We start from the raw sequence: 121896 nt of genomic DNA, 5'->3' as shown, positions 1-121896 counted from the left end.
AGAAACTTTGGAAAGTGAATGCCTTTACTTGTATATTTATATTATATTATAAATATCATTACATTGTAAAAATCAATTTAAAGTTATATTTTATATTACATTATATTTCAATAACATGCCCAGGGGGTACAGTAAGAGCTGCTTGTCCCGGAACAAAGGTAAACATTACTTTTATTCCTTTTTCACGTTTTTCCTCGGTAGAGTTTGCGAGCCAGAGAAAACTCCGAGGGAGGGGAGGAGGAGTAACGGGGGGAGGGCAGAGGAGGGACAGGCAGCTCGTCAGATGGGGAGGAGTCTCGCACTGACAAGAGGGAGATTGGCTTTTTCTGAGTTTGTCGGCTCCCCCTAAAATAGCAGTCAGCGTGTGAATGTGAACTGAAATTACGTTTATCCACTGGAGTCACCGATATAGAGTGTCTATATACAGCGACTGACTCGGGAGTAAAGGTGAGTAACGGAAATAGAAACAATGTTGCGGAGTGTGGCGGCGGTACTGTAAGCTACAGTCAGGGAGAGGGGAGAAGCGCAAGAGGGAGACGTAGAGTGGATTTGGGACACATTTTTTCACCTATCTATACCTGCCTTTTCACAACACTGTAAAACTCGTGTTATTTCACGCGAGTAACAGTGAGCTGTCAAAGCCATAAAATGTCCAAGTGAGAGGTTAAAGGGTGCTGTTGATATCTGTCACTTGTGAGAGTTTGGCTATGTTCATTACACACCGGCAATAAGTTCTCCTGTAGCTTCTTGTAAGACTTCCGAACTGTTATTATAAGGGAAAAATCCATCAGAGTAAGTCATCTTGTCCGCAAGGCTTTGTAAAAGCGTTGCTCAACAGTAATCACTGTGTATGTAATAACACCGTTGAGCCACTGTAGACCTGCTCACACGGTGACTTGATCGTGATAATAGAAGTTGTCAGACGAGGAGTTGGCTGCAAATTAGTGTGTTAATGTTATGCAGCTGGAAAAACATTCATTAAAACCACCTTTAAAAATAAAAAAAAAGTGCAATAAAGTCGGTTTCAGTGCATATTTGAGTTGATTTGACAGTATTATAAGAAAGTGGTTACTTTCCAGTGTGTTTTAGTAAGGTGACAGACCTGGTCCATCAGATTTGAACCTAATCATGTTAGTTCAAGTGAAGTGTGGCTGAAGTGATCTTTATATGATTAACTTCTCACTTGTAAATAAGGTCACACATTTTATCATCACAAGTGGGAAGTTGTAGGCTGTTTTTTTTTTTTTTAGTGAAGAGCTTCTAGCATGAATTTCTGTCTCCCCGATGACCTTAACCTCTGGCCAGAGAGGAGAGTAGCCAGCAGTAACCTGACCTTCTCAGAGGTTTCTAGTGTCAAGCGGCACACTACATGTCTTCTTGTTTAATGAACAGTTTTTATTTGAGATTGATCAAGAATTTTTCTTGATTGGCAGGTCAAATGTAAAAAAAAGAAAAAAAAATTGGTACTCATTTAATAAACGTATCAAAATTACCTTCCTCATATTTTGTTTTAATAAGTATGTAAGCTAAGAACATATCTATTGATGCACTCATTTGAGTTTATTAAAAATCTGACATCTGATGAAGGTTAAGGAAATACGCTTGAGTGCAAAAAACTGCTGCGATATTTTTCAGTTTTATACGTTATTGTCCTCGGGGAGATAAAAAAGGACTGATTAGTGCCTCTCTAGTTTTTATTCACTTGAATAACAAATGACAGTGTAAAATGCTTGTTTCTCAATTTACTTGTTACTGTTGGGATAAAAGTGCTTTTTGTATATGGTTGATTGTCGTAGATGTCTAAATTGTTAACTTTTAGTAATTTTATGAAATACAATTGAACAAGTATTTTCAGTGCATGAGCTTATTGAGAAAAATATATAGTGTCACATTACAGAAACATTTATTTGCTGTAATTTCCTTTTGTTAATAAAATAATTCAATATATTGATTACCATACCATGAGGTTAAAAACATTTAATTCTCACTATTTTGATATTTACACACAGGCTAAGCAAACTTTTAGATTAAACACAATTACAACAGGGACTCTGACGAGCTGATAAAAGCCAGGCTGCAGTCAGCTGCTTGTCATAAATGACATTAAACATTACCTTAATAAGAATGAAGTTGGAACTCTTTTAACTTTCTGTTTTTTGCAAGTGGAAGTTTTTCCAAACATATTAGTTTGTTTTCTTGTGAACAAGAGAGTATAGTGAGTTACTTGTGGCTAGCTAACAGGCAGTGCTTTGCTACTGTCTGCTCCATACAGATGGGGAATACACCTTTCACTTCTCACTTTGTAGGTGAGGGAAAATTGTATCCAACATGCAGCTGTCTGACAAAGCAGGAATAGGTAGGGGAGGGGCAATCCCATTGTGTGACTTTTTTTTTTTTATATTGTATTTTTCTTAAGTCACTCTGGCACTTTCTGTGGTATGTCAATTAAAGGACATTAAACCACAGGAATAATATGACATATCATTTTAGTGGATTTATAAATGCAGCTTTTTAAAACATTGGTTTTAATCGAGAATCTATAAAAAGCAAACACATAATCAGCTTCGGCAAAGCTAGTAAAGATTGTCATTTTTTACTAAGCCGTGTATTTTACACATACAGAGTGAAATCAATGACAAGTTCTTAAGCCACCTGAGTTGCTGCAGCAGTATTAACGCAAACAAGTTTTTACTGTGCTTTTTTTATGTTACCACTATCCTGATGGCATGCACATTATCATACCAGCTGGTTGCCAGTGATTTCTTAAGCAAAGCATTAAAGCACCATCCAATCTGCAGTCATTAGCTTGTGCGCTGCCCCAGGCCTCATCAGTAATGGGTCTTGTTGCTGATGATCTGCGTCACGTGAGCTCTTATGTCTAATGTGTGGATGAGGGGTACTTTTACTGGGCTGAGATGAATACTGTGTTAACAGTTTGTGTCAAGTATTAGTCAAAGGGATGACTGTAAAGGCACACAAGATGTTACTGTCACATGCCTGCTTTGAACTGTTGCACTAACTCCTCTGTCTTGCAGATAGAATTATTAGATTGCATCCGGCAACGTTTTATTAAACAGAAGATGATTTTTGTAGTAGATCACTAATGTTTATGAAACATCTTAGCCTTGTTATACATTTCATTTATGGAGTCCCTCCATGTCTCTTCAAATGTGTCTAATTGCTTGTCAGCATCTTTGCAAAAGTTCTCAGTCAAAAGGGAGGAATGAGAGGTGGTGATGGTGTGAGGAATGGGCAGCTGCAGCATCTTTTACCGCTCTCCTCGTCCCTCTTGAATCTCAGTGTCTCAGCCTCTCCTTCCAGGAGAAATGTGGAGTGTGTGGGCGAGTCGGATCTGCAATTAACGCCGGTTGTCAGAAAGAAAACGCTGGCGTTTACACCATGCCTCTGAATCACTGAGTGAAAGTCTTTCTCCTCCACTCTTCTCCTCCCAGGACATTTTTTTTCTTTTCCCAAGGAGGACAAAACACCAGAGAGCTGCATGCCAAGGATGCACTGAGTGCACAATAAGAGATAGATGCAGAACATTCTGGTCCAATAAAGAGGATAGTTTTTTTTTTTCTCTGACTGATTGGTAAGCCAAGATGTTCTTTTATACTGCAGCTTTAAAGAGAAATTAAAAACCCTCGCAAATATCTCACAGTGTTGTACAATGGAAGCTTTTTTGCATGTTATTTGAATTTCCTGCAAAAAAAAAAAAAAAAAAAAGAAACAATAGAAAAAAAAACCATGCTGTAGCATTTGGATAAATCTCATACTGCACATTTGAGCTTTTGCAGAAGTGAGCTTTATTTAAAAGTAAATACAACATTCAATTGTTTTGGTCAGATAATTGTGCTGTGAGACGCCAAATAATCACAGAGTTTGTGTTCTCCCTGATGCCAAATGTTCTCATCTTTCCTTTTTTTCTTTGTACGAGTCGTAAAATTAAAAGTTTTGGGCACTATTTGAACTCAAAATAAAACAAGCTGTCAGAGGAAGGATAACACTCGTTGTCTCTGTTTAACTTTCCTCTTGTTTAACCGGAGCGTCTTAGTAACATGAATCATTGTGTATTGGAGCTCCGTCATCAATATGGAGATTCCAGCGTTCCCCTGTGAGACCTGGAGGTTACATGCAGAATCTTGAGCCTGGCAGATAATGTTTTGGACCGCAGTTAACTGTAGACTGTTCCTTGTAAACAAAAGAGGGAATATTTTATTTTGATATGTCAACTGCCTTAGATGTTTTGCTAACAAATAGCTGATTTGTTGAAATATTTGTATGATTTTAGATTATTTTATAGCATTTATATGGCAGATTTTTAAACACTTATACAGCTGAATTCATATCTTATGGGTTGTGAATGCCACGCTTGTGGAGATATTATGGTTTGTTTTTGGTTTAATTTTGCTTGCTGGGTAATCCAGACAAAATAAATTACCAATATTCTAGATTGCCCAAATAAGGTGTCACATTGAAAATGTTTTTTTTTCTAAATATGAGAAAATGAAGGGGATTTTGTGAAACATCAAGTGTTGTCACAGCTTTGAAGTATTTATGTCTCTTCTGATACAATCCTATTTTGAATAGTGCATGTGTATTGGGATCTAGGATGTGGAATTTGCAGTGTTCTATTGCATCAGGACCGGTCAAATTATTTATGCTGAATGCCCCTATTTTTAAATATTAGTTTCATACACAAGGATCACCTAACCAGCTGATAGTTACATTTCAATGCCCCCAAGTGGTCAGGTAATTATTAGCCGACTTAATCAGAAAGTAGGGCAAGTCGTCATGTCGTGTCTAAGAAATCTGTTGCAGCCTGGCTTACTTAGGGATCACATAGCTAATGCTACAGTGTTAAACATGCAAGAAGGCAATGTTGGAATGTTATTTACATAAAGTAATGTGTCTTCCTGCACTACTAAGGTGCAAAGCCAATACACAATTGTGTTGTAGAGACAAAAAAATCCCCACTTTTTCTCATGTTTATAAATAGAATAAAAAGTTCAAAAACAGTGTCCTACAGAATCTGTAATGACTAAAATAATTCAGTTCAAGTTTGACTTGTCTAAAATTTGTAGTTTTCATGTATGTCTGAATTTAGGGTGAAACTACTGCCAAAAGAACTGAACATGCTCCTCTTGTGTTTTGCCTGAAAGTGATCAGCATATCCTTTTTTGGTTTAGTTTTTTTACCAGTATTTTTTATTTAAGCCAGAAATGTTCCAATGCAAATCAGATGTTTGTTTTAAATAGTGAAATAGCCCTTTATTTTGGGTCACATAGGAAGATACAGATTGGATAGTAACGTGAGTGTAGTTTGACAGCTGTGGTACATAATTTTCTCCTACCATCTCTAACAAATCTTTTCTGTCTTGGTATCTCAGTTATTTTAACCCAAAAAAATGTTTGCCATTCAAGGGAATATATTCTTTTTAGGAAACCAATGAGAAAAACTAAATAAATTCTCATGCAGAATGATTACTGATAGACCTAAAGAAAGAAATTAATTATAGTTATGTGGAAAGGTGGGACAAGTTGATAAACTCCAAAGGAGATTTGTTCTTTTCAACAGAATGGAGGTCATGTGGTTCCAGTAGAGTTTTGCTTTCTATGTGACTTCACATTTTGACTAAATTTACTATATATTTAGTCAACCAGTAGAAGGTTAATCCATACATTCTGGGTGCAAAGCATGAGGTACTCACCTTCCAATCTAACACTCACTTCTTTTTATCTATTGCTAAGATTGTTACTGTTTTAACAAAGACTTTTTTGACAACAGAAGTGTAAATCAGACTATATCCCTTTAGCTCCTTAAATGTATAACTACAGCTCAGTGGCAGCTCATAAACACTGGTAATTTTTTAATCCCTCTAACTGTCTGATGTAGGTTCAGAGGGTGAAAGCATTACTCGTTGAGGTGCTGTTTGTATAGCAGAACAGCCAGCAGTGACCTTTCAACTGTCCTGCCCTTGACTCAGACCTCAGGTGGTAAGCCACCGTGTTTGGCTCACTCAGCACATGTGCTGCTCAGCAGGGCAGAGCAGCTTAAGCTCCATATTTTCTTCTCTCGTTTGCTCTTTGAAACATGCCTACGCAGGACGCTTCTTCACCTCTTCCACCTGACGTTAAGAAGTGACCTGTTGGCTGTATTTGTGAACTTTTGGATATTTGACTTTAGCTTGATAATTAAATTTGGGCTTTTGGCTTTCTTAAAGGAGCAGAAAACCTCCACATGCATGCTGTGTGGTTTTGCGCGGCCAGACTGCTGGGAGCATGCGGTGGAGCAAAGGTGACGACTTTAACAAGTCGAGTCATTTTGCACGTTTAAGATCCCTCCTCCTCTTTCTGTTTGTTTCTTCAAGAAAACCCCACAGAATTACAAAAGTGCGTTATATCTAACTTGGTCGCCCAGATTGAAAATACAGTGGGTTGTAAAAGTATTAATATAACTCAATCTTTTTTGCACTTAAGTAAATCCACAAATTTCAGTGTGTTTTAATAACGTAACAGTTCAATACTTAAAACATTAAAAACGTTTTCAAAAATGCAACTCTGAAATACTCTTTCTTATCAGGAAGAAATAATTTTTTGATATTAAATGTTAAAAAGGCTTGCCATAATGTGTGACTTACCTCACTGGCATCTTTAAAAAAAAAAAATTACTCTGTAAGAACAGCATGATGAGAAGTTACAATTGTTTTGTTGCTAACTTTGTGTGTGTGCATCGGGGGAGCACTCTATACAACTGTAGGGGCAACACAGACTAAACGTCCTTGTCAACCGATCCCCTCACCTAAGCTGAGGATCTCTGCATCCCCTTCAAAGTTAGTTCCCCTAAGCTGCTGCTCTGATTAGTACTTTATGTTCATCCCTGTCAGTTTTGATGAACACTAATGTGTTAATTTTTTTAAACAAACATCTGAGATCTTTACAATAACAATGTATTCATACTGAGACTCAATAACACAAATTGACTGTACTTACTGATTTTATAACCTTCCAAGACAATTGGTTTGCACTTATAGTTTTATGTATGGGTGCCATGGTAAAGGGGGCGGATAAAAATACCTGTCACATTCAGATTTAAATTTGTGAACATTTTTGGAAACCACATCGTTCTAGCTCACAATTTTACTCTACTTTGTGTTGGTCTGTCACTTAAAATCCAACAAAAAAACATGGAAGTTTGAGAAACTGTTTGTGAACGTGTATTCATACAGAGATTAATTGAGAGCAATTGACAAAATGTGAGAAAGCTCTAGGGGTGTAAATAGTTCTTGTTTTTATTTACCTTAGTTGTCATTATAACCTTCTTCAACCTAAAGTAAATTAAGTGATGCGTACAGTGCTGTGACCAGATAATCAAGCTGAATTCTGCATAAAGCAAAACCTGAAGTTAAGAAAGACATCAATTTGCTGAGTTGCATTTTAACTGCATCTTAATGAGACTTTGGTTAAAAAAAAAACATAAATCAAAGGAATATATTATAATATAATTTTCAAGATCAAAAGATCTCCCATGACTGCTAATATACCCTGCTGTATTGATGCTCTTCTGGAGAACCTTTAAAGCATCTCTCACCAGAGGTTTAACTTCTTGGCCTGTTTCCGGAGTCGATTATGAAGAGAACAACAGATAAACAATTGAAGCGTACACAGAGTAAACTTTTTCAAGACTCTGTTTGATGAAGCAGTTTATGTGCAGTTATAGAGTGTTAAAATAGACTCTGTAAATCATTGTGTTTATTGCCTTTTAATCCAACCTCCCATTACGCTACCCACAATAGCACAAAGTATAATGCATGTAGAAATGTTTATCAGTAGTTGGTATAGTAATTAGAGCTGTGAGACTTAGGTGTCACAGCTCATATATCAAGGCCATTGAGTAAACCTCCAGGAGCTGCTGGAAATACCAGCTGGATCTCCAGCTGCTGGACGATTCTGGTGCTGCAGGAAGGAGACCTGGTCTGTTAACATCCTTTGATTTCTGTCTGTCTGTCAGAGAAGCCTTGTGATTCGGGACAGCTGAGGGGGATGTGATTCCCCCCATTAATCTGGAGTAGATCCGTCATGTTAACAGAGTAGGGAAGTGACCCCTGGTCCCCTCACGCGGACCTTTCCTCTTTCCTCTCGTCTACCATATGGATCTGACTTGCAGTTAAAATTTTCTCCCTCTCTCATCTGAGAACAGCATTGTGAAAGCCAAAAGCATGGAGTTTCCGGGTGGTGTTGTAATACATCTATGCATAGTTGCAGTTTAAGAGACTACAATCTGGCACTCTAATCTTGCTTAATTTCAGGGAAGTATAAATTTGATCATGTATTGACTTCTACAGCTTGCAATCTAAATATTATCATTCCTCTTTTCAACGCCTGTATTTGTACATTTTTGTTATGATCGTGTCAGTAGTAGACTTTCTCTGTGAATCCAAGGCATTGAGAAATGATTGACTTTGCATCTCCTGCTTCCAGATCCCATCTCTCTCCATCTCTCTCAGTGTGACTGTGACTGCGAGAGAGGTGTCGAGCCTGCCCGCTGTTTGCGCGGCAGCCCGTCTGTCCTCTCCTTTTTTCTCCCTGTCCACTTTCCATCTGTGTGCTGCGGGCTGCAGATTTAGGTGAAAACGGTGTAGTGTTTCCACCAGTGAGCTGTTGCTGTCCTGTTTTTATGTCAGACTGTGTTCTTCACATTGTTTTCCCTTCCCCACACCTCCACCACTCCCCGGCCTGTGTTTTAGCTGCCTGGAGTGTTCACATTGTACACGGTGATTATGGAAGGGGGGACATTCATCATCAACCACCAGACTTGGGATCTCAGAACCAGCAGCTATAATCTAAAAAGGCTAGGAGTCAGGATCCAAGGGCTGTCCAAAGAATCAAAAAAGATTCTCAGAGAGATGAGCAGGGCCTGTGGCTTTTTCTATGTCTGTGTGTCTTTCTCTCAGGTTTTCCTCACAGTGCTCATGTGACAGCTAATACATATCATCTGATTTGTGAAATACTGTGGGCTGGACCTGCAGAAATACTCTGATTATGGTAAACAGTGTTTGTCACACTCAACAGCCATGAATGTTCCTATGGTTTAGTCTCACTTACTGGTGAAATTGATTTACTATAAAAAAAGCAGTTGGCATATAAATGTTAAATTCAGTAGAAATTGATAATTTAATTATAGCTCATACAACAGATAAAATATGTAGGCATTCCAGCTAGTAGAAAGCTGCAAAATGCTTCCTCATTGGTGCTCATTGGTTTGTGTTGAAAATGCATCAACGGCATTAGTGGTATATATCCATCACGTTGGCTGGTTTGAGGCAAATTCAAGTATATAATACAAGGAACTGAAGTCTGGAATGAGCTGTATAAAATAACACAATGCTGATGTGCCCCCACCTGTTGCTGCACACCGGTAGCTAACTCAGCTCACAAAAGGTTATTACATGTTTCACTTGATCAGGAATGACAAATTTGATTGTTTGAAAAAGAACAAAAAACAGGTAGGCATTTTGTAAAAAAAAAAAAAAAGAACCAATCACATTATGGTGTGTCAGCCTTTGATCAATTTGATCAACAGATAAATTCATTTGCATATGTCTAAAAATTCCACTTCACACTAGCCTTGCATTTTCCACATGACACACATGTGCACACCAGTTATGGAACTAGTGCTGCTCAAATGTTGCAGCTATGATCCAGTAAGAATTGCCGTTACTCAGCCTTTACCTGCCTAATACAAGCATTGTTTAAAACTGAAAGTGGAACGCAACCCAACAAATTGATTTGCAGACTGGCAGGAAGTTTTCCTACTCTGTGCAACAAGTATGTTAATGCTTTACTATTTTGATTAAAACAAATCTTGTAAAAAATTTCTGCTTTAATTTTTTCTGTGATGTTTTTATTGGAGGTTATTATATACAGTACTTTAAGTGATAAGTAAATCATCATTTGCCGTGCTCATTTTCTTGTATTTTTCTCCTAAATTTCAGTATGTTCCGTTTAATTAAAAAAGTTGCTTTCCTGTTTGACCTTGTTGAACTAGGGTTACTCAAAATCCAAAAGTTTAAAGACTTAGATGGAAGACCTCCAGCATCTTTCAGCCGTACATTGTGTTGTGTAAATGAGAGAGTGCATGCTTTAATCTAACCACTTTTGATGAAATGTAAAATGTGAATAACAGGCCTTGTGTGGCATAAAAATTCTAGAAAATAAAGATCAGTTCTGCTAAAGCTAGTTCCTTTTGCTGTTGTTATGACTCATGGCCATGCTCACTCCTCAGATTGCATAAACCTTTTATGTAATGGAACACTGTGGGAAAGAGGCATCGAGTGGAAGATAAAAATGGGAAGAGAAAATCAAATATTTATTCTGAACTTTTGGATTTTTTTTTTCCATTAAGAGCAGGCGACTTCTGGCTGAAACTCTCAGATAGTATAGAACACCCCCCCACCCCACCCCACACACACACACATATATATATATACAGTATATAGAGTATATATACAGTATATATATATATATATCTACAGCAAAAGTGAAGCAGATAAAATGAGTATCTTGGCTTTTAATTCAGATTCTTATTGCTGTGATTGGGTAAATGCGCCACTGCTGAGACACATTATGCATAACGTCTCTAATATCCTCACGGTGTGGATTCCCCCTGGAGGAAGATCTCGGTTCATCGCTGCTGTTTACCATTTCTGAGCTACGGTCTGTGCAACATCAAAAGCCCTCCATGACACTTAACACAGACTGTAGGGTTCCTGTGGGGTGTTTGTGTGTGTGGGGAGATTGTGGCTCCCTATGGGGTTGGCATTACTATCGCTCCCTGGTGAGAAGTCCAACTCATGATCGACAACCATGCAAATGGACAAATGCCGTCATCCCATATCAGACAGCAGCACTACACTGTAATTTTATGCAAATTTATAAACCTCTAGGACCATGCATGCATTAGTTTTTATTTGTGCATGCATCTTTATGTTGGTGTGCAGCTGCCAAAAGGGAAAATTCTGACTGCAAATGTGAAAAAGGAACATAGAAGTACTCGAGTAGACATGTAACATGTAGCACAATTTACCAGAGCAAAGTGTGATAAGAAGTATTCATTCTTTGTTAAGTTGAAACAGAAAGGTCATGTGGACTGCTATTGAGAACCTTTTCACTGAGGTGTTAGTTGTTAAAACAAGAAAAGCAAACCATGAAGCAAGTTGTTGAATATTAGTTTGTCCATTACTTCTTAATATAAACTGGCTGATTGCAAAATGTTCAAAACAGTCAGAAAGGTTAGACAGGTAGAGAAAGTCAGTTATTTTTTAACCCTTTGATGCAAAACATGGGTCAAAAGTGACCCGGCTGAGTTTTTATCTTCTATATCTTTGCAATAAATTAATTTCATCATTCAGTATTCAAGGTATTCCTCAATTAACTTGTTTTTGATCATCATACATCCTTAATTAATTTTTTCCTTTCTTACTTTTTGAACAAAAACCCTTTTTGTATCACTACCCTTCTAACGCACAAAATGGGTCAAAAACGACCCGCATTCATTTTCCAGGTTACTTCATGTATGGTTGAGTGTTTCTATGATATACTTTTGAAATAAATTAATTTTATCATTTACTTTTCCAGATATGCAGTAAATATCTTGTTTTTGTTTACCACAAATCATCATTTTTATTTTTTCTTTCTTAAGTTATGAACAAGCACAGCTTTTGTAATTCTACATCAAGTTTACACACATGGGTCAGAAACGACCTGCATGCATTTACTACAGCATTTGGTGGGAACTGTCCTTGTGTCTTGACCATCGTTGGGACTCTTCGCCAGAACAAGCCTGACATACCATCTATCATGAAGCCATCCAAATCACGGGAGCTTCATAGCTCGGAATTTGGATTCTATGGCAACATGACCATGGTGAGCTATGTGCAGAAGAAAGGAAAGGCTGTTGTCCTACTGAGCACCATGCATGATGACAAAGCAGTGGATAACAGCAGTCAGAAGAAGAAACCAGAAGTGATCCAGTACTACAATAAAACGAAAGGAGGAGTGGACACAATGGATCAAATGGTTAGCAACTACACATGTCTGCGGAGAACAAGGAGGTGACCCATGGTTCTCTGGTACAATATGCTGGATGTTGCCACACTCAATGCCTACACCAACTTCAGTGCACAACACCCTGATTATATGGGTGGTGCGAGTAATGCACGACGACTATTTATCAAGGAGCTGGGCAAAGAGCTCGTCATGCCACATATGAAGAGGCGCATGGAGGGCACACCCAAACTCCAGAAGCATATTATTGAGGCAATGGGAAGGTGTGGGTTAAAAAAAAGACACAGCCACCACTCAGCTACAAGAGGACATCAGACAGGAGGGCCAAAGGAAGAGGAAGAGGTGCGCGATCTGCCCAGTTTCGAAAGACAGAAAAGCCAGCAGCTGGTGTTCCCAGTGCACTAGGCCGGTGTGCAAGGAGCACAAAAAATTAGTGATCATTTGTGAGGCATGCAAAAATTGAGATGGCAGTTTGTGTTCTACTAATGTGTTCTGTTGTGTTTTATTTTGTTTGGTCACATTTCACCAGTTTACAGTTGTTCAACCACAGATAATGTTCAGTTCAATAGCTGTTATCTGTTATCAGGATTTATGTGTATGTGTGATAAAATGACAAACGTGTTGCAAGTATTAAATAAATAACTGTTTGGCCCCATTCACTGCTAAAGTAATTACTTGAAACATTTTTTTTTATAGTATTAAGACATTTAATTTTAAATCACACTTGGATGACCTATGTATAGTAATATAAAAATTATGTTTGTTCATAAAGTAGGAAATAAAAAAATAAATTAATGATCTGTGGTAATTAAAAACAAGATATTTAAAGAATACTTGGAATATTCAATCATAAAATGAATTGATTTCGAAACACAGAGCAAAGAAAAACTCAGTCAGCATGAAATTAATTAGGGTGCTGTTATTTAGAGTTTAGGAGTACCATTCTCAACCAAGCAGTTTATGCTTCTTTAATTTCCTACTTTCTTCATAATAATATTTTGCTGAATTGCTCAGGTAGTGCAATCATAGTTTATGGAAAAAGATCCATAATAGACCCTTGTGTAAATATTGAAAAGCTTTCTGACTGCTTTATTACATTAGACTGATTTGATCTTATGCCACTCCATGTCGAGTTTAGAAAGTTAGATATCATGTATTAGAATTGATTTGGAATCGAGATGATCTTTTACCTTGTTGGATATTAGTTTGTCCATTACTACTTAATATAAATTGGCTGATTGCAAAATGTTCCCAACAGTCAGAAAGGTTAGACAGGTAAGATTAGAAGTCAGCTGAATTGCATATATTTTAATAAATGAAGGAATTGTAATTTCTTCATAGAAAATGAAAATGATGATTTCCTGATTTGTTTTGGAGCTGCCTCCAAGAACAGTCATTCCCATTTTTTTTTCTTTGTTAAAAAGCAAGTAGCTGCCTACCATCCTTAAAGTTAATGAATATTGTGTATTACAATTACTTCTAAATAGTAAAAAAAATAGCATGAAAATGCTAAATCTGAGTTTAACTGTATGTTTAATAAATAAATAAATGATAGATTTTATTGTGACCCCTGGCAACCCCAGCGGGATAAGCGTGTATGATGATGGATGGATAGATGGATGGATTGATTTTATTGGAAATGATGATTAGACAGAGTGGTTTTCATCATTCCACTTGTTCAAGAGAAGAAATGTAGATGCCTAACCGTTGCGATTTTGTTCATTTGAAAATAAATGGTTGAAGATGTTTTCACACATTATTACCTAAAGGTTCCATCTGACATGGGAATGAGATTTCTACAGGTCTGACAACTTTAAGTTAAAATACCAGTATTTCATGGTGTTTACAATACGCAAGCAATTAAACTAAAAAAAACCCCAAAAAACTGTGTAATATAAGATTTTTGGCTTTCTTTAAATTAATATAACAACCTATAATTATACTTCTAAGAATGTAGCATATTAATTCTTCTAGGAATAATTCTACTATTAAGCCCACTTATTTGTTGTTTTTTGAGTTTGAGACTAAAACTGAAGTGAAATTCTCAAATAAACTTTGGCTAAATTCACCAAGTGAAATGCTTATTGCTCAGAATATTGAACCTTTTTGCCCTACTGCTCTTCGTTTTTATTTATTTGTCCTCACATTCCTAAATTTCTTTTAATTTTGTACATCACAACAGTTCAAGTTTAAGGCTTTAACTGTCGCGATGGCCCTGGTGTCCTCATGGCCCCATTGACAAGCATTTAGAGAATGACAGTTAAGGGGTTAACGGCGCTCCCTTGAAAACAGAGGTGAGCATGTCCAAGTGTTTTAGTGCTAAGTGATTTAGATGTTTCACTACTTGATTCCAACTGAATCAAATAAATGGCTCATTATCAGACTCCTGCAGAACTTCATGACATGATGAGGAGTTAAATCAGCTATTTGTTTCATGTGTGACAGAACAGGGACAAATCCAAAAAATATAGAACTTCAACCTCGAGGATCTGAATTGCCCAACTCTTGTTTAATGCATCAATAGCATTTCTCAGAAATACATTAAGATCTAACTCTGAAACTTATATAGAGCAACAAAACTAAGGGGATGCTTTTGCAGGCGTTCTGTACCAACTGAAGTGCTTTACGATTTCTCTGTTGTCTTGTGCAATCATCTTTATTATGACATCGCTCATCCCCTGCCCTTGCATCGAAGAAGTTATCATCCTTTTCTCTGTTCATGAAAGTTTCACTCAAACACGCATCGAGGGATTTACCTTGAGGAGGGGAGTTGCTTTTCCTACATGAAATGGATATAACTGCTAGGTGAGGGTCATCTCTTTATCCTTGAGAAACTAAGAATCCATTCATTGGCTGGGCTTGAAAACCTGACTGACGCAAATGGATCATTGGGAATAGAAGTGTCCCAGCAGTAATTATGTTACAACGTTGCTACCGCACACTACCACAGAGGTGGGACGGGATGAGTAGGGGGGCTTCTTTTAGTCTTGTCTCTCTTACGTTCTTCTACACAGTTAACACATTATTACTCATTTTTCTCTCCTTTCTTCTTATTTTCTTTCCATTTCTCTTTCATGCGAACATCTACTATCAATTCCAAACATTCTTGTCTGCAGTGGAAAGTTTCTGACTGGCATTTATCCATCTCTGTTGACTCTTAAAAATAGGAGTAAGTTTGTAGCTGTTCTTTTTACCTATTTGTCACTCTAGATCTCTGCTCCCAGTGCCTTAAAGGGACAGGAAAAAAGTGTCTGTTTCATTTTTTTGTCCTGCTTTCTGGGGCTCTGTGTCTCTAAGTCAGTTGGAAAAGAGACATGAAATTAATGTAATGTCAATGGCGTTTTCTCATGAAACCCCCAAGGCACTTACTCAAAGTCACCTTGCATAGTCCTCTCATCCCCTGACAGTACTCTGAGAGTGAGATGGAGGATGCCTGTCTGGTAAGGCTGTCAGCATACGATGTCCTTCGGTTATTGGTTGTTATATCCACTCATCGTCATTCGTATTTGCTAGATTGGATCCATGTACGTTATTTATCTGGAGGAACGACATCATTTCCATTCAGCTCCCTGCATAATGTGGCCCATACATACAGTATATATATATATGAAACGTTTTCTTGGAGGGACCAGGTTCATCCTGTGGGGTTTTCTTCCCTTTTCATGTCATTTTGGAGGTGTTAAGTAGCTTTCTGTCTCCCGGTCCCTGTCTTACAGCACCATCCCCCAGTCCAAGCAAGGTGCTAGCAGCATGGAGGATTGTTTGAACTTGCATTGATCCAATGTGGGATTACAGCTGGGTCATCGGAGAGTTGGACGAGCTCTCAGTCATCAGGGCAGATTAACCACTCGCTGTCTGCTTGGCTGCCATTTCAGTGCAGGCTCTAGATGCTGGCTTTTTGGCCGCCCCTGCAGTGTTCCTTTTTGAACAATGCATTTTTGCATCTTCATTGAATCTGTTGCAGACTGGCTGTAGAATGCTGAATGAAACATGACTAAAAATTGTATAATTGGAATCTACAAGCAACCTCTTTATGATTGACTAGTTCTTACTGTTTAGTCTAGAGATCCACCAATTGATCGCCCATTTCTCTTTTTCACTGCACTATCACTACTGGATAGTGTTAGGGCATTTTTTTATTTTATATAAATCAGACAGGTTAGGGGGGTATGTTGTCAATACAATGTGAATCAGAGCAATATCACAATCATAAAGTACTGATATAATTCAATGCATATACATTAAATTTCTAGACACCAATGATATATTTGGACAGTTGGATTGACTTTTACTTCATATCATGCCAACTTCTGATATGGATATTATTCTAAAGTTCATAACAAAAGATTGAGGTATTTTGATTTCTGGAAACAATGTGTAGATTGAGAAAAACGTGACTTAGTCACCGTTGATAACAGTATTACAAGATTCAGCAATCATATCTGATATCGCTGTCAAGTGATTTCCTGATATTGAAAAGCACCAACTTTTATTAAAGAACCTGCAGCATATTTTCTATCTCTTTTATGTTTTACAGTCCTTAAAAGATGAGCCAGACTTCAAAGAAAACCGCATAATAGCATCAACCTGAATAAAGGATTTATCTGTGCATCTCTGGTGCAGTTTAACACCTACAGTGTTCATACCACAGTCATTCAGATCTTTCCTTGAAATGTTATTCAAATCATTGTTCTGTATGAGAAATGGCACCCTGAGCATTGCTTTACATAGAAAGGGGAAGTGCTGCAGAGGTTTTGCAGACATGCCCCCTTTTACATTTCTCAAAGGCTCTTGTTTCACTTTTTTTTTGTTCAAATGCCCTTGCAATAGCTGTTATTAATTATATCTCATTAGTCGCCTTGGAAACGGAGGTGAAGGAATGTATAGTATGAATTCAAAGAAAAAGAAATAAATCATGTGAAAAGGAAAGAAGGAGACAGAAAGAGAGAAGGAAAGGGTGAGAGCTAAGAAGAAATGAGGGAAGGAGAAAGTGGTTGTTGAGGGATCAGCCGCGTGTCAGATTAGCATCAGGAGACATTAACACTAGTGATGCTGCGAGGGCCACAATCCTGCCTTTCACTGCTGGAGAGGGAGATAAGCACGCTCTCACAAAAGAGCAAGAGGGAGAACACGAGAGAGGCTTGGCTTGCCTCCACTCCCCTCAGGCCAGCAGCCCCATTTACAGGTACAGCACCTCCTGATGAACACAAGAACAAAGAGATGGATGTTCCCTTTCTACTGTAGCCATGTCAAAGCGCCTTTTAAACACAACTATGGATTAGGGCTGGCTCACTTGAGTCTTCAGACTGCCTGAAGGCTGATCATAAAGGAGTGACGGCAGTGACACTTTGAGTTTAATACACCTAAAAGCGGTGTCATGGATTATTTCACTCAATGCTTTTATCAATTCATATTGGGGATTACAACAAGAGAACGTTAGATTCTCCAAAATGTGTTTCAGTTATAATCTTGTTGTTTCACTGTATATTAACTGGTGTTGCACGAGTTATGATTCATTCTTATGTAACCGGCGGAGTGTTTGAATAACCAGAAGAAGCTCTCTTTGTCTGCTATAAAGGCAGGGGCTGACAGTCTAATGTGCAGATTGTCCAGCCCGTGTAATGATCCACACTGTAATCGCTGAGCGTGGCCACAGGAGATGAGCCAGTTGTTGTTGTTTAGTCTCGGACTTGCATTCAGGAAGGTAATAAGTGGAAGGATAAGCGGGGCAGGGAGTCCTGACGTGGTCCCTCCCTTTCTTCCTTTCCCCCTGACTCCTCTCCCTGCAGAGGGCACACAGAAGAGTCCTGAATAACAGGAAGTGTAGGGGCAGGAAGTTAAGTCTTGTCTGCCCACGGCCTGTGGTAGGATACTGAGGCTAACTCTGTTTTTTGTACAGGAAGCACAACTGTCACGGTTTTGCTCAGTCTTTGGCTGGTGTCCATCACCTTCACTGAAGCACAGGCATCTAGCTGCATAGGTTTTACTTCTTTAAACCGAACAGACACTGTGCAAACATGATCTGTAGGACTCTGGTTAAGCTAGAAACATTGCTTAGTATGTTCAGTTCATTTATTTAGTTTTTATACCGCCATTACTTACCCAGCTTTCAGTTTGTTTTGTCATTCTTTGGTTATTTACCTGCTTCCCCCCTGTAAGTTTAATTAGTCATTTCCCCTTCAATTGTCCCTATTCATGTCCCCTTACAGCTGCAGCATGCCTGAGTAATCACTCACTGGTTCTTCAAGCCTTCTGCCTTCCAAAATCAGAAAACAAATACATGTTCTATGCTCTTTTCCTTTATTTTTGAAAGTTTGGCCGAAAAAAAAATATCTGTCTTGTACTTTCAGTTAATTTAGTTCAATATCCCTGTCCTAGTTTGTTACTTGTTAGCGGGACCTCATGAGACTTGCAATGTGTCAGTAGTTTTTATAGCAAGTATCACCTCAGTAAATATTAGTCTTTTTTCAAGTAACACTCATACTCAAAGTCAGTAGCATAACCCTGTTTTCTTAGTTTATAGCATTATCTCATAGAAATAATCAAATTGTAATAATTTAATAATCAAATCAATTTAATTAGACATTTTACAAGTTGAAAAAGTATTTCCAAAAAAGGTCTTCTGAAGTTGGAATTCAACTGGAAAAATCAAGGGTTTCTCCCCAACCCCAGTCTCAAACTCCAATATGGCTGCCAAGCATATAAAACTGTGTGATAACTGCAGTAAACTAATGCACAGTACTATGTAACTATGCAAATTTAATTATTTACTTGTTTTGCTAACATAGTTAGCTAATCACTTAGAACATCAAATAGCAAAGCCGGCTGGTCTTTTAATTAAAAACTTAAACACTCCTAGGTTGAGCTTGTTGTTATTCCCAGATCCAGTGTTCTGAGTTTATTGGAACACAACATAGCATTAGCGCTCACTTCGGGATCATGGTCATACTCTTCAGATTATGTAAGATGTATTTTTTTCTATCATTCTGCACAAATTAGAATAAGAACTTGTTTTAGCTGTAAGTGCTTGTTGGCTCTGCAGCTAAGTTAGTTAATTCATATTTAATGTACAAATAATTAATTGATACCCAGTGGTAGTAAAACCATTGTTTGATGTCATTTTATGCTAGAGTCTACATAAGGCAACAGTGAAGAAAGTTATCTTATCATTTGGGGGACCAGTCTCAGGCTTGCAGGTGGATTTTACAGAGTTGTCAAGTGTGTTACCTGCACTTGACAACTCTGTTCTTGAGAGCCAAAATGAAAGCAAATTTCTGGAGCCTTAAAACAACTGCAGACTGTAAAAGCTTTCCAATTTAACATAAAGTTAAATCATTGTAAATATGGTAAATTGTTATTGTAGTATAGGACAACTCAAGGACAGTTTGTAGATGTTTAAAACTGACTGTTTCTCTTACCAGTCAGTTGCTCTGACTAGAAATATGTGAAATGACTGTTTCTGAACAATAGAAATACATTGAAAATCTATATAACAGTTTTCGCTTAAACTGCTATGATGCTTTAGAGAGATTATAGTTGTTAGCACATTAGAAGTTCAGATTGGTCATAGACTGTCGGTCTCAGCCTCTGGGATGAACTAACCTCCATTCATACTAACTGATTATGAGAAGATAGTTATCTACTGTAGTGGGATTATAATTGCGTAAAACCAACAGAATGTGACTTCAAAAATCCTTGAACTATTTCTTTAAGTGAAGAAACAAAAGCAAACCAGCATCCCTGTCACTTGTCTTGCCATGTTGACTTAGTGCTCTGTTACTTGTGTAGCATGCTTCAAGCTGCATGTGTGCTGAACAGGGGGCACACTTTAGTAAGGCCAGGACTTGTTGTGTTGGTCGTGTGTTATTGACTTTCTGTCAAGCTGACGTGGCCGTTTCTATGGTGACGTGTTCTTTGCACATTGATTTATGTGTTACAAATGTTAGGTAAGCATCTTTCAGAAGTGCTAGATGTGATTATATCAGAGCGGGTCAGGTACACTGGATTATACCAAGGTCTTTTTAATGGTGTTACATGCAGATTGCTATGTTCAAGTCATAAAGATGCTGGGCTAATGCTTTTTTCCATCTGACATCCTTTTGTAATTTCTTTCAAAGAATATGTGAAACAAATTTAAGTTCAGAACAAATATTTCTTTCAAGGTTTTATTTGTATTTATATTGTACTGAATCACAAATGAGATGTAGTCTAAGATCATAGTGAGAGGGATAACCAGAAGTTTTCCACAGAGAGGCCGTCAATCACAGACACACATAAAAACACCTTCCACCAATTTAGACCCACAAATAAACATAATATGCTTTGAATTTTGCAAGAAAATTTATGGATTAGGAGAAACTTTCACCCTGGATTGATATTGAACAATTGCATTGCATTATATAATATAAGTTAGTCTGTCAGTCTATGAGAAACTGTAGAAAATTGATAACTTCATGGTTAGATGCAGTTGGGGATTATAAATATAATATACTCCATAAGAGTCCTTTGAACGATGACCCCAGTTGTTCACCCCATTCATAAAAAAGATAAAACACAAAACTAATTTAATGTGCTAATAATTTAAAATTAATCTGCTTAGAAATAGTATGTTATTTTGTGTTTCCCAATTTTTTTTACTTTAAAGGTTTTAGAATGTTGCTGTGATGTAAGCAGAGGAGCTACAAAGGTACTATAAACTGATTGCAAAGTAATGAGTTAGAACAGAAAATACTATTTAAATTACTAGCAACTCTCATTCTGAAATGATGCTTTACTAACAAGAGCCACAATCATTTTTTAGATTTTTTATTTAGTGAAAGCCCTTTAATCACACAGTTTTGACATTATTCAAAATGCAAGTGTTTGTTTTTGCCATTGACAGATTCAGATCAATATATGACTGCAGCTTCAGTGAAACAACTCCCCAGAGGCTCAATTTCCCTGATTTTATTTTTCTCCTCCCGTGATTTCTGACCGAAGACCTAAAACATCTAAGATTTAAAAGAGTAGTTCATTCTAAGCGCTTGTTTTCAAGTGTTCTGTATGCAAATCCAAGATCATGTGGGTTAAACTTAATCCTTTTTTTGGTTAAATGTGGGGCACAAAAGCAATATCTTCTGTTTTCGGAAAGATTCAAAAGTTATAACTTAAATGACATACAGATTCATTTTATGACTCATCTGGGTTCAATTTCAATATTATTGCTGCAGGGAAAATATTTTGCATTAGAAATTACAGTATTTAAAAGCTCATGCTTCAAAATTGAAATGCTTTTTCTAATCCTGGTTGCTCTGAAAACACAGTTTTTTACATTCCACAAATCAGTTAATACACGGCTGTTAATATTCACATCTACAGGTATAAATAATATAGGTCTATTGCTTAATAAACCACATCTCTGTCCACATTTTAACTTTTAATAGGGTAATGCTTAAAATGTGCCGTACTACATATAGATGTAAGATTTGTATTATAAAATCTTCTGATATATTTCTTTAGGTAAAGTAATCAAGCTATACATTTTCAACATAGTTGTAGAAATTAAAATGTGAAACCCTGAGACAACAGTCTTATTAGCTCTACATTTTGAGAGGGATTTGATCACAGTAGACATCAGCTGGAATCACGGCACACCTGGAGTTCGAAGGCCCTCTTGGTTTGTCATCTCACATCTGCTGCATGGAGGCTGTCTGGGCCCAATCGGCTATGCCCCATAGTTTGAGCTACTCGGCTCTGACAGCCTAAAGACAGGAAAGTAAACACATGATTTTAATAAAGTACCTCGATTCTGACTGATTTATTTCAAAACCCTTATCAATACAATGGCACTCAAAATTATACAGAACCTTGTTAAAATAATAAAAAATGACAAAACAGATCATTCGGAACTTTTCCACATATAATATGTTTGTTAGAGGAAGTTAAAGTAAGAAAACCATGAAATGGTGCATTTTTATTTAACCACAGCATTCCATTTTATTTGTAAGGAGTCTTACCTTACTTTAGGTCATGTCTTTTCAATATTTTCCCAACCCCCTCACAAAGGTTTTCAAAATCTGTCATTATAAGGAGATATCCTGTCCATGGCCCTCTTTAGGCAACCCTACAGATTCACCTCTGGCTACGGCATTTCAGAGCTAAACTATTCCTCTCAAAATTTCTTTGTCATATGTATTTGGATGTGTGATGTAACTCATATGTTCAAATATAAAGTCCTTCTTCAGCCTTCTAAAAGGCTGAAGACACCTGAAAGGTGTGGGTCAAAACTGACTGGTACATACGTCACCGGGGATGGGTAAAAAAGATACCCAGATTCTTTTGGGGGACGATACACTTTGTCACCAGTATTTTTATTTTATTTTTACTTTATCTTATCTTTTTGTGATCCGCACTTAATCCCTAGGAAAGATATTTTTGTTGCAGGGCACCTATTATTCACAGGCTTGTTCTAATTTAAACACGGCTGTCAGTCTGCATGTTTCAATTGGCGAAAGAAGGGGAACATTGTCATTATTTTGCGGTCTGTTGTGATGTGGTTTGATGAAATTCTTTGTGGGGGTTCATGCAGTTCCTTTCCTTGGCTCTGACAGCAGTGTGTGTGGGTAGTTAGCAAGGTGATCTCAGTGAAGTTTGCCTACAGTGGAGCCCTGATTCAGACAGCCAGACACCATAATGCCCGTTCATCTGTAACCCATAATGACTGCGTGTGACTGGAACTGGTCATTTTCGTTTCCCCTGCCAGGTCAGCCCCCTGTCTCGCTCACCGCGCAAATGCTGACTGCATCTCATGGCTGGAGTTGCTAACCTTTCCACATTTGTTCTCATACTGTATGGGAGATAGTTGTTTGGACAGTTTCTATTTGCCAGGTGGAAGTGATGGATGTGCCTCTAGGGAGTGGACAGTATCTCTTTTGCAAAGAAGCCGAGACAGGGCATCGTTAGATGCTCCCCGGGGCACATTGTGCCCTAAACTACTGGCCAGGTTACTAGCTCCTGTGAGAATATACCCCTGGTTCTTCTCGTCCCTGCTGCCTCCTCTTCCAACCTTGGAGAATTCAGCTACTCTAATGTGAACACTGAACTGGAAACCTTCTTAATCATCTTAAGAGCAAAGCAAGCGTCAGTGTGGGTCTGCTTAGAAAATATTTTAAAAAACAGCTGAAGCTGATGAACCATTGATTTCTCATCTAAAGTAAAAACACTTTCTAACTCATAAATTATATAGCATGAAGTCAAAGTTATTGGGTTAAAATCAACTCAATTTGGGTTATTTTTCCTAACCTATGTTTAGGTAAAATATGGATAGATGCAGAGCTGCGTTGTTCTAGCACAATAGGATTAGGCTACAAGTTCACCACACTAGAATGGGTTAGAATCTAACATCCAGGCATAGAATGGTATGAAAGTCACACTGTATGATAACCTTAAGTAAAAATACCACTGTATATTTAGCAGGAATGCTGCTCATATCTTGCACACTGCTGTTTTTCAAGAATGTTAACCTTAATGGATGGTTGTTCCCCTACTGTAAAGTTTTCACTCCATGAGGGTCAGTTCTTTATGCAACCAGAAATATTTCCAAATTGGGAATGTTGAGCAGCTAGGGAAACTACAATGTAGATGCATTTCCCTTTATGTTTTATTTAAAAGCATTGGGGATAATAAATACAACAGGTTTGAAAAGGATCATTGGCCCTGTACCCTGACGCATCGTCCACTATCCAGACACTGCTGTCTTGAATTGTTTCAGCAACAGTAATAAGGGGGTATTACACTTGTTAGACATTGCCAGTGTACATTTTTCTCAAAGTGGCACAGCCATGTTTTCACTTTTTTCTTTACATACTAAATGTTACCCCATACTTCATGGTTTGATTTTTCCACAGCAAGTTAGTTGGATATTGAAGTCCCTTTGCTCTACTGAAAATGTAAAGCTGACTTCCAGTTACTTGAACTAAAGGTTAAGTACAGGAGCAAGGAGAGATTATTGCATGTGTATCTAATACTTTCTTAGTTTGCCTGAGAACAGAACATAGACCCCTCTGGTGCTTCAGATTACTTAAAGAGACATCGTTGAGTGTCAACTTAATATTAAGTTTTTTTCCCTCTCTTTTCAGACTGTGGTGCAGGTGTGCTGAGGAGCAAGACGTGTACTGAGGGGAGTGAAAGAGAGCACACAACAAGAGATCCTGTTGCACAATGTTCTAGGGAGTGGGGGAAGAAAGTGTGTTGTTTTGATACTGTTGACGTGTCTGAGAGACCGGAAAGGGCACAGCCATGGGGCGGAAGAAGATACAGATCACCAGGATTATGGATGAGAGGAACAGGCAGGTAAGTGGGAAAACACCATTCTGTCACTCATGCAAAACATTTCAACCATATTTGGATAAACAAACCTCTCTGTCTGAAACCTTGCTTATTTATAAATGTGATATATTCAAATTATTAACCAAAAAAAAATCTGTGTAATTTAGATTTGTCAAATTAAAAAGGTGAGTATATTTATCACACCTTCTGCCTCACAAACGTAGAATCAGGTGGTCCACAGAAGGTGCTGATAAATAAATCCATCTCAGGTTTCCAGACACCTGTCATTGCTAATCTGGCGTTTTTTTTTTTTTTTGCAGAAGAGTGTTTTATTATCTTGGCAAGATCTTAAGAGCTTTTTAATAAATTAATAAACTGTACATGATTATTACAGGGTTCTACAACTCTCTTACTTAATTATTTGAAATAAATAATGTTTCAGTGACTACTGATGCAAATCACGAAAAAGCAAAGTGTCATATCGTGTTGCCAAATATGACCTATTGGTGGGGTAGCTGTATACATATAAAAAGAATACAGCTACATTAGTTGTCTAATGCCAATAACCTTTTTTTAGCTTTGTTATCTGCACATATATCTCTGTTGTTTCAAAATGCAAGCAGACTTGATGCATTCCAGAAAGTGTAAAAAGTTTTCAAGAAATTCCTATTTCAGTATGTTGGAAAAATGAAGAATCTTTCATTTTCTCAGTATACATCTGTATCTTTAGTTTACTGTCTGAAAGTCACCCTTTTCTTCAGCTTGCCTCGCCACCTTGGACCAGAGTTCAGCAGCTGTCACGGTGTATCTAAACAGACAAACCTCCCTCCCCAACGTCCCAGCCAGCTGAACAGGAACCATGACATTTCTTTGTCAGTGCGGTCGTATTTACAGACTCGATTCCCCTGCCACTCTGCAATTTCAACTGGAGAACTTGATGAGGCAGCAGGAGTGCCGTGCTGCAGAGGGGGCCTCGTGGTGAAGGAATGAACCGTGGGTACTCTGTAGGGCTCGTCCCCCAGGTCCCGGCGGCGTGGCTGGGCCCCATATTTGCTGGAACTCTATGTGTCTGTAGCTATTTGGTAGCAATTAGGTGCAGCCACTGTAGCACAGCACCCTCTCATTTGCAGGGTGGGGTCAGAGGGACACGCAGCGCCCATCTTTGTCTTGGCCGCGTTGGCTCTGGCTGGCCACAAAGGAAGGGAACGCTGGAATTCTCTCTTGTCCGCTCACGATAAATATAAAATCCTGAACAGCAAAGCACTGCATAAAAACAAGATTTTTTGGATATCTGCAGCAAGAAGACTTATGTTTAACTACAGTCAATTTTGCTTAAGATGAAGATTAGGGGACAAATGCTGTTTTTATACCGATTTTTAAAACACATTTGTTTTTGTATTTAAATGTAGCAGACACACTAACAGGACCAATATACAGCATTTTACATCTTGCTTGAATGCCACTCTGACCACAATGTTTTCTGCAACCATTATTAAAGAAATTCAGCCAATTGTGGCACAAAGAATTCACAATGTGACCCAATTATCAGTATAACATCTGGCTTTAGTCGGTACACTTTATGCAGAGACCTGTGAGATGTTAAAACAAACAGGAAGGAGATAATGTTATGGGAAAGCAGGTTGGTATCTAATTGCTGAGGAAGCCAATTAACTCTTCTGTTAATCCATTTATTGCAGACAGTTTTTTATGAGGAAAGAGCAGACACTTTTCTGTATTGCTTCACCTAAGATAGGATGTGTAGGGAGGAAAAAAAAGAAATTGCTTATTATTAATGTGTTCCAAAAGTCTGGTATTTTCATCAGATTTTAAATGTCTCAGTGTATAATCAGCACAACGCAGGCAATTCAGCTCGCATTTAGGTAATTTTAGCTGGCACAGCAGAAAGTTGGCTGTGACAATAGGCTGCTGTGCTAAAATAAAGCTTTGGTATTAAGTGATGTATGTGTGCATATCGCTCTCCTTTTTTTTTCTGTGGGCCATAAAGCACACAGTGCCATCTCCCTGGGGCATGCTCCTAACCAGGGGGGGAAAGCCATTTGCATGCGGTCTTTAGTGTCTGAAGACAGTTTAAATCTTTTTGCCTCTCTGCTTTTAACTTTTATTACTCCAGCACTTTAAATTTTAAAAAATACTTAAGTAGGCCATTTGTGCTGTATTCATTTTGCATACAAGATACTGTCGACAATACCACTGCACCAACAGCACAGCAAACTGCAGCTCTTGTCACAATAAATAAAATTATTTTGATGATTAAACTCATTTCACAATAATGGTAATGGTAGGTGATAAAGGGTCATTTCTACTGCACATGGTGGGGTACTGCAAAGGTGATGGGCCTATATGTCAAGGCACCAAATTCGTCAGCTGGCCTTAACGCCAGATAAGAGTCATATCAGGTTCACTTTTGTTTCAATCAATTAATACAATCAGAGCACTCTGATTTGTCCATTTTCTTTCGAGAATTAGTGTTTCCTCCTAAAATCCGACACAGTTCCAGCCTCAGGAAGGGCAGCATTATACTCAAGTGGGGACGTTCGCAGCCGCAGAGAGTCCAACTCTGTCCAACATCGCTGTCCTTTAAGTGGAATCACAAGGACCAACCACACATCCGGTGTTTTCCACCATGCATGAATTCTGGAGGGCCTGTCAATGTCTGGATCTGTTTTAAAGCAGAAATGATGCTGGAGAGGTGCAGAGGAGTCATTAGTCTTCTTAGTTAGAGTAAACGTTGGTAAAGCCTAGTGAGCGGTGTCTAGTGATGTCCTCTGGATGCCATTAGGCTGGCTTACTCGGGGTAATTGTCCAAGTCATTAAAAGTTTGATGATTTTGCTTCTGGGTGGTGGGTTGCCTGCCCTTGCTGGCGCTCATTTTGGATTTTGCCCCAGTAAGGCAGCTCCCTGGTGGCACATTCAGGGTTGCTCTCTCTTACTCACTCTCGAGGGAGCAACAAAGAACACACCTCCTGATTCTCAGCTTTCACTTTTTCTCAAAGTTCTTTGCATGACAGATAAAAAATAAAATACATAAAAAAAAACACAAAGGCAAACTGTCAGGTGTGACAACCACTGCATTTATTGTGAGTGTTTTTAATGATATGCATTTGTTCTGTAAAGCTGTGCTGATAAGGCTGGTCTCCATATGGGGAAAAAAGCACATAAATACATATGTGAGTGTGATTAAGCACATATTAATCTAGGAATCATGTATATGTATGTTTTGTGTTTTAGAACACTGAAAGTAAGATGAATGAAGAACACATACATTTCTTTGTGAAAGCCTGAGTATAATTGTCGAATACTAAAGGACTGAAATTATGTAGTTTTTTCTAGTCACATTGAGCAATAGAAATCAAACAAATGAACTGTATTCATTTTGCTAGTCTCCTACATTCATATGCAGAACAAAAAGCATCTTCGTCCCATACCCAATACCACTTTTTGACAAGTGGTGGGGAAACTGGAATCAAAGTTACAACCTGCTTATTACCAGGCTAAGCTTCCTTCTGACGTGCACACATTGCCCTGGGATCAAAGTGAGGCAATCCTCACTTTACAAAGGAAAACCTAAAGCTCTGCTTGTGTGACATTTTTATCCAAGAATTAGATAAAATGTGTTTAATTTCACATGTAACAAAAGCAGAAAATGTGTTGTGTAAGGTACAATGGGAAGTATGTCTTTCACATGTGGGAATTATATTTTAAATAACAGGTAAAAAGTGTTTTACATATGGATATTAATTTAATTTTGCAACGTGAAACACGTGGGGAAATACAGTCACAAACGTGTAAAGAGCAAACGAAATGTTTTCACATGAAGAGTCTTTTGTGTAATAAAATCTAATAGTGTGTCAAACTTGGAAATTTTGATTTATCTTGTAGCCAGAGGTTGTTCTAGTTATGAGTCAATGGGGTTTGCTATTTGTTTGAGTTCTAACTACTATTACCAATGCATGCCAGTATCATTATTGTTTCTACTTTATATGTTCAAGTTCACAAATATATCTTCTATAGATCATATGGAGCCCTACTGGTCCCAAATTGGTTGGAATTTCTACTGTGAGAGGCTTGCTGTTTTTCTGACTGGAAATCCACAATATCAGACTTCTAAATGCAAAGACAGTGCAACATTATGAAGCACCTTGACATGTAAAACATGTGAGAAAATCTTCTATGTGTCAAACACTTGACAAAGGTTATCCACATTTAAAATCTTTTTTTAAATATTTTTTAAGGTTTTGTTGGCTCTAGTGCCTTTATTTGAAAGTAATCCGACAGGAAAGAGGGTAATGAGAGAGGAGGAAGACATGCGGCAAATGTTGCAAGGCCGGGAATTGAACCTGTGACTACCGCCACGAGGACTAAGGCCTCCATATGTGGGTCATGCTTTTCCCCTGTGACACCACAGCACCCCACAGTTAAAATCTTTTTCACATTTTCTACACACTTTTATAATGAAATATTTGAAAGGAGACATGACAAGTCCAAAAAGAAAGCAAAAACATGCCAGCAAATAGAACCATTTATTCTTCTGCTGAAATTTGCATATTGGCAAGATGCATTTATTTTTAAATGTATAAATTAATTATTGCAACACATCTGCTTATTGCCAGTGTATGATCCTTAAATTGCATCATCCACTTCTGATCCAAATCCAAAATATTTCCAGGAAACCTGCTAACACTTGGGTAGCTAGCATGTCATCCTCGCCTGTGTACATTATCGGTGAGAGCTACTGTAGGTTTCAAGGTTAATAGCACCCTCTGGTTGAGGGCCTCCGAGCCCACACTTGTCCACATGGGGATCCTGAGGCTGTCCTCTCTCCCAGAGAGATCTGATCAGGGCAGACATTCGCCGTGGCCCTGGCTTGTCTCCCAAGCGTGCACGCTCTGGCGTTGCAGAGCCAGGGCAGCAGCCACAGGGTCCAGGTCACCCTGCCAGCTGGTGCCAGATCTCATTGTCTCTCAAGCTCCTCTCTTGTCTGCCGTCAGGGTCGTCAAAGGTGACATGAGGTTCTAATAAGGCTGCTAGCTCCTTGCCCTCTCTGTAGGTGTTAGTGAATCAGGCATCTCCTGCCATGCCCCGATCACAGCTGCACTCTCAGTCCCAGATGTCTTGTTTGTCATCTTGGCACCGTTGCTCAAGGATAGACATTGATAGACCCTTTGATTGACACATCAGTTTTCTGTGAATGTCTGTCTGGGTTTGTTGCAGTGTTTGGTATATGTATCGTTTTCTGGTGAAAGAATATCTATAAGAGTGTGTCTAGATTTGTCAGTTTTTTAGAATATCTTAATTTGTAGAAAGTAAAGGTGATGTGAATTACTACATTCAAGAAAAATAGGGAAAAATCCTTAGAGAGAAACAAGACTCCTAACTACTGCAGAAAAATCTATTGCATACAGACTTTGGCAAAAGTGCAAACATCCTGTATTCTGCTCTTAAACAAACTAAACAATCAATATGAATAACATTTCTGTAAAAGCTCTTTGTGGTGTTGTGGAACTTGGGAAGATGGTAGAAATGCGAAAACGTGTGAATTAAAAACAGAATTACCACCTTATCTTGACGCTGTCAATGTTTCTGAGCTTTCAGCCTCACGACTCACTGTTCTGTCTTATAATGACCATAAGTTGGAATCACTCGAGCTCATTGAAAGTTTGAATGTGATCTTTCCCTTCTAATTTGCACTGACATTTGACTTCCCAGAAGAACTGTAAGCTGCACAAGATCTGTGTGGTGGAGCTTTATAATCCTGAAGCCAAACATTTCTTTGTAAAATTACATGAATTAGTCAGGGAGCTCGACTACATTTGCACCACATTTTTTGCATATGGGCGACTCAGTTTTTTTTTAAAACCACAGCGAGCGTCTCTGTGGGAGTCTTTGAGTTGGTGAACCATAGGAAAGCTTTACCAGTAAACCTCCCACTTGACCTCAAGGATGTCTGTGGTTTTCCACTGTCGCACCAGTCATCTGAGGTGAGATGGGGGTGGATGGAGGTTATATTTGCAAATGTTGGAGAGCTTTAGTGAAACAAAGCCAGACTTCTTAGACAGTTGTTCAGAATGAGAAAAACTGAGGCAAATGAAGACAGCATAATTTAACTGCATAACTGTATATGAGTAATATCACTAGTGTTTCATATCAGTTACCAGAAACTGGATTTTTGTACAGGTAGAATATCTGAGGATAGGGTAAAGAATCAAGAATTAGCAGGTGAGCAACTGCTCAGGTTAAAATGGAGCTGTGCCTGGGTCAGGAACCCTGCACTCAGCACTCTGCTATGCATCCAGGTGGAACAAAGTCCTCGCTCAGCGTCTCATCCTGGGCTTCCTGCTGAAAGGTGACATCTCCTCGGCTTAACGGCAGCATTCATCTACTAAAGAGCACACAATTTGTTAATCGTTTCCCCACATGGCAGGCCCTGCTTTCTAGTTGGTTAGGCAAATAAACAAATTTGCAAGCAGATGAATGAGGGAGGTGGTAGCTCCAGTGTTCAGTTAGAAGAGATTAGAGGTCACAGGCAAAGTTAGCCCAAAGGTTGTAGGAGACCCTAAGCAGAAATGTTTTCCTGATTACATTAGCAACTGGTAAATTTGTCAACCTGTCCTTTGTGAGTCCAAGTTCTCCTGGGCTCTCAAAAGTCCACATTTTCAAAGTGAAGCTGGCACTTCACAGACTCCTGTGTCCAAGCATATTATTGGAAAGTTCAGTGGGAGTAAAAAAAGTGTGGTAGAAAAAAGTTCACAGCCTTAAGAGGATTGTGAAGCAAAACTTATTTGAGAGCTTGTGGAAGATTCAGAAACCATGGACTGTTGCGTGAGTCTTTGGTTCAAGGACCACTAGACAGAAGTATCCAGGATATGGACTGAACTGTTGTAGCTTGTATTAAACCAGAGACAAAATGTCTTCTCTAGACTGAGGAGAGAAAAAAGGACTAGACTGTCTCTCAGTGGTCCAAAGTTCTCGGTTTAGATGAAAGCATTTTTTATCTTGTTTGGAAATAAAGAGGTGCAGAATCTAAGCTTCTTGCGTGAAGCTTCCATAGTTACTGACGATTTAAGGAAGCATTTTGTTGATGTCTCTGAAGTTTGAAGTCACATGGAAATACTTTTCTCCAGTACAGCAGTTCAAATCTTTTTTAAATTGTTTATTGTCATTTTCTGAGGAAACTAATTTGTTGTAGGACATAACCATCAAAATTAACATACACAAAGGCATCAAATGTATCAATCTGTGTTTAATGATTAAACATAAGGTATGAGTATCACTTCTTGAATCAAATTAGTAAAAAAATTAACCTTTTGATTCTAGTTTAAGTCATTAAGATTCCCCATTACCGTCGACTGGCCGGTGTTGGAGCGGGAGATTCACTCAGTAGGTTGAAACAGAGCAGAAACTCGATGTACTGTGTCCTGTTTAAGACCCCCCTCCCAAACCTCATGTTGTGTGCTCCTTTAAAGCATAAGCAGAATAAAATGCACAGTTCTGTTTTTGTTCAGCAAATGTCATTTTAGAATTTGGTTTGTCAGATTAGTACACCGAATAGAAAATGATAAAAGGACAGGCTCTTCTGTGTCCCCAGAAAGGAATAATGGTGCTTTGTAATTACCTGCGGTGTGGAAAATTTGAAATTCGTTTATGACAGATGTACTGACCCCACTGCCTCTGCGGTCGTAGACAAACTCTGTGACACAAAGTCCACACTGTGTTTTATATCAGTTATGAAAACAGAGAAAAACTGGAAGCTGCAGCCAATTAAGGTCAAGCAAAGCCCAATCATCTGCTCAACTCCTCTATTAGTAGGTCAGTGAATATGGTGGAGTACAGACCTATACACCACTCTGTGTCTGTAAAGCATAACTTTTTATATATTTACATCCACTCCACAAAGTAAAGGTCCAATATACCAAGAGTATGGTTTAATGTATATATATATTTTTACCAACAGCTAAATAAGAAAACAACTTTGTTTGCCTTGTCCATCTTTGTAAGTTAGTTTCTGGTTTTAGAAATGAATGCAGTCTCTTTGTAAGGAGGTGGTGTAACATAATGACATATGTGAATGGGTCAGAGGCAACCACAGAGCTGCAGAGATACAGAACGAGAATCACTTTGCAGAGAGGCTTGCGTTACTGTTGGAGTGATGTATGACCCAAAGTCCCATCTGACTGCTCATGTTACACGGCTTATTCTGCACTACAGTGATAGCTTTCCGTACATGGAGTCAGGGGCCACAGTAATGTATGGACCCGTGTTGCTGCCAAAGGTCTGACTCAGCTTGCTTACTCTGACCTCTGGCCTGATAACTAGATGTTTCAGACATGCAATATGTTATTCCAATCACAGCAAAGAATGGATGAGTTTGTTAGTGGCCATCTTGTTTGCTGCAGTATTGCTATAAATTTGATCATGGTCAAATGTAATTTAGAATTTTTTCTATCTTACATGAGAGCAGATATTATGTTTTCTGACAATCAAAACATCGATGGATGATGACCTGCAATAATAATATTGTCTAAAAAGAATAACAAATTCACAAAATCTTTATCAGTTACATAGATAAATGTGGCTTCCACATTCAGGTTAGAGAAATATGTCCAGTAATATGTCTTCTGCACACAATGGCATCTCAACAAAGCATCAATTTAGTTCAGTAATTTAATTCACAAGATTTTGATTTATTTAATTTTTTGATTTAGATGTTTATGTTTGTACCTAATTAAAACCTAAAATTCAGTTATTCAGAATATTATAATCTTACATATGATGACGTGTAAAACTTGTGTAAGACTTTTTACTGAAAAGTGTAAAACTCCTGAAGAGTATGTCCATGTACTATAAATTGTATGCACTCAAAACTTAAGTAGGATTCCTGTTTTCATAAATTACTGCCTTAGGGTGTTGTTGGAGGAAATCAACATGTGGCCCTGCTGATGTGTTATGGAAGCCCATCCTGCTCTAACGGGGCCTTTGTCTTGTCTTATATTCCTGGTGAAGGTACTCCATAAACTCTCATTTACAGTAGCATTGTGGCAGATATCGGTACGTTTGGCAGCATGGGCAGATGGCAAGTCCAGCTGAAAAAACGGAAGTCATCATTTCCATAAACCCTGTCAGAGGAGACACATTTTCTTTGGTGACTTTGGACTTGATAAACACAGAACATGGTGCACCAACATCTGGAGTGTGACATTGTCCCTAAAATCATTACTGACTGTGAAAACTTCACTCTAGACCCACCCAGTCAACTCTTCCAAGCTCTTGAGTGGTTAAAATCCACTTATTGTTAATATGTTACACTGCAGTTTCTTAGAAGCTGAATTTTGAGTTTTCATTAGCCATAAACCACAATTTCCAATGTTGGAGGAAATAAACTCTTGGAAAATTTTACTATGTGTGATGAATCTATATTTATATGACTTTCTTATGACATAGTAATGATATTCTGATTCATGTTCTTTAAATGAATTATAATTTGAATGCACTGAGCAGTGGTGTGGTTGTATTTCTGCATTTGCTTAAAGATGTTATTACTCCTTTTAAACAAGAATTTCTGCTTCAGTTTGTATGAAAAATATTTACACCTGTTCAAATTTTACAGATATATCTTACCTGTTTGATTACATTTACTTTGATCCCCCTTTTCGGTGAGAGAAATGTTTTTTTTCTCTCTCTCATGGATGGTTTTGTTTTGTGTCCCTTCTGCAGGTTACCTTCACAAAGAGGAAGTTCGGGCTGATGAAAAAGGCCTACGAGCTGAGCGTACTGTGTGACTGCGAGATAGCCCTCATCATTTTCAACAGCTCTAACAAACTGTTCCAGTATGCCAGCACAGACATGGACAAAGTGTTGCTGAAATACACAGAGTACAATGAGCCCCATGAGAGCAGAACCAACTCTGACATTGTAGAGGTGAGTGGGAATTCTTTTTTTCTTCCCCTTTATGATTTATTACTCAAAACCTGCGTTCAGACACATTAGTTTGGGACCACATTAATAATTTCAGGGCTGGAATCCGATTTTAAAATATGTTCATTTCTGGAGCATGGCTTGCCGTGTAAATACTGCAGGAGTAGATAAACAAGTCAGGAAGAAGTAACAATTTCCTTCTAGTCATCACACAGATAGGGAACAGGAGGTCTGTGCTCCCTGATAAGTTCAGCTTCTCTTGTGTGAGTCAACGGACAAGAAAAACCTATCTGCACAGGCATGCACGCAGTCGCTCCTGACCACCAGTGCTGACCTCCAGTGTTTCCCATAGATATTGTACCTTTAGAGCTCAGGATCCAGGCAGCTTCTCAGCACACTTAGTCATCAAACCAGTTGCTGCTGTATTTTTAGCAGAAACACACTTTATAGCATATTCTTCAATGCTCTGTGGAGAGCACTTGGGTTTCCTGGCAACTCCTGCCTGCCTGGTGACTACCGGAAGAGTAAGCCACTTGTTATGCCAGTGTACAGAATTGTCAGCCAAAAGTGTTAAAGCCAGAGTAAATAAGAATAATTAGGGACGCATACTGTTCCAAACATCTTGCACTGGCACATGTGTGGTTTTATCATTTCAATTCAAGATCTGCTTTCTTTAAAGGGGCCGATATCTTCATTCTGACTGCATAAAAGAAGACACAATGAATGTTATTGCCTATTGATAAAATCATGACAGTCAGTGTTAAATTAACCATTAATCTTTATTGCCATTATCTCAAGTGCCCTACGAGTGCGGAGTAAGATACTTTCTATTAGATGCAGAATGCTGCTCCATGCCTGCACTGTTTTTACTGCCACCTGCCCACTACACGTGGAGAACTCGTATTGCCACTGCACAATTAACAGACTTTGAGAGTTTAAGATGGCTGAGATTTGAAAAAAGGGAAAAATTCAAGAATCCTTGGTTTGAAAAGACTCTCACTTGGAGGAATTAGTGAAATTGCATGCAGTATAAAGAAGTCAGCTGCAGCCCATTATCTTTTATTTATGCCGCTTCTGCTTGTGAATTACCTGCTTGGCAGAGCTGCAGAAGAGTGTTCTGGCATCCTCATGTAGTCACTTCTCCATCAGGGGCCCTCCAAGCAGAGTAGAGGCTCACCTGCATAAAAGATACATGGATACATGCCTTATGTAACAGTGACCACAAAGTTGTTTTTGCTGTGACTCTAAAACCTGTTTTTTTTAGAAAAGACTTGCTCGATATTGAGTTTTATAGTGATAGAAACAGTCAGCGTATTCCCAATCAAGATGTAAATATGTATTCTCTGTATGCAGTCATGTGAAAAAAATAAGACATCTCATTAAATATGTAGTTCTTTCAAAATAAATGTTCACATATTAATGTCCTGCCTTTCTAAGATTTCATAAGACGGGTCTTGATTTAACCATGGTGTTCACTGTCAATTCAACAACACACTAAACTAAATGTCTTGAGTTTTAAACAGCTTAAGCCTCCTACAAAATGTTGAAGAATATCATGTGCACCAGTCATGTTTTTTTCTTTTTGTTGTTGTTTTTTTACATGGTGACTAGCTGCAACAGAAACTTTTCACAGAGAAAATGGAAGACAAAACATTTTAACAGCTTTTACCCATTGAAAACGTATCACTTGTAATCACTACATATAACCAACATTAGACTACTAAGAAAGACACAAACTCAATAATTTGCATTTCTTTCATTTCCACAAAAGTATTTAACCTCAGATTGTAAAAAAGAATAAAAAAATTCTAAATACACGATACTATAATTTCCAAAATAAAAGTAAAATTACCACACAAAGTGCCTGAGTTTATTTAGTCATTCCATCTATTAACTGTTGTACTGTTTGTGATTAGATATGTGTGTATGCATCATGTAAATAATAGACCTTATATTTGCTTGGTAAATAAATCCCTTTAATTTTATTATTTTTAGATCATACTTCATTTGCTTTAATAGAGGCATATTCCAGCCATTCAGAATATGGCTGAATATTTAATATTCAACTGTTCAATCTTTTCAACATTCGTCTTCAAATCCAGATCCTTTAGGGATGGTGTCCTGTAACACTAAGATGTGTCCCTTGTACAACACACCTGAATAAAATGGCTGAATTACCTTCACAGTATGCAATCAAGTTCTCCACAGTTCTGTTACTGACCTCATTATTTGACTCATTTACTGAAGCAGAGAGACATCTAAAAGTTACAGAACTCCAGCCCTTTAGAACTGAAGTTGAAGACCTCTGCTTTACAATGACATTGGCTGCTTCTACATCAGTGGCCTCAAACTCCAGTCCTCAAGGGCCAGTGCACTGCAACTTTTAGATATATGTGCTCTGCTGAAGAGATGTCTGGCTCCAATATTAGCTCATTAGCAGAGCTCTGTAGAACCTGACTGCATGTTAGTGAAGCACTTTCATCATTTAATTCAAGGGTGTAGGACAAGAGACACATCTAAAAGATTCAGGACTTTGGCCCTCGAGGACTGCAGTTTGAAACTACTGCTCTACATAACAAAACCAAAGAAATACATTAATAAAGGAGAATTACGTCAGTCTGTATAAATTTTTGTCCACACACTCTCAGCTGGAACCACTTTGAAATGACAAATGACAACGCTGTGCTGGCTTCAGATGGCGTTTTGTCAGTACATTGCAGTTGCTGTCTGAATCTAGTTAACTCTCTGTCTGAGCTGTACACTGAGACTTTCCTTGTTATAGAATGTACATTACTTGTCAGGAAAAATATTTTGGAGAGACTGTAGTAATGGATTGGGAGAAATGCTTAATCTTACATGAAAAAAATATCTACTTTAATATGCACCAAATCTCTACACATGCTCATCTGCTGTATGCTTTTGTGAAGCACATGGCGGAGCTGGAATGTACATGGGGGATGATTTTGCACCAGTGACCCCGAGTTGATTCCTCATTCATTACTGCTGGCTGCTCTCGAGGAAGCGGCCCCTCTCTATAAAAAGGAGAGAACAAGCTGCTGTTGTCTCAGCTCACTCATCAAACATCTTTGCAAATATGGACAACTAACCTCTGCCTGCTACGTCTGTGGTAAATGTTCAGAAATAAAACAACTGAAGAAGTAAAAGAAGTGTAGTTGACAGCATTAGCATAAATATCTTCCCATTTTTGGTCAGCGACAATCTGTTTAGCCCAATATCAAATTGCTCAGTTGCTCACATCTTTCAAAATTGGTGCATCTCCAGAATGGTACACATCTCTGTACACTTCTCTGAAGAGACGGTGCACATGTCGTGATGGGAAGAGTCCATCGCTCCCTCATTTATCTGGTGAAATGGGCCTCACATGGGGACACTTACAGTGGACACTTATCTAAATTCTTAAATTGGGTTAAACCAATCTGATCCACGCCAACAAGCATGTGCTCATTTGTCCAGTTTGGGAGGCAACAGCTATTCCCGCTCACATTTTTTTTCCTTTTCTTTTTCTCCAGTAAGCTTTTTTCTGTGTGAAAAACTAAATCAAAGGTCACATTCCTGCTCAGTAGTACCATCTGTAGATAAAGGCTGAGCTGTGCAGTGTGGGAGAACAGTGTCCATGTTTTCCACAGATGGATGAATGTCTTGGCCACAGTTTGATAACCCAGTGGAGGTCTGTGGACTTTGTCTCAAACTTGGCTCGCAGTCCAAAGCAGAGCAGTAGGTTCAGATTATTTTCCTAAATGTGTGGTTAACCTTACCAACACTACAGGAAACAAATCAGACAATTTCTTTACATTTCTGTTAGAAACTGAATCTGTTTTAAAAGTCAAACAGCAGTACAGACCACAATAAAAAATCTAAATGTTTTCCACCTTTCATGAGGCATTTGTGATGCAGATTGCAACTGATAGTGTTCTGTGCACTTTTTCAATAGTTGGTATTCTTGGCTACAGATCTAATGATTTAGAGTGGATTTCACTAACTTGAACAAGATTTAGATTTACTACTATGATTTCGAGGACATGTACCCATCTGCATCCTATAGCTATAAATAAAGTTTTCAGAGAGGTTATAATGAATCAACAGATCTCATTGTAAAAAGGTATAGTCAAGAGAAGGGTGCAAAAGTTTCACTGCATTTAATGAGACAGAATGAAAAGATTTGTCTATAATAGGATAAAAATAGGACAATAGACAATGTACCAGGGAGACTCCCAAAGGCCCACAGCACCATTAATGAATCTGCAGAAATTTCTGTCAGCTATTAGTTATGTTCAATACCAGATAAAAATGTTTTGTATTTTCCATATGCCTGGGTTAGGGACTGGGGTTTCAGTGTTAATGCATTTTTTCCAGGCCTGCCTGAATCTTCAAAAATGTGTTATCTCCTGATGAAATGCATTTGAGGACTGCAGTGAAACATGGTGGTAGTGACATAGTGGTCTGGGACTGCTTCTTCATGCATTGAAATGTTTTTTCTTGTCAAGGTAGATGAAATTCCCAACATTTTTCATTATGTATAAAAATTAACAAAAAAATGCTTAATTTAAAGATAACCTTAGCTTAATCCAGGGCTAAATTTTTGGGCTCTTTCATAACCAAAATTTTTAAAATAAAACTTTTCATTATGCACGCTTATAAAACTAGGTTATTGTTGTTATTGTTGCTGTTTTCTCCAAATATTCCCATTATTTGTTTATTTTTTAAAAGTGAACTGGACAGGATATACCATTAAATATAATTTATTAAAATTTATCTCTATGATGTCACAAAAACCCACCATTTTAACAGGCTTTGTGTTTACTTTTAAAGCCACTTTATCACATTTGAGCAAATTTTATATGAAAGGTTTTACATTTGTTTCTATTGTATTACTTTTATTGAATTCTCTATATTTCACAAATGAAAATGCTGCTGTTGGCCATTAGATTAATCTAATAATATTTAGTCTCTCTGTTCACAACTAATGACATTTTGCTTGAGCTGCACTAAAACCTCACACTGTTCTCCTGCATACGGAAAGAAGGATGTCTGTGTTTCTCTGAAACAAGATGGTAACTTCATAAGCACCATTTGGCATCTCTCCGCCCTCTCTTTGAGCAATTTGGTACAATTAAGGAACATTGTACCGGTTAGGATTAATCAGGTTTGCATGCACACGGGATGAACATTGAGGCAACACTTAATTATAATCGCATGAAATCAAGGTTGTGAATAGACTTTACCCCAATTTCAGTAAAATACCAATGGCTTTTTCAAACAACCAGATTGCGATAGATGCACAGAATTGACATTTCACTGGTCTCCTTTGTGTTTTTACCCTGATGATTTGTGAGAGTAAACATCCCCGAGGTCATTCATAGGGAGATTCGGCCATTGTTGATATGACTGAGAAAAGCAGAGAATTGTCTGTGCTTTTATGACAGGCTTACTTCCGGTCTCACAAGACCAACACAGTGAGGGGAAATGAGCATAAAATTATCAGGTGATTTCCATCAGGTTTTCATATCATTGTCAGCGTCATCTTTTGTTAGGAAAGGATCCGCATTAATAACTTATGCAAATGCAGACTGTTGTTGAATGTCATCTGAGTCAAACTGTTTTCCATCATCTGTGTGATATTTGTCAGATGATGTGGAGAACAATCAATGCCTTAAATGAGACATGCAGTTCAAAGAAAAAGTAAACATTAATATCAGTGATGGGAGGAATCTGTTTGAAATCTTAGGGCTCAATAGGCACCATGAGTTTTAGACAGGAGATATTTATGTTCGTCAATCAAAGACTGAGCTGTGATTAAGGCTCATTTCTGTCTTAATGAATGCAAATTGGCACATCTGCTATGGTGGTCTAGCTGTCCAGACTCTTCAATTAGTGTGATTGATCAATTATCCTCATGCCAGTGGCTCACTAGAAGTGGAGGCTGGGGAATGGGTGAGGTGTGGGGGTTGGGAAAAGAGATGAGGGAGCATAAGGAAAGAAAAACTCCAAAACATGCGCTTAATAAATCAGATTTTTATCTCTGTTTAATAGACAGATATGTATCCCAATAGAATTCAGCAAAGCTCTACATGCTTTTATTCTTATTTTTTTTTATCATAAATTCTCCTCGCATTGTTTTTTTTGAGCTGATCTGAAATCAGAGGGCTCAAACTGCAGCTGAGCAATTGTGATATTACCTAATACGTCTTGTGTTTTGGCATCCCCCGCCTTGTTTGTACAAACAAATACACTGTTTGCTTTTTAATTTATTCCCTCCTGTCATCAGCAGAATTTCTGATCAAATATTTATAAGAGAAAAAGAGCTCCAGCCTTGCAAATATTTAATAGATCAGCACTCAGTCAACTCTGAAGTCTGTCTGGTGCAGTTTATTTGTGCTGTTGAACAGTGACTAACAATCCTTGCATATTATAGCACACTCATGAGATCACTCCAAGTAGACGGGGCAGATTATATCTTGACAACCTTTTTTGAGAATTTAAATATGCCATTGTTACACAAAATGTAAGGTATGGGCCAGTATAAGATGATGAATGAAAATACAATCTCTTCAAAGTAACGTTTACACAAAAATAGTTACGAAAAAGTTAAAACACATTTATTTAACACAAAATGACATAACCCCACTGTTCATAAAGCAATATAAGATGTTGATTATTATTTATAATAATGTGATCTGTAACTTGTTTTTATTTAGATTTGTATTCATCAAAATTATAGAATGTGGCTAAATTCAGTTATAGTTTAAATACTTTGTTTATTTACAGGATTTCAAGTCTTTTTGCTGTTTTGCTCTTCTTGTAATTCAATCAATTCTTTCTTCTTTTGCATTGTTCAAACTCAATTTATTTACAATATTCTGAAGTATAAAGCATGCACTATCTACAACTATTATGGCAGGCCAAAACTTCAACACTCTAATTCTTTACACATATTTAGTAAAATTGTCCATGATTTTCTGATAGGTTTTCATAGGCTGTGAACAGCAGAGCCCAGTATTTTTTTTTCCTTTTCATCTCATTTAAAAGAAGAAATAAACTTGTGAGTGTTCTTCATTTTGGATGAATTAGAGCAGTAGGTTAAATGGATATAATGTCAGGTCTCTTTAAAATCTTTCACCTTCACAGGATTTACTCTTCTTCCCTCATTCACCTGAGTGTAAAGTCACCGTTGCTGTCTATGTTTCACAGTAGAGCTCTCAGCAGCAGAGACGAGATTTCTACTTTAAGCTAAATCAAATGTCACCACTGTTGACATAGATTTATTAGGTTGATGTTGATTTTCTGAGGCTTTCAATATATATGAAAATGTCTAGCTACCCGTTTTTAATATTACTGAAAATATATGTGTACTTTCGGCTTCTCTGACTTATTGGACTTATATTAAATTTATTTTTACATACAATCACAATCCTCCACAAGTTACTGGACTTATATAAAGTTTGATTGTAAACATAATGCAATTCAAATATATTAATATTCTTTGATATGTGATATATCTATATGGTATATGTATTGTTAACCTAGATAAAATTCATATTAAACAGATAATATGTATAGAAACTTTTATTTTACTGGTCAAAAACTCTGGCTTAATCTTATGTATCTTGCTATGTATTGCAAATTTTTTGCCCAGGTCCCTCTTGAAAATGAGATCTAGATATCTGGTTAAATAAAGGATTAATAAAAAATAAAATAATATGTTAGCTACATGATTTAAACAGTTTGGACAGTGACTGAAATGTTAGGTAAAAGTAACACCTAATAGTTGATTTCAAGTGATTTAGTTAGTCTCTTGACTTTTGGGTGACAAAGTGTCCTGCAGACATCCAGTCCTCTACTGGTTTTATAGTTCATAGTTACACAGTCCAGACAGTAGACTAGGATTAAAAAATACATGCAGTATAAAAGTAAAGAAAAACACTAACACCACATAGCTAAAGCAGTGTGCAAAACTAAAACATGAGATGTTGTAATTAAATTTAAGCATTGAAATTTGTGAAATGTTTAATCATTAAAAAGTTGCGTTTAACCCAGGTCATCATATTACTTTTTAACTGGTATTTGAACAGCTCACAATTAGGAATGTGATGTTATGGAATTATTTTTAATAATAAGCTTAGATTTGCAACATTTCTGTTTGTTTTAAAGCAGTGATTGTAATGCCATTGAAATAAGCACAAGCCTAACATATGAGATTTGTGCAAAAGATGCAGGACATTTACGAGATGTTCACAAACGACTGAATCCGAAACATAAATGCAGGATGCATTTATGTTTGCTTTCTGTGTGCGGAGTATCACTTCTGGTGCAAAAGGCATCTAGCTCATTTTGAGAGTTTTACAAGCAGTTATTAACAAAGGTAGCAAATTTGTTAATGGTATTTTATTAATCGGTGTCACGGAGAAATGAACAAACACACAACAAGTATTTCAAACTTTTGTTGGGTGGAGAGGGAACTAGAGTGGATTATGGTCCCCATTTTAAAGCTTATGTTTTAGTTACAATTATATACAATTATTTTAGCTGTCCTAACATGTATGAACAAAGTCCAAAATATTTATTTGGTAACACGTTGAACAGGGCAACCAGGCCATCCCAAAAACTTCGAGCATTCGTCTACAAGTAAGCCCAACAGTAGCTGCTAGACAAGTTATAGGGACAATAAGATCTTAAAAGAGACATTGTTTGGACAGTTAGAGAAGACTTTCGTACAGCTACGGTTAACATGTGCTTTTTGGAGGTTAAAACAGCTGCTTTACTTTCAGTGCTTTCTGCTTGTGTCTGGGGTTACACATCTGAGACAATACAGTTGATGAACAATCAAAAGGCTCAAGTACAGTTTTAATTGTTGTTTCATTTTAAATTGACAACACAGGCTGAATTCTATCACTGTAAACATTAAAATCAGTCACTGTTTCATCTGTACTTCTTTGCACTTTTAAAAGTGTTTCAAAATAGTCTGGCGGATTCAGTCCTCCAGATCCTTTGAACTAGAATCATATTTTCTGCTGTGCCATGTTATTGCAATGGAGAAGACTGTCACTTGTTGGAATATAAATTCAAAATCTGTTAAGCTGGTTTTTTTTTTTATCTTGAGAGGATTTGTTATTAATGCAGCAACATACAGCTGTCAATGTTTCTGTGATCCTTTTACCACGTCTTCCTCTGGGCTGAGTGTTGTAAAAATGAGCCACTTCCTGTTTATTGTGTGACCTCAGTGATCAGTGTACCTGAGACAAGACATTTTACCCATAGGTCAAGTATTTCAGTTCAGGTCAGTTCTGGAGTTAGGCTATGTTACAAGTTAAAACAAATACTTTCTGTTCAAACAGCAGTGGTGTGTATTTTTGGAATTTTGTACTAGACAGGCTAAAAATAGACCACAAACATTGTAGGCAAATAGAATCAGGAGCTTTTCTTGACGGCCTTTCTATTAGTTACATATAACTTGTGGTTATGTTAGTTTGCATGGAGAAACACCAAAAGTGGTACACAGTGGTGTCAATGCTACATTTAACTCTCTCCCCTCAACCTACAACCTTACATCTTCAAGCTGATATCTTTTTTGAAGTTGTCTGCTGAGAGTTTTTAGAAAAATCTTCTCCAACGCGGGCAGAGTTAATTGTTCCATTGTGAGCAACACGCTGGGTTTCAAAGTGCCCCTTTTAATAGGACAAGGACTCGTTTTCCTCTGGGTCTTTAGAGGAAAAAAGGGTCACCCAGCTTCCATGTGAGTGTAATGAAACATTTGGTTGAAATTTTGTTTAGTTAAATCATATTACTGCATACTACTGTAAAATTTGTTATCTAATATAAGGAGCTTAAGTTTACTTTGTTTCATTTTTTTAGTTTACTGAAGAGTAAATCTGCTTTCCTGTTTTTCCTGTCCCCTTTAACTTGTTGAATGGCCAAACTCTATTACCGGGCCTTCTTTGTGTGCAGTTTGAAACCCATCATGTGCTGCATCTCATTGTTTTATTATGTTCCCGCTCTGTCTGTGTGTGTTTGTGTCTGCGGGCGTGTGTGTGTGTGTGTGTGTGTGAATGTTGCTTGTTACCAGGTTACTGCTAAGAGATTTTTGCTTGGCACATGTCATGCTTCATTGACGTCAGAGCCTTTTTTTCCTATCCTCTCAGCTACATCGCGTATGTCTCATTTCAGAATGAGGGTCTTTCAAAGAGCTTACAATGAAAAGAGACTCAACAGCACAGGCCACGAACAATGTACGTTGTTTTAAGCCATTTGTTTTCCGGAACAGAAATTACTTGTATGATTGTTTTCTTAAATAACAACAGTCAATCTCGAAATATAGATCTAAAACACCAGCAAAAAACATATTGTGTTCTTTAAAACTCTTCACCATCAACCCAACGTGTTCTTGATGACAAAATGATGAAGCATGAAAATGTTTAGAAGACGGGGATGGAAAATTATCTAAAACCAAAACTTTCTTTTGTTTTTGAAAGGTACATACTGTAAGTGGCCTACTACGTAAATATTCTACACTCTCTTGGGAGTAAACATAATGACCTTTTCAGTAATGCCAGCCATGCTAACAGCACTAATCATGCTAGCTGCTGCTTTAAGAGCTAAACACGGCTTATAATAATAATTCCATAAGAATTTTGTCTTATTTTTAACATAATAGTGAAACCCTTTGTAAAACCAGCACAATGTATTCTTTGGTTCTAATATAATTAATTAATTAATTAATTAATTAATTAATGTCTGCTAACAGCAGAAAAGCTGAACTAAATATTTCAAATGCTGTTTTCTATTATTGTCTGAGAGAAATTGTAATAATTAATCTGAATTTAAAGTTTTGAAAGTGTGTCCCATTGCATCTAACAATAATTTATTTTAATTCCGTGCTCATCTGTGGCACGAACCACATGAAATAGGTCACCAGTCTAATTCAGTTTGATCTATTTGGAACCAAAAGAGATGCAAGTTAGGCTAACAAATATTTGAACCACAAACCATGAGTCCTCCGTCTATGCTCAGTGACCTTGCTGTGTGGCTGAATCAAGTTCTTTCTTTTGTGCACAACAGCCTATGTGTGTTAGCTCGAACAGCAGTCAGATTGCCCTTGTGCCCCCCTCCTCCTACCGTTCAAGCTGCGTGGCCAGCCCCTCCTGCCCGAAGGCGATGATGGAGCAAAGCCTGGTGGGATAGGGGTGTTCAGGTTGGGGGGGTTTGTTGGAACTGTGCCATCCTCTCCTGGCTGCACGGCCTGACTGGGGGCAAAGAGGGTGGCTGCTGTGTCTCAGATTGATGAGGACAGGTCTGTGGTCAGGGTATAGAGTGTTGCAGAACAGACGTCCTGCTGGCACATCCTGCCCTCTCTGCCGCGCACTCCCCCAACCCCGGCCCTCCGCACTCGTCTTATCGGAACTTCTAATTGTCCTTATGAATATTTTAGAGGCCAGCAGGAATGAGAGTTCAGGGTTGGAGGGTATGGTTTCAATGGCCCTGACAGCTAATGATCCATTCAATGACCAGAGAGTAAGAAAGATGGGGAGGTAGAGAGTGGAGAGTTTCAACAAGCTACACATCAACATGATATCAGTTTTAGATGTATTCAGTTTTCATTTTGAGCAGTGAGGATTTTATGTGTTTTCATTTTTACTACTTGCTTTTTCTTTGTTTTAATTTTATAATTTGATTTGACATTTTCCTCTCCCCAGTCTACCAGCTAAGGCTGTTTTGATAACTTCACTCATGCAAACAAGTTTTCACATATTTTGTGAAATCACAACATATGTCTAATATAAGACACCATTTAACAGTGACATTTCTAGATGCAGATAGTCTTTAGCAACTAATGAAAAAATCTTCCATGCATACATAAAACATTTGTAGTTGAACCAAACAGAATTTTGTGGGAAAGTTCTGATCTCAGGTTCTCAGGTTTTTGTAAACCTGAGATCAGAACTTGACCTTTGGACATTTCCGTGGGCTGCCAACTTTTTCCAAGTTCAGCACATTATATTACAAATTAAGGTTGAAAGCTCAAAAGAGTAATAGACCAACTTTGCTATGCTACAGTCTGTCTTCCTTTTGTCTGCAGAAATGATTGCTCTTTAACAGCCTGAATAATTCTCACACATATCTTAGAAATTCTTACATCTCTAGCTCCATTCTCAAATACCTCACTAAAACTGATACTGGATCATTTTCAGTTTTCCTCCCACAGTAACACCTTCCTTACCAAAGAGTGTTGTTACTATGACCTGCTATCACTTTGTGTGTGGTGAAATGACTGAGCAGAAAAAGATGAATTGGTTTTGTGTGTCAGTCAGGGTCGATCAACCTGAAAATTGTCTGATTCTGATCACGACCTGAACTTTTAGCGCATCTGTAAAAACATCGCTAAAATGAAAAACTGTTTTGCACATAATGTTAACATGTTCTTAAGTCAGCCAGATGACGCATTAACCTTTGCTTGGCACTGTTTTTTATTTATTTATTTTTGTCATTTTAAGTAGTAGATGATTTTAAAAAAGTGGAAGGAATGTGTCCTTTCCATCTTTTCTCTGCTTTCTGGAAATCATCTCATCTTTATAATCACTGTACTTTTAACAAAATTAGGGCAAATTTTACTGAGAGCTTGGAGAGAACACCATCAACATGTAAAGCAGACAGTCAAGTTAAGGGCCTCCCTCCTCCCCCTCTTCCTCCTCCTTCTGTTCGTGCTGCTTCCTGTCCTCTGAGTAACTAGACAATGGAGTGTGCTAAAGGAAGGATATGAAGCCAGCCTCATATCCTGGTATCAGTCCGCTCTGTAATGTGGAATGGTCATGAGATTAAACAAGATATGTCTGGGAATTACAGCAGTCTCCTTGTCTTATAGGCCTCTGCTCTCATCTCACAGCATGTAGTGGGGAATGGAGGGAGAAAGGAGGACTTCTTCATTACAGCAACCTAGTGCTGGACCATGCCGTACTGTGCATAGAAACCAAACCAAAGAGGCTTTTATTCCCCTTAAGTGGGGACTGCATCACCGCAGGGGAAAGAGAACATGATGGTGGTGAAAGTCTCTTAAGATATTATGTAAGAGAAAAAATATTTCTCAGCAGATAAAAGCTTTCCTATCAGCCACCTCCCTGTGATGATTTCCCAGTGCGTTCACACTCAAAGAAGCCCTTTGATAAGCACATTATATGGAACAGCCCGGACACAATAGTGATGTCATAAGGATTAACACGCTACCTTGCATGGTGCGGACGCAGGCACAAGGGGTAATTCACGGCTCTGGAGCGCAAAGAGGGCAGGGGAAAATGAGGCGGGGGCTGGCCGCTGCACAACTGGTTAAAATATAGCTTCTGTGTACTTAAGGGAAGGCAGGAACAAACATTGCATGAATTAAATATTCATGATGTGCACCACTTTATTACTACAGGTTGCTTTGAAAAGAAGTGGGTTTGTATCTGTACTGTGGTGTACCAGTCACAGGTCAGCTTAAGTGCAGTGCCCTGCAGAAGTAGGGACTGAACTTATAACAAAGCTGCGATCTGTTATTGAGATTTTGTGGAACAGACTACACACAAAGTAGAACATAATTGTGAACTGAAAGGAATAGCGACATTTGTTATTCTACAAAATTAAATACAGCCTTCTAGTTTTAGTCAGATCTAGATTTCAATCTAGATTTTTTTTTTATATCGGGACCATTACAGATATTGATGTCAGATCAGGTATTGTCTTGTAAACCTCCTTCAGACAGGATTTTCCTGTACTTAGCTGTATTCCTTCAGCTAAGTATTCCTCTTGCTACAAATAGCCTTTGTGTCCTTTCAGAATAAAAGCATGATGCTGCGACCACCATGTTTCACCTTGGGGACAATGTGTTCAGGGTGATGTGCAGTATCAGTTTTTCACCATGCAAAAATTTTTGCATGTAGGCAAAGAAATGTAGTTTTGATTTAATATCACCAGGTCACCTTCTTTTGTTTGCCAGGTCTCCTACATCATTTATGGGGAACTTCTACCTCTACTCCTTCTGGTGTTCTTCTTGTCACCCTTCTAAATTAACCAAATGTGTGAAGTATGATGTAAAAATGTGACTACTTGTAAAGAAAAAAAGATTCAAAGTTTATCACTGGGATGTAAATCATGTGCTGTGACCCTAAATTACATATATGGACTGTGAATTGCTCATTTTACTGTTGAAAGGTAATAGTCTATCTTAAAATTAAATCAAAGTGGCATCCAAGGTTACCAAACGCTGCTCTAAAGCCTTCTGTCCTGAGTCCAAACTGAAAACCTGAGGAGGCAATTACTGTGCCGAATGTTTCCCATGGCAACAGCAAGGTTAATAACCAGAGCTCAGACCAAGATGAGAGAAAGATGTTTTCTTTTGGATGAGAGAACTTCAAGGCCTTGTGCGATGGAAAAAATTTTTGAAGGAAGACTGAAGTATGAGTATAAGCAAACTGATGGACCTGCACTGATGCACTAATAGACAGAAGCATGAAGTGTAGCTTTTATTTATTAATGGAAAAAACAAATTTCGTAGCCCATTTATGCTGCTCTGAGAAAATACCAACTGTCCTTGTTCTTACCCATCTTTGTGAGTCTTTTAGGGCCTTATGAACTGATGACCCACGTTTCCTTGTATTTGTGTCTCTTCCTTATTACACATGCATATTCTTCCTGGACATGCTGTTTAAAAATCCTCGTCAGAGCTCTATTCATGTATAGCTGAATATACTTTACAAAGTGCAATCCCCACAGCTGAAATTCAGCATGTAAAAGCTATTTGAAAGCTGCTTTCATAATGTGAAAACAAGGGAACGGAGGTCTGGAGCAGCAAACAGCTCTGACGTGTGAGAACAGCCCTGCTCTGTGTTAGGGTGGGCTTTAGGGCTGCCCCCTGCTTTGGTCATGTCTCTGCAGGGTTGCCAGTGATTGGCCAAGCATGTGGAGCTAGGTCTTGACAGGTGTTTGGAAGATGTACACCTGCTTGGCCATGTGCTTACTCAGTGATCCGTTTACTAGAAGTTGTGGAAAATGTCAGGCTGGGTGAGAAGGAGCGGCATGCATTTCAAGGATATCAAAACATTAGTTGATTCTGTTGAACACATGAAGTTCTGATTAAGCAATGAGAAGATTTTAGTGAAAAGTTGCAGTTTGTGTCCCAAAACATGACAGCCTATGTGGAACGTCCTTATACATAAAGAAAGCTGGACATTTTGAAGCTGGAGAAATTGCAGGTCTAAAAAAAACATTTCAATCAGCTGACTAACGTGACTGTATCTTTGGGAAACAGAGCTTGACAAGAGAGAAGCATCCTTAGTTGATCATCTACTGTTGATATTCTTAAACTTATTTTCAAAGGTACATAAATTGAAATCTATAAGCTCAAAATCTCAGATCCACTCCAGATGAGTAAATCCCCTTTTAGAAACACTTTCAACTTATAAGCAAAATTAATGACTTAAACCTACAATTTTTTTTAGACCCAATGCAACTGTAATTTTTAACAGTAAGGCTCAATAACCACTCTCTACATAGAAAACTTCTATTTAAACTTGAGTAACTTTATTTTCCTGCACTCCAACAAATTAAGTGACTGAGTTTTTGAAAAATGCGTGGAATTTATTGAAGAAATGTAATCTTTTGTAAAGCTCTTAAAATACACTTCTATTACTTTTATGATGTGAGAACAACAGTTTTACATGTTTCCTACAAAAGTAAAAAAAAATAATTATTATAAAACTATTATTGTAAAATAAAATCTGCGTTCCATCATAATTACATGGCCTACAATAATACATTTTGCTTAACTCACTCATAAATGAAAATATTAAATGTGCTTTGCTTTTTTGACACAACCCAATACTATATAACCTCTGGAGATGGACTCATTTATTGTACGTATGGTAGCATTTTAGGAATAATCTGTGCTGTCTTATCAAAGTATGTTATTTTTGATATTTTTAAAATACTATTCTAACATAGTGAAAACAAATTATTATATATATATATTTTTTACATTTTGTAGCAGTAGAGTGCTAGTCCTAGTAAGATCCCAAGATATCTAAAAAAGACACAAGTTCTTTCCCTCCTTTAATGGGCCTTTTTATGACTGAATAATTTTTAGGTCTGTGTTACATGGTTTAAAGGCAGCCAAGAGCAAAGTAGAAACTTGATAAAGATTGGAGAAATATTTCACAAGTCCTCTTTAAAAGATTAGCTCATATTTTAGATCATTGTATGCGATATTAAAATAAATAAGAATGGACCTAAAACTGTTCAGGACAACTTTGTGAACAGATTTACCCTTGATTGCCATGGTTTGGTAGGGACTCACTTAAACTACTGCTAACAACACCTCCCCAAATGGCTTTTGCCGATGGGTGTGGTGTGCTGAAGCCTGGCCAGACTTGTTGTGAAAGCAGAGCAGATCTGCCCATCTCGACCAATGTGACCAACATATTCCCATAATGAGCAGGTTGAAACCTAAATTTGCAGGTTGAGACCAGATCTTTGACTCACTGGTGGTGAAAGTGCATAGTTTGACTTCAGTAAACACAGGCCTTTCAGGACCCTAACTAAAGAGGGCCGTTTTAGTAAACAGGAAATGAACCAGCAAGGCGTTTTCTTAGAATGAGAAGAATGCCTCTGCTCTGTACCACACCAAACAGTAATGCATCTGTGGTACAGCAATGGTCATTCATTATCCAGAGGGCTTCTCTCTCTTGCGGTCCTCTGGGCATTGTGGACACTTATGTGGGTGTATTTTTTTTTTCTCTGAACTTCCTTATTTTCTATCACAGCTGTCAAACAGCAGCATATTTTCCATGCGCAGTATGCATATTAACATTGTTTATTGTGCCCCGAAAATACACAGCTCTCAAAAAACCCTCATGCACCAGAATGAATGGAGGCGAAGGGAGCAGTTTGAGACTTTGGCACCATCCAGCCATAATGAGCCGGGGAATTATGCAGGAGTTTAACGGAGCCAAGGAACAGGTTTTAGGAAATGCAGCTCATGCTGAGGTTGTGGTGAGCAGAGCTGGGTTAGCCGCATTGTCTGCACAAACCTAAACGCACTGTCACATCGCTTGTCAGAGGATGCAGCAGCTGTAGAGGCGCACCCTCCCCCTCAACTTCCACACATATCATACACACGTGCACCACATATACAGTTTCTGTTTCACACGCATACACTCACCCACACATGCACACATTTTCAACTTCGCTGGGTGATGAGGACCAGAAACAGAGAGTGAGGTCTCATTAGAGCTTGTAGGTTTCCCCTTCCCTGGCTCGCGCTCCGACCCCCGCATCCACAGGAGTTGGTGACCTTCCTGTAGAGACGAGGCCTCCAAGACGGCGCGCAGACAGGGCAGGGACCCTGCCGTGGACCTGTGGCCGCCTGATAGAGGAGTCTTGAGACCGGCACATAAATCATGTTTTTGATGTACACTTCCTCAATATCACAAGCTGTCATATGCTGTCAGCGAGTCTTGTTAACGCTGCTATTCAGAGCTGTAATGAGGAGCAGAGACGAGTCTGTGCGAAGGGGAGCATGGGAACATAATATCAGGGATATTTGTTGACTTGTTCCACATGTTTCTCACTTGCCAGAAGCCTCTTTGTGATGTTACCACATTGTGCACTCAAACTCTTTAAATTTGATGTCAACTCTGTAAATCTGTTCTTAGCTAAATCTATTGAAAAAAATACGATAACTGAATTTTTCATTCATGATATCCAAGTTATACACAGTTCAGGTCAGAGTGGCCCAATTGTAGCTGAAACACAATAAGTCAGCTACAATGGGCTGATTGTAGCTGACACAAATGCAGGTTCATAACACCTTGCAAAAGTACTGCTATCACTTGGACTAATTTAAATTTTGACAACTTTTAACCACAAGCTTTAGTGCAATACATTGTGTTTTATTGTGACAAACTAAAACAAAGTACCCTGGTGCATAATCATGAAGTGAAATATAAAGTACATATGTAGATGCTGCTAAGTGCACCACTTTTGAACCAACTGCCTTCAGAGTTTTCTTTAACACTTCAATCCATCATTTAAAAATGGAAAGATTAGCATTAGTGGTCATTAAATCTAACTTTTTGGGCATCCTGAATACACCATTCACACAGAAAAGTGTTGGTAGCAGCATCGTGATGAGGGGATGCAGTTTTTTTCAGTAGAAACAAGGCAATGGACGATAGTTAAAGAAAAAACAGACGAGGGTGTTCAGGCCAATTCTGGAAGAAAATCTGCAGCTCTACAATTGGATGCATTAGATCAAAGTATTTTCATGAGTTGGAATAGTGCAGCCTAAGTATTGCCCTGAATCCAATTAGAAGGCTGTTACATAACTTACAAATTTCAGAACAGCTCCCCATTTCACCTGAATTAGATTGGGTCAGATGTCTTTGCAAAAGTATGGACAACACATTTTCTCTTTAATTGTCCAAAACAAAAATAAAATTTGTTAAAAATTTGTGTTTTTAGTCTTTAAGTGGTGTCATTATTTAATTATGGACTTGTGAAAGACTCTAAGTAAAGGTATAAAACATTTGTCAAAAAATACAGCATTGCTGTCATAGTTTTGACAGCAATGTTTGTTCTTCTGCAACTAAAAAGCCTTTGACTAGAACACTGAAGCTGAAGCATTGGACAACCCAGAAGTGTCAGCTGTGGTTTTAGAAGTGAGAATTGACAACTTCAACTTGCATTGAGCGAAAAAGAAAAAAATAATTTAAAAAAAATCATATTTCTGTGCAACCTTTTGACTTTTAAAAGCATTGTTCACTCAGACTTTGGGTCAGATGTCTTAAGCACCTCAGACAACATTCTTCGCTTCTCATGTGATTTAAAATTTAAGTCTGCGTCTTAGTGCGCTCCCAACTTGGCTCAATAATGCTGTTAAAGAAGGCCTCTGTGGGAGTCACACCATCTGTCGCACATCTTGTGCTTCATTATTCCTTCTGTATGTTTCTGCCTACAGAATTTATTTCCACTCAAATTAGACGCCTCTATAACGATATCAAGAAGCCCCATATTTTTTTTATGCACAGCACTGTAACTGAGAAATAATAGACAAAAAAACAACAAAAAAATCACAACAAAAGCATCTTGCATACTATGTCTGTTCAACTGTGCAATTTCATTTCAGAAATTGAGAAACAAAGGCCAAAATGACTGTGCTAGTCCCGATGCTGATGACTGTTTCGGGCACAGCCCCCTCATGGATGACCATTTCGGCAAACTAAGCGAAGACAGTGATTTAATGTACAAGCGCTGTGGTGTAAGTACTTCTTTTTGTCTCCTGCTATTTTGTGTTGATTTTTTGTCTTTATGTTGATGTTCACCACAGGCGCTAAACAAGAAAGAACACAGAGGTTGTGATAGCCCGGACCCCGATGCCTCATATGTCCTCACTCCTCACACAGAAGAAAAGTATAAAAAAATTAATGAGGAGTTTGATAATATGATGAGAAATCATAAAATCGTAAGTACTGTAAATGCAACGTTCTTGCTTGGCTTTGTGGCACAAAAGGATTTTTTTCCTTTTTATTTATTTAACTTTTTGTTGCTCTCTAGTTAACTTGTGTCAGAACTACACTTCCTTAAGACTAATACCCTTTTTGGGGGTTTCATTTTTTCCTTCAGTTGATTTATTTTGCAGCTGATGTTTTGGCACACCCTTACCAGATTGCATTTCATTAGCAGATGAAATGTTGCATGTTTCTGCTAAACAGATTACAGCCTATTATCAAGGGGATGGTTCCTATAAATTTGAGAGAGCACTAACTATTTTAACACATAACATCGTGCTATAAATACTTCAATAATTAATATGTATTCCAAGTACTCCTGTTATAATATCAATGGCATGCTAGTTAAAAATACAAGTCAAGATTGCAAAATGACATCAAGCAGTAAAATTCTTGAGTGATTTTCTTAAAAGAGGCAGGGTTTCATTAAAAAAAATATTAGGACTGGGCAAGAACATATTCTTTCTTACTAAACGACCATTTATTTAATTTTACTTAAAGACTCTTACTTTGCCATTAACAAACTAATGTCAGCACCCACCCGGCTCACTGGATGATATTGCGATGAAATGCACCTGTTGTTTTCCACTCAAGGCTTTGCAAAGTCAGCACTTCGGAAGACGATGCAAATGAACTGAGATCCTTGTACGTTATAGCCTCCTCTGCAGCTGGTTTCTGTTGTGGTGAAAAAAAAAACATTCTGAAGAAAGAGGTTTTTATTTTTATTTTAAAAGGTAAGGTTACTTCAGAAGTGCTGATTGCTGCAATGCCACAGTCGTCACAGTATGCATGACTTTGGTTTTGTATTTTCTCTTTTGTTTGTGTTGTCTGTTTTTTTGTGTGTGAGTGTAGGCGTGCGGGTGTGTGTGTGTGTGTGTGTGTGTGTCATGGACGTATGAGAGTTCATCTGTATTTAAAAGATCATGATATTTAAAAGATCATGATTTTTTATGCATTTATCCATTCACAGGTACAAAAATGAGAAAATCATGAAAATGTTATTTTATTTCAGTAATTCAGTATTTATATATGTATTAAAGATTCAGTTAGACACAGAGTAATATATTGCACCTATTTATTTCTAGGTATTTTGATGATTAAGGCTTGATGCTAATGAAAAGTGAGGAATTTAGAATACGACACATAACCAATAGGAAATGTTATTTTATTCTGTTATTGATTACACATTCACTGTTTTGACAGTTGTCCAGTTTTACATTTATTGATACAAAAGGTTATTGCTAAAAATTTTGAATGACCTGCATTTGTATAGTGCTTTATTAAGTCAGAGGATTCCAAAGCACTTTACACTACAATCAGTCATTCACCATTCATACACATACTGATGGTGGTTCCAGCAAAGTACAGAATGCATATAGTGGCATTACATGGACATGCACTTATAATAGGTTAACAGTTCTGCATCTTTCTTGTCACTAGCCATTTTATAATTCAAGTCAAAGAAACTTATTTTTTTTGTTTTCTTTAGCAGTTAATTAAAACTAACAAATACACATTTGAAATATATTACTTGAGTAATAAATCTTTAAAAGTTTGATGTTTTGTAGTAAATATTCGAAGCAAATTAACTTTTGAATGATAACTCCAGTTTGTTGAGCTTCTTCTTTGTACCTTATTATTGATGTTTAGCAGACGATTGATTGAAAATGTTTTAATGGAGCACATTTACTTTAGTCATTTTTGGGAAGGTTTCTGATCTTTGTAAATTTATTAGCTCTTTAAATCCCCCTCTTTGCAGGAACTGCCTGTTGATGTTGCTATGACAACTGACAGTCAACCACACATCAGAACTTGGATTTGGTATGTGCTGTGTGTAAATATTTATCTGTGTGTCTCCTGCTCCAGCCCACGGCATTGCCTCAGCAGAACTTCTCCATGCATGTGGCGGTGCCCGTGTCCAATCCTAATGCCATGTACCAGGCGGGAGGGAATCTGGGCAGCCAGGCCCTGGCAGCAGCAACAGCGTCGCTGAATGAGAGCGGGATGCTGTCCCCTCCGCAGGCCTCCCTGCACAGGAATGTCGTCTCCGGTGGAGGATCTCAGAGGCCCACCAGTGCAGGAAGTGCAGGTTAGTAAACAAGAAATAAAAAGATATTTCTTCAGTGGTGAATCAAGTTCCGATAGATGTTTTTAGTTTTTGGTTTTCACTTCCAATATTCACTCTGGCTGTGGCAGTGATAAAATGCTTTCTTAATTTAGAAGCATAAATACTGAAAGCCTGGGGAAAAAGTGAATGTGATTCTCTACAGTACTACTAATTTCTTAATTCCCAGATTGTGTCATGAAGAACATATGCTGTATTAATTAGTGGGCTCTAACTATTTGTTAGCTGTAGCTTCGTGACTATTGAAAATACTCTTGTTTTTTTATATTTTTTTTCCAGATTTTCTCATATAGATCTCAGTTAGATAGATAGATAGATAGATAGATAGATAGATAGATAGATAGATAGATAGATAGATAGATAGATAGATAGATAGAGAGAGAGAGAGAGAGAGAAAGAGAGAGAGAGAGAGATAGATAGATAGATAGATAGATAGATAGATAGAGAGACAGACAGACAGACAGACAGACAGACAGACAGACAGACAGACAGACAGACAGTTAGTTAGTTAGTTAGTTAGTTAGTTAGTTAGTTAGTTAGTTAGTTAGTTAGTTAGTTAGTTAGTTAGTTAGTTAGTTAGTTAGTTAGTTAGTTAGTTAGTTAGTTAGTTAGTTAGTTAGTTAGTTAGTACAGTATAATTAGGAAGCCTGGCAGACAGACGTTGGACCCTGCACCTACGTCTCAATAACACACATTACTTTGCATTCCCTATATTTTTTCTGAGTTCTTCTCAGGGCTAAATGTTCATCCATCTTGTTAGCTATCAATATCACATTGCCCGTTTTGATGGTTTGAATAGAAGGTTTGAACATCTCTCCCCTCTTTGCTCCTTCTCTACATCCAAAACGCCTCCTTTTCAACTTCTCTGGGATTTCTGGCTTCAGTTGTGATATTATTTCAGCTTTACCCATGTTAATGAGCTCCTCCTTGTTGTAAACTACCCTGTTGCTACGGTTACGCATCATAACAAAATAGCAAAGTATGAAAAAATATTGCCAAAAATCTCTCTCTTTCTGTATAGCACAGAGAGATATAGATATAGATATTTCACTCTAACATTCCCATCGTCACAGCTTACTTTATCAGCTTGGTGGAAAAATGATGTCAAATGAACTACTACTTGTATAACTTGTCTGACTCAGTCAATCAAAATGGCTCTCATAAGGTTTTTCTGCACTGCGCACAGAGTAAGTGCACTTAACAAGGTGTGAAATATCTCAATGAGCTTTAACCACACATTAGAATTGGCTAGCAACCCCCATGTACTAAACGGCCGTTCTTCAAAACATTTCCTCTTTGTCTTTTGCTTCTTTCACCATTTTACTGTTCTCTTTTCATTTTGCGTCACACTAACGTTTCAAAAGCTGGAAAAGTATGTCTAATGAGATTTTTATAGCGAGGTTGGGTTTGAAATGTATGCAAAGTTAACATTTTACCTGCCCATAATAACTCCTTTGATGTTCTCATTTGGTATAAATCTATATCAGTTGTTCCTGGAGGTCTAAGCTAATGGCTGGTCTACGTGGGGGAAAGAGCAAGGCGGGTTTGTATTGGCTTAAAGCAATTCTACTCACAAACATCACGTTTGTATTGGACTGTTATTTTCAAGGAACTCTATCATGATTTATACAAGAAAGTGAGGACATGCACCCCCAATCTTGTTCCTACTTGAAACACAAGTTGAACAGGTGAGGAATTTCCAATGAAGATAAAAACCGAAACATAAAAAATAATGCAGGATAAAAACTAGTGTTTAAACAGCATTCAGTTATAGCTCTGTAATATTTTGGCTTTTTGAAAAAGCTTTACTTTTCTTACAGAGTTAGTCTGACAGAAAATGCTCTATTTATTCTACACAGGAAGATAATGAATGTACCACCACCTCCTTTCTTCAGTTGCTCTATGAACAATTGGCAGTATAAGTAACTACCTAATTCAAGCATGACAACAATTTAAATGTTTGTAAAACAATTTTTGACTAGACCGCTATGACATTTTAGAGATTTGGGTTCTTATAAAGTAATAGCAATCCACTTTAGTCTCTACCCCTCCTTGATGGCCCATTAGGTTTAGTCATTAGGAATAACTAATCTGTATGTATACTAAGTGAAGACACTTACAATGTAAACAATGTTATGTACTACATCTAAGATATCAACTACCTGGAGTCTTTTAACAGAATTTACGCCTTTTTAAAACTGAAATAAAATCTGCTTTCCAAAAGCACACCTAAATGCTTGACAAAGGTCTTGTCAAAACTAAAATGCTACACTCATCAATTCAGCTCCTATAGGCATGCAAACTCAAACAACATGCTGATGTAGCTCTTCTTAACCATATATTTTAAAATTCCCCCCCTGCCAAGAGGACACAGACACCACACTTTCATGTGCTGTGAAGATGAGCTCTGCTTGACATTCTTACGTCTGGTCTGGCATCTCCATCACATGCTCCGCTCGCTTACAGAAAGGATGCAGATGGTTAATCATATCCACTCTTTGCATCTCATTAGGTGGCATGCTGGATACCACAGACCTTTCAGTGCCAAGTGGTGCGGGCTCCAGCCCAGCGGGTAAGTCCTCCTGGAGAGATTCATTAGCTCTCTGTTCCTCTGCCCAATAGGCCTCCTGCTTAGCTCACTGGCTGGGTAGATGCATTTTATTTGAGATTGCTTCAAAACCCTTGTCACCATGTCTGATGGATCATCCATTAGCTAAATAATATTTTCATAGCATGCAAAACAATTTTTTTAAAAAAAGAATTAATAAAATTCACTTGGTTTTTGTTCCTTTGTGCTAAAACGTTTTGCTAAAAAGGTACGGCAATTAGTTGTCTTCTGACATTGCATGGAGACCTCTGTTAACAGGTGCATCTGCTTCCCCCGGAGGCCCCTATAAGGCTGTGGAAGGTGGCTAAGATGCCTAGAGCAGCATAACCCTGCAGCTATTCAGGCCATGTCATCCCACTAAGTCCTTAGTACACAATGACCGGACAGGCTGTCATGGCTGAAATGTGTTCTGTGAGTTGTTGAAGCAGGTGCGGTTAACTCTTTCCTTATGACTCAGCAGAATTTCTGGTGAAACACAACATATCCTCATAGAACAGCATGACATTCGGTAAGAATAGTTTGACATGGATGTCATCCGTTTGGAGCTATTACAGTGGGCCAATGGCTTCAAAGAATAAATTTGATTAAAAGACGGTGTGATCGTTTTAGGTTTGGGTTCCGTATTGGGACCAAGACCTTGTCCCTTAGGAGGCGGGGGGCGTTGTCGTCAGCATTTGGCAAAGTGCAAACATGTTGCAGCTGTTGTTTGTACCATGTTTGCAGAGGAGTCGAGGCCACAAGCAGAACAAACCGCACCGGCCCCCATGTCAGATGACCGTTCCTGACATACTTCTGATTTTTTACGAGTCACAGTCATGAGCACAGCAGAGGCGTTTCAAAAGGGACAGATGGAAGACAAATTGTGTGATATTTCTTTTCTACTCAAACGGTGTCACCACTGTCAGAAGACAATGCTCAGGAAGATTTTTTTTTTATTTCCAAGCACTCCTTGTTCAGTAATTACTGCTTTAATTGCTGGATTGTTTGCTAGGTGTTCAAGTGTTCTTTCTCACATGTACTGTGAGCATTATTGGCCACATTCACTGGCAAACTATTTTCTGCTACTGAATTCTCTGAAATAAGCCATCTGTTGTTCTTGTCTGTGGCAGAGATAATGGCTCATCAGCACCTTTAAAAACACAACAACTTTTCTTTGAAGTTGATTTCAAGCTATACTCTAACACAACAGTGTTCACGCCAGTTTCTATTCCTCAAAATGTGTTTTCTGTCTACAACTTGTACACATACAGTTAACCTCAAGTGCTGGTCCCCATCTGGTCTGAATGTTTAGGTGGAGATTGAAGATTTAAAAGAGCATGCAATGTACCTTTAAGCTGACCATATTATCTGATCTGGAAGAAGTACAAGCTTTTAAAATATTTGTACAAAATACGTGTATCTGCATTTAAAAGACGTGTAATGCATTTCATGTTTGTGTTAAATCTCACTTATTCTGAGTTTTTTACACATATAAGTTTATGTGAAGTGCTTCACTTACAGTATAATTTTAAATTGTTCTGAAAGTCAAATTAAAATTGATTTAACTTCACTTGGGCAGCTTTTGAACTTTTGTTTCTACATTAAAATACGTCACAATGTATGATTCAACATTGGCTAATGGGGTCGTGCAAGAGCAGGGCGGGGTCTGTGTGATGTTGCCTTTATTTTAGGAAAGTAATTTTCTTCTGTAGTGGGTTTTGATTTATCCACCTATGATTAGTTGGATGAGTAACGTGTATTCCATCCTGATGAGTGATGCAACAATTTTTTTCCCCCAGAATTATTCCTCTGAGATACAATGAAAGATCTGTGCATGGCTTATGTTAGTTGAAAGCTGTTTTTTGTTGTCCTTGATTGGCTTCCATTATTTCTTCTCATTGACAGAAACACACGTGGGTTGCTGGGCACAATAACTCACCGTGTTTTCTTTCCTTGATTTTGAAAATAAAAACCGAAGGCTTCATTTGTAAACACTGGGCCTTATGTAATACCCAACCACCACCTTCTCTTTTTTTTTCCCATACCATGTTAATAATTCAGAACAATGATCATAAACCAAACTGCTTTCAGTGTTGACAGGTTTCAGCAGCAGAGGATTTAAGGCAGGTGAAATCTGAATAATTAAAATTGAGGGCAGACGCTGGAAACAAGCTGCGTCTTAACTTGTGGTTGGTTCCGATGGCTCTTGGCTCTGAAATAACTTTGTAGTTTAGCTGTTTGTTAAGACGTGTTACATGTCTTGCGTTTGCTTGGAAATAATCATCTTGCTCAGTCCTTATCAGACATCTCGGGGCACATTCCATAGATAACATGGTCTAGTTGGAAACTTCAAGCCTAAATCAGTCTGTAAAAACACAGCAGAATGTTTGTGTTTGTCTTTTAATAAAATAAAAGACGACCGGGTGATAAACTGTCCTCAGGTTGTGATGTCAGTGCAGACAAACATCCAAAATGACTAAGATAATAATTGATCCTGGCAATATATCCTAGTAATAATGCAATAACAAAAACAACAGCCATTGTATTCATCCTGTCATTTTGGTTTTGGAGATGAACAACTTACATCATTCAAGCAAAAAATGAAAACAACCAAAACACCTCAGACACATCAAGCAGGCAGAGAACTTCTTGTGGGTATTTTGTACATTAGATCAAAATGTACAAAATACATTTTGTACAAGGTTTATAGGTTGGAGTCTCATTAAAGCTTGCATTTGGGAATTTGTTGGTTGACTTTTTGCTGTTCATGTGCAGTTTTGTTGTATAAAAAGTTGAATAGCAGTACTATAATTATGTTGGTGGTTATTACAAGTCAAAACAATACATTGACATGATGTTTTCCTTCAGATTAATAAAAGTATATGATATTTGCTTTACCTGTATAGTTGTTTCCTTTTCTTATCTGCACAATAAAGATGTCTAGATGAGAGTGACAGACATAACCTGCTTGACCCATGTTTTCTCATTTAATTTTGTAGCAAAGTAAAGCCTTTGAAATAAAAAAAACAAAACAACAACAAAAAAAACAACTATACAAGCTTGTTGACGTGCTTGTTTATTGTTTTGTGAAGTACACTGTAAATCTTTTATGATTTACTAAAGTGCTACATATTTAAAGCTACATGACCTTGGAAAAGTATTTATACATCTTAAGTACTTGCATGGGTCATTAACAAATATTATCATATAACTGTGGAAGGGAATGACCAGGACATGCAGTTTTAAAAATGTTTTCCAAATAAAAATGCAAAAAGTATAGAATGTATTTGTATGTAGCCTCTTGACGCAAATCTCAGAACAACTGCCTGTGTTTTAAGGTGTCACTTTGTCCATGTAGTGACTGACATTTTTGCCAATTCTTATTTGCAAACAAGCTTTGGCTTGCAGTACTTTCCTTGTTGAAAAACAACATCCCCACAGCATGATGCTACCACCACCATGTAGTGCTTGAATGGTGTGTTCAGGTTAATGTGCAATTTTCTTCCATGCATGGCATTTTGCTTTTAGCTGACAAGATTTCTATGTTGTTTTTTTGTTGTTTGTTTGTTTTTTGTTTTTTTCTTCAGGGGCTTTCTGACAGAGTATTGCAGTGGATTTTAATTGGACCAGAGTTAAGAAGCTGAATATAAATTTACATTAGTTTTCAGATTTTTATATTAAAAACATTTTACAACTATGCACTACTTAGTGTAAGTCTGTCATTTAAAATCACAGTAAAATACCCAGACGTGGTTGTACAGTTGTATTCCCCAACTATGTGGAGGAATTTGAATGGTTTGAATAATTTTGTGATGCACTGTAAAAAGAGCCTGGCCTACTGAGCATGAATCATTTATAATATGGGGAGTGATGTTACAAATCACAACAGTAACGTGGTTTCCAGAGCTAAAACAAACAACCCAGTAATGACGGGGACGGTGGCTCCCTCCTCCTGTAAGTCAAAATGACTGTTCTGAAAACAGCCTATTTGTCATCCCTGTTGTCCTGTTTTCCCTCAAAAAATAACTTCATGTTTTGTGTTCAGTGCAGCCTTCTGCTGGAGTTGCTCCCTAGTTGTTATCAGATTGGTCTTTACGTGCCAAATTGCCACATTGCCTCCCATTCCTTTACATGAAATCCTATTTGCACTAACTTCTCATTCCCACAAAATGACATCCTGGCTGTTTTTAATCAGGCTTGCTATTTTTGGAGCCTTGGACATTTACCCTGCTAATTCTGTAAACACTGTTTTCTTGCAGCAGCAGCCAAGTCTTGTGTGTGATCAAAGCCAGAGCTGATGGCGATAGCTGCTTGTACACACTGTTGATTCAGCTGTGAGATACTATTGTAGGCTTCATAACTGTTTATTTGGCCATGAATTGTTGCTCTCCTTATCTGCAGTCAGCGGGGGCCATTGTTCCATTATGTATTTTACGCCCGAGCCTCTTTGTCGTGTACACACTCTGTGTTTCTGTCCGCTGAAGACAATGGACAAGTCTGCAACTTGTTGAAGTGTTAATGATCTGTTGATGTTTTGCAAGATAATGTGATTTCTTCTTTTTGTTCTCATCGTTTTCAGAAATAAAACCACATTTCTTTGGTTGCAAAGACAAATTTCACTCAGACATTAAAAGCACAATGCCTTTAAAATCCAAGTGCACTTGAAATATGACTTATGCTTTGTTTCAGTTTTCTCAGCAGCTTGGTGCCTGGTTTCTATTAGAGAACTGCGGATCTTTTTCAGAGGAGTCATTTAGTATTCGGCACTTGAACAACAAAATTAAAGTATTGTAGGTTTGCAAAACAGGAACAAGATTTTTTTTTTATCAGACGTGCTAAAACATGTCAGCAGTTTAAACTAAGCAGATGCAGACATTTCACAGCATTGCTACAATTTGACACATTTGGACAGCGAGTCCTTGTAACAGGGAAACTCAAAGTCACTTTCTTGTTTCAGACAGTTTTGTTAATTGTGTTGTGGTCTGTAAAGATGCACCTTAGAGACGAAACAGAGTTCTTAAGAACTGAAACTCGGAAAAAAAAAAAAAATAATTCTCAACTAGTATTTGTTTCTACCCAATAATGAAATTCTTCAATTTTAGGAGTTTAGTATTTGTGCAGCAGAAAAAGAGTTTTGAAAAAAGGTGTGAATTTATGTTATGTACAAAACAATAATAATATGGGAAATGACTAATGACTACGATCACCAAGGTGCAAACATTAAGACAAAAATCTTGCACTTTTTCTGTTGTTTGCACGACAAAACCACATAGCAGAACATTTATTCAACTGTTATAGACCCAGTTGTGTCTTTTTAGTGGTCACAGTACATTTGCCAGTGAACTGCGCTTCATCCCCAAGATGCAAAGACTTGCCTTTGATGTAATCATTCACAATAAAAAATGAAAGGCTCATCAATTTTGAAATGGACATTTTATTTTTGTAAACACGCAGGATAATTATCCGAGTCGATTAAAACTTCCCAGAGGGTTGGAAACACTTAACGCCGCATGCTGCACGCGAGCTGTGGAACAAGACGGCGTGAGAGGTTTCTCATATGGCCGGGAGTGTTGTCAGTCACAGCCCTCTGGTTTGATGATGCGTTTCTGTTGCCGTGTGTCTCTGCAGGGAACGGCTTCGTTAACCCCAGGGGCTCGCCGAGCCTCCTCAGCACGCCTAGTGGCAACGGCCTGGGTAAAGTCATGCCTACCAAGTCTCCACCACCTCCTGGAGGGAACATGGGAATGGGGAGCCGCAAGCCAGACCTGAGGGTTGTTATCCCTCCATCGAGCAAAGGGATGATGCCCCCACTGGTGAGTAAAGAGCACACTTCCGCACACCAGTTTCATCTGCCCGAGGATCTGAGAGGCTGCATGAAAACTTTCATAGAAGAAGCATGTGCAGAATGTCTGTGATGTTATCATTGCAGCACATCATGGTTTGCAAGTGAGGTTATCACCTCATTTAGGACTTTGCTTATCTGCATTAAACTTGCTACAACAACGTTCTTTGTGAAATCAACATTTTGCACTTTAGGAAACCTTCCTTTAAGATTCCTTGAGCCTTATGTCGTAAACATGTCATAACCCCTTAGAAATGAACTCTAGGTTCATACAGGGCTTTGCAAAGTTATTCATGGGCAAACACTAAGTGCTGCATAATTATGAAGTGGAAGGAAAATGAGTCATACTTTTCAAAACATTTACAATGAAAATTTTAAAATGGGTGGCATGCATTTGTATTCAGCTCCCTAGAGTCTGTTACCTTTAAATAAAGGCACAATTGGCTTCAGAAGCCACACTTGTTTATAATGTAACCTCTGAATAAATGCAGCTTCTCTGTAAAGGTTTATTAATAAACATTAATTAACCAAATGCACAATAAAGACCAAGAAACAAACCAGGTCAACAATAAAGTTGTGGGAAATTTAAAATCATAGAATAATTATTAAAACAATATCAGTGGATATTTTAATATTTGCACATCTCAAGCAGCACTGTCTTATTTATTATCCAAAAATTGAACATATTGGAGATGGCTGCAAAACTACTAAGACATGGACCGTCCTCCTAAATTGACCGGCCAGGTAACGGATAGCAACATTGTTCAGATAAACTCTGGTGGAGCTGCATAGATCCACAGCGCAGGAGTGAGAATCTATTGACATAAAACCATATTCTCTGAGCACCCAACCAATTTTGCAATACACTGTGGCAGATTTAAATACTTTAAGCACATCATCCTGATAGTAAAACTTTGTAGTGGCAGCATTCTGTTCTCTTCTGAACAGAAAACAATGAAGCTTGTCAGAATTGATGAGAAGACGGTGGGGAATAAAAAAGGGCAATTCTGGAAGAAAGGACTTCCAGCAGTACAAAGACCTTAGCCATACAGTCATAGTCATAATGTAATGATCTAAATAAGAGCTTAATAAGAGCATTCATGCTCGTAACAGTTCCAGCTGTAATTGCGACGAACGCTGGTTCTACGAAGTAAGAACTCAATGAGTAGTTTTCAAAGGTACTGTAAAGTAGAATAGAGGGGTGAAATATTATCTAAAAGCTGACATGTTGCAAGTGCTTCAATAACGGCAAACTGTTCCTGTGAAGGAACATTCTTGCGCCTCGGATGCATCAAGAGCAGACAGGACAAATTGTTTGAGATCTGAAACAGGTTCAGTCTGGAGGTTGCTTCAGTCTTGCCTGAGCCGTAGAGGCGGTGGAAGGTGGCTGCTGTGGCAGGTCTGCAGACAGCCTGTCATTAGGCCATAATGGTATTAAATTAATCACATCTCAGTGTGACAGAGTGTAGATGAAGACTTAATCATGGGCCCAGGGTGTGAGCCAGATAATATCTTGTCGCCCTTGTCGTGTCTTCCCACAGCTATTGATTGAGGATGAGTATTAGGAGCCCTGGCCTGCTCACAGTGTGTCCCACAGCAAAGAAAAGATGGAACATGGGTTTCTTGTTTCTACTTTCAGGCTCAGAGAAGAGTCAGGGTGAACAGGAAAAAAAACACAACTGTCTGTAGTTTATGATGATTGTGAGTAGATGTTAGGGAAAAGTTTGAGTTTGTATCCTGTATCAGAATAAGTTATTTCTTATTCTGCTTAAAGGTTTTAAGGCACAGCTGTTCATAACTGCTCATAAAACGTAAGATTTTGCATTGGTGGCACAACTCATCAGCAATTTTACTTTCAGTTGTGTCTCTTTTACAATAAAATCCTGATAGCTATCACCTCTACCCCCTCCTGAACACTCTGCTCCTTTTCCGTAACTCTCTTCTTTCCTTCTGTCGAGGGCAGTCGGAAGAGGAGGAAATGGATTTGGTGAGTTTGACAAATGCCTGGGCAAATGGCTGAAATGTTAACACGCTTCAAGTAATCACATGCTGATCTGAAGGCAGTGTTCAAAGAGTAGACACTTTTCCTTCAAAAAATGTAAAAGACAACAGCTTTTGTCACTGCATGCATTAAGGTTGCCCTGTGAAGAAGACTGCCTTGGACCTGTTAAATTGGCTCCTCTATTCCAAACATGTGAATATTAGTCACCAGGAGTTGGGGTGTGCAGGAGTGTGTGATAGGAAGAGGAGAACTAATGCTAATCCTTTTCACACTGCTATATTACAGTCATGGTTTGATGTCTAACAATTGAAGAGCAATGAGAAAAACATAAATCATATATTCTTTTTCCGAGGGAGAGAAGATTACATCATCCGAAATGAAATCACTCTGTGAGATACTTGGGGTTTGGTGAAGTCATCTGGCCGGATAGTGTTGGAACAATTCAAGGAAGCCATCAACTTTATGATGCAATCCGGCTTCAAACACAACCGTTGGCAGCTGCGCATATGTTTGTTATATTACACACGGAGGGTTTGTCATAGCATTGTTTTAAAAACTGCAGCGTGTCTGCTTTTGATTATTAGGCCGTGTGTGCATTTTGTAGCTCACAGCAAAGCTCACTGCATGACCGCACCGAGCTGTGTAGGTGTGTTTGTGTGGATGCATGCCAGCCACTACACTGAAAAACCACCGCAGCTCCTCTGTGCGTCACTCTGGGAATTGAAATGTGTCATTTGCGTTATCCTCTTGCAACATCTCATTCGGGTGTTATGTGAGTGTAAAAGCGATCTGTTGTCTTGCGCTGACTTTTCATGCTCTGAATGTTTATTTGATTTAACTTAGAGTGAATCTTGAGAGTTTTCTCTATCCCAATTCACTATTTTACACATTAGGATTTACCCTCATGTTTGACATATTAGAGGAAAAACCTATAATAAGAAAAGGTGGATTTTACAGGGAATTTATAATTGTGATGTATTTAGTGAATACATCTGCACATGTGCTTTTTAGACTGAACTTTTAGATTTTACAGGAACGTTTACAGTTTAAGAATAATATAAGTTAAGTTATTTCAGTAATTCAATTTCAAAAGTAAAAACATTGTATAGATTCATTACACTGACTGATGTAGCTGAAGCTTTATTGCTAGTAAAGCTGACAGTCCACAGAGTGCTGTATCCAATAATACTAATGGAAAGTTTAGAGGAAGGAAAAATGTGGTAGAAAACATGCAAATGCAATAGGGATAACTAGAGCCTTGAAAATGTTTTGATGTAAAGCCTCTTTAGTAGTTTGGGGGAGATTTACAGAGTGTGTGCTGCACCTGGAGGCATAACTTCAGAAACTAATGCACACAGAAGTTTTCAGGGCTTTGACTGCAACAGTCACGTCACTTGTGTTAAACTACCACAGAACCAGAGTCAACATCAGAATAGGTTTTTTTTACCTGAGCCAAAGAAAAAAAGGACTTGGCTGTTAGTTTGTAAACCAAGTCATCTTTTCAGGTGAAAGTAAATATAGCATTTCATTTTGAAATCAAGGTCCCAGAGTCTGGCATATCAGTTGAGTGGCACAGAGTCCACATTTTCACAGTCAGTGAAGATTTTGGGAGTCATGTTATCTACTGGCGTGTTTTATGAATTCATGAGTGAATGCAGGAACTTTTGGAGCACTTCATTCTTCCACCTGCTGATTAGCTTTCTGGAGATGCTGATTTGGTTCTCCGGCAAGACTTGGCATCTGTCCACATAATGCCAGAAGTTCTGATAACTTGGCTAGTTTTCATTGTATCATTGTGTTTGAATAGCCAGCAAAATGGTCTGACTTGAATCGAAGTCTCATTCTCCTTTTTGTAACAATCAAAAGGAGAATGAGAGACCAAAACTGTACAACAGCTGTATTAACTGTACAATAGTTGAAGCTATTACTAAAGCTACCTGGGCTTCCTTAACACCTCAGACAGGACACAGGCTGCATCCATACCACACTGCATTGATCCAGTAATTTATGCAAAAGGAGCCCTGACCAAATACTGTGTCCACATACAGTACCTCACCTTACATAAACATACTGCGCAGTAGGGTGAAATTTCTGTTTCTACTGGTGTTACGTAATATCATAATTTTCTGTGAATCTTATTTTTGGAATTTATTAAGTGTGTCCCTTAATCATCAAAATAAAAAACAAACACTTGAAATATGTCATTTTGTGTGAGTTGAATTTCTACAATTCAAAATGTTCACTTTATAAAGTTAATCACTGGATTAAATTGAATTTTCTGTTATAATTTACTGAGATGGACGTTTGCTGATTATTACTTGGGGTTTTTAATTTACAATTTAAAACCCCAACATACTAACTTACACAACTTCACTGCCACCTTGTGGTGGATAATGTCCGATGTAAAATTAAGGGAAAAAAATAATATTTTCAAGTACTTTTTAATTTCTGTGATGAGAGTATGCTCACAGTGTTTTGTTTCTGGATTTGGACTGGTATATTTGTTGCATTTATTTTCTCCGTCTTGCTTTTGTGTTCTACAGAACACCCAGAGGATAAGCAGTTCCCAGTCCACCCAGCCGCTTGCCACTCCTGTTGTGTCTGTTACCACCCCCAGCTTGCCCCCACAGGGCTTGGTCTACTCAGGCATGCCCACCGCCTACAATCCTGCTGGTGAGTCTGCACCTTCTGCCCTCATCCCTACACCGAAAGCAGCCCCCTCAGCTGGGACCGCTTGTAGTTCACGTTCCTTGTTCCTGCTATTTTTTTTTTGCTAGCACACAGTTATGAAGGTGAAATGTGAGTTAGTTCTCAGTTTGTGAGTGTGTGACTGCTTTTGTTTTAACAGAGTACTCGCTGAGCAGTGCGGATATCTCCTCCCTGCAGGGCTTCAGCTCTCCCGGCCTCTCTCTGGGCTCCATGTCTGCATGGCAACAGCATCAACTAGGCCAGGCAGCACTTAATTCTTTGGTGTAAGTAACACACTTGCAAACAAAGGCACACTTTACAGACACCCTCGCATAAAAGCAACACCCACGGTGCTCTGTGATATCATTCTGAATCATTCACTTACATATTCCTCCTGGCTTTAAGCACTGTTTTTTATTTTTATTTTGATTTTTTTGTAAACTAAACATGAGATGTTCCTCTTGTCTCTGCTGCAGTGGTGGAAGTCACCTACCTCAGGGTTCCAACTTATCCATTAGCACCAGCCAGAGCATAAACATCAAGTCTGAGCCCATTTCCCCACCCCGCGAGCGGGTCACCCCATCCGGGTTTCCCCCCACAGCAGCCCCAGCAAGGGTCCAGCCGGCAGGAAGTCCTGGGACGCTCGCCCGCCGACAGCCTCAGCTCGTCCTGCAGCTCATATGACGGCAGCGACCGCGAGGACCACCGGGCGGACTTCCATTCCCCGCTTGGACTGGGAAGACCCCCTGCCGGCTCTGAAGACAGGGAGAGCCCGTCAGTCAAGCGCTTGCGCATGGATTCATGGGTGACATAAGGAGCTCTGATCCGGTCTGCAGTCACCAGCCAGACAGAGAGAGAGAAAGGGAGGGATTAGACGTGGGGATAAAAGATGGAGCGAGGGTCCTTATAGCTGTCAACATTATTCTACTATTCAACTCCACTTCGATTTGTAATTCTGGGATGTAATGTTAGAAGATGTCAGGGCATATTTGAGTCAATTTTAAAACTGATACAGGAAGGTTAAATAATCTAAATACATTTCGGGCACTGGCAGGTGGTATCAGGTACTTGGTGCAGTTCAGAAGGCGTCTGCAGATGAGAGAAAATTGTTAAGCGATAAGCGGTAGAATATTGTAGCCACTGGTCTAGTCAGACACTTACATGTAATTGCTGTTTTGCTGTCGTGCTCGCAAGTTTGCAAACAATCCCAGAAAATTGTGTTGCTTTCAGGCTAAGGACTCTCTAATTACATAGGATGTTCATGTCAAAAAGTATGTCCAAATACAAAGGTGCAATCACACAAGTTTGGTCTAAAAGGGGGCCTCTCTAAATTTTTTTAAATCCATATGATCTTTTGACACAGAGCACATCATGTTGAGGTCTTTCAAGACTCTTTAATAAGCTAAAACAACTTTTAAACAACAATATGGGAGGTAAAATAACATCAGAATTTATCGCAATAATGATAATTCATTTTATAATTTAAAAGAGTAAAGTGTATAAATATACAGTTAAGATAATGCAAACCTGTCCAGTTGAGCTGGTTAGTAAGCCAACGTGTTCACATTTGAGCAACAGTTCATTAGTTAAATAAGCCAAAGCTGGGGGTTTTGTGTTGTACAGTTGCTGTAATCTCTCTACAGTTTGCTCAAATACTGCCTGTCTTCTTTTTTTTTTTTCTTTTCATCATACTCTGTATTTTTCATCGTACTTTGTTGCGGTGTGAAAATCACAAAAGGCTGATTCTTGAATCCGAAATCAAAAAGCCATGGGCGTTTGCTGTTCTATTTGTACAATGTCAAAATATGAGCCAAGCGTTTTGTCTTTTTTTTTGTTGTTGTTGTGTAAATAGCAACTTTAATATATATATTGCCAGGGTGGTGAGTACACCGTTTTCAAGAAAAGTATATTTTTGTGGTTTACAGCTGAGTTTACAGGAGTGGACCCTTAAAAAAAGTCACTGGTCCATATTTCAAGGTTTTGTTCAGTCATTTCTGCATAAACTCTGACAATATTTTGCTTATAGATTATTGGTTTTGTCTTGTTTGCCCTGAATACACTCTATGATGAATTAAGTAAGGTCAAACTTTTCTTCTTTTTTTTGAAGGATGAGCAAAAGGCTGGGGGAAATAGGGTTTCTTCCCACCTCTTGTGCTTTAACATCAGGTGCTGAAGTTACTGCCACAATTCAAACCCACAGTTTTATCTCACACAACAGAGAATATTCTATTGTTGTTGCTTCTAACTCAACTGAATGAAAACCATCTCTGAGACCATTTGGATCATCCTGCCACTGGCTTTTGGAATTTAACTCAACAAATTTAAACACAGAAGAGCTGCTGGGGACTTTGGGATGAAAATAATCATATATGTGGGCCCACATGTGGTTGTATATACCCATAATAACCCAATTGGCTGAAGAGATCCTATCACAAGTTTTATCCCCATTTAGTGACAGTGCTGTCACCTTGTAGTAGGAACTATAGGAGCCAGAAATTTGCAAAGAAATTGAAAGTTGTTTTGGCATACAGCCTGTGTGTTACACTCTAACAATGACTGAAAAAACAGGATTGTGGCTGTTTTTATTCTCTATTTCAAAAGGAATAACCCATTCATCAGATAACAGCACACTGACTGATTTCTATATTTCCTGCTGAGAGGCACACATTTGTATGAGAATTTTTCTGTATGAGACGGATTTCACTGTGCATTCTCCATGGCATGTCTTGCGTTTGTTAGTATCTTGGGCATCCTTCAACCCCCCAACCTTCCCACAGTTTACACCATTGCAGATCTATGCAGATTTAACCCCACTTCACATGAAATATAAATACTATGATGTCATTACTAAACATATTCAGTCCACAAGCTGTCAGGGGAAAGAGTGTCAGACTGTTAGCCTCTTATTCTGAAGTGCCACAGCTGGAAGTTACTGGACTACAATTTTATTATCATCAATCTCGTTTGGGCCATCTCCTCATATTCATTTTCCCGTAAGAAGTATTCATACAGCCTGAACGTTTTCACACTGTGTCTCGTTACAGCCACAGGTCTTAATGTATTTTATTGAGATTGTGCATGAGAGAGCGACACAACGCAGTACTTATGAAATGCAAGAGAATTTATTTTATTTTAACAAACAAAAATCTGGAAAGTGTGGCATGTGTTTTCTGCCTCTAGCCACAACTACAACCACAAATTTTGGGGGTATGTAATAAACCTTAATCCCAATGTTATTTACCAAACACCTCAACCTGAGTCAGCTTGGACAGACAGACTTCAAGAAACATTGATCCCATTTCTTGGTATCCTATAGTAGCCTGGATATTTGTCTTTGGTTGTCCTGCTATTTTTCATCGATGTTACGATAATGGGTGGGGAACTAAAAACTTACATTTTTGGCCTCGCCTGCCCTTGTTCTGGCTTTCTTACAACAATTGCCTTTTTTGGCACTCTTTTTTGAAAGATCAGATTTGTAGTGTTCTCTTGATCTTCAACTCCTCCAGAGTGGCTGCTTCTCCTCCATTGCACCCAGATAAACTCAAAAAGCTGACCTGTGGAGAAAAAGAAGCAAATATAAATTGGGGCCACAATTTTTACTGTTTGACTTGTAAAAATTACACAAAATCCCAATAAAATTCATTGAAGTTTGTGGTTGTAATGTGACAAATTTTGGAAAAGTTCAACTGACTGCTTTTGCGAGACACTTTATGACACATTAATATACACCATAGTGTTTAATTACCCTTATTGTAATCCAGTTTAACACAGCAGAGGAAAATAGCAATAATAAATGACTTCAACAGAAATCAGCCTGTCTTGGCAGCGCTGCCTCATAGTTGAGCACATTTTTTAGCACTTGGTGACATATCAGGGAATTTTGTAGTTGCTCTACCAATATGCACAGTTAGGAAATGCCTTATTCCAAAGAGAAATTGCACCACATTTATTCTCACTCCTGTAAGGAAAAGACAATGCAGACATCATCTGTAAGGGAGCAGATTCCGCCTCTCTTCACTGCAAACTCACACAAGATATTGCATAGCGAATGCACGGTGATACAATTCGCTCTGTTCGTCCTCGTCCAAATTGTGCATAACTAATGAATGTGAACGGAAAGGGTAATCGATGAACCTCTGGAGAGGACTTTCTTCACTTTGCTGTGCAAGAGCACACCGCTTTGCTTCATGGCTTTTATAAACAGAACTAAGTGTTTGGTAAGTGTCTGTAGTTAATAGTTCACGTAACTAAAGAAGCTGTTTTCGGTTTGAGTGCTCAGACCGTTTGGCGGCACAAGCTGGACTTTGTTGCCAATAATAAAATTATTTGTTTTAAAATTGAAATAGACTTTAAGTTAATCTGCATTTTTGTTTTCGCTTGAATGTGTTTTTATTTTCAACATACAATAATTATTCAAGTGAACTTTTTATTGAACAATTAAGATACTATGCTAGATGTTGTTGTACAAAATTTGTATTCTACACAAAAAGTGCAAATATTGGCTTTTCATGTGTAATTTTGTTTTTTTTTCTCTCTCTTATTCTGTATAAAATGAAGTAAACAACTCTTTCATAGAATCTGTTCTTCTGTGAAGTCCCAAACAGTATAAACTGTCAACTTTATTAAACACCTCAGTGTATGCTCAATCTGAACTCTGTCTGCCCATCTTTATGTACTTGGTTAATGCTGCATTTTCAAAAGGTTAGTCAAAACACTGCAGGCTAAAAATGACCACATTGCAACATGTCTGCAGTACAAATAAAATGAGCTTTTGTCTTAAAAAAAAGATTAGTTAACAAAGTAATAATAGTAAGAATAAGTAATCAATATAATATATTTGTTGTAATACATTTACTTTTCAGTGACATCCAAACTATTCCTCAAAGACAGTAGCAATTTTAACATACAAATGACTTTCTCATAATGACCTGCAATATAAAGGTTTTCGGTGGATTAAACAACAAAAACATAAGAAACCATACAGTAGCCTTTAATGGTAAGATTTAGTATGTTCTGTTTTTGCAGACGTCTATGTATTTCCGCAAAGTTACCAGAAGGAGGCGTTGTTGTACAATTAAATGTATACGCAGTAGGTCGCTGGCTTCCTGGTTGGGTCATGTAGGTCAGAAAGGAGTTCTGGCCAACAGAGTTGTTTATGCTTGCTTTATAATCTCTTGGACATATTTGTAAGGAACAGTGGTTTGATTCAGTTGCAAGGCCATTTAAAAATACTTAGGAATGTAAAGTATTTTCCAATATCTAAAACCGGACAAAAGGATTCAAAATTGAAAGTAAGGAAGCAACCTAATTTCAGTGATACTGTACTCAGTGTTACAGTTGCATTTCTGATAAACTAGTTAAACAGATTGAACTCTGTTTTTCCAAATATGTCACTTTTAAGCAACTTGCATAAGAATTATGACATAAATTCTAAGCTTGTTATGATCAAATATACTGGAAATAATTAAATGAGTTTAACTTGGAATATCTTACAAATCCTTCATTTTATAGTGACAACCTGGTCTTAACACATGTACTTGGACATGTCGTGGCACAAACAGTATGGGTGTATCAAAACTGCATTCCACATTTGGGAGGTCCTTTTGTCATACATACTTGCTAACTGTCATGTCTGGCAGAAATACTTAAAGACAAATATTCCTGAGTCATTGTTGCACCGAGATGTTTTACTTGTGTTTTTTCAGTAGTGACAATTACAAAAAGATATTTACTATGGAAAAGAACAACTGCTGCAAAGCAGATCACTTACAAATGATGGGACAACAAAGAATAATCTGCAGGTTTTTAGTATGTAGGCATGAATCCCTGTCATGCTGTAAAAGTGTTTATGTCGCCATTAACATTTTCATCAATTTTGCATACGATAAATTGGGGATGGGGGGAGTCAACTTATAGGTAAGGGGTTAAATTTGAATAGGAAATTAGAGTCAGATGTTTTAGAATAGTAAAAATAACTATCAAATGTATGTGGGTGTACAGTTTTTTCCATAATAAACAAGGATATAAAACAGCCCAGGGTAATATTTTTAATCTCAATTTATAAAGGTTACAAACAACATAGGTTTTTGAGGTGTTTTTCGACCCAAAATTGGGTTTTCTGATTGTATTAAGGGAATATATGACTTCTACAGATGCAGAAATCCTATATTTCACATATGTGCTTAGAAACACTCATAAAAGAGAGAAAAACAATCAAGATTTTTGTGTTTTCATTCCCATTATACCAATCATCAGTTATGCAAGAGTGAGTAAAAGGCCAACTACTTGATGGAGGCTAAAATAGGCTTTCTCACAAAATGTCTTGAAAATTAAATGGATCTTACATCTATTTAAATTGTCTGCAAGCCGACAATTATTATTATTATTTTTGGTTGCACCTTATTCAGATAAAAGTATAAATTGGTATATAAAACGTGTGTTTACCAACAGATAACATTTTGAAGAGAAAACTGATTTATCAGAAAAACACCTATGTTTCAATGTGTTAATTGACTTTACTTCTTAATAATTGTAAATAATGAGATGGATTTCTCATTGCCAAAAGTATTTCTACCAAAGTATTGAATATATTTCAGACATTTCACAGAGACATACTTGCACACACCTATACCTCTGGAGAACTTAGAATAATCAATTCATCTAAGTGATGTTTATGGACTGTGGGAGAAAACCACATTACCCATAGAGAACACATCATAGGGAGAACATGCAAACTCCATGCAGAAAGGTTTCTAAATTATGCCGCCACTTTAAAATTAGTCTTTTTTCATATTTCGGCTGACTAAACAGTGATGTTACTGTTAAACTGGGTTTCTGTACACCAAAACCTGAAGGAAACTTTAATCTTGAAGGATTTTTTTTTCATCCTCCTCCCAGACTAGTTGCTTATTAAGCCAACTAATAAAACTGAGATTGTAGCAGTGATCTTTGCAAGTTTTGAGGACCAGTCGAGTTTCCCTTTGAAAAAGAAGCTAATGTCACACGACTGATTGAAAATAGGACCAAGTGTACCACCTAGCGGTGACTTGCAGATTACACATTAAATTAGATTAAAAATGATACGACACAAGGTCTAACATATAAACAACAACATTTTTTGCTAAACATTTTTAGATATGCTTTGAAACAATGCTTTAATTTCAGGTAATATTCCATAAAAAAACAAAATATAAAAAAAAAACGCAAAATGTGGAGTCGAAGTCAAAGCTACCACAGGTAAGCTGATATAAATACACATAACAGCTAAACAGCGAAAGAAATAAACATTAATAGCATTTTTAATAGATAGTCAATCTGTAATCATAAAGGAGATGGGACCTGATCTCGCGCTTCCCGTACAGGACGGCACAATGAGCTGAAACTCCCCGGGCCACCTGAAAGGTGAGCGGAGTTGCCACAGATATAGAACTATGACGTCAGAAACCTGAGCAACAGGTAGTTAGTTAGCTTGCAGCAGATGCTGGAAAACGTTAGTGTTTGACTGACTTGAGAGTACACGTGAGTATTCAGTTTGTGAAAGCCTTTTACGAGAGAAAGCCTTTCTAAAAGAAGGCTGTAGCTGGCGTTTTAAAATGTTAAGACGAAAAAAGAAATTGTACGTCTTACATTAGATTAAAAAGGTCTTCACTTCAAGAAGTTTCAACACCTGACAGATATTTGTTATTTACAGTAGCTTTTAGTGATTCATTAAGCAAATAATAAATGATATGCTACAAATATTCGCCCTCTAACCTCCCTGTTCCCCTTGCACGTTGTTTGTGTGCTTCCATGTTCCCCTAAAATGCATAATGTTTTGGCTTCCTGGCCATGAGACCAGCTGTGTTGGGGCTTGGATGAGATCCAGTGTGCATGTGTAGAGCAACCGAGCAAGGTTTTTGGAATGTTTGATTTGTGTGATATGCAGGCCTTGAGGCCACCTGCCATAGGGGATCTTGCCCTGTACTGATACCAAAACCTGCCTTTTAACTAGAAGCCAAGTTGTGGCTCTTTCATGTGGGCCTGATCTCCTTAAGACGTCAGTAAATATTGAACAAGTCTCTGCCCAGAATCAAACACATCTGCTGTCATGTTAGTCTCCACCGTTAGAGCAGAGACAAGCAGAGAGGGAGAGAGGAAACAGCAGTGGGTCTGTTGCATTAGTTTCTGTGTGGACACAAAGCTAAAGTTTATACCTAACAAACACAAATGCTCAGTTTTAAGGAGCTTAGGCTAACTGTGTTCCTCAGTAAACAAATATGAATCTGTGTGAAACGGAGTGCAAGATGAGCTCTGACATTTCATATGCCTCAGTCATGTTGCAGAATCAATCTGAAGTATTTTGGGATTGTTTTGGACAGTTCTGCTGTAGAATTAGGCTAGATTACAGCATTAAGTATATTTTTAAACACTTGGACCTATAAGAGAATTCAGAGAAGCGTGTTGTATACGCAGCTAAAAGCAGACATGCTCTCATGTGTAAATAAACCATCAAGTATACAAATCAACAGCAGACTTACAAAACAGGCTGCTGTACTCTGAGCAAACATTTAACTGTTTCGGTGTCAGTGTAATCTCTTTGTGCATTTGTCTCCATTTACTCAACCAGATACTTTTTGATCTCCTATATCATGAATCATATGCAGCTCGGTCCATCGTGGACAACTCGGACAGACCTCGGCAAGTTTACCAGCAGCATTCTCTGAGTCACTGAAGCTAGGACTCGTGTGACTGGTATTGCTAGTTTCAGCCACTGTGGCATCTCCACCTATCAACTGACATTGCTTCTGAAACAAATCCTGTTGATCATCATAGTTAGAATGGTTGAGATATTTGCAGGAAACAAAAATTGTGAAGTAGTGAGAAACTAACTCAGTGTGTCTCTGTCAAGGTGTGTAGAAGAGGACGACTGAGCAGGTAAATTAGCTTTTCTTTGTCTAAATTTGATGGAAAAAAGTCACATTTTTCTGTTTGAGTTTCTAGGTAGGAAGGGGTAGTTCCAACAATCAGCATCTAAAAATACAATAACTACTTGTCTGAATAATTATGGATAATGTATAACACAAAAACACATGGAAAATACATAATAATGAAACTAATGTAAATTTGTTTTAAGAGTCACTCCTTTGAAATATAGAAGTATTATTTTGAAGAGTAACGGTAAGCAGCTATATTGACAATCCAAATAGTTTCTCGCTCGTCACTAGTCTAACTCCATAAAGATTTGAAACGTGCTTTAGTAAATAATCTAGCTGCGGATACACTCTAGTCTTCTTTTGAAATGTGCCTATAACCTTTGCTTTGATAACACAAACAGCTTCTTTTGTCACTGTTTTGGGGCTTTTAGGAATGCATTTGTTCTCTGTAGTTCTCTGTATCATTCTTATGTAAACAGTGTGTGAGGGAAACAGATTTCTTTTTCACATTTTTGTTTACTTCCCGACAGGTGTGACTTAAGATGGAAGGCAAAAATAAATTTCTGGAGAATCTTCGTCTAAAAACTAAGTTACCCAAAATCAAGAAACCACGTAAAAAGCTGATTGCCAAACTACCAAGGAACATGGCCAATCGGCGCAGCATGTCAGTGCCAGACCTTACCTCACTTCAAGGCGAAGCGAGCTCTGCAGAAACTGATGCAGTGGGTAACAACTTTGGCACCTCTCCTGGTCAGAGTGATACAGATTCTGTTGCTAGTGGTTCAGTCAGCGAAGGACCGCTTTTTGCAGAGAAACTCACTCACTCAGTGTCAGACGTTCAATACAGGGTTCATAACATTAATCTTCCATCATCAAACAGATTGAGTGCTCCACCGGCCTATGAGGATGAGGTTTACTTGAAGACCTCAAGTCCAGAGAGCAAAAGGAATGTTCATATTGAAGGCTTTTCTCCACAACAGCAGAAAACACCCAAGAAAAACATGCAAAAGTTCACATTCGAACCCATTAAAGAACCAGAAAGCGACCAGGCGGAGAAGGAGAATGTACCCGAGGAAGAGCCCTATACTCGCAAAAGGATGTCTGATGCTGTTGCAGTCGTCCTCAACAGAGAGAGCTCAATGGGGGAAGAAAAAAGTCCTCGCGTTCAGAAGAAAACTGTGATGTTCGAGACAAAAAAGCCGAAGTCAGAAAAGCTGACTCTACAAACTCTACGGCCAAACTCCTCTGCAGATAGGCTGTCAGATGCTCAATTTGACAATGCAGATGCTTTCTCTTTGTATTCTGCATATGTCACTCCCACTGAGGAGCAAGTCAACATGCTATGGCCCTCAACCTGGGATGAGGAAGATATTGAACAAGTGTCTTCTTCCTCTCTGCATAGAGAAATGTCCATGGATGACGGTCTTCTGGACATAGAAAACCAGGATGAGTCTCTAGAGGAGGTTAGTAATATGGATTTTTTTTAATATTCTGTTTTTTTTTTAATTGAACTCTATATCAAGCTAGATAACTCTTGTTAGCTTAAATGTGAAATTTGTACAATAGCTCGCACTAGAAATCATTCTTTATATTCTGATTCACAAATCCAAGACATTCCAACTTGGATGCAGTTATTACTTCCTTTTGAATTAGGAATTAATTCAAATATTTTCCCAAAATTAAAAAGCATAGTTTTTAATGTTCGTATGGTAACTTGAGCACATTTACTTGAATGTTTGCATAGTTGATCTAACAAGCAAATAGCATGTGTCTTTATTTTTTGCCCATAAGAAGAATTGATAAGAGGTGGCATAAAGCAATTCTCATCAACTGAATTTTAGATTTATTTTAATTCACTTTGTTACTTTGGAAATACGTTTTTTTTTTTTTTTTCTTTTTTGGCATCAGTCAATCTTTGATATATGAAAAAGCCTCTAAGGTTTTGCAATGACCTGCTGAGGTTTCGCTGGGATATAATCTCAACCTTTTTTGCTCTTTAACGGCTCTGAAGTACAGTGACGAAACCAGTTACAAACCTGTGTTACAAGTCTGTTACACAATGTGGTTTAAATCTCTCTACAATCTGAACAAAAAGATCGTTAAAATCTCTTATGCACTGTTGACACTCTATGCACCTTAAAGCTGCAGATATGTAACTTTTATCTGCAGCTTTAAGATAAAAGTTAAAGCTACATATTGTTTTACAAATATGTAAAAAAAGAAGTATTTTTTTTACATATTTGTTGAAATGGTCACTATATTGTGATAGTATGGTATGAAACAGATAATCTGTGAAATAATTGGACTCCTCTGCCGTCTCCCAGTGCTCCCAGTCCTAACTAGAAATAACCAATCAGAGCCAGGAGGCGGGTCTTATTGCTGTCAATCTCAATCTTGTGAGGCGCTGCTCATCCCTCCCCCCCACCTCCCTTTGGTTCAGGTAGCATAGTGCCAGATCTTACCTCATTTCCAGGTAAAATGTGGTAAGGTCTGGCTCAGGCTATTTAGCATTACCACCGATAATGGACGATATTTACTATAATGGTGAGTTGCTTCTTTAACATTAGCATATTTAGCAGCATTTGACTGACAGTGTTAAGACACTCCTCCTGGCTCTGATTGTTCTTTTTGTACTTCAGAGGACAATAGTAGCTCAGGAAGGAGGTGGAAGAGATAGATCTTTCACAGATGATCTGTTTCATAACAAAATGTCATGACATGGAGAAAGTTTTAACAAATATATATGAAAGATATTCTTTATGAACGTTACATACTGCACCTCTAAGAATTTGTATATAAACACAAACTACATGCAGAAATGTATTTTTTTTTTATTAAAAATAATTTTTTATATTTCTAATTCAGAACTCTGTAGAAACATTTGAATACGGTGATGACTTTGATGACAATAATACAGAAGGCACCGTGAGTAGTCACACACTAAAATACTCCAAGCAGCTTCTATGAACAGTCATGTTAATTTAACTTTGGTTTCTCCATAGGACACTTTGCCAGGCCCGGATGCACCGACACCCCCCCGTTTCCAGAGGTACCTCCTGAACATCAACTTAAAATATGGTCGGAATCTGGTCGTCAGAAGCAGGCGTGGCGGTAGGTCACCAAGATGACCCTCAAGGGTTCTGGTCCCTCTTGCAACCTGCTAAACTTAGAAACGTACATATTTTGAAACTGCCCTTACAGCAATACGGCAGGCTGAGATGCAGCTGGCTGGAGCTATTCAAAGAAGCCAGTCCCATTTTCGGTTAAGGAATGCAGCCCATTGTGTGTTGCCATTGGTAATAGCTAAAGGGTGAGGCCTTAATGAAACATTGCAGGTGAACAAAATCTGCGTATGTTTGTAATGTTTAAGCACAAAACAATGTAAAGTGTCATATTGGGAAAGTGTTAGTGTGATTAGCAAGAATGGGGTGTGTATTCTGGTTTTTCTTTAATACAGCTTTGCTATGAGAATGCCAACCAAGCATTCAACAGCAACAACAAAAAAACAAACATTACAAAGTATGCAGTTAGACCAGTATGACAAACAGCAGACTGCACTATAGTGGAAGCCTGCATTTCAAAAACAAAAACTGCAGTTGTTGTAGTAACTCCTCTTTAATTGACTGATAGATTTAAAAAGGAAAAGATTTTTCATGAATAGCTTTTATACATTTATTTATTTATTTATTTATTTTGAATGAACCACAAGTAAAAACAAACTCTGGAAATATTTTTTTCTGTTTTATTCATTCATTTTGTGATATTTAATGAAAAAAGGTATGAAAATGCTGTTTCGTTTTATAGCAGTATTTGGCACCTGTCCACAGTGCCACAGTACCAATATCTGGATTACTAAGCATGGAATCGATGTGCATGATTAACCCCTCAGGTCAAAATCCTTCAATTTTTTTTTTATAAGTAGCTATCTTATAAAAAATGATTTTTAACTTAAAAATATATTTACCTTAAGAAAGAAAAGACAGAGAAACCTTACATGATATCTCTTACAATAATTTTGATTCCATTCAGAAGATCAGTTTAATGTTTATACTTCAAAACAACAGCTTCCTCTGGTGGCCAAAATCAAAACTACAGCAGTACAAGAATAAAAAATGATGTGTGGTCTCAAGCGTGATGATTTGCTGACATATTTTGAGTGTTTGGGGGACTTGCTTTTCTTAAAAAATGTAAACTTGTGTTTAGATAGTGGTAGATTTATTTAATGTTTTAAATGTAATTCCATATCATTTCAAAGCTACATTAGCATCAGTTCATTTGCAAAGTTTCAGGCTACTCTTTTGTTGACCATCAACCCTGTCGCTGTGGAGTTTTCTCTTTTATTTTTCTAATCCTGTTGGGTAAAAGGAGACCCTCCAAGCCCAGCATCCTGTGTTAGTTGAGATCTTACACTTCATGACAAGATGGCACAATGATGATGCAATGCCCATACACGCCCCCTGCCTCTGCACTGTTTGCCCAACAATCAGCACTGTGCCAAAGGGCCACCAATGGCATACATTGTCATTACATATTCTGAAAGGGACCCACACCACCAGCCCCCCACTCCTTGGGGTTTTTGTTCTCCCCTCTTTTTCCTTTCTTCCCCCCATTAATTTCCATCGTCACCATTCTCACTCATGCCAGAGCTTTTTCGCCGTGCTAGCTGCCACATTCTCCTCCTGTCAAGTTGCCTGGAGGTTTCCCTGTCACGGGCTGGCAGGGTGGAGCTGCTGTGGGTCCTGCCTGCCTTTGCGAGATGTTCATTTGGAGTGGGGAGCTGACAGGCCTGACAGCCCATCCCCACAGGGCCTTTGTCATGTGATTCAAGCCTCCCCGCAGGCTCTCTCAAGCACCCCTTTATTCCCCCTCTATACAAATGAAGGCATGGGGCTGGCTTTCATTTTTTTGGCCAATCTGCGTGCAATTGCAGAAACAAAGAAGTCCGATACCCCCACCTCGCTCCCAGACGGACTTTCTTAACAGGCTTGGGAGATTAACACTGGTTGCTTCTAGATTTTGGGGTTCTGGTTGCCTCATGCTGGCGAGTGTTTCTACTCTTTTGACAATTAAACGGCTACTTTCCTGGTTTCGCCATGTGTGGTGTGCACGTCCTGCCCCCAAATGACAGTACCTCACATAATTGTCATGGGGGATGGGTGTGTATTGTCCTACACATAGTGCATATGCAAGGTAAAAGTACACTCTCTGAAAATGTTTGCATAAAAATATCCCTTCCAATATTATATGAAAGTTGCACATCCATTTCTCAGTGAGGTGATATTTTTTAATGTAATTAATTTCAGCTTCAAGTGATCCATATGTGAAGTTCAAACTTGAAGGGAAGCAATTCTATAAAAGCAAAGTGGTTTACAAGGACCTGAATCCACGATGGAACGAATCCTTCTCTCATCCGCTTCGAGACAGAAACCATGATGTGGAACTTCGGGTAGGCATATTTTTGTTTAAACACATGCACAGACTTACAATAGTAGCCATTATTAACTCAATACAATTCAAACTCAAAGCATTTATTTTTTATGAGATGTATTAAATTAATTATAACTATGTTGCAGGTCTATGATAAAAATCTCACAGCTGATGACTTCATGGGTTCAAGTACGATTTCTCTGAAAAACCTTGAGTTGCACAAGTGAGTACTTGATCGATGCATTTCATGTAAATTTCATAATTTAATTCAAAGAAAATAAAAAATAAAATTATATATATATATATATATATATATATATATATATATATATATATATATACACTGTATATATATCCTAAGTGAGATTATGGTTTTAAACCTGTCCTCCTCCAGAACACATGAACTGGAGTTGCATCTTGAGGACCCTAAGAGCAAAGAAGATGACATGGGAGTTATTGTCCTCGAAGTCCGCTTGAATTTCCGAGATGCTACAGTGAAAAGAGGCAATGTATGAATATGTCTGGCATTTAAAATGTTTGCAGATTACATTTTCTTATATGTACTAATGAATGCTTTTTTTTATTTTAGAGATTTCTGCCAAAAAAGAAGGTAACTACTTTCATACTTCCCACATTTTCTTTTATAGTAAAATTGTATGATTACTGTACCATTCTTCAAATAAAGCTTTTCTTTTATTGGGAAGTTCTTACCCACAAAAGCAGTAGGGGGCAGTAGCTCACTGTGAAATAGTAAAACAAAGAGTTATGAGTATGTTATGGACCCTGGCTTTTGTGTGTAACCTTGTTTCACCACAGCCAATATATATGTACTTATATTCAAAAGATGTTTAATTAACCTTTTAGCCATAATTATATGGTATTTAAGCAATTAAGAACTGTGGCAAAATCTTGTACCTTTCAGAATCAGAATATTACGCCTTGAATTTGTCACCTGAATTTTTTGCTAAGTATTCCATAGGAGTTTTTTGTTTAGCAGTAAACAAAGTTTCATTTCCCCCTCAAGTGGTTTTCAATACATTGCTACTGTAATTAGATTCAGAGTGAAATTGGAGGGTTGCTGCTTGGGACTCGCTCTGCAGCGAGTGGGTTTATCTTCACACCTATGCTGTCACTACATCTGCCACTGTTCAGTCTCTTGATGGTCCAGCAGACAATCTCAATTTGAAATGAGATGACAAAGAAATGAATGCCATTTTCCTTCAATGTTGTAGGTTATTCACTGCAGATGGTTAAAGATACTCAAAGGGAGGCAGAGATGCGCAGTGGGACTATACACAACGTTCTACCCGTTTAAATCAGACTGCTAATTTAACAATGTAGCAATACAGAATTTTCCCCCTGATTTGTTTTTGAGAAACGTACAGTATCTTATTGCATTTAACACCTATCGTGGTCTTACTGTTCAGCTCCCCCTACAGTTGGTACATCATTTTCTTCCTCTGTGATACCACCACAGAGACCAAGAATGGCAAGTGCCTGAGTAGAACTCTGCTGTGTGATAGTGTTTCAAACAGGAGGGGGCGTGTGGGAGAAGCGGAAAAGCGATGGGTGGGTGGTGGTGGGCTCGGGCTGTTCAAGGCACGTTGCCAATGTGGGATGCCTTAGATCGGTAGGACTGATAATTCCCAGGCATGGTGGGCAATAACCCAGATGTTAGAATGTAATATCACAGCTGTGGATGGACGGTGCTGAGGTACCAGCCAAATGGACCTGGGTCTGAGCTCATCATGCTTGTCCCCATGCTGTCCCACCATATGGAAGCAATCGTGCAGCCCTTTTAGGACCAGGAATAGATTCTCTTTAGGGGCCACTTACAGTTAAGTGGAATTGTTTTATTGGCCGCTGAGATAGAAATGTGTCCAAGATAAACACTTGGGATGACTTGGCTGAGGCCTGTTTTATATCGCTCCCTCTACTCCCTCTTGTTCCTCTTCTTTTGAAGGGGCTGATATTTATAGGGCTGTGCTGTGGTATTCCATGTTAATTCAGGTCCCTGAGATATGCTTTGATCCCCTCTGGATTGGGTGGCAATGTGGGTTATGACCCTCTAGCGAAGAGGAGGGGCCCCCCAAGTGGCAGGGGGAGTTGCAGCAAGGCCGTTTGAAGCGGCGTCGGCGGGGCAGCTGAAGGAGCGAGGCAATCAAAGAGGCTAGAGCAGATTACGCTCCTGCTCTTTAATTACAGTCAGCTCTACACAACCTCTGTGCTGTTTGTTTTTACAGCCCTGGCCTATCACTGCACGGCCTCACGGGAACTCCAACATGGAAACATATCAAGGCCTCCTTTCCTCTCTACTTCCTTTGTGGCACATAGCACAAGTGGAGAGTTTGCTGTTTTTTTTTAATTTCCTTTATCTTCTTAAGTGTTTGAAAACTACTATTTAGTTTTAAAGCAGCAATTGTGAAAAAAATATTGCTTGAATCAAGGTTCCAACTGTCCATATACAGTTGTGGGTTTTAAGGTCTCCAAATTTAAGGTCTTATATTTATACAAAAACGTGCCTTAAATTCAGAATAAATCTGTGAACTGAGAGCTCCAGAAATCTGAATCTAAAAAAGTTGAAACTTGGACATGAGAAAGTATATAGGGACCCTGTTGTTAAATTAAGACCGGATATATTGGCCAATGTGCAGTAAACTCTGACGCCGGCCATACATACTCCATGTATGCATAATTTGCTGATGAGAGAGCTGTATGGTTAGCATCATTACTCACTGCTGCCTGCTGTCTCTGCTGCAGTATGCCAAGTGTCCTGCCTCCCCACACTCAGTCTGGGAGCCAGTGATGAGTGGGACTGTCACAGCCAGGGACATCTGGCTGTTCGCTGACGGTCCTCTCTTCCTGCCTTTCCTGGAAACCTCCATGGTGTATGCCTTGCTTGTCAGTAAAGATGTGCTAATGTGCTTCAATAGAGATAGCCCTGTATAATGTAAACCTTTGTCCTACTTTCATGCAGTAAGTTAACACGATAAAGTGTTAGGCTGAGGAAGTATCATTACTAAAATAAATAAATAAAAGAAGCTCTAACTATGTACAGGCACATACAAATTTGTTAGTACATCTTATAAAGATGCATAAAACCTTAAAGTAAGCTGTGATGGACATGGTAGATGATTGATTTTTGCTACTGGTGAACCATTTCTGTCTTCTTGGCCACTCGATTTGGATCACAATATTGCTGAGCAACCAAATTAAAACCAATTTTTGGCTTTGTTACAGAGGTCACTAAATATTTATTTAAAATCTTCTGCTATTTCAAAGAATTAATGATGCCGCACTTTCTAAGAAGGCTAGCAAGGGAAAGGTGGTCACAGAACCACAGATCATCTTACCTTACTTAGGTAATGAGGGGCTTTTCTATATATTTTTCCTCAGTGCCATGCCAAATCCACAGAGAGTGAGAAATTTCAATCTTAAAGCATGCAATTCCAGTTAAAGTTCGAGCTGCACCTAGAAAACTCCAAATGTTTTATTTTTGTGATGGTTGGTGGAAAATGACTTGTGGCAGCGCTCCCACCATCACCATATTGATGGTGTTTGCTAAGACTTGGGGAGGCCAAGATGAGCTTTGAAGTTTTAACTTTCTTTGCCTTCAAAAAATAATTCTTAAAGGTTGATGAATCTGTAAGCTTATATGTTTTAGATATGCTGGAATTTTTAAAATGTCAGTTTAAATATCATTTCTTTTAGGTCTTTTAAGTCTCTCGGCTCACATTTCAACCCTCACATTTGTTCTCGATTTTTTATTTTGGACTAAATGAAAAGTAAAAACTAGTTAATAAATTGCAAGAAATTAATTTTGTTGTAAATTAGTGATTGTTATTTTAATTTAAGCTCAGGATTATTAAATATTCAATACATGGTGCCATTTTGGCCACTGTACGATTGTACTTGTTTGCTTTATCTTGTTTACTAAAAGGTGACGCACGAGCATGCTGTCTTGTTTTGTAGTATGAAACTTTTGATAAAACATGTTTACTTTGCAATTATCTTTCAAGTTACATAACGCAAGAGTTTATTCTTTGGTTTGATGTTCTTAAACCTAAATTGTCGCTCCTTTTTTCTACATTGTATAAATATTCTTAGATTAAAATTGGATTCTCTTAAACTATCAGAGTAAGATTATGCTTCAAATAGATATTTACTTTGAGGCTCTTTACACCATGTTCTTCTTTTGTTCTACTACAGCCGAACCAGGGCCAAACTCCGCGGACTAGTGACCCATCAAAAAATCACCTGAAAAGCCAGATCTGGACAGGCATACTCCAGGTCACTCTGGTGGAGGGACAAAACATGCCACAGTATGGTCATGGTGATGTCTACGTCCGCTTCCGCCTTGGGGATCAAAAATACAAAAGCAAGGTTGGCCTTTTTTGCTTTTTTTTGTTGTTGTTGTTGTTTATATTGTTTAGCTTTTTTCTCCCCACATCTACTCCCCCTTCTCCTATTGCTTTCTTAGCCTTTCCGGTTTACTTTTCTTCCAGCTGCTATCTCTTCACTTCCCAGCTTCTCTCTCCCAGCAGGTTCCCGTCAGTGACTCACCTGCACCTTGGCTCACTGGGCCATGGCAGAGGCAGCTCATTAGACCAGGAAGGGCTGCCACTCGCTTCTCACTGTGCTGCAAAGTGCTGGGCTTCATTGCTTTCATTTACATACCCAGCATGCCCTATTCGTCTTACTTGTATTTGTTGGCCTACCCCCCCGATGATTCTACGGTGCACTTGTCTCGTGTTGTCGTGTCATTTCTTTGTAAACCACTCTGCTTTCCTCTCTGCTTGTTTGTTTGTTGAACAAAGCTGATTCTAATTGGAAGCTGTCAGTGTTTACAATCCCAGAGTGGCAACCGAGGTGTACCCGTACAAGCACACACAACTCGATACACATACATGCACGACACAACACACCTCTCTTTTTTTTTTTTTCTGTTTCCTGCTTCGTTCGGATCAGGCTGAACAAAGACTTTATCCCTGTGTCAGAAAGGAGATAACCTGATGTGATAAACCTGTCATTCCATTAAGCATACATCTGTGTTATTGTATATTAGCTAAAAACTGTGCCTTACCATTTTCTAGAACCTTTGCATTCAGCCAAATCCCCAGTGGAGAGAGCAGTTTGACTTCAATAAATTTGAAGACGTCCTGGAACCATTACAGGTGGAGGTGTGCGCAAAGAGAGGGCGGAAGGGTGCAGAATCATGGGGGGCGTGAGTATTTACTTATTGATACTGGTAACTTTCCCACATTTGCTGTTTACAGAATTTTGTTCAGTCTCTGCAGGCTCTTAAAACCAAAATGCATATCATTATATTTTAGAGACAGAAAACCTACAAATCTCAAAAATGTTGTGATAGTAATAGGTAATGAAGCAAATTTTCTGAAATAAAAAGAGTTTTTTTGAGTCCAGCCCAGTAAAAACAAAAGTACTTGAAATTTCTCCATGGGGTGCTGGTTTGCTAGGTCTACCAGCTACTGCACTCAGACAAACCTGACCTCTTCAGAGGACAAATCACTAAATATATCTCCTCTTTATGAACTAAAATTTCTGCTGAAGCTTTTACAGTCATGATATTTGTGTTTGGTGACCAATTGCATTATTACCTGAGCTTAATATTCCAAACATCATTCTTCACTAACTTTTTGCTGTAATCTCAGCTCGCTTTTTGTCTATCACATATTTCTTGAAAAAATTATTGACACTATTATATAACGTATATCCTTTAATATTTTTTGCTCTTATAAAGTCCATAATATAGCCAGATTCCAAAATGGGTTTTAAATTGCACTTAATTTTGAATTAAGTTCCTATTTTATACTTATAGCTGAAAAAGATGGTGGTATTATACAATAATAATTTTATTATATTTTTTGTGACTCATTTGTTTTAAATGTAATCATAACGGTGTGAAAACGGTATCAAAAATGTAAAATTTTACAACCGTAAATCTGACATAAACCTTCTTGTGTTTCAGGTTTGACATTGAGGTATGGAAGCTTCCATTAAATGAAAGAATGGATCACAATTATGTGTTGAACCCCGGAAAAGGCAAGCTGGTCTTCCTGGTCACTCTGAGACCCTCCTGGGGCGTCTCCATCTCTGACACTGAAAACCCCACCTTTTCGAATCAAGATGAGAAAGACGCAGTGATGGAAAGACTTGTATGTAGCAATATCAAGACTACTAAAATGTTGGCCTTTTTGTAGTCATCATTTACTTTTTAATTCCAATTTGTTTCTTTCAGAGCTTGATAAACTCTCACAAGTGTTTACAAGACGTCGGGTTCCTTCAGATTAGTGTGCTAAAAGCAAACGATCTTCCAGCCACAGACATTAATGGTAAAAATCCATTTACCTTTTCATCTGCTGTGTTCATATTATTTGCCTCTTCTTTGCTTTAGACAATAAAACATCTTTTACCATTTGCAGGAAAAAGCAACCCTTTTGCGGTTGTCGAGCTTGGGAACTGCAAACTTCAAACTCACACTGTTAACAGGAGCATCAATCCAGAGTGGTACAAGACCTTTACATTGTAAGGAAACTTTTCAAATAGATCCTATCACCTTGCATTTTTGTTACTATATTAAAGGTGTGTGGGGGTGTGCGTGTGTGTGTGTTTGTTTTTCTAAAGCCCAATAAAGGACATTCATGATGTTGTGGAGGTGACTGTCTTTGATGAAAATGGTGACAGATCCCCAAACCTTTTGGGAAAAGTAACTGTCCCTTTACTGACAGTAAGTTTGTGAATTTTATACTTAAAACATTAAATATAAATACAGTCTCAGAAACACTTACAAAATACACACATTAACTGTATTTGTAAATTCTGAAAGGTTCAGAGTGGTGAGCCGATGTGTCTGCTCTTGAAGAAAGAATGCCTTGAAAGAACTTCCAAAGGGACCATCACACTGGTGCTGGAGGTCATCTATAACAAAGTGAGGATCAATTTGAATGTGTTTGAGATGGCATGAATCAGTAACCTTTATAAAAGGATATCCCTCGGTTTTCAGAGGATATGGTTTTAAATGATCTGTTCCTTATAGTCTTTTTAATTTAATCAGATTCAAGAGAAAGTCCTGGAGTGACCAGAGTTTTGTAAACCTTTTTTTATTATTATTCTTGCATGTATGAAAAACTTTAATATCTCATTCTCTAGAAAAATTATAGATTCCTTTTGGTTTGAAATATTTTTGCACGTGTATTGCGCTCTGCTGGTGAGGAAACAATTTGCTTTGACTATCTATCCTGCTAGGCCATTTTCAGAAGACAGTTCAGTTAGTTACAATTCACATTTGAGGAGTGTATTCTTAGTTGCATTGTCCTCTATACATACATATACAGCAGTAAAAAACTATTTTAAACAAGTAATTGCAAAGTGTTAATTGTTTCAAAATTTTGTCTAAGTACTGTGTCTCTAGAAAGTTGCGGTATTTATATTTGTTGTCATAATGACCCTTGCCTTGTTTGAGATTTCAACAATATATACAGCAATATATACACTGTGGAATAAAGAAAATGTGATAAAACTACTGTATTCATTTTTATTCTGGTCCCAGGTCAGAGCTGGGGTCAAAACCTTCCAACCAAAGGAGGCAAAATTAATCGAGGAAAATCCAAAGTTCAACAAGAAGGTGATCTCCAAGCTTCTTTATTTTTTATTTTTTGCTATTATTAACAAATTAGGCAAAACATAGGCAAGACAGTCACATTCCAACTCACAGATATTTAGGAGGAATTTTTGTTAAGTGATTATCAAACTAATTTGTTTAATTGTTTTTGATCAGTACAGCTGATTTAAGCACATTTCACACCCATGAACTTTATGTCCAGTAACAAATGATTCTAACTGTTGTTTTCTTCAAACTATTTTCTTCCAGATCCTTGCCAGTAATATATATCGAGTTCGAAAAATCACCACAGCAGTTCTGTACACGTTACAGTACATTAAAAGCTGTTTTCAGTGGGAGAGCAGACAACGGAGTCTAATAGCCTTTCTGGTAAGTCATTGCCTTATCTTAATGAACTCTCTTCGAGCCTTGGGGCGAGCAAGTTTTGTCCCGTTTCACTGCAGATCGCCGTTAACTCTTTTCAAGCGAATGAGATGTCGAGGCAAATCTTTGCTTTAGCCATTGTCTCTGTGCTGGTCTTTTTCCCATGAAAAACAAAAAAAACAGCATTGGCTGTCTTTGTTTTAGCCGTGCGTATTCAATGAATGTGATTTATCCTTTGAATCAAACCTCACTTGGCTTTTCTTCGGTTCTGATGACATTAGAGTATATTTGAAAGGGTGGGGTTTGGGCATTTGTGCATCTGACTTCTTCGCAAAGCCTTCTAACCCAGGGGATGGTGTAAGGAGGATCACAGTCTGAGCTTCCTTTGTTGGAGTAGTGACAGTCTGCCTCTGAGGTTTAAACCTTGTTTAAATGTCTCTGTTTAGCTGTTTTTAATGAGGGTGTGTGATCTTAGGTCCTAAGCTTAAATAATCTGAAAGCACCTAGTGAATCTCCCAGAGCACAGTGCATGTAATGTCATGATTAAGAGTGTACAATTGCCATGAAAGCCCTGCCAGCACTGTGTCAGGGTGAGGAAGCGGTCACAGACAGGGTGTGTGAAGAAACTCTCCTTTTACCGCCTTTCTTCTGTCTACTCCGTCTCAGGATGACATGCAATTCATACCTGGTGTATTCTATAAGCCCTGCTCAGTGATACTGAGGTGCAAATCCCCTCAGGCACCGACCGGGCTCAGTGTATCACAGCCTTTAGAACAGCACAGCATACAGACAGACAGGCGGACACACAGACAGGAAGATGGAGAACAATGCGGGCAATTGTGTAAGGATAGAGTGTGGGAGGCAGGCTGCTATCTGGAAAAGAAAGTTGGAGCTCAAAAAGAGGAAGACAGCTCAGAGAGAGTGGGGGGCAGATAGCAGGGGACTCGGAGGCAGACAGGAAGGCTTGGATGCAGGCAGGATTGCGGTCCGACAGGTGACAGGTCAGCGGGATGGGGCCTTCTTTCTCCACCTATAATTAGATCCTCCGCAGGCAAGGTGTGCGTGCTGTAAAACACTATAATCTCTCATTTCCACTTCCATTCCACCTGCTGTTTTAGGAGTATACCATGCAAATAGAGCTTTTTCAGAGAGAAGAAAAAGACTCAAACATTGTACCTTTATTCTTATCGATGTAGTGAAGTTGGACTTTAAGTAGTTACTTGGCACGGGGCTGTTACTTCTATGAAGGTTTAAAAAGTTATGGTCTCGGATCACAAAAATGTTTCCTTGTGCTGTTCTTTAAAGGAGGTACAATAGAAATTGCTGAGATATCCAAAGTTTTTTTTCTCTCTTATATGAAGTACAGAGTACCTCTCACTCACTTGCCCTCTCCAACATGTTGCTGCACACTGCCTGTCAGCTGTTTGAAAGAAGACCACTAAATTTTTCTATGGCTGACATAAAACTGTAGCATATAAATGAATGAATATATTTTATTAATCCTAGAGGAAAATTCACATGTTCAGAGATTTAGAAATGTTTCCCATTCTAAAATCTTGGGCAGTCATGACTTGTGTATTCAAGACACAAGACCCATCACTGGACCAAAACTAGAACTAGCAACTTACTATCTGCATGTTTGTAAGCAGTTGAAGGCAGTCTACCACCTGAGCGGTGTTGGCTGTAGAGATTCTTCAAATCTAACAAAGATGTTTCTAACAGTTTGTCCTCATTCATGTTGGAAAACTTCTTGTATGTGATGATATTTTAAAGATGTTAATAAAAGTATACAGAGGTCACTAAAGGTCACAATATCGCACCTAGCGTCCCTAAATTAGTTAGTGTTAGTGTCGACATTGCTATGTTTGGGCTACCGTTTTTTTCACTTGTTTTAAACTAAAATTGCTTTTTTAAGTGACATGTTTCCTGTGTAGGAAAACATTTCTGGAGAGTCCAGTGTTGAAACAAGTGTTTCTGAAAATGTCAATTTATTTTAGAGAAAATTTTTCCCATGTGCACCAGGCCTTAAGCTGCTGACCACAGGCTTTACTGCAGATAGCTAAGACTCTAATTAACCATCTAATGCAAAATTTTTCTGTTACTTTCAAAAGTGCAGAATAGGTAGAGGGAATAATATTTTTCTGCAATAGGAACTCAAAACTACTTATAAATTCAGTAGATGTTTTCCATTTTAGCAAAGCTTTCAGTTAAAATATTTATAACACTAAATATACCACTCCATGTTCCCATAAGATTTTTAATGGCATGCCAGAGAAACTGCTTGAAAGTCTGATAATTTCTCTGACTGTATTTAGTGCAGAGTAACACAGCCCCCCTGTCTCCTCACCTGTTGCTGTGCAATACCATTCAGCTGGCTGAGTAAAGGCCACTATGCTTTTCTTCACTAATAAAAAAATACATGTGGCTGTTTGAAATATATCTGGATGTAAAAAAAAACAAAAAACATGACCACTTATGGTATGGACACTAAATGGGTACACTCTTATTAATATAACACTTTCTTAAAAATTCAATTTGGAAGCTTTGATTGTCACCTCTTTTAAGGAGTTACTACACACAGACATCTAAATGATTTGATATTCTGACACTTGATAACTACTACTAAATTTTAGGGGTAGTTATTGCATGCTTTTGCTATATATCAACATAACAATAGTTGCTATTATTTTATGTCAACCTTTTATATCATTGTATCCACAGTGTTGCTTTTCTGTTTTGAATAAAAGCTATTTAACCATTTTATGCATTTCTTTTAAAACAATTAGAGTGAATGCGAATGAATTGCTTAAACTGTGATACAGTGAAACCAGGGTATTGTTACTATATGAGTGAACTCAGTTCAGTAATATTTCCAGGCTCCTCCATACTGCTTAACTACAAACTGCAGTTGAAATGCTGAAAAAGCCAACGAGAGAGGAGTAAGAGTACGCCTTTGTCTGTGATGAGGAGAGCTTTAAGTACTCAAAGTGTCGAAGGTGGTTGGTGAGAGTTGCCCAGATTGAATCTGCTTCAGTTATTCATCAGCCACTCATCGACAGACTAAAAGTTCACTGTGTGAAAAGTTCTTTGACAATTATTTATCATATCCTTGACTAGCAATTGGCATAGTAAAAGATGCAAATAGCATGTAAATATCGCAACAGAACGTATGCTGCCAGCCACGAGACGGCAAGGGCAGCAATGAGGTCATGTATGACCATTATTACAAGCCCAGTGCCATGCCACTTTTTCACAGTCGTGCCCCTGCCCACTCCTAGGGCGTCAACCATGTAGTCTCTTCTCCTCCTCCGAGTCATCATTTCCAATTAGGATAGTGTTTTGGAGCCGTCTAAAGCAGCATGCCACCGTGCGCTCTAATGAAAGCGGCTCCCACTCCTATCTTTACATCTTTAGGCAGTGGTAATAAGGTAACTGATTCAGACATTGACAGATGGCCTCTGCTTGCCTCTCAGATGTGCGTAATTATGCCACCAGTGTCTGCTCTTTTCCACAGTGGCAGGCAGGCAGCGCGGGGCTCCTCGGAGCAGCAAATGCTGCAGTGGTGGGTCTAGCTTTAATATACATTACAATACATTATTAATCATGCAGACTGGCCAATCCTACCTTTCTGTGCTATTGACACACACACACACACACATATATATATAAACCACTGCTGCTATTTTTTTTCCCCTCTTGTTCTCACTGGTACTGTGGGATACTTAGTGCTTTACCAGGAACAAAGCCATTATTTCACTCTGTCCCAGAGGCCAATCTTCTGACCTCATCATAGCATGTATAGCACAGTACTACCCTGTTTATGCTGATTCTTGTATGCATTATGGAATTGTTGTTAGGACGTAAGGCATTTAAACTTTGCATATGGGATCACTACCGTGGTTTATCTTTAGTGAAGGGTTTTACCATTGAAATGTGAGAATGTTTCTTTTATGCGAGGCAACAATAAAAATCATATAGCTTGATGTTTTATGCCGCTATTATGTACTTTTGTTTAACTGTGAAAATATTTGCTGTTTTTGAGGGCAAGGAGGTCACTTGATTTAACTGTTTAAAGTTGTATTAAGTTTTTCGCTCATGAGTTACAGTTCTAAAATGGTATCTCTAATTAGCCAATGTAATAAAAAAAACCAACTTAAAAAAACATTTAAACAAAGTTCTGGCAAATTTTTGTAAACATTTTCATCACTGAATCCAAATGCAAACAATAAATGGTCCATGTTTTTTCTTCTTTTTTACTTCTCTTCCCCTTGTTTATGCCACAGTAATGAGCTGAAGAGCTACGCTTTTCAAGGGTTTTGACAACAGTATGTTTACTTCTTTGTGAGAGAGAAAAATGTGACAGCTAAAACTCTACATAAAATAACCACCTTTTAGATGGTGGCTTTTTGCTAAGACTGAGCGAGATAAATGTGCTATACATCAGCAGTGACTGCAGGATGGGGTCACCCAGAGTTCTCTGCTGCACACTGGCTTGCTGCCTGTAGATGGTGCTACAGCACTGCTGGAAACTGCCAAACTTGAGCCCAATAAAGAGATCAGGTCAGTTACTTCTTCCTAACAGGAGCCATTTGTGGGAACAACTTTGGAGTGAAATCCTCCATTATGTGCACTACAGGAGACACATGTTTCTTCTTCCTTAACCCCCCTAAAAAGATGAAGAACACCTAAAAAAGTGAGTATTAGCCAGCCAAATTAATCTGCCTCAGAACTTGAACAATTTGCCTCAGAACTTGAACAATTTTGATTTTGATGAAGTGAAAAGTGGCTTAAGAAAACAGGATCATTTACACTTAAAAGCTGATCTTGAGATTTGCTGTCGTTAGACTGCTTTAAGTATTTAGTCAAAATTAATATTTTAGCATATCTGGTACTTCATCTGTCAAGAGTTAGACTAAAAAGAAACCTGTACACCTTCTGTGAGTGTTTCTTTTTGACACTGCCAGGTAGCAAGTGGTTTAGACATCATTTGACAGCCTGTGAAATGCTGATTGCCTCACATCACACACTGTAAAGATGGCATTTGATGAATGTTTGATGCGGCACAGCTGTAAACACGCCTGGCAGCTGCAGCGGGCGCTGAAAGACTTGCCGTCTCCCCAGATGAGGGCAGGACAGGGTCAGATCAGGCTGCAGAGGTCTCAGGAGACCACCTGTGTGGAGTCAGCTGCGGTCGACTCTATTAGGCAGAACACCGGCCCAGGCCGAGATCAAGGCCATAATCGGAGTTGTCATAATTGTCCTTGTTAACACTGTCCGTGAAATGTAGATATTTTGTAAGTGTTGGATCTGTGTCTTTGTTATTTGCTGCATTGCAGTATGGCCAAGCCTTTTTGTGAGAACAGCTAGCCTGTGAATTGTCTCGATGTTTCTGCTTTGCGTCTGTTTTCTTTCTGTTTGTAAAAAGTTTGAAGGCCTTAGAGTAGTGGGTTTCTTCAGTCCCTGGGGGGTTATGCTCTCCTTTGTCATGGTAGTGGCACTTTTAACAGGCTCTGCAGTGGGAATGTGTCTAGAGGGGAGGAAAAAACGATGCAGAATTGCTTGTATGTTTTTTTCTTCTAGTCAGAAATCTATGAATTATTTAATGAGTATATGTAAAAACCCTCAAGATTTGCTCTTGATTTAAAACAGTGTTATTGTCAGGCTTTCCTCAAATAAATGTAAGTTGAAAGCTCTGGAGGCTGGCTGAATACAGTTCATATCCGGGGGACATTTCACCCTATTAGTGGTATTAATAAATAACTGACACAATTTGACAACTAGAAATGCACTGATCAGCTTTGTTGGCCATTTCTAGCTGATACCAACTTCCAAATTTCTTAAAGATCTAAATTAGCTATATATCTTATATATATATATATATATATTCCTAAGAATATATATATATATATATATATATATATATATATATATATATATATATATATATATTTCTTAGGAAGTTTAAAATATAAGAGAAAAGATGTGCTATAGGTATTGTAGGGATATAGTAGTTTTCAGACCGACAGAAAATAATGGGATAACAATATTTCAGTGCTTCAACATATATATGCCTGAACTCTACAAAACACAAAACAAAATGGATGAAAGAGCATATTGATTTCCGGATGCTTTTATATATAGAGGTCATAGTTTTTAAAAAAATAAATAAATAAATGAAAAGTCAAGTCTTTGAGTATTTTGCAGAACCAAGTTGGTGAACTCTCATGGTAACTTTTAAGAAAAAGTACAAAACTTTCACCATTTCTACACAAGGATTTAAAACAAAACACTTGATCAAAATGAAAATGTGTCAGTTATTCCTGTCTCTTCTAAAAATAAACATGGCCACAATTACTGTAATAACAGTGGTATTAATAATACTTATTTTTCTTTTAGTTTAAAGCAGAGAATACCTACACTGAAGCAAAGTTTTACACCTGCTAAATTTAGAAGTAGTTTTTATTATGACTATTGCGCAGAATATTACATGTTTTTGGCATTCTCTTTATAGAATAACAGAGGGAGGATAAGCTGATATTAGCTGGCTACTTAGTCACTTGTAGCTTAGCAACTGCAATTTTAGAACACTGATGAACTAGCACTACAAACATTTCCATGCAGCCAAATTCATCTTTTTTTTCAAGCAAAGGTAATATGTTGTAACTTTCTTTCAACCCGCTGACGGGCAATATTCAGCAAAATTTTGAAGTGATGGAGTGTGGCCGCACTACAGCAGGAGAGCAAGAAAAAACATTGTCATCCCAACACTAGCTATAAGATCTTATTGTAAAGGAATTTAAATCACAGGAACATATGATTTGATTTTGAAACCATAACATAAAACCTTGGTATACCTTGAGCAATGAACTCATAAACTTTTATTTTTACTTCCTCACAATATGTAGGGTTATTTCATAGTGCTTTTAAACACTGTAAATTTGCTTGTGGTGTAATATAGCCAAAACTTAAAAAAAAGAAAAAAAGAAAATGAAGTAAACGTGTGGCTTTTTTCTATGAATTTCTTGTATCTTGTTTTGTATTTGGCTTGTTTGAAGCCCGCTTGTAGTGTGCTCTGTGTTTGACCTCCGTGTGTGTGCCGTATTACAATGTCTGTCTTTAACATACTCACCACCTTCCTGCTCACAGAGGACACCTCTCTTTGTGCAGCTGAGGCAGCGACCTGTCCACTTCCATGTGCGTGTGTGTGTGTGTGGTGTGGCTGTTTCAAGGCCCATCTTGGCCCCAATGCGTTAGCGTGTGTGAGCTGAGCTGACAGGGAGAGTCCATGCCACTCCCCCAAACCCCCCAAATCCCCAAACCCCCGAACTCCCACTTCTCCGCCACCTCCCTCTGCCCTACTCCCCACCTCCTCAGGGGAAAAGGCTCGCATGGCAGATCTGTCACCCAGGAGGTCGCTCAGTGTTAACGCTCCCGACACGGATTAAACACTAGTGGCCAGTGCCGGAGTGCGGGGTCAATGTAGCCACCACTGACAGGCACCACGGGGGCCCGTTCCGACTGCCCTGCTTCAGCCTCGCACTACTGGTGCTCCTGATGTGTCAGACAGTCAGGGAGACAACAACCAGAGCTGGGTCTGTGAGCAAATGCTAATGCTGTGCCTTGCGCAGCTGCTCCTCCTCAGTGCTTTAATAAAGAGCTATCAGTGTTGGTCTGGACTGTGTGGGAGCACTTTGAAGCTGTGGAATTTGCCTGTAATCTTTTGCTTTGCAACTTAAAAAAATGTTGATATAAAGTCTTAAGATTTTATAGATCATCCTATGAAAATACACATTTCTGATGTAGAAAACTACCCATGGAGTATTTGCAGTTTGTATGTGTTAGAAAGCCGTTGTTTTTCTTAAACATGATAAAATAGTAATTGCATCACACTTTCAAACAACCTGGCTGAAGTGTCGGTTTCCAGTGAAGTGAAGGCTCTCTCTTTCACCCGCTCTCCCTCTTTCTATTCTTCCCTTTCAGTTGATAAGACATGAGCTGAGCGTATGTGAAATATTTATTCAGCGTTAGCTCAGAGCACTGCGACTGCCCACACACACACGCCGACATACACACACATGCTCTCTGTACCTGCCCCGGAGAGAAATCTTATCTGCGCTTCCTCTGACTCCGACACCCCCTGAAAGCCTGTCCCCCCACACTGGCCCGAGCTCAACACAAATTACATGTCTCATTGCTCTGCATTTACAGCTACTTTAAAGCCTGCCGCTCCTGTCCCCAGCATCAACCCTCTCATGCAGACTCAGTTTCAGCTCAAACAGAAAATAAAAGCATGATTTCAGCCTCCCCTGATGCCTTTGAGTACTGTTATTTTTAAAGCCTAACAAATATAGTATCCGGTTTAGAACAATTAAGATAAATTAATATGGGAACAGAGCAATCCTCCAATCATGAAGGTCATTATTAGCATTACCACTAAAATATTTTGCCATGCTGTTCCTCCAGTTTAAAGTTGTTTTAATGAAATGTCAGAGTGAACAATATTTTTTGACTCCACAAAGCACAAAGTAATGCAGTGCTATGTTTGTTTAACCCCCGTCACCTCCTCTCCCTCACTCATATAGTGCTGCACACTGCTGCTTAACTGGCTTAATTGTGATAATGTGGAAACTAAAGAGCATTGATCATTTAAAAAAAACAACCTGCAAGCTGAGTGAGTGATAAACCATCACATTATACTCCCAGTGGTAATTTTGAAGATCAAAATAATAAAAAAAAAACATAAATAAAAATAGGTGTAATATTCTCTGCAGCAAGCACTACTATTTTTAGGAAATGTTTATTTTATGTCTTTGCCTAAAGAAAAAAGAAACAAATACATTTTATGGAAAACACTTCTTTAGCTGTAAAAAAAGAACCTTTAAGTTTTACAGCCAAAGGAATAGCCATGTCTTTTCCATTTTAAATGACAGCAATTACATCATTACACATATTTTTGTTTAACATTTTTATGCTAATTCTTTGAATATGTGGCATTTTTAGTCAAGTTTAAAATGACAATAGATAAATGTCTTGGATTCAGAACCACAAACAAAAGGCCCATGGTTCTTGATGGTTAAAGTCTATTCAGTGAGGGTGACTGGAGTTTTCTCCAGCTGTATATAGTAAAGACTCGCTCACCCACTCCATTTGTGGCTCCACACTGCCAGTCATCTGGCTGAAAGAAGACTCACACATTTTCCTCTCTTACAAGAAAGACAATTCTGAATGTTTGGAAATGTTTTGCAAAGAAATAACATAAAGTTATGGCATGAAAATTAAAAAGGTGCTTCTGATCCCCCTCAAAGAGGCAATAGTCTTCGAAAAAGGCATCGGAAAAGCCACAGTTAAGCCCAAATTGTTGTTTTTGTGTTTTGAATATCCATTTTTGGAATTTAATTTTGTGCTAACCTTTACTAGTCAAATTATAACTCCTACTACTAAGCAAATTATAATTTGTTGAATGTTCAAAATGTTCATTGTAAAAGGTCCTATATTGCATTAATGAAGTACTTATTTATATATGTGCACTATATATGTTTTTATTTTTTCTGTCTCTCTTCCTCACACACTCACAAAAACAACCACACACATTGAGACACAAACCCTGCAGCCTTTAGTCAGTCTTAAACTCTTTCAGTTCGCGTTCACGTAATCTGGCAACCGTCCACAGCCCCCATGACTGACCCTCATAATGCTGGCTGGCACTCTTCTCGCTTTGTTTAGCTTTCCAAGTCGAGTGCAACTGAAGAGAAACAGTGAGGACAGAGAGCCAAGATTAAATCTTTTGTTTTTGGTTGGTACATGGTTAAAAAATAAGGGTATTTTTTTTATTTCACCACACAAAAACAAAGTGGAATTTTCTTCTAACACTGTAATGAATGTAGACCTCTGTGCCATGGCATTAGACTTCTTCGGCTCATCAACAGCCTTATTTGTGTTGTGCTGATGTGATGCATGTTTTTATAGCTTGTCGACTATAGTGTAAAATGAGAATGCTTGGCATCTCTGTAGTCTGGCAGTCGGTGCTTTCAGTTCGTAGATCAGGGCCACCCCTTGTTAATCAATTTACAGAATAGTGGAAACTTTTATGGAAGGTGTCTCTGTCCCTTTGTTACTGCTACGATCCCTTTTCCCCTCTCCTGGGAGCGTGTGGGTGGTGGGAGCTGCCATGCTTGCTCAGCTTTAAGTTATTTTATTCACACTTTTAATCGCTGAGTGCTTTATTATTAGGTGCTGGATTCTGCTGGCCAGGGGATCTGCATGAGAAGGCGCAGGACGCATTTAGTGGAATCATATTAATGGCACCATAAAACAAACCTGTCAGGCCGTTCTTAACCCCTCCTGGCAGAGACGCTCTGCCCGAGGTCGGCCCCTTCTCTGAGCGCTTACAGGTGGCTAAGGAGAGTGCATCTCCATCATCTCCTCCACCGTGTGTTAATAGTTTTATTAATTCATTCTCCTTTTTTTTCTTACCCCCTAGGCACCCTTTGCATAATCATACAGACATTTTTCAGCTAAATGGTGTTTGCCAAGGGAAGGTTTCCTACATTAGAAACGCTCCTCCCAGACACACATACCAACACTTCAATTATAAGTGCTTGTTAGCTAATGCTCACTGTAAACTAAAATACTTGGATGCATCATTAGTTTTACCTGTTTTACTTTCTTTTGTTGCTTATCTTACATAGTAATTCAGTACAAGAAGTGAAACTACTATTACAGATAATGTCATATTTTAGATGTTTATTTCTGATCAAATTTATGGAACACACACAATTATGATTTTTAGAAAAATAAAATATTACTGAAGACTGATTTCACAAACACATGTTCATGCACTGTAAAATGTGTACCTAATGCTGGCATGAGTTAGTGCATCAGTGCATCGTGGTATGGAAGTGGTCAGATTATGACTCTGTTGAGATGTTAGGGAAGCCCAGTTTGCTCTAATATCAGCCTTCAGGAGTTGTCATACATCATTGTTGACTCTGGTGTCTCTCGTGACATACTCCAGAGATTTTCATGAGATTTAGATCAAGGCAGTTTGCTGGGCAATTAGAAACAGAGATATCTTAGTCACCTCAGCAGTATTGGTACTTTAGGCAGTGTAAGCAGGTGCCAAATCCTGCTCAAAATGTTGAAATTGTAAAAACACATTGGACCCAAACCAGCAGATGAGATGACTCCTCAAGTCTTTGGAAACTTCACACAGGGCTTCAAACAATTTACATTCTGCTCCTATGCATTCTTCCTCTACAAGTAGAATTTCAAAATAAAATGCAAAATATACTTTTCCTGACATGAAGAATAACCAAATGTCCAATATTTTTTTTCCCAGAGCACAAAAGCTTTTTGACATTGTTCTGCACAAGTAATATTCCTCGTGTCCCTTCAAACTTTTGAATGATCATTGCGCCTTCTTCTGCCACACATTATCCTCCATCTCAATTTCCCATTAACATGGTTTAGGATTGTATTTGAAACGTAATCAATTACAAATTTATTGATGGAATCTGACTTAATGTCGTGTTTTGATTGTTGATTCTATGTTGCATTGTGTTTCTGTGTTTGATATGATGTAAAGCATTTTGAAATGCCTTGCTGCTGAAATGTGCTATACAAATAAAATTTGATTTGATTGCTGGTTGGATTCACCACTTTAAACAGGTAGATTTTTTTAGCATTGGCCTTTGTGGCTTACCCTCTGTCCTAAGAGTCTCATTGACAGCCTGATGGATAACTGTGAAATTAGAAGACTTTCATGTGCCCATTAAATAATATTTCAGTACTTTTTAAAATTGTTCTCATTTAATTGTGTAATTATTTTAAAAAATTATTTTCCTTTTTGTGAGTTGTTAGTCATTATCATTAAAATTAACACAAAAAATTGTTGCATGTGATAAATTTGAATTAAAAATTTATCTATATCTCTCTTTTGATTAAATTATGAAAATAAATTTGGACTTTTTTTGTATTATGATTAAATGAGATGCACCTTATTGCATTCTTGCATGATCAGACAGCAGTTTACACTTAAAGAACTCAGGGTTTTACCTGATGTGTTCAATTTGTTGACAAATAAAGATACATCGTTTCTAACATGGAAATGATAGAAAGGAATATTATACTTGTGTTGCCCTGCGACAGACTGGCGCCCGGTCCAGGGTGTACCCCGCCTCTCGCCCGAAATGTCTCCCTCAATATAGGAACCAGCACCCCTCCCAAACCCACTAGGACAAGAGTGTAAGAAAATGGATGTATGTATAAAATAAAGCATGTAAATACTGACTACGCTGGTTCAACATACCATGAGGGAGGGATTGAGAAGATATTTCTGACATTTTTGGTCTATTCCCTTCATTTGGGCTCTCAGTTTAGACATAAAGCATTGTATTTCTGCGGGCTTTCATCTTCTCCACTGAGCCAGAACGCGGCGAGTAGAAATTTGCATTAGTGGGCGATTATGAATACCTGTGACAGATTCTCTCTGCTGGCTCCCTGGGCAGAAATGAATTGGCTCCCTCTGTTGACTTGCACAGGAAGACAGAGACCAAGCAATTAGACTTTAGTGGTTAATGTAGCAGCTTTTGCGGGAAGGGCAAGGAGGTTCAGCGTTCCTGCTGGGCTCATGTCAGTTTCCAGGCACACTTCCCCCCTTTTTCTTTTTGCTTTTTTATATAAGAATGCTGGGAATATGACAAGCTACCTGTCCACGAGCCAGCAGAATTCCTCTGGGGTGAGGATAGCATCAGTTTTAGAATGCCTCATGGGAACTGAGGTGACAACACATGACGTAAGTTATTCATAACACAGAGGAGACGTAGTGCAGTTATCTCTGCACATCATGCATATTCATTGTTTACCTTCTTCGTCCCTCACCAGCTCTAGTTATTTGCTGTATGCGTAATTCAAATGAGCTCCTATTAGCTAAACATATTGTTCATATTGTCCACTTTCTTGCATAGTGGTAATCCCGGGGTGTTCCTGCCTGATGTTGGGTTCACCAAACATTTCCCAGGTTGCACTCTGGGATAATAAGCAGTACAGTGGTAAAGCCTAGGGCAGTGGGCCACGGTGTTGTCTGTATTACTCATAATGCACATTTCCCTGGTGGCTGCTTGAACCTAGGCCTGGTCTGGCAGTAGGTAGAGTGGCCCCCAGAGCAAAATACACGAACTCTACGTTGTTGCTATGACAGGAGCCGTCTGCCGTTTACAGGCCTGCTGCTGAAAGCCCAAAGGCCTCAGAGCTTCTCGTCCCGTCTCAAGCTTAACTCAGACATATTGTTTCGACTCTCAACCCTCAAGCTCTTTCAGCCGGGACTACCCACTATCAGCTCAGTGTAGCAGTACAGTCCATGTTTTAAATGAAATCATTGCAGTGATGCACCTGGTATAGTCTTTTTTTTTTTTTAAACAACTGATCAGATAATTTTAATTGACTCTAATGTCTCCCTAAAATCTGTAATTGATGGCCAATCAATAACTTTTTGCTCAAATTAAGGGTTTGATGAAACTCTGTGTTCATAATTAAACTTTAACAGTATATTCACTGGGCATATCAACAATGGACAAAGGGATATATAAATTAAATCTAACAAGAGAAAAAGATTAAATTAAATTACAGTTCACCTTAATCATAAGTTTCATACAGGATTTAATTTAAAAATAAATTACACACATCCAAAATTTTAAAAGTAAGAAAAGTAAATCTGATACATAATTAACAAGTGTTAAGTTGTTCATTTTATTGTTATGAGGCAAAGCAAAATTACGCCTAAATATCAGAACTGTTAAAACTTTAATATTAAATGATGCTATTAGCTATACTTCAAATTGGTACTTTGATGGAAAACCTTAGTATGTTTGTTACTGAGCTGCAAAGTGAACAACAATTAAACCTCTTTTACTTTTAATTAATGCCTCATGTTCTTCATTAGACTCCAGCTGGTATGACTTACTTAGGCTAAATGGCATTAAAAGAAGCCTCACCACTTTTCAGTTGTTTGCGTGACAACATAACATGAGCCATGGCTAAGTGACCTAAATCACTTGCAAGTGCTTTAAGGAAATATGGTCGCACTCTGCGGCTGGCTAATGATGCTGAAGTTGACTATAATTTTGCTGCCTCCTCTTTCTAGTTCACAATCAAAACTCAACTATGAAACACTACTTCACATCATTTTATGTGTTGAATTGTCCTTCTAGAAGTAGAAATGCAAAAAATGGCAATTACTGAATGTAACCGTATCAGGTTTTTTTTTTTTTTAAGAAAAAAAACTCACTTGATGATCTATGAAATTATTAGCTTGGCTTTCCATTGTCTTGAGAAGCGGGTTAGAATACATCTTCCTTTAAAAATGTAGAACTTGGAGAAATCAAATCTGGACTAAATGGCAAGAGAGCGGGTCCTTGGAAATACAATTTTTGTTTTGTGAACTCAAAAAAATGGAAATAACTTTTTATTTTATCTTATTGTCACAATCTCTTAACTTGTCTTATTTTTTGAGCTGAATTATCTTCACTCTTCAATTACTAATTGCTACAATCATGTACTAACCTTCTCACCAAAGACACACCATCGGTAGATCAAATTAGCTTTAGCTAATAGATTGGAAAAAATTTGATTTCTTTGTTTTTTTTGTTTTGTTTTATTTTTTCTATGCTGATTACCTATGCTGCAATTATTGTTTGGAAAATATAATTGGACTTTTAAGTGGCACCCACAGGTTTAGTTAGTTGTGAAGTTGAATATCTAATGATTCTGGGCATCTTCAATAAACTCATAACTTGTCTAATTCAGGGAAGTTTAGTAGCCAATTCTTGCAAAAGATGTGATGATTATATTAAATGTATGAGAAACTGAGAAGGAAAATGCCTGGTAAATAAAGTTGACCATATGTTGGAGGTGTTGGCACTTCTTCACACTATAATAGCTTTTAAGATTTGCCTTGCTGTGGGGGACTTTTTTAGTTCATCCCCATCAACCTGCTAGTGTGATGCCCCCCTCACACATTCCTGATCGTTTCAGTTAGAGACAGACTCATTAGGCTGTCAGTAAATGGGTTTAAATGCAGCCGTCCAATTAGCGCTCTGCTGTGAAATGCAGTGGGTGTTGTGCAATGTGCTTAGCACCACTCCTTTTACAGAATTATAAAGGATTACTCATTCAGCGTGAGCCATCTTATTTCTACCAGGGGTCTTGACTTTTCTCAGTATCATTGCCACGGAGGGGGTAATGGTTGCACATGCTTCCCCAGTTGCCATATGCGCTTTGTCAGAGAGTATCACTGCCTCTGAATCTAAGAGGATTTGATGTTCAAGTTAAAATGACAGCATCTTGCCTATCCATGTCGTACTTTCTTTCCAGCAGTAGGGCACGCTGCCAGCTCCGTGCTAAAGCAAATAGGATTTCAAGATATTAAAAAGTTGAATGCTTCTTACTTTCAGACAACCAAGAGTAAAATCTGTTGCCACTGGCGATAAATCTCAGAGGATTTAGAGCCCTGTAATGCTCTTCATGAGATTTAGAACGTGGTTATATCAGTTGCATATTATTATGTATTTTTGGGGGAAACAGGTTTTGTTGAAAGCTTGGTGAGTGTTGTGCAGCACGATGTGCTTTGCTTTAAACTGTCATCTCCTTTCTCCTTAGATCTTCCTGGTGACTGTGTGGTTTTGGGAGCTCTTCATGCTTCCCCTCTTCCTGCTGCTGCTCATTGGCTGGAACTACATCCAGCTCTCCAGGGAAAAGGCCAGCTCCAACCAAGACCTGGTGAGTGATGATGAATCTTCAGTATGTAGCCATATAGAAGCTTGTTTTTCCAGTGCATAACAACTCCATACATTATTCAGACTGCATCCAGCATATACAGTATATTATGTGGATCTTCTTGCTAAATCTGGAGTGACATTTGTGCCATTAAGACAAATGAATGGTCATCAACAAATAATAGTCTAAATTTTAGAGTGAAGCAAACTTTAATTACATTTCAGTTTTAGTTCCTTCATCTTTAGGAACTATGAGCGAATAAACTGGAATAGTGAACTTTTTAGAAGAAGATTTTAGTTTATGACAGATTTATTGACATGTCTGAAGTAAATATCTGTTAGGAACTAAATAAAAACAGTGCTAAAGAAAAAAAGTGAGCTCGAGACAGTTATAATGGACTGAATAGTGACCCTACTGCACTTAGGCAGCAATAGGTAACATAGTGACTGTGCCAGACATAATTGTAGTGGCAAAGTCTGCAATTCCAATCTTACTAAGATTTATATAGCAATTTATCTAGTAAAAAGGGGGAAGCCATCAGATTTTTGGGGGGCAGCAGTAGCTTGAAGAACTTAAAAAAACCAATACACTAGCTTGCTTCAGGCTTCAGTACAGTATTTACTCAAAAACAAAAAGTACCACTGCGATGTTTTTTATTTCATGTAATTTTGGGTATAAATAATGAACCCCCTCCATCCCAATGTCAAAGGACAGTAGCAACAGCACACTTTGGCTAATTATCATTTGCCTCAACACTAAAGCTAACGAAAGGTTGATCATGTTGTCATATTGGAGAACATTTTAAATTTGAATACTGTCATAAACTCAGTCATCAGTGAATTTAACAGTTTTGCACTATTGTATGAAAAAGCTGAATGACCAAGCCATGAGTTTACCAGTCCTGATCCTGACTCTGTCCTGATCCCGACAGATATGTCGGGATCAGGCCGCTCTGCAGGTTACCAGGACGCTTGAATCCATCTATAGGTGTTCTTTTTTATAGTGTACAAAAAAGGAGCAATAAGTCACTTTGACGTTACTGTATGAGTCTTTGTTAATCTTGACATCTACTAATGTAAAGATTAACTCTTCTCTTTTTATCAGCATAGCACTTTCACCCCCGTACCATTTTGGGAATGATACTTTCTCTACACATGCCTATTGAGTTTAATGCTGTTCACACTACTGACTGGCCTCAATTTCACCATCTTGTAGGCCTTCTTCACTGACCAGACATAGGCCAACCCCACTCCCACACCCTCCCCAAAGTCAAATCCATGGCCCACTCACTGTGACTGCTGGATGAGATGCCGTCTCTGGGAAATGTCCAGACTCACCCTCATATCCAGCTCTGAGACTCTGTCACCCCACTTAGACCCTACGGCCAGCAATGTCACCGCTCTGCACCGGGGCAATGTCACAGTGTGCAGCACAGCAGGGTTGGGGATGACTTGATATAAAGTGATCTAGGCAACAACATCTAAATTAAATGTTTTTTTCTTACTCTCTTTCGTCTTTCTGTTTTTCTGTGTGCCTATGTTGTGGAGAAAAGAGATTGCTTTTGGTGTGACATTGCTCTTGCGAGGAAGGCCCTTCTTCACCTTTCCTTTTGTGTGAGGTCACCCCTGTGATGCAGTCTCTATGGAAACAAGCCTCTCCCAATAGGGGTGAATGTGCTCAAAGAAAATTTCATTACTAGGTGTTTGTTAAAAATGCTCCAGTGCCCACGTCTCATTCGTTGGAAATCACCTCATACCCTTTATTTTCTCGTAGGTGAACATGGCCATGGGTGACGACGAAGAGGAAGACGAAAAGGTAACGCATTTTATCTAACTCCAAAATTTTAAACCAAAATATATTTGGTTGAATTTTCTCACATTGGTATCTCCACTATGAATACAATTTTTAAAATCCCTTAACTTATTACCACAAGATTTTGAAAGAAAATGTACATAATAGTTCTTTATGAACATCAATGACAAACGCAAACACATGATAACGAGAGCATGATGACCCTTAAGTTAGTCCGAATTTTACATGATGAACTGACACAAAGTTGCTCAAAATTGTGAAATGGAAGGAAGAGGTGCATGGTTTTACAAATAGACCTTAAGTGTATTGCAGCATTTTCACACAACATTTGTATTCTGATACCCCCAAATAAAATCCAGTTGCTCTGAGGTAGATGTAATCCAGATGGCCAAACGGATCCACTTGTGTGTTATTTATACTCTATGTAAATCCAACCATTCTGTGGAGTCCTCAGAAGTTTATTGGAAAGGATTAGGGAACCAACAGGATCACATCAAGGAACCCAGTCGGCGGGTTAAGGGTACCCGCCGGTTGTGGTGAAGTTAGGTTGTAAAACAATGTTTCTAGTTTTGTCCAATTTAACATCTGACAAAGGGAAAGGATTACACAAGAAGGAAGCATTCCAAGGTGGGCATTATTTAGGGAAGCAGCCAAGAGGTCCTTGGAACTTTGGAGGAGTTGCAGAGATCCACACCTTAAGTTGGAGAATCAGTTAACAGAAAAATTATTAATTGCACACTTGAAAACTCTGACCTTTACAGAACGGAGGCAAAAAGAAAGCTACTGTCGAAATAAAAGCTGCAGGCCTGTTTGCAGTTTGCAGCACGTTTTGTAGGAGGTACAGCAAACCTGCACAAGTAAGCAGGTGCTCTGGTGCAGAGGTTCTCCTCATAGCAGGGAATCAACCCTAGAGATGCAGCCATACATACAATGACATGGTTTAGATCAAAGCATATTCATGTGACCCAGTCAAAGTAAATTCAATTCAGTTTATTTATATAGAGCCAGTTCACAACAAATGTCATCTCAAGGCACTTTACAAGAAAAAATCATTTCAATTCAATCACACATACATTGCAATTGATCCTAGTTATCAAACAGTGTGCTCAATTAATTATTCAAAGTAAATTAAAAAGTCCAAACATAATACAATTAAGAGTCACTTGTAAGACTTATAATGGTTTCAGACTATGAAAAGGGTAGACATAACTTAAAAGTCTTAGACTCAGTAGTTTCAGCAAAGGTTGGCTCTGTATACAAGTAAGTTATTCTAGCAAGTTTTTACAGGACATATTAACAAAAATGGCGATCCAACAGTGACGAATACTTTGCCCCTCTTGATTTTGACTCCAACTCTCTAGTGTCTCTTGAAAAACAAAACAGGAAATCTTTAAGTAGCCTGAAAATTATACTTCCCACAGCACACAACATTCAATTATACTCATCCCGCTGTTTTTGCTAAAGAATGGGGAGGGGGAATTAACAAGAATTCGCATTATTGTTTTATGGCAATGAAGTGTGGAACTAACACTGAGCCTCCAAGCGTTGACCCCTTGTTCTGCGTGTCTAGGCCCAGGATTCATATCCATAATGCGCTCAATATATTCTACTGCAGATGACCAGAGGCTACAGAAGAGCCAGATTCCTTTAAAAAGGCAAAAAAAAAAACACAGGCATATCCACCAAATCCTGTCTGAAAGGAATGAGCTAATTTGTAGATGAAACTTGTGTGATATGTCTGTGCGGTGTAAAGCCACACTTTCTATCTGCAAAAGGAAAACTGGTGCTTAAGCAAACAGCAGGGACAAGGAAATGCAGGGTTTTATGAATACTAAATAGGCAAGGATTACCTTGATTCACAGAATTTAATATCGTGCTTCCACATACCTTGAAACTTCAGTACATAATAGAGGATTTGTTTTTTTCACATGTAAGAAATGGCAGTGTGTTTGCTTCCTGGGTCTCCTTGTGCCACATGTTTGCAAACTCAACCCTTGCCTCTTAAAGCTTTTTGAAAGCTTTTCCATGAGCCTCCTAAGCCCTTTCACACTTCCTGGAAATGAAATATCTTCTTTCATTTACTAATTAAGCACTCACCCGTGTTTGTTTTAAGCTGTCAGCTTTAATTTAAAGTGGCTTATTTGAAATTCTTGTTATGGTCTTGCTGTCACTTGAACGTGATATCATTCAGAGTGATCAAACAGTGTAGCTTTACACGGCCTATCAAAGTCTTCTTAAAAAATATTTGGGGTTAAAGAGTGATCAGCGTTAAATTTGATGACTTCAAAGTCTTGTGTTCCTTTCCTAGTTTCTCCTCCAGCATATGAATAAAGGTTTTTCCCTCTGAAAAGGTTATGATTACCACTCAAATATGTTTCTACCCCCCCTTGAGGAAGGAAATATGTAAACCTCTGCTGGAGCAGTAAGCTTGTGAAGGCATGACGTTAAAGAAAGACGAAAGCCACGGCGGTGTTACAGCAGAATAATGCAGAGCAGATTTTCTGCCTGTGAACAAATCTGTCCTCAGGGAAGGAGACAGCTTACAGATTATGTGTGGGCAAAGTGACTTCCCTTTGGCCTCGGGTATAAATTGAGCAGATAGACGATATTTAATCATAACATAAAGAAACAGAGAACCAAACAAGTCCATAGATCTCCAGCTGAAATTAACAGAGGAGATGAAATGACCCCTTTTTGTTGCCCTCCGGCTGCTGGTGCTGGTCTGAGTTTGAGTCCTTCTCAGAGCTTTGCCTGTGGGAGTTAAGGGGTTGGACGAGGGCTGGGATTGTGGCCATGGGGGGTGCCAGTCTGGTCTTTGGGGTTACGTCTCTCAACGAACACCCTACTGACACCGCTCTGTCTCCTTGAACGTAGTAGTGAGACATGCTGCCCATATTCTGCGGCGTGCATCATAGGAGCGGCAACACGCTAAAGCCTTACTGCAGCATAAATGCTTTGGTTTATTTTAGCTCCATGAGATAAATCACTCTGAACACAGGTGTTTTTCATTTACACAAACTCGTATTTTCATCTGAAAGAGTCACAAGATAAATATTCAGCCTGAGAATTCAAATTTGGCATAGTTCATTCTAATTAAAATTATGCTAAATGAGCTTTTATTTCCTGCCTTTGATAACGGCACACATGTCTGCAGGACCATGTTTACCTTTCTGCAGGAGATCAAATTGGTTCTCCATTACTGCACCTTAAAAGGAAGCTTTTACAATTTATCTGAAATGAGAATGTGATTTCGCTCAGGTTTTTTAATCAGGGGAAATTTCGAGCTTATTTAGTCCAGTCCCCGGTTTACTTATCCTTTTCTATTTAAGCGGGAGATCTCTTATGTATTTTTTGTTTGGTTCTGAACTCAGTAACATGCCTTAAAGAAAAGAAGGAACAAAGAATACCATTTAACGATCAATGTAGGAACAACTTAAATTTTTGGTTGCTAAAGCAGTACTTGATTTGGGGAATCTTAACACAGGTGCTGCTGGATGCATGTTTCAAAGTAGATCTACTTGCGTGTTGTTGTTTTTTTTTCTTTTATAATTAGAGAATAATTTGCTTTTATTTGGCCAAAGTTGTATTTCAAGCTGGATTTAAAAATGCCTAGAAAAGATGCTTTTATACCTCGAACCTTTCCATATTTTGTCATACTACCACCACAAACTTGAACACTTTGAACTGAGGGTAGCTCAATACTAAGTGGAGTTTAATTGTGATGTGGGAGGAGAAGGTTAAAAAGTTTATTTTCCCTTTATTTTAGGGTTTGTCTTTAGCAAGTTTGTAAATCTAGAAACATTTTTGTGGCTTTTGTGACAATGACTTTCACTCTTTAGCAAAGGCCACTTTTTGCCACTCTTTAGCAAAGGCCAGATATGTAGACTGTAAAGATTAATAGCTGTCAAGTCAACAGCTTCTCCTGGCTTAGTCATGGATCTTTGCAGTTCCTCAAGAGTTATCATGAGCATCTTGGCTGCTCTGTTGATTAATACTCTCCTTTCCTGGCCTGCAAGTTTAAGTAGACAACCAAGTTTTGGTAGCTTTGCAGCTGTGCCATAGTGATTTCATTTTTATGTGATGTCAGTTAAATTGCCTTTAATTAAAGTATTGTATTTGTAATTCACACAAGATTCACACATATTTTTTGGGTGACATCAGGCACATCAGACTAACATCAGCCTTGCAGAAGAGCTCAGATAATAACTTTACCTCTTGATACAGAGCAGAGAGCAGAGCAAGATGATGCAGAAACACAGTCTGTATTTCAACATGATGAGACCAGTAGATGTTAATCTGGAAGAAAACATATTTGTGATGTTTATTCCTTTTTTGGACAGCACTGAGGCTTTAGTGTGTCCAGATCAGAGCCCAGCGGGGGAGGTTCCGCTAGTGTGGGAATTGCTCTCTTCCTGCACCGTTCGTGGAGTAGAGTGGGCCCAGCAGTGGGGAATCTCTCAGTGCTGGCAGACAGTGTGTTCCCAGGGGCTGCCTCGTGAAGCTCTGATAAAGGCATTCTGTCTGGGCCCTGTCAGTGCACACAGGCTGCGGCTTCAGCTGACTTGTAACACAAACATAGACATCCTCAAGCCTCCTGTTAGGGTCCATTAGAGCGCCCTCCCCAGCACTCTCATCCCTCCTCTCTTACTCTTCCTCTCCCACTCTTCTCCCTGTCATCATTCTTGTCATTATTTCCTCCTTTTGATGTGAGGTTTCTCAGCTCTCTTTAGCTTGTGTTCCTCGTGTTATCTCACACTCCTCTGCCCTGGAAAGCTTCATAGTTGTCGTTATTTCCCAACTTGATGTGACTGTGTTTATTACATTTGGACAAAGACCCTAAAAAAAATACTGATTCACAATACTTGTTTTATCAGTGCTTTTAAAGAAAAAAATGCTCATGTGCATACAACATTCTTAAAGGAGAATAAGTGTATTTCTAACTGCACAAAGCAGGCTGGAGTGTTTTTCTCACGCTGAGGGAATGTTGGCTTAGGTTAGATAGGCAGACCTGACATATTTGTTAAAACATGTTCAATCTTGCCCCTGTGCAGGCTGCTGGAATGAAAACGCTCCGAAGTTGTGAGGCCCCTGCTCTCCTTGCCTTGGTCATCTAGTCTGCCTGATTGCAGATGGCCATTTTGTGTACTTTTCATCTTACCCTGGAGTCTTGATTGTGCTGCACTTGTGCAACAGCTCCATTGTGCACAGCTAACAAAAGCTGAAATCTTTCATCCCATCCAGGATAACAGCTCCTGAGCGCCTAGTCTGTCTCATCTTCAAAAACATAGTCTAAAGATGTACAGTGTTTGCTCATTATGCACCATTCAATAGATAAATTACACATGATAGCAAGGGCAGGGCTAAGCTGGTCTTTGTCTACTCTGCCCAACATTTGACATGCAATGCATCTCATCAGGGTCTGTACATTTTTTTTTGTCTGTTATTTTTTAGGAACCTGGAAAAAAGGGTTTGATGGATAAAATACATATGGTGCAGGAAGTGGTGCTGGTGGTCCAGAATGTTTTGGAGGAAATCGCCAATATCGGGGAGCGAGTCAAGAAGTAATGACCACATACTGTATATGCAAGCAATTTCTTTGATGATTCATGTTCACCTGAATAAATTAGAACATTATAGAAGAAACATTAATTTATTTCAGTAATTAAAATCATATATGTAAAGCTCCAACTCATGTATTCATTATGCACAAAGTGGTAGATTTCAAATGTTTAGTTTTATTCATCTTGATGATTACGGCTTACGATTAATGAAAACGGAAAATTTCTTTTACAGCATCTTCAATTGGTCTGTGCCGTTCATGTCATTCTTGGCTTGCCTGGTGCTGTTTGTGACTGCATCACTGTTGTATTTAATCCCACTACGGTATATTGTTCTGGTATGGGGTAAGTTGTTTTTTTGTCTTTTGTTTTGTTTTGTTTTTGCTTTTATTTATTTATTTATTTTTTTTTAATCACACATTTTAATAAAAAATATATATATATACAGGAAGAGTGGACCAATTCAATATTGTAATCATTGTATTCTAAGAAGATTTTAAATTTACCCAGATTAACTTTTTCTGTTTGTTTCCAACTGGAAATCTGAATTACGCAGTGCCGTAATTTAGGAACTCTGCCATGTCTACACCTCTGCAGATGCACAGAGATCAGACAGTTACAGAGGTTCACTCTTCTCAGTGTGGGCTGATGCAGCAAAGCCCAGCAGAGGCATGACCAAGGGTTTGTGTGAAAACAAAGCCAAGGCAGAGAAGAGCAAGCTGTATATAATACATGATGTCCTTGGGCAGTCTGTAAGCTCCTAGTCTAGCCTCTCATTATCTGCTGTAGCCATACAGCAACACACTGTTGTCTCAGTGGTCAGGCAGTAACACTGCCCTCACCAGGCTCTCCTCCTCCAGCTGTATAAGCCCACAACTACAGTACTTCCACATTGCCTTCAACACAATCAATACCAAAAAAAAAAAAAATACAACATATCAAACACAAAAACTCACAATCTGAGACTCTCCTCTGCCTCTCCAGTTAACCCCCATCTCTGTGGTTGCAAGGCAAGTCTTTCAAGTTACTTGCACATATTTAAGTCCTTAGGTTCTTTGTCTGCATGCTAAGGTGCTCACAGAACTGAACTGTGAATATAATGGTCCCATTACAAGGCCCTGGAGATATTCTCCTCTCTGCAGGCCATCTGTAAAGTAAATATAGATACACAAGAAGTTAGGAGATTGTAGCAAAAACGCAAGACAAGTTGCTAAGTTTTTGCAAGTCAAACTTTTATTGATGACCTATTTTGTTGTTCTCATCTGCATTTAATTTCATTGATTTGAAACAGATCAGCATCTTAGAATATAATTATTAAAACCCTAGTGGGTATAACTATGTAAAACAACACTGCTTGTTATGACACCTTTATTTATTAATGTGTTTATTTGTGCTTACTTTCACAGGCATTAACAAATTTACCAAGAAACTGCGCAACCCATATTGTATTGACAGTAATGAAATACTGGATTTCCTCCAGAGGGTGCCTTCTGATATTCAGAAGGTAAGGGTCCAATTTTACATACAGATAGGGATGGAATTCCCTGAAGATGTCTGCATTATTTGCTGTACCGCAATTCCCAAGTGTTGCAGAAATATATCCTCTGGCTTTGTTTGATTATTAATGGACTCTCGCCTTTAAAGCAGCTCTGGCCCAATTATTCCTCAGTGTGCAACTCCCCATCCTCAGTCACCGCCGTGCCTGAACGAGGAGGCGCTCAGATCTCTCCTCGGCTATCTGGCTGCAGCCTCGTCCGTTATTAGCAATTTTGTGTGTTTGATTGAAGCGACGTAAAACCCTGCGATTGGCCGAGTGCAGGCAGGCAGAGGCAGTTCCTGACAACTCCGACTGTTGTGTCAGCCCAGAAACTCTGACGTGGCCTCAGTCACTTCAGGGTGGTGGAGTCAATTAATATATTCTTGAGCCCCGGTCGTCTTCCTGGGTGCCATATGTGATTACATATTAGCCACGGCTGATATGTCATTTGCATTTACATCTCAGATCCGAGAAGAGCTGTCAGGTTTGTTATAAGTGTCGCCGAGGCTGCTTGCCGTCCACTGACTGAGGATTTTCCGCAGGCAGGAAATGAAGTGCCAACACAATGCCTTCATCTCACAGGTAGCTCACCAGAGCAAGAAATCCTGACAGTCTGAATCTGGCAAGGCACTCTCACCTTGCTCTGTTTCTCAGCTGCACCCTTGATGTCCTCCTGCAGCAAGCCGGCGCTGACTCCTCTGTGATGTTGGAGGAAGCCTGTGTTGTTTGAGATTTGGCTGACTGAGTTGGCAAAACAAGGTGGCGAATGCATTTTGATTCGGAATCCTTTGTATGTCCTCTTCCCCCGTTGGGATGTGGCGTTTGAGCTTTGAAAATGATTCGCTTTCAAATCCCATGGAAACAATACTTTTTAGCCCGGTTTAAAAGAGAAACTACATCTTGAAAATGGCTCCAATCATAAAAAACAAAGCACCCTTAAGATTCATCATACGTGTGTTTCATTACGTCCTGTGAAAAATAATCTTAACATCATATACACAGGAGATCCAAACAATACACCACATTTTTTTTGTTTTTGTTGACTTAGAACTTCAATCTTCAGATAGGTGTGGACACAAAACGGTAAAAGATGGAAAACTGACTCCTGTCTTTCTTGCAAATGTGACTTGGCAATTAGTGCCTTTGCACATCTACAAAGTGTGCCTCAAACAGGGACTTCTGACAGTGCTGTGTCTGTCTGGAAATAAGAAGCATCTGTCAGTTCTGAGGACAGTTTCATGTGCTGATGCAGGAGGCAGTCACTTTGTTCCCACATTCCATCTCTCGTTCTAATAATGGAGAGCGGCTAATTAGCATAGAGTTCTTACCTTTTTTTATTTAACAGATTCACTGTATTGTTTGAGCTCGGAAAGTGAACTTCAAAAGCTGGTTTTCAAATTCTAACGGCCTCGTTTTCCTGTTAAACAATGTGATTTGTCTTCTTTGGATTGTGGTTGCAATAAGGACAAGAAAAATAATGCTTACCTTTCCTGGTGTCAAAAGTTAAGGGAAAAATAGTATGGTACATACTAAATTAGTTGATCTAATGAGTGAAACTTGATATTAATTCCAATTCTACATATGTCAGTAGCAGGAAGAGAGGAGAAAAAATAATTTGGGGTCAATTCAGTCCTTTACCAATTTGTAAACTTATTTTTTACCCAATCGTTGACTCTTCATCCCAACCTTCTCCTATTTTGAACCTGTAGGCCAAGCATTTCACATAAGCTTTGATTGTTTAGTATTTTTAATTTTGTGAGGAATTAAGGAAATAGTTGTGTACATGCTGAAATCTGAGAAATCTATCAATAAAGTTTTATGCATACTACATTATTGTAGAGTTTGTATCACACCCTGTTTTGATCAATGGCGGCTCTTATGCTACATGGATCATTTGGCTGGCACAGTACTTACTGATGGTACTGTATCATAAAGAAAGAAAACCTGAAAAATGAAAAAAAGGTTGTTGTTTTATGCAGATTTATTTTAACTGGAAAAAGTTAGCCATTTATATTAAACTGGCCACTGATAAATATATAGTTATTTCCTTTTGTAACTGTTAGCTGTGATTTACCACATTTTTGCTTCAATTTCATGGGTCACATAAAGGCCTGATATGTATGGGAGTGTACAAAGGCCAAAGCCACTTCTGAGCAGAAAGAACCCAAAGGCTGCCTCACATTTGTAATAAAGTATCTTGATAATTCAATTACCTTTGAGAAATAAGCAAAAGTGAAGGACTTTGGAAGGCGTACATGTTATGTCATCACATCTGTGTACAACAAGCAGCATTTCAGAAAAAAACAAAAAAACTATCACACCGACTACTAAGCATCATGGTGATGGTGATAGTCTAGAGCTGCTGTGCGTTTTTCAGGCTTGAACTGTTGGAAGAGAAAGTCCTAAGGGAAAATGTCTGACCAATGCATGACAGTGAACTCAGGTTCTTGCAGATTATGCAGTGGGTCCTGTAGAAGGCAACCTGGGAAAAGCAAAACCAGAGACCCCAAATAACCTGCACCCCTGATTTTAGCCCGAGAAAGAAACTGCAGAGACTTACAAAGTCTTGAAGAACGTTGGATGTAGACAGCTGGCAACTTTTCATCAGAATCAACAGCAACCATGAACAAAGTTTTCCTTAGTAGACTTAAGCTACCAAGTGTGATTATGCAGGTTTCCCTTCCCTCACTGGCCTGGCAGGTCATCTCAACAGTTGAAGGCTGTTTCTAATATTGGGATTCTGGTGCAGAGTGAGGAGAGGGGGATACACTGGTATAGAACCCTTGACTTCTCAAATCCTTCCTCCCTGTGATTAATCCCCTCTGCTCCTGTGTTTAAAAAATGATTCATTACAGGCGAGCTTGCCTCGCTTTGCTCTGCACCAGCTCTCCTCAGGGGAGCCATTACCGTGCGCTCCACTGAGCTCGGATTACCTGCCTCTGACCAAACTCCTGTTTGTTTTTACAGGTGCAGTACAGTGTGCTGAGAGCACCCACTGGACAGAACCAGCCGCGCAAGAAGAAGTAAGCTCAACGGACATGCTGGTTGAAAGGCTGGTCTTCTTTTCTCTGTTCCTCTCTTTTTCTTTTTTTCTTTTAAATGCGTTACGTTGCAGTCCACCTGACAACAATGCTCCAGTGCCAGCTGAACCCATGACCCCGCATACCCGGCCACACCACCCCAACGCTGCCCCCTGCTGCTGAGGGGCAGGCAGCCGCTCTCTGCCTTGTGTGTTTGCCACCCCCCTGACAGGGGCTGTGAACTGCAGCAGCTAGGAGGGCAGCACATGGTGCTGTCAATCACAAGCTTGGAGGTAAAGAAAAAGGGAGCTCTGCAAGGCTCAAGCTTCATCTTTGAAAATAATTTAGAACAGGAATGAAAGACATCGGGGTTGGCTTGGTTTTTTTTCTTATTTTGGTGTAACTGAAAAACTGGCCTCAAGTTAAGACAATACAACCTTAACAAGTGACTGCAATGTTTTTATTTAGTTTTTTTTATTCTTCACCAGTTAATGTAATGAAATGCTATATTTTATGATCACAGAAAATCAGTTATAGTTCAGGAAAGAATAAAGAGTTTTAGAGTGCAATCTGTGGTATGGTTTCTCAATATATAATTTAATGATGCCACTTTTCCTCATTCTGTTAGAAACAAACATGTATTTATGTTCTGAATGTATGTTAATTCTAGTTACCTGCACTTGAGTTTCTCTGATGATTTATGTTAACTTTATATGAAAGTATCATGTTTACACGATCAAATTGAGAGTTTGAATAAAGAATCTTGATCAAATTGAGCTTTTGGTTTTCTTGTGTTTTTTTTCCTCCAATAACTCCATCCCAACGAGGATGGATTACACCACTTCTTTACGTGAATACACGGTAAACACATCTGATTACACAACACAGCCATTGAAACTGAGCTCACACGCCGACCACCGCTGTGCCTTGGTTACCGAGCTCACATCAAAGCTGTGTGGCTCCAGTGTGGTTCCTAATGCATCGCTTTGTTGCCTTCTCACAATAACAGGGTCCAGATGAGAGAGAAAGAGCTCATCTCACAGAGAGTACTCTCTCTCTCTCTCTCCATCCTCAGCACTTAGTGCTTTATATTTCCACTAAAATCACCTGGCCTGGTCTAATGGTTACACGTAGACACAGATGTGTTCGGTTTTTCCATCAGTCTTCTCGCAATGGTTTTCCAGAGTATGACGGATGCAGTCTGTCAGGCTTTTCTTGCATGTATAGCAAATGTTTGAAAATTTTCAGCCACTTCTTGACATTCACATTTTTGGAGAATAGTTGGAACCAAAATTTCATTGTTCTGACATTCAGCAGCCAAAGCCTATTTAACTAGGTAAAGTGCACGCAGCCCAATCTGTAAAAACAAATGCACTTAAAATTTAGTTTGTCATAATTGAAGTTGAGCTAAGGAATGGGCCCCTGCAATGGGAGTTCTGATTGGTTGACTGAGCAGCGTGGCTGGGTGACCCCTCCTCAGGAGCAGCATGCTGGTGAAAGAGCATCCATCTGTGCTTTGTGAGGGGTTTGATTGGCTCAGGGGGACCTGGTGGAGCCCCGGGCTATCTCTTTTGACAGGCTGATAGAGACATCACTGGGATCTCCCAGGAGCTGCCACCAGGGGTCCGTTTCAAAGTGAGAGGGTGTGGAGGTGACCCTGAGCTTCTGAGGAGCTAAATCCCCCCCACCATCTCCCCCCCACACACACAGGCTGAAAACCTCCAACATTCTTGGCTCCTTTGGGTCTTGTGGGGGTGGAGGGTGGTGGTGGTATTGGCTGTTCTGAAAGGAAGGTAGGGGGTGGGTACAACAGTACAAGCACTCACAGGACGCAATGAAGTGTCCCCAAGAGATAAAACCAATTAAGCAAGACTCCCCGGGTACTTTTAATTGACATATCAACAAACAACTATATAATCAAGCTCTCCAGTTCTAACAAGACTCCCGAAATTAAAAACGGTACACTACAACATCTATACCCTAAACTGCGTTGTAAAGTCTGTCCCTCGTTTGGCTTTTAGTTACATTAACTAATAGACAAATTATGTTTTCATTTATTTAAAGTGAAAGTTTTCTGCTTCTAGAGGCTTGAGACTCCAGGAACCACAATGAGATCTATTATCCCCAAATGGAAAAAAAAAAAAAACATGCAACAGTGGCAAACTTTCCCAAGAACCATGAATTATGTTCCCACTGTAATTTAAAAGATTAATTGCCATTATTCCCAAATTTTATCTTTTTTCTCCAAGAGTGGCACAACAAGTTATTCGGTTTAGGGGGCAATAAACTTTTCATAAAGAGCCCTGTTGGTGTTAGCAAGTCTTTTCCACTTAATAAATAAGATTATCAATTAAAAACTATATTTTGTATTTACTTATGTTGTCCTCTTCTGATATATTTTCAATGACTTTTCACAATACACAAATTAAATCACTATTAGTCTTTAAAAATAATGTTCTTTGTTTAATGTATAAAAAGCTGTTGTTTAAAATGCTGTTCCAGCTACTTTACCACTTCATTTAAAATGATTTAGTCACTTCAGTTTTATTTTGAAATGACATTGGTATACATGCATAGATATATTATTGAAGCCAGTTCTGTGAATGACATTACGGGAGTTCCTGTGGGACTACATTTACCTCCCTCCAAGTTGTCACATCTCTCAATCTGTGACACCGAGGTTATGCTCTGGGATGTTCCCTGTATCATTCATATTCAGTGGAATATAGACAAGACTCTGACAGGGTTTCAACAATTGT

At 38.5% G+C, this 121896-nt stretch overlaps 2 protein-coding genes across 3 annotated transcripts; both read left to right on the top strand.

The window, feature by feature from the left end:
* The first annotated feature begins 275 nt into the window (after nucleotides 1-275).
* On the top strand, nucleotides 276-73747 carry mef2aa (myocyte enhancer factor 2aa). The gene is given in 12 exon segments (XM_032583456.1): nucleotides 276-447; nucleotides 24182-24395; nucleotides 34104-34307; nucleotides 53470-53601; nucleotides 55718-55940; nucleotides 58489-58548; nucleotides 64192-64376; nucleotides 66369-66392; nucleotides 68951-69080; nucleotides 69256-69379; nucleotides 69572-69685; nucleotides 69687-73747. Coding segments are annotated over 11 exon segments (1473 nt in total). The 5' UTR covers nucleotides 276-447; nucleotides 24182-24341; the 3' UTR covers nucleotides 69910-73747.
* Nucleotides 73748-77888: 4141 nt separating this feature from the next.
* On the top strand, nucleotides 77889-119913 carry mctp2a (multiple C2 domains, transmembrane 2a). 2 transcript variants are annotated; one of them, XM_032587819.1, is made up of 23 exons: nucleotides 77889-78008; nucleotides 78538-79470; nucleotides 80873-80932; nucleotides 81010-81118; nucleotides 83311-83453; nucleotides 83581-83657; nucleotides 83829-83943; nucleotides 84024-84044; nucleotides 87644-87817; nucleotides 88528-88658; nucleotides 89424-89610; nucleotides 89694-89787; nucleotides 89878-89980; nucleotides 90080-90182; nucleotides 90282-90383; nucleotides 91005-91079; nucleotides 91326-91445; nucleotides 107094-107213; nucleotides 108984-109025; nucleotides 114474-114583; nucleotides 114816-114925; nucleotides 115987-116084; nucleotides 119085-119913. In XM_032587819.1, the coding sequence occupies exons 2-23, from the start codon at nucleotides 78550-78552 to the stop codon at nucleotides 119142-119144; spliced, it is 3075 nt and encodes a 1024-aa protein (XP_032443710.1). In that variant the 5' UTR covers nucleotides 77889-78008; nucleotides 78538-78549; the 3' UTR covers nucleotides 119145-119913. The 2 variants fall into 2 exon arrangements, with proteins under 2 accessions (XP_032443710.1, XP_032443703.1); XM_032587812.1 differs by having other exon boundaries at nucleotides 87641-87817.
* Nucleotides 119914-121896: the final 1983 nt, after the last annotated feature.

Source organism: Xiphophorus hellerii, chromosome 2 (genome assembly GCF_003331165.1).
Source record: "Xiphophorus hellerii strain 12219 chromosome 2, Xiphophorus_hellerii-4.1, whole genome shotgun sequence".
Lineage (NCBI taxonomy): Eukaryota > Metazoa > Chordata > Actinopteri > Cyprinodontiformes > Poeciliidae > Xiphophorus > Xiphophorus hellerii.
Note: the sequence above shows the minus strand (reverse complement) of the source record. Positions and strands in the feature narration are given on the sequence as shown.

What these genes read in the sequence shown, in the direction of transcription:
- mctp2a (XM_032587812.1), top strand. Translation starts at nt 78,550, where the DNA reads ATGGAAGGCAAAAATAAATTTCTGGAGAATCTTCGTCTAAAAACTAAG. An exon ending in AAAAACCTTGAGTTGCACAA is followed by an intron (nt 83,658 to 83,828) that starts GTGAGTACTTGA and finishes GTCCTCCTCCAG; the next exon opens with AACACATGAACTGGAGTTGC. An exon ending in TGGTACAAGACCTTTACATT is followed by an intron (nt 89,981 to 90,079) that starts GTAAGGAAACTT and finishes GTTTTTCTAAAG; the next exon opens with CCCAATAAAGGACATTCATG.